At 34.0% G+C, this 144,179-nt stretch overlaps 1 protein-coding gene across 1 annotated transcript; it reads left to right on the top strand.

Annotated features, from left to right (window-relative positions):
* The first annotated feature begins 43,266 nt into the window (after positions 1-43,266).
* On the top strand, positions 43,267-138,173 carry LOC129234292 (latrophilin Cirl-like). Its single transcript, XM_054868286.1, has 20 exons — positions 43,267-43,345; positions 106,095-106,133; positions 109,280-109,472; positions 110,312-110,418; positions 114,845-115,087; positions 115,692-115,838; positions 116,665-116,768; positions 118,222-118,413; positions 119,269-119,449; positions 120,531-120,692; positions 120,866-121,059; positions 122,308-122,357; positions 122,643-122,754; positions 123,616-123,719; positions 125,549-125,939; positions 127,810-127,913; positions 129,172-129,340; positions 129,708-129,851; positions 133,509-133,581; positions 135,836-138,173. Exons 1-20 carry the CDS (start codon positions 43,267-43,269, stop codon positions 136,540-136,542), a joined length of 3,495 nt encoding a protein of 1,164 aa, XP_054724261.1. The 3' UTR covers positions 136,543-138,173.
* The last annotated feature ends 6,006 nt before the right edge of the window (positions 138,174-144,179 follow it).

The following is a 144,179-nucleotide window of genomic DNA, read 5'->3' as shown; positions in this document are numbered from 1 at the left end:
TTTTCTTTTCTTTTTATGAATTTTACAGGAAGGGTGAGGGAAGGTTGAAAAGTATTGTCGCATGGTCTTGGCATTTCGGTGAGGTGATTGTAATCTTGCTTTACGTTTAGAAAATGAAGCTTTTTTCAAAACGCGTGTAATCGGTTGTATTATAGCGTAACTTATTTCATAACAGGATTTTTTGATCTCTATTCATTTATTTCCTCGTTGTGAGTTTTGTATTCGAAATCTACTCTAAGTTCACAAGGAAAAGAAAATTGAAAACAAGTGCTGAGGCTTACACAATGAATATTAATAAAAAGAAATATTATCTGGTGTGTGATTCCACTAGAATCTTTCATTTGAAGGTTAATTCTGCCTGTCTCAGCCACAGCGGCCTGGATGATATTTCTTCAAGCACTCAATGTATTTTTCCAAGATAGTATTAAACCTCAAACGCTGCATATGCATTTATGCACATCATATATTGTATTAAATACAGTTATAATAGCCATGTTTATGAATGTAAATGTGCTGTTGTTAAAAATCAAATAAATACAGTTAATCAAAGAAAGTTTCAAGCTAGCTAAAAATGGATAAACTTTCGAATTTAAATAGACGAAGGGAACTGTTAATTTACTGTGTAATCTAGGGCCAGTTTCATGTAAAATGCACATACATGTCATTGTCTAAGCGATAAGGAATGAACTTTAAAATTTTAACATTGAATAACTTTATAAGCAATTTTCATTGATGAAGAGAATATCTTTGTAGTCTTTTCTTAAATTAAAATAAAATGATAAATTTGAAAAAAAAAAAAAAAAAAACACGGCAAAGCGCAAATGGTTGCGCTTCTTTTATTATGTTGTAAATTATAACATATATTTTTGCATTAGAAGTGCAGTTTGATTTTGTAAAAATCAAAACTCCGTGTATAAAATGAGAATAAATATTCGTCTTGTAGCTGGAAAACAGTTGATGACATATCAATTGCTATGAAGAGATCAAGTGTCGTGTATATGTATACAAGGCCGCAGAGAGCCAAGGGGGGGTCCCTAGTCAGTTCTGTCGCCGGGCTCCCCGCCCCCCCCCCGTTTCCAAAAAAAAGAAGAAAAGAAAAAGAAAGGAAGAAAAAGAATAAGGGGGGGGGGGAAGAAAAAAAAATCAAAACTGCTTACTAGAAAATAATTAACTAATTAACTCTATAAAAGTGCCACAACAGTAAATACTATAAGAGTAAGTTTTATTTAATCTTTACGTTTATTATTCGGAGCCCCCCCCCCTTTTCTTTCTTTTATTGTTTCTTCCTTTCTTTCTTCCTTTCTTTTTTGCTTTCTTTCTTTTTCTTTCTTTCTTCCGAATAGGCTGACATGACCTCTCGTCTAGCCTGTATGTATACGTTCTAGCAGGGCCCGATCATATTAATTTTCGAAAAGTATTCCAGCTGCATTTGTAGAGGCCCCTTTGAGTAGTATAATTTGTGCAATGGAAGAAATTGCAGCTGGGTTGCAACTTTATTGTCATTGCGGCTTCATGGAAGCTTTAAATTACCTAGACAAAATACAACAATAAATGATTGTTTTGATATCTAAAGCCACATTTCAGTGCATTCTATGTTGATTTTAAATACCGTTCAAAGTAAATTGCAACACTATTTTACATAATTTTCTACGTGGTCTTATCATTTTCCGGGTTCGGGATATATTTCTGATAACAAATCAGGTTATATGGTATACGCACATAAAGGGTGTCCCAAAATTAACGCAAGATTTGAATTTGCCGCCATTTTTGCAATAAATGGTTGGCAACCCTGAAAAAAGAACAATTTGACAGCTGAGAGTTTAGGGTAATCAAAAATGGAGCGTTATACGATACAATAACGCGCTTTCATTATTGAACAATTGTTTCAAAAATAATGAAAGTTGAGGCTGGTCAAGCAGTTTCTGTTATTGGCGCTCGGTATCGCAACACGGTAATGCACGGGTGGTTGACATAGACCTTTGAATTCAAATAACCCCATAAGAAGAAATTTAATAATGTTGAATCACACGATCTAGGGTGCCAATTCTGATGACCGAAATGAGAGAGTACGCGAGTAGGAAATGCCTTATGCAGTAATTGAAATGTTTCACTCTCTCTAGCTGTATGGTACAATAACACCCCATTTTTACTAACCTTAAACTCTTAACTGTCAAATTGTTCTTTTTTTCATGGCTGCCAACAATTTATGGAAAAAATGGTGGAAAATTCAAATCTTGCGTTAATTTTGGGACACCCTTTACAAACTCGGTGGAAAAAATGGATAAGTTAAGCTTTTCATTGTTATTTCTTCGTACTCATTTCTAACAAATCCCGCTTCCAATATTTTTCACCACTTCTGTTTCTACCATCTGTTTCTGACTCCAGTTTGTGCCTGGCATGGCAGCCAATTCTAAATAGAAACGTTATTTGTGGAATTCTGGTGGAAAGTGCTCCCCCTCCCCCCCTCCCCCTCTCAGCTTCATCCTGCGAAAATCCACTTCCATCCCAATACCCCGTAGCGCCGAAATCGGTTTACGTTTATTACAGTCGGATTGCTTTCGTAACTATTCTCGAAATGGCTGCTGGAAATAATTTAAAGGTGCTAAGCAGAGTTGGCTTTGTGAGGAATGGCTGCTGCACTAGGTAAATTGCCGCTTTGTCAGTTTTGAATGAAGTTAAATGCACCGGCATTTTACTGGTGAATCATTTTTTTAAATGAAATGAAGTCTGTTTGGTACACAACACTTAAAGTTAAATTTGATCAAAATAAAGTTGATAAGGCATAACAATTGCAGACTATTACACACATGTGTTTTAGGGTTTCAAAAAATCTTTTAATTTCAATTCTGGAGTCATGACTCTTTAGAAGTAAGAACAACCGTCGCAAATCTCTTTTTCTCGATGTCTAGCGTCTTCTGCATTGGAAAAAGTGTCCCTTTCAACCCAGAAACACGTGCATGCAATGGCCTGCATTTTTTTCAACATTGATTTTTTTCATTTGATTTCGGAACGAAGGCTTGTTCTTCACTCCTAAAACTGCTGAATTGTTGAAAATTAAAGGGATGAAAGCGTTGCAACTTTCTACGCTGTAACTAAAAGCTACAATATACTGAACTAAATGCTGTAACTAAAAGCTATAAGATACTAAAATAAATGCTAAACTAGCAATGCACTACGTTAGAAGTTATTTTACACTAAACTAGATGATGTAAGATGCTAAAGCAACAATGCACTGCTGTAACAAAATTACATAGGATTGTTACTCGCAACAGTGGCGTAGCCATGGGGGGGATAGGGGGTTAGAAACTCCCCCCCCCCCATGAGCCTCCAAAAACAATTTTCCAGTCGAACCTGAAGGGTTCTGTTTTTGAGCTAAAAATTTTTTACTTAATATAATAGCTTTTATGACGGTAAAAAGCTTATGTCTTCCTGTTTTGCGCAACATTTTTTCTCTTGGAGACAGAGCTTTCTTTCTTATGACGGCAGTTTTAATCAAGGTATTTTCAAAGAAGAAATTCATTTATAATGTCCATAATGTCCTTTGTTGTTTAATTGATAAAGAGTAACACACACACACACACACACACACACACACATATATATATATATATATATATATATATATATATATATATATATATATATCTGTGTGTGTATAAACTTGAGGGCATGGCTTTACTTTAAACTTCAGAAAAAATTACCCCCCACCCCCCAAGTATTTTTCTCGCTACGCCACTGACTCGCAAACACTTCATTTATAGTTCAGCTATAGGCACTATAGTTCAGCTGCAGTGGTGTCTGACTGACACTTCAAATACGGCATATTGTATCTCGGATGACTATAATTTATTGCACAACCTATGCAGGAGTTGTACATTGAATCAAAATAAAAAGCGAATATTTGGCGCATTTTTAGTTCCCTTCTTTCTATCATGACTTAGAATTGGTATTTAAGTCAATAGCAAATTTGATCTGTATATGCCGGAGGTCCGGATAAACAGGGCTTGGATTATCGAGGTTCTATTATATTTGAATGAAGTAAAAATCGCAGGGGTGCCCGCTTCCCAGCTAACAGCAAGGGCACACCCCGCCCCCCTAAATATTGCGAAGACTCCGCCCTCCAAAGTTAAAGCCCCCAAAATGAAAAAACCCCTCAAAACACCCCCCTAAAAATTTCAATTTCGCAGTCTGCGCCATAACTAACCCCCCCCCCCCCATGTGGGCACCCCTGAAAATCAGCACGGATAAGTTGAGTAAGGAAGTTTTATTATTATTATTATTTATTTATTTTTATTTTCATTTATTTTTTTATTTTTTATTTATTTATTGATATATATATATACATATATATATATATATTTTTTTTTTTTTGATGTATTTTGATAACCGTATTTCACTGTTTTTTTTTTTTTTTTTTCTATTTCAACTCTAAAGAATGCAATCTTTTTCGCCCTATTGCTTTGATGCACTTCCGCAAAACTTTAGTCAAAGTTTGCATCTTAATTACATATTCCTTTAATCCGACCTACCTTAGCAACAACATATTAAGCGCACCTTTTCTTAACTATTTTCCGAGCGCATTCAATATTGAGTCTGATGGCGCATTAGGTAATTAACGTTCACTATTTAGCAGGCAGAAGTTTTAAGTGAGCCAGATATTGCGGACAGTACTCCCATTTAACTGCAGCGCTCGCTAATGGTGATTTAGTTTCGGCTGCTTTAATTTTCTAGTGACTTAATGTTTGCAATCTTTGCATGTGTTAGCCACAGGTTTCTGTTTTCCTTTTCGGCTCGTTACCGCTCTGAAACTTTAGTGTGGTGGTTTTGGTATTTTTAGACAAAAGAAAAGTTAATGAAATTGAGGAATGCATTACCATTTTGAGTGCTGAAGGTTTAAACAAAACGGTTGAATTCGTTAAGGTTTATTTAGAGAATTTCATGATGTAGAGAATATACAGGAGGAGTACAAATGATGGTCTCTATTTCAAAAAATCATATTTTCGAAATGACTGCACATAATTACAATAAGTTGTTGTCTTGTGCCAGCTAGGCCGGAAGTTTGGGGTGCGCGGCTTCACTTTTCCAACTGTACCGCAATTTGGTGTAAGGTCTTACTTCCACAGTACACACATGCCATAAGGACTCGTTTTATAGGGTAGGCAACCAACACAGCACTACACATTCACACAAAGAAAGGACAGGAACGTGAAAGTACATCCATGCCTGGATTCGAACCGGGACCCTGGGACCTCATCATCGCGGAATGACTTCTCTGAACACTAGACAAGGCGGCCGACATTATAATAAGTAATACATGAATTTAAGCAGAAATTTTACCAAGTTTTTCCCCAGTTCTAGTTCTAATACACAAAAGTGCAATGTATGAGAATATTGAGCAAAATGCTCAGTTTCAAGTATTCAATGTTGAACCATCTTTTTACACGACAACAACTAATCTGTAATCTAGTTTATTTCCCCCATTTTGGAATATCACAATCGATCTTTTGCAATGATGCGTCCTTGAAGTGTTTGTAGTGTTTTCGGTATCGAGAGATAATAAACTGTGTGCTGTATGTATGTATGTATGTATATACAGGCGTGTATTTGTATTTCAGGTTCGACATTTTTCCAAAGCATTCACACTTCGATCATTCGGTATTGTAAAATACTTGGAACATTTCTCTTTCGTTCATTTATATCTTTAATATGTGCTTCGGAAATAGGACTTTTTCAAATTGGGTTCATTATGTGTGCTCACCCTGTATAACTAATTTATTCATTTATTGTTTTTAAAAATAATAAATTACGACTTTTTAAAATCGAGTCCAGCTTTTGTGTTAACCCTGTACAACTAATTTGTTTATTTATTGTTTTAAAAAAATAATAAAGAACGACTTTTTGAAAATCGGGTTTATCATTTGTGCTGACTCTGTATAACTAATGTATTTATTTATTGTTTATAAGAATAACTAAACATGACTTCTTAAAATTTATGCTCACTCTGTGTACTCTAAATTTATTTATTTATTTTAAAAATAATTAAATATGTCTTCTGGAAAATCGGGTCCATCATTTGCACTCATCCTGTATAAAAAATTTATTTATTTATTGCTTTTAAAAAAATTAAATATGACTTTTTAAAATTGGATCCTTCATTTGTGCTCACCTTGCATATGTTATTTATTTATTTATTGTTTCTAAAAATAATTAAAACTAAGGCCATTTGATGTTAAACTTACCAATTCTGTTTTATTCTTCAGGAAAAGAATTTGGAGATGCAGGCTCTGTGTGTGGTTTAGAGTGATACGTGTTGTGATATTTTGAAAATATAAAGTGAAGAAGGATTTTGTACTTAAGAAATCATCCCAATTTTATACGTAATCATGAAGGTAAGAGTGCTAAAATTAATCGTAATCGTTATTTATTTCCCCGTGAGAAAGTATGCTAACCATGCTACTGCCAGAAAATGTGCCATTTTGAGAAGCAGAGTATAGTGTGGCTATGATAAGCTGAGCCATGACCTTGACTGCGTTTACTTTATTTTGGGGAGTTCAGTGAAAAAGAGACGCGTTAATGGCGTCGATTTGAGTTGGAATGCTCTTGCAAAATTACTACGAAAAGAATCTAATGGTTTGAGAAACATGGAAGATGTGTTTAGCTGCTACATTAAACATTACGATGGGGGGTGGGGGGATAAGGTGTAGCAAAGGAAGAAACTCACTACAGTGCTTTTCCATCCAAGCTCCGTTTAGTTTAAAGCATCAATCCCTTTTCCTCCCCCTCAAAAAATTCGATTTGATGTTCGAACCTCCTACAACCATTCCGTTTTCAATATAGCAATTGCTGAGTCAAATGCTTGGAGCTGTGCAATGCATTTCTCAGAGAATGGACAACAATTCCAACTCCACATACCATTCTGATTGGTCAAAATTATTCCTCGCTCTTTTGTGCGATAGACAGAGCTCAATTAAGTGCTCTCTCTCTCTCTCTCTCTTTACGCCTTAACACTGATGAAACACGAGCGGGGTATTTCAGAAATCCTTCTTCGTATATTATGCAAACGGAACGCTAACTACCTTTTGCGCTTTCATCTAATTTTATTCCTCTGCCATGCTTGCTGCTGCAATGGGTCCGGCTACTTAAACATTAAAGGTGTGGATTTATCCGTACTGTTCCAGTATGCTTCCTTCCATCAGGTGCTTTTGTTAATATGATTTCTTTATCCTGAGAGGTTTTGCTTGAAAGATTGATTGAATGAAATGCTCGGGTGAAAAGTCTCTCTACGAAGATCATTAACCTTTAAAAAGACTTAGGGGCAATGTGTATCTTCTAAGTTCAAAATTTATTTTATAAAATTATCGAATCCGAGCAGTTTGTAAATTGTATTTTTGTTCCATATAATGAGGCATTGGAGTTTTAATATTAGTAAAAATAAATATATAAAACCACTGGCGTCGCTACGAGGTTGGGGGGGGGGGGGCGGTCCGCCCCAACCCGTCTGGGGGGACACACAAACTGGAATTGCAAATTTTTGAAAAATATGAAGCTAAAATGCATTTTTAAGGAAACTTATTCGAAAAATTCCGGGGAAAAACTCCCCGGACTCCCCCCCCCCCATTTTATTTGTCTTTTGTTCATTAGTCCACTCAAAATTTCGTTATAACACAAACGTAGTTGTTTCTGAAAATTGCATACATTTCATGTTTACTTAAAATTCATTTTTTTTTCTTTTGCATTTGTAGGGGGAGGGGTGAAACCCCACATTACCGCCTCCGGTGTCACCCATGTTAGGTACGCCACAGTATAAACAAATAAAATTAATAACGAATCAATGAATAAAATTAATAATAAATAAATAAATAACAATAATGAAAAATAAATAAGTAATCAGATATCTAAATAATTAGATAAATTATTGTTTGAAATCGTACTATTTATTTATTTTTTAAAATCACTGTTAATAAATATGTATTCATAGTCATGCTTTTAATTTTTTTCAAGATTACTTTTTATGAATATTAAAGGTAGATAATATTGTTAGTTATTCAAACATTTATGAGTTCAATGGAAAATTAATCAAATTGTGTTAAATTCTTGTGAAAGATTTACGTCTTACATCTGAAAATAAACTGGAAAGGACAAATACGGAAAAAAACATTAAGTTTACTTTGTTGGTGGACAACTTATTTTAATGTTTGCTTTTCATCAAAGCGAAATTAGCTTTAAATTTTCCTTTTTAACTTTTATCTGCTTTGATTTACAGAAATGTTTCTAAAAGTTTTTGCTAAATTTTAATAACGCAAACCAATGGAATATTTTTGAGAAGAATTGTAAATATAAATTTTTTGTTTTGTATGCGGTCTGCTTTATTCATAAAATTTTCAACACGATAAGGTTTTCTTTTTTATACAAGATATATAATTATACATGGCAACAGAAGTGGCTTGTGCTGCTGCCACAACTTGGAATAGAAATCAGCAATTCCAAAAATCTATTTTCGTTAAGTCTACTTTATTTTGCTTAAAAATAACAGAAAAACGAAATGTTGCGCCTGTTTTCAACATCTCTTCCATGTTAATACCTGGGGTCAACAACGAAACTCTTTGCAGAAAAAAGTTTTTTATGACCTCCCAAAATTAAGAATAACAAAGAACTGTGATCATAAACAAAGGCAGAAGAACGTGATAAAGTCCAAACTTTGTCCTTGAGCTGCGCGCCCAACTTTCTCCTTTTTTTTCTGTTCCTTTTTTTTTTTTTTTTTTTTGAAGTTCTACCTTTCAGGACATGAAATATGACATCGTTAAAGCGTACGAAGTCGCTGGAACTGTACGGCCTTTTAGCTCTTTCGTTGGCAGAGGGGGAAGGGGGGATCGTTTATAGATTTATCCTCCACGTTTTCGGGTTCCTTAATTTTTCCCGCCCCTCACTTTTCATTAAGGGAGATTTTTCTCACCCTGTCCCGAAATTGCTCGCCGTCTCCATTTTATCCTTCTTTTAAGGGCGTGCTATTTCGCTAATAAAAAAAATCTTTCTCGGGGTGGGAAGGGGGGGGGGGGTTCTAAATATCTCCGAGGACGCAATAATGCTATAACAAGAGTATTATCTTCCTGGCGCCTTTTTCACTGAAATAAATATAAATGAAGATGGCTGCTCCGTGGAGACCATATTGGAATAATGACTCCTTGGAGTTTATTCCACGGTCTTTCGGAAATACTTCGACTCGCGAATTAAGCTGGGAGTATCAGATATAAAAATGCAAAATTGTGAGTATGATAGCAGCGAACTTGGACATTTCTTAGTTTTAAAGATGGCGGAAAAAGCGAAGATGCCGCTAATGGCGAATTTATAAGCACTTCATTTAAGGCTAACGACGGAAATTAAGCCGAGATAGTAAATGTAGTTGTGGTCCATTTCGTAAAATAAACTGCTAAGAAAGAATTTTAGAACGTTGATATTATTCGTATTACTTGAGCAGAAGATTTGATTATTACACTTAAATGGAAGAAATTTACGATATATAAAGTAAAGGGAAAAAATTTATTCAAAGTTGTTGAGATGGCGAAAAATAATGATGCTTTTAATCGAAAATTAATACGTATTTTTGAAAATTTGATTGTTCCATAAGATATGACTGTTTTCTGAAAATCATCAAATTGAAATTTTAAAGTGTTGTGTATAAATTTGGATTAAACAGCATTTTTTTTTTCCACTTTAGAAGAAAAGTTGAAGATAAAGATTTCAAATTTATATGCACTTTATTTTGAATTAATCATCGAATATCTTGTAAACAATTTATTAAACGGGATTAAGAAAAATAATGTCAGTTCATCAAAGTTATTCTTTTCACTGAGGGAAGAAAAAACAACAACTTTTAACCCAGGGACTTGCAGAGAAACGAAAGTTTTCTCTGCAAGTCCCCCCCCCCCCCGTTTGCTCCAAAATTTATGAGTTTTAGTGTTGAGTTAAACTTGTTGAGTTTGAAAAGGAGAGAAAGAATTGTATGGAAAACTTGTCTCAAACTATCTATCAAAATTTGAATGTTTTGATAGATAATTTTAGACGAAGTGAATGTTAAATTTATTAGTATTTTAATTTCCGATTCCAAGTATAGCAAGAAATTAATATTATCGATACTATTTGCATGCCATACCGTTACAATACTATGACTTTTCGTTGCGTTTTTAGCTAAAATTACTACACTCCACAGCTAGTTTTTCTTTTAATGTTTATCTTTCTTTTCGGTCCTTATGTGGAAAAATATAATAATAATAATAATGTGAAATATCTTTCAAAAATTCCTGCTTTGCACTTTCCGCCCAATGTAAGATAAATCGGTCCGGAAAGGGGTGGCGCAAGAACTAAAAGCGAAAAAATGAAAAAGAATGTAAATCGTAATTTTCGGGTATGTTTTGAAAAAAAAAATCTCTTTGCCATCAAGGCATATATTGCAGACTGAGGCGGACAGTTGAGCAGCTGCTTCCTATTTATTTTGCCACCCATACTCACCCGAGTAAAACACGTCTTGACTTTGACGGGCAACATGCTTATGCTTTCTGTCATTTGCCGCTTTTGGAATATTTGAGCCGCCATTTTCGTTATGTATCCATCTGAAAGACATGCCGCGCCATCTATTAACTGTTTCGCGTAATATACTATCGGAATGCTTGCAATTTGCGGAGTTCCTGTTTCGAGCTACCCCCCCCCCCCCCCGAACTGCCATTTCGTGAATGCTTCATTTGTTAATTATGTAGTGTTCAAAAATATTAAACAGCATTATATGTATTTAAATAATTATCTTTTGCTTTTCGTTAATTTTTGAAGTATTCATGACGTTTTAACTGCATACATTTTCAGTGTTTCCAAACTATGTTGAAGTAGTAGTTCAATAAATTTACTCAAAAAGTTAAAAAGAAAGACATCGAATTACATGAGCAGAGCTAAATGATGAAATGTATGACCAGCGATAGTATGTTTCAATAGAAACACATTGACGCATTGAACTCTGCTATCTTAGCAGTTTTGTATTGTAGTGGTACATTTATAATGAGTAATCGATTTTAGACTTTATACTGGAACTGTTTAATCCGCATCAAAACTGGCGTAATTTTTACACCATCGGTAAATTTAAATGTGCAAGAAAACTTAATTTTTTTAAACAAAGTTTAATTCATACAACCCGGAAAACAAAATTGGATACTATTTCAATCAGGGGTGCCCACCTAGGGGACAGGACCGGATCAAGGAGTCGGAGGCCCTTAGACATTAGAAGTGATGGGGCCCCCTAGAGCCATCGCGAGGTCAGAAAACAGGTGCGGAGATCTGTAGCGTCTAAATTTTTCACACCCAATGCGCAACACATATATTTTTATTAAATACAAACAAGGAAGGAGCACCTGCCCCCCCCCCCCCCACCCTTTTTTAAAGAAAAATATAACTTTTGTTTTTTTGTATTTGCAACTTTGATATTTCTCCGAAGCCCCTCGGGGCCTCTAGGCTACTGCCTACATTGCCTATTTGGTAATCTGGCACGCTAGGGGAAGAGGGGTCATGGCGCAGACTGCGCCATTGACATTTCTAGGGGGGGGGGGTGTTTTAAGGCATATTTACTCTTTTGAGGGGGGCTTTAAATTCGGGGGAGAGGGGGTGCGCCCTTGCTCTTAGGGGGGTGAGCACACCTGATTCCAATAATGTTAAAAGTTGCGTTTCTGGAGAAACGCTCAGTCGTTACGCCCTGCTATCCTTGCAGTTTAAGATCTCTATAGTATCGAGTATCATTGATTTTACTTTAATAAAAACAGCGTAAAGCAACTAAAGATACTTCTTGGAAGAACAGGAGCAGCATCGTAGAACATCGTGTAGATAAAATGCCCAATATCTGCGTCCGTTGTTTACGCGGCACGTTCAAAACAAAGCGTGATAAATGGTTTTCTGATTCCATTCCCTGAAGGTACAAGGAGCTGTTCGTCACTCCGGAAGGAAAATAAAAAGGAGAAAAAGGAATCATTTGTTTGAACGAATCTTCGTCCCTCTTTTTTTTTCCTTTCTTTGCTCCCGAAATAGATTACTGTCCTTTGTTTTCGTCGAACTGCGGACGCACTAGTATTTTTAAATGAAAAGATCTTTACGTTTTGATACTGCAAAAAACGAAAAAAGTTGTAAGGAAAAAACCAAAAGAAGCGGGCTCAGTGTTATTGTTTGTTTACAGACAGACAATTACTGTCCAACCACGGATTGCGTGGAATTTTCAAATGTCCAGATAAGACGAATCTATGTGAATAAGGGGGGAAAGTAAAAATTTGTTGCGCGTATTCCTCTCATTTGAAGGAAACTCTGCTTCGAAAAAGCTGACATCGGTAAAAACATAATAGATTCGTCCATTTCCGGCTGTAAAACGGATATTCGTCTTTCCATACAATCCGTGGTCAGACTAACATGAAGAATAACATGTTATAAGCCAATTATTTGTGAGTTATAGCAACAGAAACTATAACGTGATTTATAATTCGGAGAAATAAGAATATAAGTTAATTTTTGAACTTAACTGAATCTTATTGTTATGCTTTAATTAATTCTGTTAACTGTATGCTTGAATATTTTCTTTAATGAATAGTTATTTTCCCCGAATTAGACATAAATTGTGTAGTACATTGTAAAACCACTAAAACTGTCGCGGGCCGGAATAACAACTATGGTAAAAAAAAATCTGCTCAATACCTCGTCACAGTGGCATTCGAACTGAATCCACTTCAAGTCGTGTTCACATTTTATTTTACTAAACATTGCAACTCAAAATCAAAGGCGCCCCATTTGGCGGTCACTGTGACCTTCCAAAAAGTTTCTTATTCGGTATATTTTGTCTGATGATTCGGCAAATTTGGAGGAAGAATTACATACGGCATCCCATAATTTATTAAATTAAACATTGTTGAATATGTACAAAGGAATTGCATATTTTTTAATAAAACAGCTGCACCATTAAAAATTAAAAAAAAAATGATTATGTTTTTTTCCTGCTTCTTGTTATCTTTGTGTGTATGTTCATCATGTGTTTTATCATTCGGCAAAATTCGGAGTTTTATTCGGCAAATTGGAACCTCTCCCCCCCCCCCCTATCAAAGTTTTTGAATTTTCGTTCAGCAAAAAATCTGATAGGACAGTAAAAATACAATGCGCAAGTAGTAAATAAACCAATGTAAAAATAAATATCAATTGTTCTTCCTCCTCGATTTGTTACTTTTTTTAATGTCGCCAAATGGGTTCAAAGAGACTACTGTTGCTTTTTCTTAATCTTTCACTCATCTTTATGCATAGTTGGTTCCGCTAAACTAACTACTCCTTTACTTTCTGGAGCAAAGTTTTTATGTCTCGAAATCAAAATTCATAAAAGTCAAACTAGTCACATTTCCCAAAAGAATTTCGCTGATAACACCAAATAAAATATAGTCTCAAATATTAAAAATAAAATTTCTCAAATTTATGATGCGAAATAACAGTCCTGCTGCCGTAAGAAAAAATAAAAATGCTATAAGCATTTCGTTCCACTCTATTTGCTTGAAAATATAACTAGTAAACGCACTTTAAATATCTCATTTGTGTAATTGGGCTCCTGAACCAAACAAAAAGACAATCGCTTTCAAAACGCATTGCCGTCTATTAATTTATTCTCTTCGGTTCTCCTTGTTTCAAATACGCTAGGCGAAAGAAAATTTCAAGCACGACCGAGAGAGCTCAGAAAAAAATGGCGCTTCGAATAAAAATGAAGTAATAGGTCACGCGAACGCCTAGAAACCGTGCAATTGAAATAGGATTATTCTATCGAATCTTCAACTCCACGGATTTTTATTAAAATTACCGAAGCAATTACTCCATCTTTCTTTTTTGGATTGTGCACAGAAGATCGGTAAATTAGATTCACGGAGTTGACCCTCTTATCACGTGACATGTAGAAATATTTTTTCGCTTGTGTATGGGCAGGGGGTGGTTGTGAGCTGTTGATTCACGATTTTTATAAGAACTCTTTGGTAATTAGGAAACAGAGTAATTATGCGTTGACAAATGGTGTCCTGTTGTTAAAAAAATTCCGTAAACGCGAGTTCTTGCTTTTTTTTTTGTCATGCTTGTTTTCCTGCCCTTTTTTTCAGCACGGCATGAAACTTGAGTACTTACTTTTTCTGTGTAACGTGTGAACAATGATTAAATAACGTTTACGTAACGTACTTTTTTTCCCCTGGAAAGTCTCCAAATTAAAGTGTTTGATGCTAAAAACGGAATTTTCCGAATTGTAATTCCGAACTTTTTATTTTTTCCAAATACTTCATAGCACCGATGTGTATTACATTGTTATTTCTGAAAGGATTGAAAGGAAAAGTCAATATTGCAATGCTCCCAAGTCTAAAATTAGGTTATCTGCGCCCTGACATCACCGTTTTTAAATGTTTAATTGGAAGAATAATGTTGAGGTGCAAAATACGTAATTAGTGGATGGTTTTTAGGGGATTGAAATGGTGGGTGGGGGTTTTCTGAATTGTACAAAAGCAAACTGCTTGTTTTACCTTTTATGTTTTGTTTGCTGTTTATTTTTTCATGAAGTGAAACTGTTCAGTGTATATTTACGAAAATTCGTTGTGAAATCGATGGATCAAGTAATCAGTAGTTCATCGTTGGATCAATACATAAATCAATTCCCTAAACTAAGTAATTTTCTACCCGTTAATTAAAATCCTGAGTTATCCCCTGTAATTATCTTAAGAAAAACTGTTTGAATTGTAAAAGTTGATTTGGTGCGAAATGTCCGATTTCTATTGAAAGCGCTACACCACGATCGACATATAATACGTGAATTAATCCAAAGACATTGTGTAAAAAACTCATTAATTTTAAAACTCAGAAAGTCGTTGGCGCAGAAGAATGTACCCTAGAGCTAATGAAGTACAGTTGTTTCATACAATGACTATTACATTTCCTTGAAAATGATAAAAACTGGATCATGTAATTTTTATACGGTTCAATGGTTTCATTTGGCAATGGCTAACTGACTTGTGTGACAATTTCCTTCTTGACTAAACATGGTTAAAAAAAAAAGTCGAACTTGTATTTCTTTCGCAGAACCCACACAAACAAGCATATTTACTTTTGTAAACATCTGTCCTTCATCAATTAGCGAAAAATTCAGGAGTCTCCATCTAAGATCAAAGCTCCAACACCGAATAACGCTAAATCTTAATTACCCTATTAGTGACATTTAGAAAAAGCTCTTTGAGATTTATGATGAAATTACTGAGATAAATACTCTCTTAATTGCAATTTATTCAAAGGCAACTCATTCTAATGGAATAAATCGCATTTATTTTTCAGCAATCTAATTTGCAAAAGCGCCTTTTGTTCCCGCTTCCTCTTGGAAGATGGATTCAAAAGAAAATTGCAGAGAAGCAGATTCATTTCGAGTCTACTTGAATCCTTCGTTAATTTAGTTTATACTTTTACCTAATTGTGTGAGACTAATGCAGAAGAACGAAAAACCAGTGTTTCTCAAATTGTGTTCCGCGGATCCCGAGGGTTCCATAGAGATCACTCAATGGTTCCTCGAAACTTTTCCTTTTTTTTTTTTTTTTCAAAACGTTCAAATTAGTCACTTAAAAAATAAGGTTTGAGTGAAGTGTAAGTATTATTCAAATAAACGGCGGAGAAAATATCAATAGTTAATTGAAAACCCATTTTAATTGACTTCAATTATGTCAACACTAGAATACGACTTTTTTTTTATTAAAATTGCACTTGATCCCTCTTTGCACCAGACATTGAAAATAATGCCACTCAGTAAAATTCTGGTGCAATTTAAAAAATGAATCCTCTAAAATTGTCATGAAATTCTAGTGCAATTTAAAAGATGAATCCTCTAAAATTGTCATGAAATATTACTGGCACTTTTACTATTTGCTGCTAAATTCATGTTCTCAACTTTTCTGTCGACAAAAACCGAATATCACCACAGACTTAATTCTGAACCTGATCTGAGAATCCAACTTTCATCCATAAAACCCGATATTAAGGATGTGTCTGTTGAGTGAAATGAGTGCCGCTCATATTATTAAAACTTTAAAATTTTTGTTTGAAATGAGTTTTAGAAGTTTAGAGAAATTTGTTAACATTGAAGTTACTTTTTTTTAAATCGAGAAATATTTTTGTAAACAAAAAAAATAGCTTTTTTTCATTGAAAATAAACCATTCTTGGCATGTTGCATGCAAACTATACAAATGAAAAAAAAAAAAAAACAAAAAAAAAAAAAAAACGAAAAACGGGTTTTACGAAAAAAAAGTCGACATTGAAAAGTGTTCCACTGATCAAACAAATTGAGAAACGCTGAACTAAAGGATCAAGATAGTGACAATATTTTGACATTTTTTCCTTTGTTGGACTCTTTTGATTCCTTACCACCTTTAATGGAAAGTTTCGTAGTGACCATCATCATTTTTAGAACTGTTAAAAAACCCTTAGATGCATTCAAACATGAATTGAATTACTATTAATCAGTATATCGTGTGCCTCTATCAATTAAAATGTATGATTTTGAAACATATGCAAAAAATAATCATAGCAAAAATTCTTATGACCAAGTGAAAAACCTCAACGAGTAGAAATCCTAATGAGTGAGGTTCAATAATTAAAAAATAATCGTTAAAACTTAGAAAAAAATCTAATGTCAAATGAAAAAAAAAACGATAATCATGAGGGAAAGAGTGTGGGGGGGGGGGGGGGGAGCATGAAAGCAAGTACGAAGTCCTATCGACAAAATGAAAAAATCTTTAAACCGATAAAAACCTAGAGACTGAATGCCAAATTCTCATGGCTAAATAAAAAATTGAAATGATTAAAGGAAACGTATCAGAAAAGCAATATTTCCTATAGCAAAATTCTAATGACTAGAAGGAAAATCCTTCAAATTCACGATAAAAATCCCTATGACTGTGGATGAAATTAAATCCTTATGAATAGAAAAAAAAATTGCTCTATGATGGCAGAAAAGAACTATACATGGTTAGAGTGCAAAATGTTAATGAGTGAACAAAATGTGCTTAACATTCAGAAAATTGACCGACCCTGAAAACTAGTTAAACACAACTGAGGAAAAATTCTAGTATTAATCAAAGAAAATTTTCTTAGCAAGTAAAGAGATAAAACCCTGATTGAATTTTTGGAAAGTTTCAGCTTTTCTAAAACATAGTCCTACGTCTCGTCTTTCAATGTTGAATTTCTGGAAATGCACGTTTTAGGTTCTAATTGTAAAGGAAAACTTGCAGCATTTGAAATAACCTGAAATTTAACAATAGATTAATTCAAACGAAATAGATGATTTGATTTTTTAATATTGCGTTCTTAAATCGAGTTATCACGCTACACGTAACATCACGTACTGTCAGGACTATTGTATTCTACTAATGTATCTGTGGTTCCTTAATGTGCAGGTTACGCAGAATTAGTGATGAGTCCATTAGAGACTGATTGTACGTGCTTCCGTGTACCAAAAGGAATCATTGTTCCATTCATCAGCAATGGGATTAAGTTATTACCAAATGGCCAATAGAGCACGGTACTGACATCAGTAATGCTTCTTGAATCTACTTTTGAGTCATCTGCACCAGTGGGGTACATTTTTGCCCTTTTGCCCATTAGACTGAAAGCCAAACCGCCCCATTTAACCTTAATGGCCCGGTCATAAATCCGTCATGTCGTATTTTGGACTATCCGCTTGCTCATTTTCTTTCCTCAATGCAAGTTTCCGACTTTATTTGTGGCTTTTCTAATTACCAAAGCGCTATTCCTTTTTGCAGCCCCCTCACCCATTCCGTTCCCAATTAAATCTAAAATTCGGTCGCCCCTACACTGGGTCTCCCGTAATTAGAGGGAACCGCCGCAACCGAAACCAGAGGAACCGATGCGATGAACCATGCAAAAAGACTCACTCGCTTTCTCTCCCCCTTGTTTTTCTGGTCCTTCTCCCCCCCCTCCCCTCCTTCCTACAATTTTCTTCTCTGGGATAGGGGGGAGTATCCCAAGATGACGTCATAGGGTGTTTCATATCCGGGAAACTTTGAAATTGTTTTTAGGGATAGCTGAGGACAAATCTCCGTTTCTTTCAGCTTAAGTGCAATTTTATAGTCCCCCGTAGTGCAACTTATGTTGCATTACCCATAATGCGCTTTTTTTAGGTAGCGCGAAAATAATGCTGTCGCAGTGATTTCTCTCCTTTTTTTATGGATTTAATGCGGAACTGGGGAATTACTCATCACATCTTCGCAGAATACACCTGAATGCTTGCCAAAAGATGGCATAGAGTGGAAAAAAATCTGCTTCCCCTGCCGCTCGGTATTCTTCGGCATTTTTTTCTGTCTTTTCACTTCACGTTGCAACGACGTAAAACGTTTTTTAAGACTAAAAAAAGAAGAACTAATTAGTTGCGACGTGGCATTTTAATTTCTCTGTTGAGTCAGAACAATGTATCATTTTATTATAATTACCATGTTGTCTGAATGAATCGCTTTAAAAAAAAACTGTTATGGGGTTAAGGGTAGAAAGAAAAGACGTTCTTTCTTTCGTTTTTAAAGCCATTCTTCCATCTTCCGTTTTGTATAACAGTTGTTGTTCCGACAGTGACAATTATATCAATTCTCATCAAAAAGTTCGAACGGAATTTACTTCTTTTTAAAAATAAAAATTAGCATATGTAAGTTATTATGTAACATGGTAAGAGGTTAACCCTCGCCTCTCATAATCCTTGTTTTTTATCAACACAGCGACCTTCAAGGGACATCGAACTCTTCGTTATTACGAGAATTTCGGTGTAATGAAATTCAAGTAATGTAATGAAAGTTTGATGGGGAGTGAACAAATATTTCGTTGAAACGGATATTTCGTTGTATTGGTATTCGTTGTACTGGGATTTCAAGTTATTGACAAACACAAATCCTACGAGTAAAAATTGTTCATTTTACAAAGTTTTCGACTGCTTCTTTTACAAACTAATCCTACGACTATGGGATTTTGAGCCCCGTAATGTTTCTCCTATAACTGATAGTCATGTACATCTGTAGCATTAGAACTGATTTTAACCTTAAAACGACCACTTTTTTGGCATAAAGCAAAGCTTTTTTTCACAGTTCGAACGACTCATATTCGTTCCGAACGAAAAGGAACTGTCTGGCCTCAAGACCGAAGCAAGACGACGCTGGCACATCTTCTCCCCAAGATGCTCCCCTGTCCTAGTGGGTGGCATGAGGGTCTATCGGTGCGTGTCTAATGTACCCTGCTAAAATTTCCTTCCTAACTCCATTTCTGACCTTTGCAAGACAGAATTTGAAGAATGGATCTAGGCCACGAAAAATTCCTCGCTTTTAGAATTGTTAAGACTTAGGCGACCCAACCAGACTTTCAACCGTTCAAGAAGATGATTTTCAGTTATTTCTGTAAGTAGTTTGCTCTTTCCTTTTTGCAGAAGGTTGAACTTTCGTTAACTTGTGAAATGAAGAGATTTTCGAAAATAAAATATGTCTATTTATTAAATTTGGTTTGAAGGTTTTACTTGAAAGACATTGGAAAATCATCTGATTGTTATTTAAATCTTTTAGTGTCTTGTTCAATGAGAAACATTTGAAAAAAAAAAAAAAAATAAACTCGTGGTATTGCGTTTCAATGTTGCCTTTAATTATTCCAAAACTGAATTATGTACTTTCCAATAAATTTAGGCAGTCTCTTAACTTAGCATTAATGATTCAGATTTAAAACCTGTTAACATTTGAAAAAAAAAAAAAAAAAATGGCCAAGTTGATTGCATTTGAACCAAACTTAGCCTTCCCAAATTCACTTCTCACACAGGAATTCAAACCTAATTGGAATTCTGGTTTGTGCATTCTTTGCAAGCTTTCTTGCCTATTATGTGCAGAACAAACTACGTAGGGACAAAACTTGCTTGCCTTTTTGTACTTTGCTGTAAAGAAAAGTCCGTAACCTTCTAAAGACATGGAAAATAATCCTCATTTTGAATCTGTCCATTTATATTTCATGAAAAATAAACGCATGAATGTGTGTTATTGATTCTTATACTTCAATTTTCCACCTCAGAGCAGATCTTAGCTGTAGATCTTTCATATCAAGCAGCAGATTCTCAGTATATAAGTTAAGTGTATTCCGGCTTTTCGCCAAGAGTTTTAATAAGAATTTGGTATACTCCGCTCACATAATACTGATAATCCACGTCTTGACTGTTTGAAAAATCTGTGGGAGATTGCAACTGCAAATTCCTTTCCTTGTTTGAAAGCCATTGGGACTAACTCAAAATGATATTCGAAACTGTTAATGTCATGTTTCGTGAACATCATGTTTAATTATTAACATATTATATCAGTTTGACAGCCGTTAATTTTCATTCTTGTTTCATTTAAGTTGTGCGTTTTGATATTAAATATAATGCACATTTCAAGTGATGACTAATGATATTTCTGTTTTCAAACTGATTTCCCTGAAACAAAACGAAGTCGTTTTATCAGTGACCGATGCTCTTTACGTCTTTAATTTTAGAACATCCCCCCCCCCCAAAAAAAAAAAAAACTTGTTTTGCAGATGCACTTTATGAGTTTGATGCTAAAAATATTTTGTTGCTAATTACGCTGCTCCCTCCCATGTCTCCCTTCTGTATCCTTCGAAGGATTGAAACTGAAAATTTGAGCAGGTGTAACACTTAGGGCAACCAAACATGTGTGTGTTTCATGTAAGTTTCATCAATGTCTTCAAAATAACTTCTTGTTATTTGTTATGATATGAATGTATATGTAATTCAAAACTGATATTATCATTTCACGTGCTCAATGTCTCTATAAATAATTGTGCACTCTAAGAGCGAAGTCCGTCTGCAAATACTGATGATTATACTATTGATTACTATTACTGATTACTATATTGATAAACTATTACTGATTACTATTATTGATTACTATAAATACTATTGATTATTGATTAGCCTTTTCATTATTTTGACATCTAACGTGGTTCTGATTGAACATAATGTCTTACCATCTTTAAAATAAAGAAAATGTATCAGAGGCTGAACATGTGCCCGGATGAAAATGCGTAAACGTGCCCTGCCGGCAAGTTTTGATTGATTTTTAATGTGCAACAAAATGTAATAACTTTTCTGTCCACACAAATATAATTCTCAAAAAATAATAAAATTCTGCTCATTTTTATACATTTATTTGTCTTAACTATGTATTATTTATTCGCAATAGCTTCAAAACGTTCAACACAAAATTTACTCGACTTGGTAGAAAACAGATTTTTCTATCCGCATGCTAAACCGAAGCTCGACTGATGCTCAAAAACTTGTGAGAATATTAGCTAGGGAGCAGCATCAATCTGGTATGACTGTTGGCTCTCCAGTTTTTTCTCGTTTTCGAAAAAGGGCACTGCGTAGACGTGCCCCGGTCTACCCTATATATTCAGAAATAACCACATTCTGGACGTGTTTTTATCGCAGAAAATACCTTTTGAGTGTGATATTATGTATAACCCATTTTTGATGCATTATCATAGAGAAAAAACCTTACTGGTGTGTTTGTGTGATGAGATGGGATCAAGGGCGCCATATAGGGGGCAAGGGAAGGGGGGGCTAAAGCCCCACTTTAGAAAGAGAACTTCCTTGCTTTTAGTGCTTTTTTCTTTGCAAAAATGTATAAAATTTTCCTTTCCAGCCATAATAATAATTTATTATGGCTGGAAAGGAAAATTTTATGAAGTTAATTAAAATAAGTTATTAAAAATGTCAAATTTTAATATCTCTAATCGGTACTGAAATCGGTTTCCATGGGGAAAATATTCTGCTAAACCACGGGGAAAATTTTTGAGCCCCCCCCCCTTAAAATTTTGCATATGAGCGCCCTTGGATGGGATGTTCAGAATACATCTTTTTAATGATGGCACATTATGAATGCAACATATCTAGAGCGAAGCGAAGAAAAGGTTTAGGGATCAACTCTCCCGAAATTTTTTTTTTCTAAAATGCTAATCCTAGTATAGTAATACGCACATATAAATTCTGTTACGACCAATCTCTGCTTTCAGGGGAAAGTTCTAGCCCTATCAGTACATCATAAAGAATTATATCCCACTCAAAGTGCATTTTTGCATTACGAAAGCACATCCAGAATAGATTACTTTTGGATGTATTTGTGATGTACAGTGAAACTTGCAAAGTTGACCACCCTTGTAAGTTGACCACAATTTTCAGGCACAGAATTAGATCTTATCATATAACCTCTATAAGTTGACCACCTGTTTAAGTTGACCACTAAAGTAGTTCACCGCAAGTGGTCAACTTACACAGGTTTCACTGTATTTGGATGTGTTGCGGGTGTTACCATACGATCACACCCGCAACACGTACAAATCATTATTTTTCAAGCACAAAATGTTTGTTTGGGTAGTTCATAATTTCATATTATGATACACAAAGGTTCCTTAAAAGAGAATGTATGGAAATTAAAGTTAAAAGTTTAAAATTCCTGGAATAAAGTGCCAATGAAGAGAGTACTATATAACCAATCCTAGTATGGTATTCGACATACATCTAAAGAATCATGACCTACGCTCCTTCCAGGAAAAAGTTCTAGTTCCTCCAGTAAATAATGATATCACACTCAAAATGCATTTGTTCACAAGCAAAACACGTATAGAATTGATTATTTTTGAAAACCAAAGTGCGTACATTTTTATGCAAATAATTATACATTCCACAACCGCTATATGCATTCGAATAATCCTCCGCCCTATATGTTCAAGAGTAATTCGAATCTACTTATTCCTTTCTTACCCGTGAATAAATAAATCCATCGATTTGTCTCACATGTGCTTATCGACAGGTGTGCAACGTCCCGGGCTTATTCCAAATCCCGTTCGTTCATAAAATTAGCATCGTCCTCCCCCTCCCTCAACAAAAGAGAACCCCCTTGAATGATCTTTAATTCTGGCGGCTGTGTGCGTTTGCATCAAACCCGAAGCACGCTTTACCACCTGTGAGCGTGAATAGGTCGCACTGAGTCAGTTTGATAAAGGGGGCGGGTTGCGGTGTGTGCTCCCCAACAAGCACGATTCCATCTAATCCGAATCGTTTTGGAATGAAATGATGTTTCTGTCATTTTTATTGATTACTTATTTCAGGAACCCATTTTTATTAAATTGACAAAATAAATGTATTGCATTGGTTAAAAATTGAACTTGATCGAATCCAATACTTATTTTCTACTGTTTTATGTACAGCGTTTTTCAATATCCGTGTATTGCAAAACTTCAATCACCCAAAATAGTATCGTTTGTAAAGTTGAAAAAAAAAATAAATATAAATATAAATAAATGTTGTCAATAAACACCTGGTGTCACTTAAATACCACCAGACAGTTTAAATACAGTTAATAACACTTCAAAAAAAAATAACAATAGTAAAATTTGTTTGTGTAACAATTTAAACCTCACATCAGAACAAATTGAAATCAATTTAATAACATTTTAGCTCACTGGGAATTGGGAATTGCACTCTATTTGAAGGTAAGTGATAGTGGTAGTGAATACAGCAATGTGACACTTAGTGAAGCTGCTGCGAGCTGGGAACATCGCCCCTTCGAATGACACATTTTGGAGGCATAAAGCTTTTTGACTTTTGTGATTTCTTTGCAAATTCATGTTAGAAACCAATATCAAAATGAATAAACTGGCTCCCTCTGCAGAAAAAGAGAGTGAGCTCTTTTTTGCATCAATTTCATGTTTGTGGAAGCCATGGCTCAACCGTAATCAAATGCAAAACGTCGATAAAGCACAACGAACCTTTTTGCTTACCTTTGTTCACTATGAACAAAATCGCCAATCCAGCGACGAAACCGTTAATATGGAAAGTATTAGCGGTAAAACAGCAACCTTTTATTTTCATTGCTACTATTACTTCTAATCAAACAGGGTATAATAACATCTATCAAGTTGAAAATCACGCAAGAAAATGCATGAGCGACGACCGTTCTGACCCCCCCCCCCCCTCCGAGAAGATACATTTTGGCTGCACTAGTGTGCATAATAAAAAATCTCACAAATTTAATACTTAAAGTATTTTAGTTTGAAATCGATTGTGTAGAAGAATTTTTCATTGAGCGTTTTAGCATTGATCCACTCCGGGCTGAAGCCCCTAATTTAGGGGTTGTGGTGTGGGCGGACGAGAACTCAGGATCGATGTTATTTGTGTGTGAGCGATTGGGGGTGGAATCCCCCTCGGGGGTTCGGTGAAAGGCAGCGACGTGCCATATTAATAGATCGCTTGAGAAAAGATATCTTAACGTAGATTCTAATGAAAACTTAGAGTTGCGTACATAAATTTGTTGTCGAAGGATATGCTGATAATTACTGTTATTATAAATAGAGTGTGGGGCGGTGTTGCTGGTAGGTGCATTAAATAAAGTGGTGACTCAGTGGAGTGGTGAAAATATTGCCCATTTATGTTATTATTTCACACTTAATCAATTGCATGACAATTTTATTCAAGCACCGGAGCTTTAAAAATACATTGAGAAAAGTGGCAATTTTGAGTTAAGTAATGAATATAAAAACGGGCGATTTTTGAGTCACTCTTTAGTAGTAATTAGGAGCTATTATTCTTTCAAATAATTTTTTTATCGAAGTGACAGTGACGTTATTTAGTTGCAACCATAATGGAAATATTATCGTTTTCTCTGCAATTTTCTACAGGACGTTCGATTTTTCTTTCTTTCTTTTCTTTTTTTTTTATATAAATTTGATTATCAGTTAATTTGGCGTGAATTGGAAAGAACTAGTATTTATTTTATTAAGTGTTTTTTAAAATAACTCTCGTAGAAAAAAGACGATTTTTTCAAAAAATTTTGTTACAAAGAACAATAAGAAATATAAAAGACGCTATCAATTCATTTCTATTGACTTTTGTGAAGTGAAATTTCGATTCGTTCTTTGCTCTAATTATTATTGCTAACAAATTACTTAAAATAGCAATAATTAAAGGTTCATAAAATATAATATTATACTCCAGAAATTTTGTCAATTCTGGTATAAAAAAAGTGAACAGAACGAATGCAGACTTAAAAGTATGTACTCACATTAAACTATAATGAAGACATTAAAAAATAGTCCAATTGTATTCAATTCTTTGCTTGCCAAAACAGTGAATTGAATATTTACTGAAAACTGGGCCAAAAAAAAAAAAAAAAAAAAGAAAAGAAAAGAAAAAGAAAGAAAGAAAATAAATCTTTACTAATAATAAAGCTGAAAGTCTCTCTGGCTGGATGCCCGGAGGATATCTGGATGTCTGGATTTCTGTGACGCGCTTAGCGCCTAGACCGTTCGGCCGATTTTCATGAAATTTGGCACAAAGTTAGTTTGTAGCATGGGGATGTGCACCTCGAAGCGATTTTTCGAAAATTCGATGTGGTTATTTTTCTATTCCAATTTTAAGAACAAAACTATCATAAGATGGACGAGTAAGATACGAAATTATCATAACGTGGAATCGTAACATGGGCACAAGTCAATTGGCGAGATACGAAATTATAACGTGGAGCCGTAACATGGGTACAAGCCAATTGGCGAGAAAATTGACCATACATTATTTGTAAATATACATGCGAACCAAAAGGTCTTTTAATTTTTCTGTTACAGGCAAAGCCGTGCGGATACCACTAGTAAATAAATAAAATAATAATAATGAACGAGGTTTTTTTTGATGCGTAATTAAGCTTATATGTTGTCCCTTCCCGTCTCCTCTCTCGTTCCGTTATCTAATCAAAAACAAAGATTGTCTGTCACTGTGCAAGTGAAGAGCTGAAGCGAGGAAAACAATAGCAGTCTTCTGTTGTGCGTTTCAAATCAAGCCGGAGCATCTATAAATAAAATTTTGTATTTCACCACCTGCCAACCGCCATGCGTATGCGTGCGCCGAATGTTTTTATGTACACAATGAGGCACACAAAGCGAGTGGATGAATAAATAAGACGTCACGCATTCTCTTCGTACAACCGAGGACTTTGACTTAATAAAATTATAGGTGTGGGCAGACCATGCCCCCCTTCCCCTCTCGTTTCGGAGGGCAGTACATGCTCTTTCTGCGCGTGCCTTCTTCGAAATAAAAGATACGTAAATCGCTCAATCCATTTGCAAAAAAATAAGAGATTTTTTGCACACATGTTTGCACTTCTTCCCGGAACTTTGAACTTTTTTTACTGTACTTTCTAAACAGTTTTCTTGAATTTAAAAAAGAATGATTTTTATGTGTTGCGGCCGTGACCGTACGCTCACTCTCGCAACCCGCACTATTCATCATTATACAAGTTTTTATTTATTTATTTATTTATTTATTTTATATATATATTTATTTATTTTATTTATTTATTTATTTATTTTGTTTATTTATTTATTTATTTATTTATTTTATTTATTTATTTATTTATTTATTTTTTTGTAGAAAGTACATACTTTATGATACATAATGGTTCCTCATATTCAGATATGTCACAGTTAAAGGCCAAAATTCAAATGTATTACAGAGATAGCGAGACAAAAAAAAAAAAAGAAAATCTAAAAATTCTTTTAAAAAATGGAGTTCGGTTTCAGGCGTTAGCTCACCGTCAAAAATTACTGAAATAGAGTTTTTCCTACTCATCTCTGAAAAATTCCATTTCAAAAATAACATTTCAAGTTCGGTAAACTGAACATCATTAGATCAATTTTAGTTGTATCTTCCTACTGCCCGTTTTGTGACAATGTAGCGGTGGATGTTTATTTTAGGCAAAGCCGAATTGATTCACGATTCCTGATGATGTCAAAAAAAAAAAAAAAAGCATAAGGTTAAAAAAAAAATCTCTTTGGGGATTAACTGCAGTCTGTCCTTCCCATCCAGATGATCCTCTAAGCTTCGCTTCTATCACGTATTTCTACAGAAATACGCATTCATGGGCTATTTGTCATTTTTCAACTGGAGCTTATTTTTATTTTCAGCTTGTTTTCCCCATTGTTGATACATTGCTAATAAAATTTTAAGCACTATAAACTAATTTTTGTTCCTCTCTGTGATTTATGTGAGTGTTATTTAATCAAAATCGTTTAAATATTAACAATTTCCCAAACTAAGTTATGTTTGACAACAGTCCAAGTTATCAAAGTATGCATAAAGAGAGAATTGCGGCAAAAATTTGCAACAATAACAGCATACATGTGTTTCTAAGTTGCACGAAGCCTCTTCATTAAGCTGAGTGAGAGTAGTGTAAACATAAATAAAACGTAAATTCGTTGCTGAAAAATTAGAAGATTTTGGCAATTCACAACTCTAGAGCTCGAATACATTACCTTGCGGTGGTCAACAATACTACCGAAAAGGGTTAAACATTCCATTCCACGTAATTTCTTTGGGGTAAATTACAAGCTTCAGACAGTTTGTGATGTAATATAATTTCAGAAGAATAGGAAAGAAAGCTTCCCACAAACACGATGAAAGATTACTGTCATTCATCAAGCTTCAAAGCAAGTTATAAGTTAGGGCATTTATTTGTTTTACCTTTTTCATCCACCATTAGACAGTTGCTGCAGCGCCCCCTATAGTTTATTGGAGTTGCGAATTAATAGTTGCAGACTGACGTTCAAACACACATGCCTACACACACACACATACCCCCCACACACAAACACACACGCTTACATATACACACACACTCGTGATTGCGAAAAACATAATTTGAATTCAAGATAATAAAATTCAAATTTTTTTTTTTTTTTCGTCGATAGAAAAAAACATTATTTTATATTTTAAAGACTTTGTAGGAATCAACTAATATGAATCGTCTGCAGCACTAATTGTTTAAATAAAAATTTATATTTCACCTGTAATTTCTTCGGTGGTAATCGTTCGTTTTATCTATTATCGTTTCTTGTTGAAATTTATAAATTCATTCTATTCTAAGAAAGATTATCGTTCGCTAAAATGATTTATAAAAAAGGTTTTCTCAATACAAATTGAATAAAAGTGTTCATTACTATGAAAAATAGCACATAAATTACGGTCACGTGAGGACAGTTTGCAATTCGTGATTGGAAAAAAAATAATAATCATGTACGATTTATTTATTTATTTATTTTATTTATTTATTTATTTATTTATTATTATTTTTTTATTTTTTTGTGCACATGTCTCAAGTTTTAAACTTTTTGAGCTTTAAAACACGTTTCTACTGGTTTTGCGAAGCGTAAGCAACTAGGTATGTGACTGATATCCGATTCTTCATTGCGTACTTTTGTGATAAACACTTCTCTGTCAGACTTTCAGGTGCCGAACAGTGTAGCTTGTTTCAGTATTTGAAGGGTCACACAGTAATTTTCTTTTATCGAATGCCGACGGAAGTGAATCAGGTGCATACGTGACTCACTGGAAGATTTTAGAAAAAGTAAAACTACATTCGGACAATTTGGTTCCTGCAGTAGTTTGACGTAGTGGTTATAACGTGTACCCTATTTGTTCGTCGTAGGCTGTAATAAATCGTGGTGAGTTAATCCTTTTTGTTATTTAGAACTACAAAATCAGACAAAGGGGGTTTTTTTTCGTTTCTAAATGTTTTTCATCTCTAATTTTTAAATCTACGGAATTTTATGAAAATGTGAGGTTTTTCTCAAAGCCAAAAAAGAAAGGAATGAATTTGTAATTAAGACATATTTTGGTTAAATGTATTCGTGGAAATTTTTTACTGTAATCTTTTGCTTTTGAGTATTTTTCGACAAATGTTAGGGATGCTTAATTGCTCGTTATTGAATACGTCCAAAAAGGGTGGAGCGGGAGGGATAGGTATTATTACTTTATTATGTTATTTATTTGTACTAGAAATTGTACTTAAAGTGCATTTAAAACATTCACACTTGTTTACAATACATTTTTGTATGATTCATCTGGGCTTGAAAAGCCCCCCCAAAAATCTTTTTTTTTTTCGAATGAAATATTTATTTTTAAAAATATTTTTTTTTAACGCATAAGAAATAAGAAAAAGGGAGAATTTCAGTACATGGTGTCTTTAAATCGCGGTATATTAATGTTGCATTCTTTTCAAATGAGTTTCTTAGAATAGTTCTAGCCAGTGGCGAACTTATCATGTCGCAACTGGTTCTTAAACTCTTATTTTAAAATTGGTTGAGTGTGGGGTCCTCTAAATTTTGGGTCTCCAACTATGTAAATTTGCCACTGATCCCAGTCTATAAATGCAAAAATATGTAAAATCTAAAACATTAAAGATAAAATTAATAGCTCAAGATAAAATATTGATATTATTTATTATCTGAGTATTATTTTCGTATTTATCAAGTTTTCAATTAAGGAATACTTTTTCGAAAAAGAAAAAATCTCTGAACACGATAGTCCTCTACTTTATTTTATTTATTATAATAGTTCTTTTTCGGAGAAATTTTGTCCGGGAAGAAAATATCTTATTTCCGCCTCTTTATACAGTTGGGTAAACTTTGCATTGGGAAAAGAAAAGATGAAATGCGCGTGAAAAATCCATGAAAAACGAGAGAGAAGACGAAATAGAAAATGTAACTCGGTTATAACAGCTAGGAACACAGAAAGGAAGTCGAAGAACAAAAAGCGTTCTTACTTATACCCCAGGCATCTGATACGAGATCAGGGGCGGGAGAATTCGTGTTCGATTTCGTTTTTGTTTCTTATGTTAGAGGTTTTTTTTTTTTTTTTTTTTTGTTATTATTATTATCAGTAGTGTATTTTTGCTGCAGCCCTGGAACTCGAAGTAGAGATTTGCAGTTCAAGCGTATAACTGGCCTCGGGCGGTTGCAGTTAACGGAGGCAGGTCAAGTTGTTCTTCGATGGTTTCAATAGCATTCTATTCGCACATTATTTCTTTGATTAATTAACCGTGACTTTTACATTCTCATAATAAACTATTAAAGCTAAGGTCAATTACTCAAACGAAAAAAAAAAAGATGTTAAGTTTAACAAACATTTTTATTTTGCTTAATATTTTACCTTATGTATCGTATTTATTTTTTAAAGGAAAAAATATAATATAAAATGCAATATAGATTTGCATCAATATCATGAATCGTATTCGTAATGAAATTCACTCAGGGGTGTAGAATTTTCGGGGATATCACGAAATGTAATTTTTCCTGATATAACCCGGACTTCCGGGATTTTTGTAATTGACGATTCCTCCAGTAGTTATTGAAAATGCTTCTTTTTCAGGAAAAGGGCGGAGAATATTTTAAACTTAAACTCTAGAATTGGAACAACGAATAAATAAAAAATCGTTTGTCATTCGCTAACCTACGCGTTAGCCATAGTATTCGCAACTCCAGAACTCGAATACGCTACCTTGCGGTGATTAACATAACTGCCGAAAAAGTTAAAGCATTCCATTCCACGTGTTTTCTTTGGGGTAAATTACAGGTTTCAGACAGTTTGTGGAGTAATGTAATTTCAGAAGAACAGAAAAAAAAAAAGCTTCCGATAATTACGATGAAAAATTACTGTCATTCACTAAACGTCAAAGTAAGTTATAAGTTTCGGCATTTGTGTGTTTTACCTTTTTCATCCGCCATTAGACAGTAGCTCCTGCGCCCCCTGTAGTTTATTGGAGTTGCGAATATGTAGGAACTTAGATCATGGAAGAAGAGTCTCGAACGGAATTGTTTCAAAAGAATTGCATACGATTACTGATTTCACTGTTGAATCTATAGTATAATTTGTATGAACTTTGTCCTTTAGCCACAGTATCAGGATGAAATTTGTATTTAATCTATCATATTATCTACCCTTTTGTCAAAGCATTACATTGAAGAACATTCTCGGAGTAGCCTCAAAACAGTTGCAGACGGTTACTCATTTGTTAGTGGAATCTAGCCACATCTGTATGATTTTAATCCTTTAGTTATAGTTCTAGCGTAACCAGAAAAATCTTCTGGAGTGTTTTTGGATCAAAAGTGCCGTCTGGAGGGGTTTTTTGATCAAAAATAGCTTCTGGAGTAGGTTTTTTCGGTCAAAAATACCTTCTGGAGGAGTTTTTTGATCAGAACAGTTATTTTACATGTTTAACCTACTGTATTAGAACACGCATCTATGTGCAAATCAATGCCCCTGAAGAGATGTCCCCCCCCCCCCCCCGCATGCTGTGCCACTGAATTATAGTATATGAACTTAGAGCGTTGAAGAAAAGACTCGAAGAAGCCTCAAAACAGTTGCAAGCGGTTTATTATTTCATTATTTTCTAGTGTACTTTCTCGTAAATTTCAGCCACTTACATTAAAATCATTATTTCATTAATGCTATAAAGTTTTATTTATTTCGTGTATAATGTATTTCATTTATCAGATTTCGTTTCGTGTTGCTTTCTGACATATTGGATGCACCTAAAACCAGTTTTGTTAGTACAAATGAACCACGGACGGTTTGATATTTGCAAACCAATCACGTAAAGTGTCGTGGACGAAGCGTTTGAGCCAAAAACGCAGATTCACTGTGCACACCCATAAACTGAAACGTGCTGCCATTTTATTGTTATTTTTATTCTCTTGCATTCTAATGACGCTTTCCATAAAGGAACTATGACCTGGCAAAATGACGAAGCAAAGTGACGACTTTTCTGCAACTGTCGCATTGTAGCAAAATTCGCTTCGCGCAGGTGTCAAAGTTCTCACTATTACTCCACTCCCCTTTTTTACGCATAGACGTCTCTTGGTCGTTTGCCTTTTGAGTCGACATTTTTGGTCTTATTTTTGCTTTGAAATGACAATGACTCATACACTGTAAACAGTAAACCCTCATTAACTCGGACCCTTTTAAACCGGGAAGCCATTTAGAGGCACGTACTGTTTAAATTTTTGCTAGTTTACGCAATAATTTTTGTAGTTCGTATTTTGTATTTTTGTATCGTATTTTGATAATTTTCTCTTATGAAGTTTTGTTTTCCTGCAACTGTCGCATTGTAGCAAAATTCGCTTCGCGCAGGTATCAGAGTTCTCACTATTACTCCACTCCCCTTTTTTACGCATAGACGTCTCTTGGTCGTTTGCCTTTTGAGTCGACATATTTGGTCTTATTTTTGCTTTGAAATGACAATGACTCATATACAATAAACCCTCATTAACCCGGACCCCTTTAAACCGGGAAGCCATTTAGATGCACGTACTATTTAAATTAAAGGCTAGTTTACGCAATAATTTTTGTAGTTCGTATTTTGTATTTTTGTAACGTATTTTGATAATTTTTTCTTATGAAGTTTTGTATTTCATTCTATTAAATTCAAGATGCAAATTACATGCCTTCTTTTGTGCATGTACTTTTTTCTATTCTTCATAATGTTCTTTCTTTGAAATTTTTAAAGAGTGCAATGCCATATGGAACGATTCAAAGCACAATGCGGAGTTCCGCGCGGGTCGGCTAGTATATATATATATATAATGTAGATTTTATAATTTAACTATAAATAGAACTCTTAATTTCTCTTCAAAATGTTGACTCTTTAAAAATATACTTTAATGTATTATGTGCATAAACGCTAAGTATTGAATGAAATTGAGAGAGTAAAAATACAGCATGAATAAAAAATGTAAGTCAATGAAAATATTATTGTAAAAAATCTATGCGAAAATCATCACATTTTAATGATGAGCTTTTGAACTGTGAGTTCTTGCTTGTTATAAATGCTACGGTTTTGCTTTAAATGACGTCCGGGTGACTAAAAAACACTTTGGTGACTAGTTTTTTTTCAGAATAATAATCCTTCTTACAAGGACGGATACAAGGGAGGGGCGACGGGGGCGATCTTCCTGTATATTTTCAATACTGAAGTTTCAAAACCGTAATTTTACATAATATTCGATGGTGTTAGAAGAAAGGGAGCTCTTTCCATGAATTCTTCCGGAATTGAAGTCTTTAAAACGCAATCGTAGCACATCTCTTATTACTCTGGGGATAGGAGCAGGAACTTTCTACAAGAATATTTTCGAAATTGAAGTTCCGAAATCTCAATTTTAGACGATAGATGATATTAGGGATAAGTAAACTAGGGATTCAATGTACGCCTTCGAAAATTTTAAGAAATTAAAGTTCTAAAAAGTAAAGAGTGAAAAACAATCGCCCCCTCCTTGAACATTTTCTGGATCCGCCCTTGCTTTCTTATGTCATGTTACACTGAATTTTCCTTTCAACTCTGAAATAATTTTTCTGTCGCCTACTATTTTTCCTGCTCCTAAGATTTAAAATTTTTTGTCAGTCTCTTCATACGTATCAAAAGATAGATTATTTTACATACATACAGATACATTTTCAAGAATGAAATAAAATGTTTTCAAGGAAAGGTGTGTGAAAAAGTATATGAAAAAAGCATAGTAATGCGCACGACTTTGTTATGTTAATTCTTTAAATGCCAATTGTGCCCAAAAATGTCGGAACAAATGCACCTGGTATTTTTTCCAGAAATGATGTTGAGTTTCGACAAGTGAAAGTAAATTTATTTTCCTTTGAATTTTTGCCTTTCATTTTCAAGACACATTCTTGTTAGAAGTTGTCAACATAGGATATGTTAATACACGCTTTCGACACGTTTAGAAATTTCTTGACATTAATAAATGAACACTACAGAAACTTGATTGCCGCTTTTTCAGTAATTACTCGTTTTTTAATTAGATTTCCTGAGTAAGTTTCAGACAAGTGCGTGACATTTCCAAAATGTCGTTACTTTGTATTCTGGGAACTTTTCGCATAAATCAATCTGGTTATCTTGACGTTTTTGTGCTGTGTGGAATGCTTTCATTTACCAGTTGTTCTAAAAAGAAAAGTTCCTATTGGACAAGATTTTGCTCTTGAATATTTAAATAATGCATATGCACTTTATTAGTGACTATTAAAATAAAAATAAAAAACTCTCATGTTTTATCCTTCATCATCATCGGTCTGTATCAATCTACTATAGGCAGGGGCGGATCCAGAAATTTTTGTAAGGGGGTTCAAGTTTCAATGGCTTCAGCATGTTATACTTCCTATGTAAAAAGTGTCAGTTAAAAGCAGGGGTGGCTATACCCCCAAGAATAATGGTTCACCCCCTTATATGGAACGGAGCACTTCTTCCCCAAATGAGATCAAAACTCTTTCAATGACGTCTTTAAAACTTCAGTAAAAAGCGTATCTTAAATTAAAAAAATTCTCGTGTCAATTTCTTTCTTAGAAGGAGAAAAAAATGAGTTTATAGAACGAAGATTTTACTAAAAAACTATTTTACAGTAAGGAAGTAATAAAATCATTACAATTTCATCTGAATTAGGTCAATTATCATAAGAGTTTGTGTCTTATGAAAAACCTTTCTATGGGAAGTTACAAAAGTAAGAAATAAAATTGTATATAATATATTGCAGTTATGTCTGCAAGTATATACTTACTCTACATTTTTTATTTTTCTGTCAAAACATGAGTCTGAAATTTCTAAACAACTTTCAATAAAAGTTAAAGTACTGCAAACACATTTTTTTTCTGTCTGTTTATTAAAATAACAATAATTACTATCTCAAAAATAATAGGATCTTAAAATTTGTCGATACCTGCGCCATGGATCATACTGCTTCTTTTGAAAATGACCAAAAAACTCAAAACAGCAATAGCCCAGTAATCAAACTCAGCCAATCCCTTGAACTATGACTCGCTTAGAAGAAAAACCTAACAGAAGCAAGAAAGTAAAAAAAAAAAAAAGTTAACATTGATTCCTGTACTTCTTTTTTTGGATCTAAAAAACTGAAGTTTAACATCAATCACAGTAATATTTTATCACAGGGGTGTCAGCTGACCCTTTGACCCTCCCCTGAATCCGCCCCTGACTACAGGGTAAAGGTCTGGGCGGTCATTCCAAGCTCGTCAGCTTGCGAGATCGAGATTTTCGCTCACGTGATCGATTGTGACGTAGAAATGTCGCAAAGTAGCATTTTAAACTACTCAAACAGAGCTAGCGGCTTGGTTCCAGTGGATTAGAATAATACTTTGCGACATTTCTACGTCACAACCGATCACGTGAGCGAGAATCTCGATCTCGCAAGCTGACGAGCTTGGAATGACCGTCCTGTTTTAAATGTTTCCAATCTGCCTGATTTTCTGCAATTAGTTTCCATTTTTCTCTTAAAAACTTGGCAATCTCATTCCTCCAGCGACACGGTGCTCTTTTCCTCGGTCTTTTCTTATCTCTTGATATTTTGGTATGTACGACGTTGGTGATTCATCTACCACCTCTTCTCGTAAGGTGCCGTGCCCAGCCCCAGTTCCATTTTCACTTTATACAGTACAGGCCCTTGTATCCGTACAGTACAGCTTGTTTGTACCACACCAGTGAACCTTTCATTCTCAAGTGAAGACAAGAATTGTTAAGTTAGCCTTTGGCAAATGTTTTTATTCCTTCAATAAATAAAGTCGACTGCAATTTTACTGTATTTGCTTGTTAATTTTATTTTTCTTCCAATTGAGACAATGAGAAACAAAGAAGTAAGTGCCGAATGAGGTAACCAGTGTAAATAGTAGGAGAACCTATTCTCTGCATTGGAACAAGAGATGGTACGTACTAGTATCTTTGGTAGGTGGCTGCCATACAGCAAGGTTTAGAAACAATATTCAGTGAAAGCCTACATAAGATCTGAGGGCGGTCATTCCAAGCTCGTCAGCTTGCGAGATCGAGATTCTCGCTCACGTGAACGGTTGTGACGTAGAAATGTCGCAAAGTAGCGTTCTAATCTACTCGAACCTAGCCGCAAGATAAGTTCGAATAGATTAGAATGTTACTTTGCGACATTTCTACGTCACAACCAATCACGTGAGCGAGAATCTCGATCTCGCAAGCTGATGAGCTTGGAATGACCGCCCCTGAACTTTAAACGCATTTTTTTTTTTTTTTCAAAACTTTATAAAGCCCACTTACATCCCTTTGTTTCTCACTGCCTTAATTAATTTTAGTTTGTTTTTTATTTTATTTACTCCTTTATTGATTTTTTCCCCAATCAACTTTGTATGCTTTGCAGCAATTGTGAAACTTAATTTCTAAAATAAAAAAATATATATATCAAAAACATTGCTATTGATGATGCATAAAACTGAACTAATGGGCGTAAAATCGGACTGACTTCGAGTATCATTTTGAAACTAACACAAGACCTATGACTAAAACCTGAAAAGTAGCTCATATTCTTACTATTAGCTTTTCTCATCTTAAATTTCCACCTGAAACATAGAGATGCCCCTGCGCTTCAAAGGTTATAGCTTATGTTGCTTTAATTGCGTGTAACTGCGACTTTAACCTCGTCCAAGAGGCGAGAGAAGCCACATTCCAGGCGCACAAATTCCTTTTAATGATGTTTTAAGCGCACGGTAATTAATGGACATAGTTACATTGCGCCTTGAATTCCAAGCGGCATTTGAATTTGCTCCGTTTGGCTGTAGTAGTAGAAATTATTTTTACTGTGTTGTTTTTATTATTATTAGTAGTAATATTTTAGAAGTGCTATTACATAGCGAACGAGCATACTATTTAACGTGTACGTATCATTCTATTCAAAATTGATTCTAATTAAGTCACAGGTTTAATATTTTATGAGTTACTGCTTTATTTTTTTCTTTTGTTGTAATATGGTATGACATTATTTATCGCATTACAATATTAACTCATACGGATAAATTTGCTCTTTTACGCCATTTAACTCAATAAAGTGTAGGTAATTTTATTAACTAATTTCATTTTTTTCTTCATTAATATTAGGTAGCAAAAGTAGTACGATCTTCCATCCTTTTAATCTTCACGATAGATCATTGCATTTATGTTATAAGATTTTTTTTTTCTTAAAACTCTTTAAAACTTCAGCAAAAGGCGTATCTTAAATTAAAAAATTTCTTGTGTTAATTTCTTTCTTAGAAGGAGAAAAAAATGAGTTTATAGAATAAAGATTTTACTGAAAGACTATTTTACAGTAAGAATCATTACAATCACATCTGAATTAGGTCAATTAAGAGTTTGTGTCTAAGGAAAAACCTTTTTATGGGAAGTTATAAAAGTAAGAAATAAAATCGTATATAATACATTGCAGTTATGTCTGCAAGTATATATTTACTCTGCATTTTTTGTTTTTCTGTCAAAAAATACAGTCTGAAATTTCTAAACACTTTTCAATAAAAGTTAAAATACTGCAAACACATTTTTTTTTCTGTCTGTTTATTAAAATAATAATAATAATTATCTCAAAAATAATTGGATCTTAAAAATAATTGGATCTTAAAATTAAAGCTCAAATCGTAAATAAATTACTCATTTTTTTTTCATAGCCAGTATCCTGATTTATTTATTTTCTTATTGAAGGAAAATGACGATTTGAAACTTCAAAACATGTTTTCACCTCTTTTAAAATGAAAACCTGAAGACCGTACATAAATAAATTATTTCATTTATCATGTTATCCATTCTCAATGACTTCTCTTTTCTTCTTCTTCTTCTTCGTTGAAACGACCAAAGTGTAATTGAAAACTTTTTTCAAATCGAAAATAAAATGATAATTAAATACGTAAGATATACTTTCATGACCAAACATGGCGAATGTTTTTTTTTTCTCTCCTCTGTTAATGCAAAGTAGATACCACCCTGCCGTTTGATACTCATAATTAGTGTTCCAATGATATTGTCTACTTGTGCTTTTATTATGATTTTCCCTCGTGGAAAGACGCGACAGTCTTCTTCTCATCTTCGCCTGAATATTATTAACGCGGCAATTTCGTGAGTGCTCGAATCCCAATTTATATGCAGATTTCTGGGCTCCGGGGCTCCCTTTTTCGCTTCTCTGCGTTTGTGTCGGCGCGACTTCTTATTTTATTTACTTATTTCACTCGACTCGTGCGGCAGAGTCGCTCTGAGAATCATTTTTCACCCTGATAATTCCTTTGTTTAATCGCATTTAAACGAAAGAGTCACGTGATCGCTTATGATTTCAAAAACTCTGGTGTATTTCGGTTTGTGGCTATTTTTCGTCTTTATGGAACTCGTTTGTTTTTGCAAACAGCAGTGCCAACGCAAAATGGAATCGCTATGCAAATTTTTTAGTTTGTGTTTAAGAGCACACTTTCTGCGGACACGAGGTAAATTTATTGACTTTTTTCCAGTTTACAAATTTTTTGAATGTTTAACAATTATAGTGTAAGAAATATTTTAAAAGGTAACTGAGACGCTTTCTCAATAGGGAAGTTGTAACCTATTAAATGTTCATATTTTGACTATTGGATATTGTTAATTGACCCTCAAAACTAAAAAAATTCACCATCGCCGAATTTTAAAAGACCGTGATTGATTTTTAATGAATTTTTAAAAATCCACGCGCAAAAGTGTGCTTTTCTGAAACGTCACGAGCTTACGTCAGAGGGCACTAATGGGCAGCCTTCCGCCGAAGATCCCTTGTTTTCGCTACGGACATTTTGAGCGCGCTGATATTTTATTTTTTAGAAATTCAATAATCCTTTTGAACACACTATGGAGGCCGGATTCGTTAAAGCACAATCTAATAATCTTCCTCAAGTAACTTTAATGATGGTATTCGAATATTTCCGAGAGGATGAGAGTTTAATGTTCCAGAAACACGAGGAGTTAAATGCGAGGAGGTAAGCCTTACGTTTCGTCTTCGAAGCCAACTGCACGTCCTTCGGCTTCTCCCTTTGGCGGAAGAGCGCATGACGTCACTTCCTGTGCCATTTGACGTCACAATCGCTTTAACTTTAAAAATTAATTTAAAAAAAACTACTTACCGTATCGCAAAATTTTTTCATCTATGATGTTCATACATGTTACTCTATCACATAAAAATAAAATTGAAAAATCGAAAACTTCCCTAATAGGTCTGCGAATGCTCGCAAGAGTGTTTTTATCTAGTGACATTGTTGATTTTCGTCATTACAAATTAACTACCAAAGTGTAAAACTTTTAAGGTTTCATTAAAAATAAATTTAAAGTTTTATTTTACGCTTTTTATTCTCTAAGAATGAATTTTTTGCTCATTGCATAATTTTCTACCTTTTGTACACACTCCAAGATACGCATGACCATGCCATAATAATCAATATTCGTTGTGTTCGTAGTTCTATTAGTTTGCATGTACATACGTATATACAAACACAGTATGTGTCTGTGTGTGGGGGTGGGTGAGCATGCGAATGTACATATATATGTTACTGTGAGAGTTCGAAGTCTGGTAAACGTCGATATTAGACAGTGAATATCAACATTCAGAAACCGAAGACATCGGCGAAAGACCGAATATTTCCAGGGAATGTCGATATTCTCCCACTTAGGTCTTTTATTGTAACAAATATTACTTTCTTCAAAGCGAAGTCGAAAGTGGCATCCATTTTCGCAAAGATAAGAAAGAATAGAATGATAATAAAAAAAGAAGAAGAAAAACTTGACCAAATGGAAACGATCCAACAATGAAATAAAAGTTAATCTACACTTTTTCCATTGTATAAACGAAGTGAAAAAGAAAAGAAAAACATCACATGTTATTGTGAAGGAGGGAATCTTGCCGGAGGGTAATCCCGGGAGAGTTTATCCTCTGAGCCCTATCCCAATTTCTTGCGTTATATGGCACGTTGAGCCGAAATCCCCCTGTGAGGAAACTCCACGTAAAGACTTCTAAATATTGAAGTTGGAAATTCTGTTGTATAACTGTTGACCGCAAGAAAAGTTCTTTTCCCCTTCCTCTTCTTTTAGAATTCTAAACGCTTTTTGATTGAAACTTTGTTGACTTCAAGCATATCATGCGATCTTAAAAAAAATCTATTTTTCTTCGGAGAAAACTTTTTATGACAGAAATAAAAAGAATTTGTTTTATAGGTGTTTTTTTTTACCTCGCAGGAGATGTTCCTCTTCAGGGTTGAAATATATTAACGGCTGTGCCAAAAAATAAATAAACAATAATTAAATAAATAATAGTTCAAAATATGTATACAAACACCGATCAATTGTTGAAATATAATGAAATAAAAGCTAAATGATGATAATAATAATAACAATGCGAGTTTTAGAGCAAATTTTGAAATTTGAAAACGAATGCCAACAAACACACGAATAAGAATTTTGAATAAAATATCGCAATTAATCTTAATGATTTGTGATTAAAATAACTTTTCGCTTCAAACGAAAACTAATGAGCAACATAAATAAACTTGTATAGAAGTTCAATTTATTTCAAACAAAAAGTATAAGTATGGTAGTTTTTACAATTGTCAAAAAAAAAAAAAGAAAAAGAAAAAGAAAAAAACCAGCAGGCACGTACACAAATTTTGTATTTAGAAAGTCAAAATTTCCATAAAAATGAATATTCAAACTTTTTTTTTGTCAAAAATATATGAATATTTACTTTTTTGTATGTAAAAGTTAAATGTTTAAGGGGTCTAAGGACCTTTAAACTTCAAAATTTTCGATTTTCTGGAAAAATATATGTTTTGCACAGTTTAATTCTGAACAATTTGATACCGTATTTATTACCATACGCCAAAAACTTTTCGAGTTATTGTAAAAATGCGTAAACTTTCCCCGTAGAGATTTATGTTAACAGTAGCTGTTTAAGCCTCTTTTTCTCAGGTGCCGGTTTCTTCGGTTTTCTCGTTTTGCGCGCATGATATCTCAGAAAGTTTCTTATATTTGTCCGTAAAACTTTTAATGTATGTTTATCTGGTTTATATTTATGACCTGAACCTAAATTTATTTATTTTTTTAAATTATTTATTTATTTTTTTGAAATTTGGTAAGTTAATATCGAAAATTTCCAAAATTTTGGGTAAAAAAATATTTATTTTTAAATATCAACTTTAATGTTTTAGTTGAAATTTAGGTTCAGATCGTTAATATGTATCAGACAAATATGCATGAAAAGTTTTACGGAAATTTATAAAAAACTTTCTGAAATATCATGCGCGCAAAACGAGAAAACTGAAGAAATCGGCACCTGAGAAAAAGAGGCTTAAACAGCTGCTGTTAACATAAATCCCTACGATGAAAGCTTACGCATTTTTACAATAACTCGAAAAGTTTTTGGCGTATGGTAATAAATAAGGTATCAAATTGTTCAGAATTAAACTGTGCATAACATATATTTTTTCCAGAAAATCGAAAATTTTGAAGTTTAAAGGTCCTTAGACCCCTTAACCCAACTAGAAAAACTTCTGGTATCTTCCGTTTACTGTAAAAGACACGTGTTACTTTTAATTTCTCTCTCCCTACATATATATTCAAAATATCTACGTAAAATCTAGATAATATAGATTTTTTTAACTGATACTTTATTCAATCCGGAGAGCTTAAAAGTTGATTTTGTAGTCTCAAAAATATATATTTCTGCCATGGTTTTCGCTTTGCTAAAAAGTTATTTGCAAAATATGTACTGTTTCCTGAAATAATAATAGTAACGAAGGTATCAAAATATATTCATATTTTAAAAAATAATTTAAATTCTACGGGGATATTACAAGTATACACTTTATTACCACTTGATTATTTTGTTTAGAAACCGTATTCATTTTATTTTTCTGCAATGATTTTGTATTTAAAATATCGTACGAAATGGTGTTTTAGTTTCTGTTCACATGCAGTTGAAGGATGTGTAAACATTTGAAATAATCATATATTCATGAATCATGGATTACATACTGTTGAAATTTTGTCGTTCAGCTGTAATGTTATTTTTGTTTCTGAGCTAGTTAATTTTTATTTTTTATTTATTTTTTCTGCTTTAATTGAATTTGAATCCACGAAGCACGCTTCACATTGAATCCACGAAGATCATTTCTTTCAATCAAATAATAGAACAAACTTCAATATCTTTGATGTCAAACCTGCTAAATAGATATCTTCATATTAGTGGTTGAGAACAGAAAACAATGTATAATAAATGCTAAAAAGAGAAGAAAAAAAAAGTGAACATTTGTTTTTAAATATGCTAACATAAGTTTCTTTCCGCAGCACCTGCTCTTTTGTTAATGGAATTCATAAAATTAAACATTCCATAAAGGTCAACAGGAATGAGTTGACAGGTGTTCTAGATGAAACATCTGTTATGACAATCGATACCAAGTATCATGCTTTTGAATCCGGATTCTTGGCAAGGGAAATTTTCTTCTAATTCCCATGTCTTGACTCGTGGAGATATGCAGCGGTGCACAACCGATTGGATATCACCGATTACCGAGTTTCAAGCTGAAGTAAGAGAAAATGCAAGATAAACTTCTACTACTGAGGAGAGAAATCTTCTTCCATAATTGGATTTCGTGTTGTTGCATTATTTTGTTCTTTTCAAGTTTGAATATAATGACGTGCTTTTTAAGAGGGGAAAACATCCAATAAAAAAAATCTTCTAACTTATCAATTTGGTGATCTTCTTGTCAATGCCTTCCAATCAAATACTGAAACTTTGACCGATTGATTCTTTAACACATTTCGTCGCTTTGCATTTTATTACCTGTTTATTGCCGCTGATCGATTTACTCATTAATGCTGTGCTGATTCGTCTCTTTTGATTTATTAGCTCATTAATACTACTTGACTATTAATTATTTTTAATCGATTAAACTCATTAATGTCATTTCCTTACTATATTTATTTTTTTGACCATCGCTTTTTATTGAATTCATTAGTGTTCTTTGATTAATTCATTGATGGCAGTTCATTACCACATATGATTCATTTACTAGTTAAAGCTTATGAATTTCCGTTTGATTGATTCGTTCTTTAATACTCTTTTGATTATTTGAGGATAAGTTGAAATATAAGTCCATATTTCCAAAAAATTTCAGTTTTTGATGACTGTAAATATGTTTTAAATATATTTTATGGATCTATTTGGTAGATAAAAATAATAAATCAGTAAACAATAGTAGTGTCGATATTTTTCTTTTGATAATATTAATTTTAAGAATCGAAAACTTTGCAAGCCCGATAAGAGAAAAGTAAAAGTAATTCTATTATTTTCTGCATAAATAATTCCCAGTTTCTTAGTTTCTCAAATTACATTTGATGATTTTACATGTTACTGACCGGAATATTAATAAAAATTGCACATAAATTGCTGAATTTGAGTGGTATTAGTTTGAGTATTATTAATGTTTATATTTAAATCTTTTAATATTTTCACTTAAACTGTTATTTTTTTTTTAGAGCACAATGGTTTTGATGTCTAGGATTATCTCTATGTTTCTTCTTGTCGAATTAGCGCTTGGTACTGGCGCGAGGCGTGGCGGAGGTAAGTGTTTTTCATAAAAGAGCTTTTTATTTTCCTGACAGTGAAACTTTCAATTGTTTAATAGTGTCTCTAAAGCAGTCAAGCATTAAAAGAAAATAAGTTAAGAGCAACAGTCGGTGGAACAAGCTTTCAGCTTGGGTTTTAAGGTAACTGCCCACAATATAGTGAACTTAATTTAAATCTTAATTGCACAAGCGAGACAAAGTCTATGTACTATACATTGATTGCCTATTCGAAGCTATTCACATATAGAGATACCTGCACCGATTGAACCGTGAAAAACTTAACAATAAAAATTATGTAGTACATTGAACATGTCTATGGAGTCTATAAACATCATCATTTGTTATCCAGAGATTACCTCAAAGTGATCAAGAATTTAATCCGATTCTCTAAGCAAATTTCCGATAGTAGACGATTGATACATTAATCGATATTCTTACATCGATTGTGCTGAGGAAAGGAGAGCTATGGCAAATGGTCTGGAGTATCTATGAAGCGTGCTTATGGAGTCTATAAACAACAATATTTGTGGTCCACGCGAAATTTTCCCCAGAAGCACTCAAGAAGTTAATCCGATCCTCGTGCCGAATTCCAATCCTGAACGATTAATGCATCAATCGATACACTCTCATCGATTGTTCCGAGAAAGACTTTGCACAAATGATGGCTCCCTAATCCTCCAGTTATTTCGTGACGCGCGATGATCTCTTAAATTCAGTTTTAATGCAATCATCCTTTCGGTGAGGTTGCTTTATGTATTATGGAATCCACCGGCGTTCTCCGCACTTTCCACAAATTAGCTTTCGTGTTGCGAATCGGTAATTTCACTGGCGCTCTCAGGAAGTGCAAATTGTGATGGCAAAGGATTTTTGTGTTTCTCATAATTGAGCCCTTGATTATGTAAAAAGGCTTAACACGGTCTCCCCTTTCTTTCCAAACAAACCGAAATCTGGAGCTGAGCCGAGAAGTTGACATTCCTCGGGCAATGTTGTGACATTTTTGGGCTTTCCAACAATTCGTTTCCAAGGTATAGACATGATCCTGCCTTTGAAGCTCGTTTTCGCTACGCTTCGACGCTTGCGTGCTGGAGGAAAATTAAACATTCTGTAACGAACATTTGCTTAATAGTTAATTAATCCAAAAAGTAATGAATTCGTAATCTTTCGCGCATATAACGAGTGTATGAATTTTTAAAGATTGATTTACTTGGAAGAGAATAGAGCTTTTCAATCTTCAGAGAAAAACAATAGAAATTTAATCCATTTTTGAAAGACTTCGAGAGGCATTATTAGTACAAAAATGTTCAAAAGCTGAAAAAAGGAAAAAGTTTCCTTAATTAGCATTTTTCATTTTGTACAATGTAATTCAAAAGTATCGGTGGTTTGTTTCGGAGAATCTATACCATCTCAAGATGAAATTTCTATAAAATCTTGCAATGTGCGTAATAAATTCAACTCCTGATCAAACATAACTGGCGATCGGTTAAAAAAAAATTGTCTTTCACAAATTTTGCATTAAAATGAGCCTACATAATGGATTTCACTGAGAGACATGCTATTAGTTGGTTAACAGAATTTGCGACTTCATTCTTTTTTTATATATTTGTTTATTCATGTTCCATCGTTTTCATGCAAGGAACCTACATATGTAGATTCCGAACACATTTCGCGTCTTGCATTCATTGCTGCTTATGTTTTTGAAAATGAATGAATTACAATATTCCTTAATTTTTACTCTCCGCAATTACTACTCAAGCAACATCATTTCTCTCCATCTTAAAACCTCCATTATTGTACGTGAGTATTTAAACTGTACAAGCAACATATATCATCGAATTATTTCCACTGCCTCACCCCATCCCTTGAATACTAATGGCTCCGTCCGATTTTCCCAACCAATGAGTGCTGATGTATGCCTTTTTTAATTTTTTTAAAGCACTTTTCGTGCATTTGTTTAAAGAGTTCGCCCTTTTTCTCCTTTTTCCTTTTTACAGTTTAATGAAATTAAAAGACCGGACCACCCCAATATATCCCCATTTGCACAGAATCCACTCTCACTTTTTCCCCTCTATTATTAAGCAGGGATCTTTTTTGGGACATAATTTGATTGTTATAGATTATACGTACGTGTTAGAAATAATGGAGAAAGGGGGAAATCACTAGTTTGGTGCATAAGGAGACTTTGAAAAAGTAGTTTCGTATAATGAATTACTGTTCATAGCTGAGTACAGTATCCATGCAAATGAACCTACGAGCAGCGCTTTTTACAACTCGTCTGGTACATTCTTTTTTCGTACTGAATTTAATTAATCTTAAGTCTAAGAGGGGGATTACCGACGAATGGTAATTGTATTTTGTATCTGATGATATTTAAGTTCGCTAGAAATCTTTTGGTTGAACTGTATTGTAATTAAGAACAATATGTTGGTCCTTTTTGCTTCCTTTTACAAAAAAGGAAGTATTGTATTCGCGAAAAAAATTTCACTCAAAAATCGGCCTTAATTTCCATTTTTCTCACCCTCGAATGAATGTTGAGTTTTTTTTTTTTCGACCCGACCACACGTGGATATATGCCTAGGAATCTACAGACACCCGAAATATCCATTTTGACGACCCCCGAGTTAATTACAACGAATTTTCTCGTGACGTCCGTATGTATGTGCGTATGTGTGTATGTATCTCGCATAACTCAAAAACGGTACGTCCTAGAAAGTTGAAATTTGGTACATAGACTCCTAGTGCACCTTCCCTTTTGAATGCATTCGGATGTTTCTAAGGGGATCTCTTGCCCCTTTTTGGGGGGAAATCATCGTTAATTTCGATGTAAACTCAAGTGGTGTAATAATTTGTCGGACACTTGGCAATATATCGCCAGTCTTTTGGTCGCCAAGTTTTTTCGCCAACTTGGCAACAAATTTGGCGATTTTTTTTTTTTTAATTTGGTTTCAATTTGGCCACTGTTGGTGATATTTAGAGAAGAAACAATTGAATCACATTAAAGTTGCCAATAATGGGGAAATGACATTAAATTGGAGTAAAAGAAAGTCATGTAATGCACACATCAGCTCGTTCTTAAAAAATTCTTAACGAAATTTTAATGAAAAAAAAAAAAAACAATTTTTCTCATAAAATTTAACAGCGCAATGGAAAATTTATCAGCAGCTGAATTCTAATTTCTGTAACTAATGCTTAAATGGTGTTTTGCATTACAACTTGCAAATAAATGTTCTTTGCAAATTATTATTATTTGAATTCTGCAAAGATTTTCATGTGAGAACCTTTTCAAACGTAAAAGTATAGTTTTCTTTTATTTTAATTTTGTTAATATTAATAATATTTTAAAAACAAGATTTTATTTAAAATGACAAAGCAAAAAACTGTTCTATAGTCCAAGAAAAAGTAAGAAATTACGTCGGGGATCGATTTTCGAAAATCAGATGAACAAGTATCGTAACTATATATACTATTACTCTTTTTTTTTTATGAATGCCACTTACTTGGTGGGCCATTTTGACTTGTGCTTTGTAAGAGCTTGACACATCTTTGGCTTACGAAATTTGGAACACAAATGATACAAGATAGTACCGATTGGATCTTCCTAAACAGTGGCAATTTCCTTTTAAAAATGTAACTGACAAAGCCATTTTCTTTTGTGTTTTGCATTTTTAATTCCGATTCGTGAAAAATGATACAACTTTACCTTTTATGATCATGACTCCTTCCCCAACAAAGGAAATATATATATCTCATTGTTGCTTTATTTTGGAAACTATTGACTTTCTAACACAGCGTAAAAGTCATGGGAAGCCACAGCTGTCAGCATCCTAAGCGTTTCTTGCACTTAACGTAATGGAGCAGTGTACCTGCAATAGTTTTTAGCCTGTTCTTCTGAGTGCATTGGTGTCCCCTTAGATATATATCTCAGAGTAAAACCTAGTCCCATTCATAAGTAACTGATCGCAACGACGACGGATTTATGACCTAACAGTTTTGTACATCGTCGACTGTAGCAACAAAACGACTTCCATGTCTTCGATTCTAAATATAGAATTTCAGCCGAATGTGACATCAGTAGTGAGCGTGTCCTCTGCTGATACACTCAACCGACAGATTGAAGTGACAACTCAAGGCGTTTGTTCTAAGTTATCTCCCGTCAGGCCTGTTGGAATTAGAAACACTTCTTTCCAGGACTATTAAACGCTTCTACCGTTCCCTTCTAGCCGTTAAGATGAAAATTTAAAAATAGGAACCAAAGCGTGAACGTTTTAAATCACTCCTGAGCTTCCAAAACATTGGTTCAACATGTAACTTGAGGGAAGGCAGGAATGCCGGCCATAATTCATGATTCATGTTTGTGCCAAGACTTTTTTGATGTCTTCGAAGGATGAAAACTTTTTCAGCTTTGATTTTAGTGGATAAAAACTCATTTATACTCACGTTATTTCTTCGGAAAAAAAAAAGAAAAGTTCGCAATCAAGAATTGCAGCCCAGTGTTCGTTCTTTGTTTCTAAAAATTACAATGTTACACAAATTTCAATTTGCCTTTTCAAATTTTTTATATGTTTTAAATATAATAAATGAACAGTTTTATATTTTAAAGACTTAAAAACCAACTTAAATGTATCGTCTGCAGTTTAGATTATTTAAAATTTATTTACATTTTTATTTCAGCTGGGGGGGGGGGAGTTCTTGAGTGGTAACCCTTGGTTTTGCTTCTTATAGCTTGTGGTTAAAATTTATTAGTTGATTCCATTCAAAGAAAGAGAGTAACGTGTGCAAAAACAATTAATAACAAATATTTTCAGTACAAGGGGAATAGAATCAATTTCTCTCTGATGACCCAATTTAGTTTTTTGCGGATTTTTACATCTTAAACCAATTTTTTTTTTTGGGGGGGGGGGATTATCATAACTTGGAACACGCCAATTGGAGATACGTTTTCCATTCAACATTTATCAAGAATTGTTTACAGTGTGATTGAAGTTTTGGGTTTCATTTGCCACCAAATTTCTTTCGGCCTACGCACGAAAAAAAAATGTGTTATCAACGAAAAAAAATATAAATAAATAAATAAACAGATAGAACACAACTACGATCAAGTGAGAACAATAAGAAATTCGTGATTGTGCAAAAAAAAAAAAAAATGTTTTAACTAAAAGTTTGGCTCTGTAACTTCTGGCTTTATGTTTACATAGACACACATTTTAAATGTTCTTTGATGCTAAATCACGAATTTCTTGATATTACAAAACACAGAAATTGCGCTGTCGAAGAAATTATAAAAAATTTATTACTGCAACAAAAAAGTGAATTTACAGAGAAATAATTTTGTTTTATGATTAATCCACCCTGAAATGAATTTCCATTTTTACTGAATCCTTAGAAGCGCAAATAGTCACAATATTTGCTTTCTAATGTCACCAGTTTTAGATTCCTAGAGAAAAAAAAACATTTTCCAAATTCTTGCTAAGTAATAAACGGAACGTAAGTTTGGTTACCCGCAAAATAATAAAGCTAATTAGCTTTCTTTTCCAGATTCGTTAGTAGTTTCCAGTTCGTTCAGTTTCTAATTTCTTAAATTTCATTCGAAAAGCTATAATTAGGCAGTTTGAAGTACGGCCATAACACTGAAAATAAATGCATCCGCCGAACGAACAACATCATAAAAACAATGATAAGAGTCTTTTGCCTTCGTATTTGTCATTTCTAAGACAGAAAAGAAATGAAAAGAGCAGCTGTTAAAAAGTCGTCACGCTAACTGCCTCGTTGCCATATTTTGCATCCTAATTTTCAGTTAAAATTACTAGGACGTTTTGGCATTATTATTCGCGAAGTGTCATAAAAAGTCTTTGTATTGAAATGTGTTTCCTGCTGTATTTTTGAAATTCTTCATGTACTGAAAGGGAAAACACGCCCACAAGTCGTTTAGAGGAATTTTAGATAAAAAAAAAAGAGCTTAATGTTTTTCACTGAATTTGAATTTAATGATACAGTTGGTTAGCCTCATTTTTGCATAGTTCTACATTAAGTTGTTCACTTTCATCTCTTGTTCCTAATATTTCTGTAGAAAAAAAATCATTTTTTACTATCTCAGTTTTCTTCTTAAAACAACTCTGTTTTGAAAGAAATGCGATGGAAGTTTAATTACATGCAATAGGTTAGCTCTACTTCAATTCCCCCCCCCCCCTTTTTTTTTCCAAAAAGTAATAAATTTCAGAAAATAGATAAACGAATCTTTCGCACATTAGAACCACAGCAAAAAAAAAACATTAAATATGTAACATTTTGCTTCTTTGCATAATCTTTTTCTCGCTGTTGCTTCCAAAAAACAGGGTTGCTTGTTACGCCCACCGTTGACTGTTTCTCAAAACCCTGTAATTTTGAATAAGAACAACAATAAAACTAATAAAATTCATTAATACATTAAATTAATTTAGTTCAGTATATTCTTGCCATTAGCATTTTTTCACTTTACTGCGACTGAATAATTAGGAGGAATCGAAATTTCTCATACAATGCTGTAAAATACTTGAATATATTTTTAAATACAAAAGGTTGAAGTTAGGCATATTTTTGTTGCAATTAATCTTAAAAATTCACTAAGTTGAAGTGCTATGAAAACTCAAAAATTGTAAAATCGTTGTTCGATTAATCATATATCTGTTGCATTTGACGTTTATTTAACTACTTACAATTAATTCTTCTTCGCACTGACACACATGACAATAAGAATTACATTTCCTTTTTAAATGAGCCCCTATTGTTTTTTACCTCAGCCTTGGATGTAGCAATTTAAGTTTCATTTCTCATTTATTTGATTCCTTACAACTAATTTATCTGTTTTGCACTGACGGATATGGCAATATCACATACGTTTCATTTTCATTTGATTTCTACCAAAAATTCTTATCTTTTTCTCTGACAGGCGAGATAGTTCCAGTTACTTTTCTCTAATGTGTATTTGATTCCGTACACGTACAATTATTTTATTACTTTTTTATTTTACCATAGAAATATACATCAATAGCATTTCTTTTTTATTTGATTCCTTACCCTTAATGTTTCCTTAGCATTGATGGGTTTGAGTAACGTCTCCCTCTTATTGTCTTATTTTATTCCTTGCAATTAATTCTTCTCCATAGCATTGAAGAATACGGCAGTTTGGCATAGAATCTCCCTAAATTCCTCGATGAAAGCTTCGTCTAATGTTTTTAATTAAATGTCTTCATAAAACTTTGTTACAATATCCGTTATGCGTCATCAGTATCCGTGCTACATTTGATTATGAAACATGCTCCCGATGATCACACCCGACTTTGAGTAATGAGCCGGGGTATTGCAATATTCTTTTTGGAACAACGGACTTCGCGAAAGTAACAGTTGTGAGGCGCTCTAAGCCGTCTCAGTCTTCTTAAAATTCATAACTCCTGCACGAGACAGCCCTAGGGACTCCCTCTCTGCAGAACGGAAAGCTAATGAAAGTTGACATTGCACATTAAATGTTAGACTGCTGCGGGCTAGTTCGACCCGACTTAATAGAAAGTGAACTGCTTTATAGATGCAACCCCTTCCAAGTGACGACAAATCCTCGGGGACCTAGGTTTCAGGTTTTATCCGCCGAACTTGGGGAAGATAGGGGTCTAGACTCTGGAAAAAAGGGGAAATGTAATTTTAATGAAGGCCAGATGGGCCTCGCAGCCATGCATTGCATTAGCGTACTAATTGCTTTTAATATTTCTGGCATCCTTCAAAACTGTTCATAATTTTTTCTATGGTAATGGTTTATTTGCTGTAGAGGGAACATGTAGTGATTTCAAACTCCCTTGAGAGGAACACCGATGAATGTTCTTGAATAAGTTATTGTAAGATAAGTGGTGAATGAATAAGTAAATGTAAAGTAAGTTATTGGTAGATTTCATGTTTGCTTACTTGGGCTGATCGTTTTCCATGAGGCATCCCAGCTATACGTGCCATTGATATTGGTAGATTTCTTGTTTTCTTTTTTTACTTATGCTGAACGTTTTCCATGAGGCATCCCAGCTTATATGCCATTGGTAGATTTTTTTTACTTTCTTTTTTTCCTAATCTGAACATTTTTCATGAGGCGGTATAGTTTCAATGTGATTGGCAGATTTCATGTCTTTTTTCTGCATTCTGATATGAAAGTTTTTCATGGGACATTCCAGTTTAAACATGACAGGCAGATTCCATGTTTTTCTTTTGCTTATTTGGGCTGAAAAATTCCATGAGGCATCCCAGATTAAGCATGATAGGCAGTTTTCATGTTTTTCTTTTGCCTATTTGGGCCGGAAGTTTTTCATGAGGCATACTAATGTAACTATGCAGTCGAGGGGTTTATGCATAAAGGGATGAAATTGAAAGGGACAAAACCAGAACTACGGAATTCTAAAGTCATCTGTTCCAAAATTATTTTTCTTCGTCATCAAAGTTGCTCATAACTAGTCAGAATTTTCTTCTTAGGGGAGATGGTTGTAATTACGTGTATATGTATGTGCTGCGCATACTAGAATTAGCAGTGTAGCTTAAAGACAAGACTTCTGGAAGAGTTAATCTCCAAGCTCCCCACCTTGCTGCACTCTTGCTTCATAAAATGCTGCATTAATGTCTCTGATTTTACTCCCCCCCCCCCTCACACACAAAAATTCAAAATGGGTTTAAATCTTATTTTACTCTTTTTGGGCAAGGCTTGCTTCAATTCTATTTCTTAAGTTAAATGTGTAGCTTTTCAGTCTTTCAACGAGGAAATAATATAATCGATTAATACATTGTTCAAATTTTAAAACACGTGTGTCAATTTTTATTGTACAAATGTATAGACTTAGAACACACACATTCATCTGTGAAGCTAGTGCTGGGTCATTCTTTGTTATCAGGCGAAAATATTGATCCCGTTTTAGAGAGTATCCTTCCTCGTCAATAATTGTTCGCCGCGGAAAGAAAGCTGGCTGTGATAACCGATGTCTCCCTTGATGCTACACTCGATTAACGGAAGTGGAAGGAAAGGGAGGTGCTTATCCTAGCGTGCTGTCTGTAGCAGCCTGCGGATAAAAATGTTGCTACTCATAACCGGAAGGGAGAAGAGGGATGCCAGGATGACGTCATCGAAGTGATCTCGGCATTATAACCCCTTCAAAATCTGTACATAATTTTTTCATTCTGTATTCATATGGAATCCTTCCCCCCTCCTCTTAGCCGTACTTTGTCGCCTCTTTATATTGAAGCCAGATGGGACCCGTGATATTAATTGGGGTCTAGATCTGGGGTTATCCAATTACAGCGAAAGATAGGGATGGCCGTTTGGGGCTCAGTTATTGCATCACAGTAATATTTCTCATCTTCCCGCTTTTTAAGTAAGCCTAGTTTCGATTTTTGACTGGTGCAATCATATGAAGAACTTTCTACGCAAATAATATCATTATTACAAATGACGCTCACATGGAAAAAATTACAAACAAAACGTAGTACAACAAAGGCTCATTTGCATGACAGCTCACAGAAAGTCAGTTCCTGTATTTATTTTGTTGCTTGTGTACGTTAATTTGGTAGATACATGGGCACCCATGCGCAAAATTGTAAGGGGGGGGGGCTCAGATATTTTAACAATGGCTCAGCAGGATATTTTCCCCATGAAAACCGATTTCATGACAGATTAGAGTCATTAAAATTTGATATTTTTAATAATTTATTCATTAATGGCTGGAGAAATGTTTTTACATTTTTGCAAAGAAAAAAGTATTAAAAGCAAGGAAGTTTTAATTTCTAAGGGGGGGGGGAGCTCGAGCCCCCCCCCTTGCCCTCCTATATGGGCGCCCTTGGGTAGAAATGGAATAGTAAACAAGCGAACTTAATTAATTCGTATCATGTAATGAATTTAATTTCAGAAAATAACGCTATTGTACATTTTTTATTGAACTACTCTGTATTTTAAAAGAAAAACAGGACGCTGTTTGTAGTTCATGACTACTATTTTTATCTTATGTTGGTACATTGTCACTGCAACTATGAATTGTTTTCTATTTCTTTCATTCTAAATCATTTTACTTATTTCTAAGGTATCAAAGTCTCAATCCAAATCTTAGAGCAATGATGACCTTTATGTCTTATTAATAATTTTAAAATCAAGTTAGTTAATTCACCCAGATGTTGGCCAAATTCCTAGTGATAAAAATTAAAACTCTGAGAGAGGGTAAATTCGTAATTACATTCAGGGCACTATTAGTTAGTTTGTTAGTTACCTCTGAAAGCCAATTTGAGCTCCATTAGTCCATTCAGTGGAAGAGTTTTTTTTTTTTCGTGAGAATTATAAATTGGTTTTTTAAATAAACCAAGTCAAATTTCTTTATGACGAAGCATTAATATTCAGGGGCTTTTAAAAATAAAATGTCAACGCAATTACCTGCCGGAGCAGCTTCCGTCTCAATTTGGTTATGATGAACTGCTGCTCCATCAATCTGAATATTTTGCCAGAGGATTAGGTTGTGCTCAAGCTCAAAGAAAATCCGCTGATATCTTTACTTAAATTACCGGTAGAACATTCCCTCCTTTTTTGCTTTAACCAATTACTGTAATTGTAGGTTTCATTAGGAATATTTAATGCGAAAACTTCCCACCACTTCGTCGGAGTCAGCGTGACAGGAGAGATTTTTCTGCTGTTCAACATCTGTCATCCTGTTGGCAACATGAACTTGTCTACTTGTGCTTTAACTGCAACAACCCGTAATCCAGGTCTATCGCTGCGGGCGACAAGTAATGAGATATTAATCATGGGACAGCAGCGATGCAGTTGGTTACAACCCTTCTTCCAATCGCTAGATTTTACCGATTTGACACGTAATTAGCATCGGCGGAGCACCCACCTGATTAATGAACGAAGTCCCTGCAGGAGAAGCTGCGTCCTACGCGGCCCGCGGGCCGTCACGTGAATGATTGATGTCGTCATTACGAATGTGATTGCTCGCGCGGTCGCATTTTCGGATGGGATGGTCTCGGGTCATTCGTTTATTTATTCCAGCTTTATTGACTGCATTGCTTCTGTCGCCGTGGCTGCTACGTAATTAGGCGGGAGCGTCAAAATGTTTGTGTTCGCGATCCATCACACAAACCCGTTGGATGGAGGTGTGTAACATGAAACCGATGCCTCTGTGCCTATTATTACGATTTTACCGCATGATATTGTTTCGACGAGTTGCTGGACACATTGTAGAAGGGAAAGGATTAGGGGGAATGGGTACAAACTTTCAAATGAATCTCGTATGTTTCGTGCCGAAACCGTTGAGACTTGACGTAAAAGAATGGATATGTACTATAGACGTGCGAACGGGGGTCACCAGGGGTACCGTGGTATCCCCATTAGCACATAGAAATGAAAGTTAATAAGAAAGTGGCTAAAATTTTACATTTTTATGTTCATTAATTTCTTACCTCATACTCTTTAAAATGCTTTTTTGCTCACTATATTCGAAAATTTTTCTTAAGCGAGCAAGCATGGGAGCCTTTCCAAACGCAATTTCAACCTCCTGGTACGGTGGTACCCCCATTTCTCAAGTCCTGCGCACGCCTATGATATGTACACAATACCGCTGGACGCGTTTTCTTCTTTTCAATTTCAAATATGGTCATACTTGACATGCTTAATACAGTCTTCAATTCCTCAGACCAGGGGTTCGCAAGATGTGTGGCATTTCACCCTGGGGAGCAGCAAGGGAGAGGCGAGGGGTACCGCGAAGAATCCATATGCTATGCATAAAATAAAAAAGACCAGGGTGCAGTGAAAAAATTATAATTCTTCATAGATGCCGCGAATTGGAAAGGTTTGGGAACATTTTTGACAAAATCCAAGTTTTCGAAAATTTTCCAGATTTTTGCTTTCTTGTTCGGTTTTCAATGTACTCTTAATGTTTAATGAATAATTCATGAAATGTATCATTTGAGGAGAGGACTGTGACTGAGGACATGAAAATTCGAGGGTCAACTGGAGCATTTCAAATTTTACACAGGGTGAGGAGGTGGCTAGTTATTTAATGCATATTATGTGGAAAAACATTGAAATGCGCACACATACAGTCGGATCTCGATAACTCAAAGCTTATAACTCGAATATTCCTTTATCTCGAAGTTTTTATTGGGTCCCAAACTCTTAAGACTGTTGTGGAAACTTCCCATAATTCGAACGTTTTAGCCGGTCCGTTGGGACTTCGAGTTATCGAGAGTCAACCGCAATGTTTTTCCACTATCCCCCCCCCCCCCTCTAATGGCAGGTCTGATTGTGGTCCCATTATCCATTCCATTGGATTGCAATTTGTGAATAGGCCCTTTCCCTGAGCTGTGTTTCGTTTTCGAATGCCTGAAGAATGTGGCTGAGAGAGAGAGATCTAAATTGCGAAGGTTGGCACAAACGCGAACGCCGCCGTCCAGGCAGGGCCAAAAGATTGATATCTCACTCGGAAATGCAAATGAAACGAAAAGGTAAAAACACAACCACAACTTCCACTTTCGACAACAGAATAAACAGCGCACAGAGAAAAGGAAAAAAAATTGCAACTTCTCGGCTTGTTGGTAGTCGAAGAAGTAAAACAAGAAAACTTTGCAGACTCTGATTTTGAAATACATTTCAAAGATAAAAGTGCATTTCGTCGACAGAGAAAAAAAAGAACTTCCATTTCAGTACTTTTGTTTCCATCTTATTTTATTTTTAACACTCCTAGGACTTTTTTTTCTTCGTCCGTCTTTCATTTCGTGACTCATTTTTATCACTGTATTTCTAAAATATCGTGTATGCTGCAGGCGTTTGGAGCCCTATTACTTGCTGGCGACTGCAATTCTTTATCATTAGTTTAAAGAATGGGAAGCACTGAAAACTTACAAAGCATTGCTGTTCATCTAAATTTTAAAAAATAAATATGAATTTATCTGATATTGTGCCTTGTTATGCTTCGGAATTAGAAATATTCTGTATATTTTCAAATAGCTTCTTAAGCATAAAATATTTGTCTACGAAATCATAAGAAATTTGCTTTCCATGTTCGAATAGGTTGGAAATAATTTATTTGTTCTTTCGTGTTTATTTCTAAAAATAAATAAATAAATGTTTAAAATGTTCATTTTGTCACGAATAAATTTGTTAGCTTATATGAAATGTTTGTCAGGCTAGGCTGAAATGTGAAACATTTCAAATATATGCTGTATTTTTAATGCACATGAATTCTTCGGTACAGAAAATATTTTTAGGTATTTTTTAAATCAGAATAAAGAACGCATCGACACATATAATGTTTAATTTTAAAATTTAAAAAAAAAAAAAAAATCCTTTAGTTTGTGTGACGCACTTCATTGGCTTCAAGCCTTTTCCCTTCTAATAAAAATTAAACGTTTAAACTGTTTTAATTATGGGAATAGGTAATACTAAATTGTTTGGATCAAAAAAAAAAAAAAAAAAAACCGCGGTTATAGAAAAAATATTTACAAATTCAAATATATGTTTAGACATCTGAAAGTTTTCCGCTGATTACAATTACATTTTTGGGTGCAATAACCTTTTTAAACATAAGAGCCAATTTTAATCTGTGCAAATTCCATTAACAACAAAACTAATAAATAAATACATAAAATTCGCCTCGAACTAAACTTACTGAATTAAACATCTTTGTTTCTAACCTTAGTTATTATTTTCAAATAAAAAGTGTGCAAGTCTATTTTCACAATCTCATTCTTGAGTGTTCAAATTAAGTCACACCATGCCTTTTATCACTGATCAATTTATTCAAGTTTTTAAATATTCAATCAAATAGTCAATAAAAGAATTTTAAAAAGAAAATCTCTCTCTTTTTTTTTTCAGAGAAGCCTATTCTCTTATCTGCGAATTACGTTTACAAAAAAATCCCAAGTGTCTAAAATTAAATTTTTTAAATTCATTTCTTATTATCGATAGAAATTCCGTTTACTTGAAATCTGTCCTCCATATTGAGTCATACCTTTCGTCAATGATCAATTTCGTCCATTCTTCCGAAACATTCTTCCAAGGTTTGGAACATTCAAGAAAGTAACCATTAAATTTCGGGCATCAGAAAGACTCCGGAATAAATTGGGACAACGTTTGTCCTGTAACGAATGGCAGGTAAGTTTCATCCAATCAATAAAACGATTATGCTCCTTCCATGAAATAAATTAGATCACAATCGAATATGCCGTTCGATTGCGTGCTTGCGTATTGTTTGCGTCCATTTCCGCCGTGCACGAATTTGACCATGCCCGTTCTATCTACATCGTCTGCTCTTATCGAGTTTCGAATCCACGAATTAAACATGTGCGGATTCAGATGAGTTTCAGCTGCTGCGCTTACACTGCTTACGGGCGACCTCTTCTGCAATCGGAAAACGATGGTTCTAATGATAGAGAAGTTTGAAATCGACAAGACATTTTCTTCGCCGAAGTCCTATCTGAGGCATTTTCGGTAGACAAATGAATAATAAATTCATCCGGGATCGCCTATTGCAGCCGCAACTTGAGCATTTCGATGAGGAATCGCATAAGGAAAACATAATATAAGTAATCTCTTTTTTTCTTCAACTCTTTCCACGAATCTTCAGTTTCAAAGTTAGGTACGTTGTTACTCATAATCGTTTTTTTTTTTCTAAGCATCAAATACATAGACTAATAATAAGAATAGACCGAGCTATGGCAACCCTTTGCTGCTCATGAACCAAACCATGTGACTAGTGGATATCCTAGCAACAGCGAGTGTTGATCGTAGCACCTGGAAAAAAAATTATAATGAAAACACATGTCGAGTGCCAAACTATAGATAATGTTGCCATCTAGCAACCATGCTGCCAAAGTTTTCGCCGAGCCTTCCACCAGTCACATGATGTATCCATGAACCAATTTTTTCGTCAGCAAGTCTGGGAAAGCTCGGTCTACTCTTATTATTAGTCTATGATCAAATAACTTCAATCAGAAAACGACTAATTAAAAATAAAGTGTTGCCACTCAATAAATTTACTACAACCTCAATTGAAAAAAATATAAGGCAATAAAATAAACATTGCAGCCGATACATTAAAAAATGAAGTGTTGCCACTCAAGAAATTTACTGCAATCTGAGTTGGGAAAAAAAAAATTACGTAAGGAAATAAGTTGTAGACTATTCGCATCTCTAGAGCTCGAATACGCTACCTTGCTGTGATTTACAATACTACTACCGAAAAGGTAAAACATTCCATTTCACGTGTTTTCTTTGGTGTAAATTACAGGCTTCAGATAGTTTATAGTGTAATGTAATTTCAGAACAATAGAAAAGAAAGCTTCCTACAAACACTATGATAAATTACTGTCATTCACTAATCTTCAAAGCAAGTTATAAGTTGCAGCACTTGTTTGTTTTACCTTTTTCATCCGCCATTAGACAGTGGCTGCAGCTTCCCCTATAGTTTATTGGAGTTGCGAATAAACTATAAAATAAAGTATTGTTACTCAAGAAACTTACTGCAATTTGAATTGGGAAAAAAAAATACAGAAGAAAATAAGTTGCAAACAATAAAATATAAAATAAAGTGTTGCCACTTAAGAAATTTCTTGCAATCTCATTTAAAAAAGAAATTTTTATGTAATAAAATAAATGTTGCGGACGATACTAGATCGATTGAGTGCGAAGCTCTCAACGGAATAATATATGAATATCAGTGGCATATAATCCCTATTTATTCTTTTCCAACTTAGTGAGCGAGACAAGCATATGATCCAGAGACCATGAAATAAAGAAACGCATAGTTCAAAGATGTAAGGTCTTCAAATCTGACTCAAAACTTTCAAAATTAACGTTTCTTCTCTCTGCATTTTCGTTTCTCGCATTTGGCAGTTTATTAAAATAGTGACATTTTAAATTAGAAAATTATCGATTTTCAGAAAAAAAAATCAGAAAGAGAAACTGACACTTATATTGGAGGCCGCTTTATCACATACAACATGATTTTGTTTCTAAGTATTACTTTCAGTGTTTACCACCTGGGAAAACCAGTTTCAAAAGGTTAAATTAGCATAAAGTGAATTGACACTAAGCAAATTGATAACTTCAAATTTGAAGATCAAAATAATTAAAAGTCTCTGTAGTTTTGTTACACCTTGCATAAGACGTTAAAAAGTTCTTTTAAAATATTTTGTTGGAAGGAAGAGGAAAACAAAACAATAGTTTAAAAACAAACAAGATGTGTCAGCTGACTTTCAAAACCACAAAATTAGCGGGCCATGAATATGTATTCCGCACATAATTGATGACAAGTCATAATCGGAGCCAATCGTATTAAACTTTTAAAGTTTATTAAAAACATCCATCGCGAATATTTCAAAACATTTCAGAAAATTCCTTTCACCAGTCCATATTAAATCCAAACAGTCCGAAGAAGTAAACATCATCCGGAATTTTCTTTGTCACTCAACTAGTCCATTCCCATTTATTTTATTTCGCTTCATAGGAAATCATTCCGAAGAGAAAGGTAATTTATATGCTAATGAGTCTTGAAGGAATCGAGCCTGCGACAAATCGCGAGCGCTTCTGTAACCCCCAGGGCAAAACTTTTGACAGTTTTGACGAGTTTTTGGTGCTGTTGCTGGATTTCCTTAATAAAACATGGCTATAGCTATATAAAGTGTCCACCGGAGCGGAAAAGCGTATATTTTGAACCTATTTGGTTGGAGTGGGCATCGTGAAAAATGATCCCCGGTATAGGGTGGATGCCCCTAGATGGCGCTGCAATCGACGACGAATTTTTCGGAGTTTCTTTTCATCTTCTTTTATTCTATTTTATTTATTTATTATTTCTCTTTTTATTTGATGTTTGTTCCTGGATGATTTCCTTCATTATCGCAGAGAATTTTTTTCCCCTTCCGCTTAGATTTGCCAGCGTGCTTTATTCATTTTTATTCCACTCCCTCCCCCCCCCCCCCTCCCACGCTATTAACCAAAAAGCGGAATGCTCTCTGTTGAGACTTTTAAACTCTATTTTTCGACTTTGTTGAAATGTGACCATTTTTATGAGCCGAGACTTCCTGTTCGATCGGGTTTTCTTCTCTTTTTGTTCCATTCTCGGTAAAGGCTCAAGAATTGAAATGACCGCCAATATTCTAATGGAAATGCACTCGTTTCAAACTTAAATTTGTTAAGAACTTGAGAAACAAAGTAGGTAGCACAAAACTGGAAGCTCTATCTGAGAATAAAATTAATGTTTCATTGCCGAATGAGACTAAGTATGAAAAACAGTTAAGCTTCTTCAGAGAAAAATATGAATTCAGTTTGTTATTATTATTGAAATGTTTAGTATTAAATTTTAATTTTCATCACACAAACTTAGTTTAGCAACGTTAATACGCTTCAGCGTTTTCAATATCAGCAAAGGAATACATAATGAATTAGCAAATGTGATCCTTTCAATATAGGTGATGCAATCGATCATTTTTCTGTGCCAGAGGGTTTTAGTGAATCCTGATGGATATTAGTTTTTTTTTTTTTTTTTTTTTTTTTGTGTGTGTGCGATTGGCGTTATCGAAATTACCTGTGACTTAACATCTTAACCGATTATCACTGCCCTAAAAATAATATGCTAAATTCATCATTTTCAACCACAACCGTTCCCTGTAGTGTTGTAGCAGAGACACCCTCATTTCCCAGCGTTTATGAGCAATTTTGTCGCCTAGATACCTTTTAAGTGATGTTTGACACAACCCTCCATCACTAGCTGGTCTGGGGAATGTTTCACCCCGACTTTCCTCAAAAGCGTAAAAAATAATATTTATTTCCCATCTCCATTATCTATAGCACTTGACCCGAAAGGGCCCTGATATCTTAAGGTGACACGCTAGAGCCTGCTCGACTCGGGTCATTTTTTTCCTCTCCAGTGTATAAATATAGATATACACGCTCAATGATGTTTAATCGGTTGTCCAATGTAAAGCACCACTAGTACCATCGCCATCGTAAATTGAGTGTCGCCTTGATAACGCCTGCGACCCCAAACGACCCTTGATGGGTTCCTTTTATTTGTCATTTTCTGTTTCGAAAGATTTGGAAAAACAGTTAACCCTCAACCATTCAAGGTGAAACTAACTTTCCCAGATTAGTCGCGTTTCCTGTTTTGTGAATTTCTCGGTTTAAATTAGACGTAACGAACACTGTTTATTGTGAATCGTCCGTTGTATCGATAAACTCAAAATACATCATTCTAATGTCTGTGATGAAGGAAGTAAATTGCCGTTTTTCTTGAAAGAACCTACGTTAACAAAGATACATATGTCCATCAGGCCAGGTTAAACAAGACAATTGACTTTTCTGAACTGTGCACCCTCCCCTACGACTTAATCAATAACTCAAGCCTTTATTTGTAGTTCTCAAGCATAAAAAGTGTTTTTTCCTTTCGGATAGCATAATAATAAGTCTTAGAGTTAAAGAACATTTGCAAATTCAGTTTGCTTCAATATCCGACATTAATCACGCTTTCGTCACTCCTATAAAAACCAATAACGTATCAATACTTCATTTTTGAACACCTACAAGCAGCACCTGAGCGACTGCGTTTTTGTTGATGTTGCTTGCGATGTGAATTCTCAGACTGGGAAATTACCTTGTAGAAAAGTTTGAATTTCTTATATAGACTTAAAATAGACCACGACTTTCAAGGTCCATACCTTAGATAACTTTCAAGCAATGTCTGTTTTGTTAATTAGTGTAAAAGAAAATTCTTTATTAGGTTAGATAATTTTCAAATAAAACCAAAAAGATATATATCTCCCCCCCCCTCTCTCTTTTTTTGTAGCTGAACATCATTATATGTTATTTTTTCATCTTTTAAACAAGCACACTAAAAATAAAGTTCACGAGAAATAAATCAGTGTTTAATTATTAAAGCGACTCTGAATTGTTGAGATAATTTTTTTCCTCTTTCTTTATTCCTTTCTCTTTTTAAAAAGATATATATATTTCATTAAATGAAGATAAGAAACGTCAGAAACTTAACTTCTAATGAGGAATGAGAAATAAGGACATAAAGCTACTTTTTAATTTCGTATTCTATTATATCTGTGCATTTTCTTTATCTTACAAAAGAAGAAGAAAAAAACTATCCTCTCACGTTTCTTCTTATCATTTTCTTGCTAAAAATAGTGCGCGTTTGATAAGATCTGATTCATATTCGAGCAGGATTGACCTCTTATTTTTCCGCTTTGAAATGTCTTTTTTTTTTTTTTTTTTTTTGAACAACAGAACTTAATTTGGGAATTTCATTAGGAGTAAAATGTGTTTTTAGTAATTTCATTTCCCAAATTTTTTTATGACTTTCACTTTAAAGCCTGGACAGACAAAAAGGGCGGGGGGGGGGGAGATCCTTTTTTACAACCCCCTCCCCTCCACCCACCTTTAGAAAAGTGAAAAATTTTCAACGTAGTTGACTCAAATATAAAACTTAATTGTGGTTAGCTGCAAAAATTTTAATCAAATACAAAACCTATTCTATTTTTGATTTAGAGCATTACAACTTAATACTTATCTCATTTTGTGAAACATTGTTTTGGTTAATGGCTTGAAAAATGTTTGTATGTCAAGTTTTACAGCAGTCTTTATTTTTATAAATTCATCGCCATTATGAATATATGTTCCAAAGCTTGTTTGAACGTTATTGCTCACGTTATAAGATTACTTAAGTGTAAGTCTTATGACAAAATCCATCGCAATGTTTCTTTGAACAGGGCTACAGTTTGAAGAAAATTTGAAAAGAATGAATTACGAATCAATACTTGTAGTTAAAATTATGTTAACTATCTGATAAAAAAAGCTTGAAAATAACTAAAGAGAGAATTGTATATGCTAGCATCACTACGAGGATACAGACATACTCGCTCCGAGTAACTCCCTCCTGGGAGGTAAAACTCATAATGGATTTAAGAATGAATGAAAACTTAAACTTCCTCCAAATAATCTTTAATTATATTTAATCTTCCGAATTTCAACGAAACTGAAGCACAAGTTGTGCGGATAGCGAGGTTACATATGAGTCTTCAGACAAATTTTACATGAAACGTGTTCACACAATTTATAATTTGTCTATGAATAAACTTTCGATGCAGCACGCAAATCAAAATCTGTTTAAGAAAATTACATAAATAAAACATTAAAAATGTTTTCTTATTCCGGGGGGGGGGGGGGGGGGGGGGGGGGTCACCATAACTTACCACCCCGGTGATGCCCGTGCTAGGAACGCTACTGATATACGGCTTTTTTTTTTTTTTTTTGTATTGTCCTGCTTCTTTCGAAAAACAGATGTGTTTTCTTTCCTATGTTTTGTTTATTTGCTTATTTATATTATTCGTTTATTTCATTTATTTTTTTTTTTAACCAGTTAAGAGCTAAATAGGTTTTTCATTTCTAAGATAAATTTGCGAACTTATGTTGCATAAAATTATTGAGAGGAAAATCCCAGATGTTTGAACCTTTCAGTTTTTTTTTTTTTTTTTTTTTTCCGAACAGTTAAAACCATAATTTTCATTTTGTGGCATCTTTTCTATTTTGCTTTTACTCCCTTGGTAGCAGGACTTCTCATACTCAAAGCTAAGCTCCACAGAACAGCCCAAGTATACTCGGTCGATAAGAAAATTAAATAGTTTTAAAAGTTAATTTTTATTTATTATTATTATTATTTATTATTATTATTTATAGCGTTTTACAAAAGTGGCTCCGATTTCCTCCAAACTTTTCCTGTAATACCATAAGACCTTTAGAAAATTACCTCTGGGAAATCTGTAATTATAAATTTTGACTTTCGAAGAAAACCTCCTCGACTAGCTCTAGCATAATGAATTCCACATAGAATTTCAAAGAAAATTATAAATTCATAAAAATGTTCAATTAGCGTTTCCGTACAGACTCCCGACTCATTTTTCTCCAGAGTTTTTTCCTTAAATATTTTACCAAACATATTCAAACAAATTGCGAAGATTTTATTTTTCAAGGTATTCCGAGTTTTTTGTTTGATTAAAAAATACTCATGAAAGGTTTTTAAGCAAATTCTTTAATAATTTTGTCAGGTACGACACTTAATAATCACTCATTTGCAGTTCAAAAGACTACTTTCAATTTTAATCAGAAATTTTTTTACATCTGATGCTTTCCAAGTTAAGTGAGAAAAAATTAAATGAAACATTACTCGAAGAACGAAAGCAAGTTCCTAAAAACATTAGGATATGAAAAGGAAAAATGAATAAATAAAAGAATTTCAAAAGTTCATCAAATTTTTTTGTACTTATTAAAAAAATTATTTTTATTTTCTTATCTTCCCTTCGGAGGAGGCGAGCTTAAGTTAAAAAATAATACAGGTCAGATGTAAAAAAATGAAATAAAATAAAAATAATTAATTCGTTTGAAACGAGAGATGTATGAAAAGAAATTCTAGAAATGAGAGGAGAAAAAGAACAAAAATTCTTTTAAAAAAATTACCGTCTGCGAGATCTTTGGCTTCCAAATCAATATAAAACTCATCTTTCCGAGTTCATTTATTTTTTTAATGGGTCCCGATGGTATTGATAAAGTAATTAGCTTCTCTATTTTTATGATGTCTCTCCCCCCTCCCCCATTTTCTTTTTTTTCTTTTTCTCTCTTTTTTTCACTTATAAGCTAGATATTTTTTTCCCCTGTCAGAGAGACGGTTTCCAGTTGCTAAGGTTTGTTTGGTGGTCTCGGGAAAGATTATTAAAATGGGGAAATCGTTAATAAATATTCCTCGTTTGGAAATGAAGGGAAAATATTTGGGGAAAAGAAAAAAGTAATTTCATCAGCGTTATTTAAGAACCAGCTATGCGACAACAGAAAACATTGAGAGTGCAGATTCATTAAAATATCAAATGCGGCGGAGTAGAAATGAGTTTTCAGAACTTTTCTCATCAGCTTTTTAGTCATTGTCAATTTTTAAAAACACTGAAAAGATTAAGGTTACAGTAGACACTAAAAATGCTGAAAATGGGGTCGTTTCCAAAATTTTAAAAGTATTTTTTTCTGAAAAAGCATGCTTAAAAACATAGGATCTGACCATTTTTTAAATAATTTGTTTAAGTTTAATATTTTTAAAAAATTACTTAAATCGGTGCGCTTTTATTGTTTACATTTCTGGGCGATGACATCCCAAATGATGAAATGCCATTCTGTGTTGCTATTCACATAACAAAATATTTAACTCTCATCTTTACTCATGTGTATTGGCAACGATATGGTTGATAGCAAGCGTAGAGTGCAATTTTTATTCGCTGCTTGATTATCATAACGTAGAAACGTAGTAGAAAGATGCGGCAAAGTGCATCATTTGTGACGTCATCAAAACCAAGCCTTGATTGAAAAATCGGACATTTTAAAAAAATAATTAAAAAAAAAAACCTGTTGGAAAAATGAAAGTATTTTCTGAGTCTTTGTCGATTTATCATTTAACGCGGTTCTAAGCGTAAACATCGTCGTATTTGGCGAGGAAATGATTTTATTCTCTGGATATTTGAATTAATAATTTTTAGTTAAGATAAGAATTATTAACAAAAACACACACATTAAAATAAAGTTAAAACATACAACGTGAATTACAAACGACAATCACAAACATTAAGAAGTTCTAGATTATAGTTCAACATGAGTTAAAAGTAAGTCAACAATAAAGAGCGCCAAAGGCACTGTCCGCAGTGTCATTAAATCTGTAATGTGTAGTACAAACACATAAATATGTATTAAACTAATAATATTTATAATGTGATAAATAATTAAATATTAGCTGTTAAATCTCACAGGGAGAAAGCTTTTTTACTGGAACTAGTCCAATTTCAGTTCCATCGAAAAGTACTTCTTCCAATACTTCACAAGTGTTAAAGCCAAAATTTCCTTATTAAATTTGCTCTTAAACCAATTTCGAAAAATTTAATAACTGAAGATAATGGACCTTAAAATATGTAGTTCTGATTTGAGTTTAAAATAGAAGTTGAAAATTATTGCTTTTTCTCGATTTTTACCACCTTTATTATTTTATGATACAGAGATGTAAATCTAGCATAATTGCGCATCGTTTTAAGTTTTTCTGTAAAAGGCGGCATTTTATTTTTTTATATATTTTTTTACACTACTGATTAGGTGAAGTGTTACATATGCGTGCCATATTTGGCACACTATCCCTCATTATTTATTTACCCCCCCCCCCCCCCATCAGGTAATTCAATAGAGTACCACATATGCGTGGCATATTGAACAACACTATCCCTTATTTATTTATCTCTTTATCGCGTAATTTAATGAACATTTAACAGCACTATTCCTCGTTATTTTCAGGTTATTCAATGAAGTGACGCATATGCGTGGCATATTCAGCATACTATCCTCATTATTTGTTTATCCCCCTATCGCGTAGTTCAATGAAATGCCACGTATGCGTGGCATACTTGACGCACTTATTTGTCACTTTCATCACGTATTTCAATTAAGTGCCACATATGCCTGCCATATCCTGCGCACTATGACTCATTATTTAATTTGCTCTCCTATTATGTAATACTATGACGTGCCACACATATGCAAACCATATTTGGCGAACTATCCCTCTATTTATTTATCTCGCCTATCTCTTGCTACCGTATCAATGAGAAGTGTTATTTTTTGAGCAATCACGATTGCTTATTGCTTTCATTTGACTGTTTTGGCGTGCTATCATTTTATTTTTCCCACCAGCACCCGCAGCACCACCGTCGACCGGGTGTCGCACCTCACGGTGCTGCTCCCCTAGCGAAAAGTCTCCAGGTTGCGTCAATATCCTACACTTACACGCATACATACACGCACTTATGCACACACATACATACGCCTACACACACATACACAAACACACACTTAAACACATACATACAGACACCTACACACACAACTACCCACACACTCATGCCTGGACACAGACACTAACACATATGACTACACACATATACACATTCTCCCACACACAAACACTTATACACACAACTACCCACACACTCATACCTGCACGCAGACACAAACACACATGCCTACACATACACATACCCCTTTACACACAAACACACATACCCCCCCCCCCCCCCACACACACACACTCGTGATTGCGAAAAACATAATTTGAATTCAAGATGTCAAAATTCAAATTAATTTCTTTTTATTCTCCCATCTGCTCATTTCAATTCAAAGTGAAATTATTCTGAATCCTAGCACCTTTACAGATATAAAATGTATGCATTGAAATAAGTTGCCAAGTGTATCAATTTCACTTATTCTTCTTAGGTTAAACTGTTTTGATATGATTACTTACTTGCTTCGACATTTTTTTGCATAAACAATTCATTTTTGTGAAAAATTCAAAGCAAATTACATCATTCTCTCCAACTAAAAATCTCTACAGCGTAATCTCACCTTTGAAATCTCGAACTTAACTGTCGCTTCTATGTCTCGTAAATTTCCTTTTCATTTTATCCCATTTCTGGTATCGCCTAAAAGCATTTTTCCTCCCCCTTTCCTTTTTTTAGCCTTAGATTTATCAATCTCTCCTCCCCCAAGGCGTAGAAACAAAGAATTTCTTCTCAAAGCAAAGGAGGGGAGAACAAAAAAAGAAAACTTCAAAGTTAAAGAAAAAAAAAGGAAGGGAAACGAAAAAAAAAGGTAACCTACGAAAAGTGAAAAATTCAGGCTTCTGAAAATCAAGCAGAAACGTGAAAAGAATTCCGTTTGTAGACGAACGTTCGAATAAGAACAAAAATAAAAGTTCTCGGAATAGGCCGGCTCCCTGGCGTAAGAAAAAGGATATACCTCGAGGAACTAGTTACTGGGAGAGAAGGGGGAGGAGAATTCGTAAAAAAAGAAAAAATATATATTTTGGTCTTTATGCAAATACTGGCTAGGACTAGACCTGTTTTAGAATACAAAACATTACGGAAGCGCAAAAAGTGCGATTTGTAGTTGTATATTTTTTGCTTACATAATTTCTCTTTATTTTCCTGTTTTGCGTAATAAAAATTTTGAGTTCCATTTCCATTAATAGAAATAACAGTGGAACCCCGATTTTAAATTTATCAAGGGACTAGGTTAAAGAAATGTAAAATACGGAAAAACGTAAAATACAGGAAATACATAAAGGCAAAATTGATGATGGAACATAATGGGGGGAAAAACGCTAAATGCGGGGAAAACGTTGTTTCGGGGGACGTAAGATCGGAGTTTTACTACTTAAATTTCATTACAAAAAATTTCAAGGGACCGCAAATTTTGTTTGTTGTAAAGGAATTGAGGCAATGTAATGGAAATGAAATCGAGACTGGAAATTTATTTCGCCGAAAAGGGTATTTCGTTGCATTGGCATTCGTTAAAACGGGATTTCGCTGTATTCCCATCGGTAGAAATTTCGTCATTAAACGAGAAAAATATTTCACCTTTTAGATTTTTTGCGAAAATGAATTGCGATGAAGAAATAAAAGCCGAAATTTCACTGCTGATTATTAATCGAAACTGGGAAACAATAGTAGGATCATTACATGAGTTTGAAAACAAAAAAAAAAAGGTAAATTTAACCAGGCAGCGTCATAAAGCTGTGATTAAAGCCCTGGTTTCCTAGAAGCGAAATCACCGAGCTTTGACATCGCTGCTCGGCGTGACGCTGAAATCAAAGTCAAGTGATTCCGGCGTGCCACTCACAACGCCGTTTTTGCTCCGGCGTGCATGCGCAGAAGAATCAAGTTTTCCTCTCGGCGAGAAGCGACGCCGAAGGTCGGCGATTCTCTCCTAGGAAACCAATGCTTTAGATCTGCGTAACCTTCACAACGCTGCCAAGTTAGGTTTGCCCCAATTATAGTTGATCAGAAAAAAAAAAAAAAAATTCGACGACTAATCTATTGAAATATTTAGAAGCATTTTAACATTGCAATATGTGAGCATTTCCTGTTACCAAGAAACATTTTTATCTGAATTATCTCTCTCTCGTTTCCCATTCGAAGCAAGAACGCAATTTCTCGAACTTTGTTTTAAAATGAGCTTGATTCTAGTGTTTATCAGTTATGTACAGAACATATTATAGTGGAATAAACTGTGTCAGTGTATTTCAAATGCTCCAGAAGTTTAATACTTTTATTTATTTTTTAATACTCTTCTTTTGTCGGGTACAGAATGTGAGATAAACTCTTAAAACTTTATGTTAAAGTGTGAGATTAACTTTAACATAAATTTAATCTCAACTCAAACTTCGAAGATCGGTACAGGACGTGAGCTCTGACTACAAGGGCAGACAGGGCCAGATTAAGACACGAGCACATGGGGCACGGGCCCAAGGTACCAACACTTGGGGGGGGGGCATCAAATCTGTAACTAAAGCTTTCAAAGTGTGTAACAAATTCAAATCGCACTGTAGCAAAAACAAATAGTAGGTCTAGAAAAAAAAATTCTACTTAAAATTACAACTCTATCACAAATCCCAAAGCCAATCCCAACTTAATGTTATATTTCATAGCATTTTAAATGCTATGTAAGAGATATCTTTGATATTTATGTGCTGCTTCTACTACCTGTTAAAAGTTTGACAACATCACACGATATAATGTTTTTGTAATTTATAATGGAATGTAACTAGACATTACTACTATTTGCAAGAAGTATCAAAATATTTTATTTATATTAATATATATATATATATATATATATATATATATATATATATATATATATATATATATATATAAAGGGAAGGAGAGAAGGGGGGTTTGTGGCCAGTATTCCAAAAGTCTTAGTCGGGCTCTAAGGGCAAATCATGAAGCAAAGCACTTTTAGAAGTAGTAATGCCCCTTCCTCTCTCCTCACAGAAAAACAATTAAGAATTTCTACTTTTCTTTTAAATAAAATTTTCCCTTTTCCTCTTCATCTTTTTTTTTTTTTTTGAGCAGTCACATTGCTTATTGTTCTCATTTGACTATTTTAAATTCCTATGATTTTATTTTCCCCCCGCCTCCTTCTGCAGCACCACCATCGAACGGCTCCTCCCGATGCACACACACACACACACAATAACTTGTGATTGCGAAAAACATAATTTGAATTCCAGATGTCAAAATTCAAAGTAATTTTTAATTTTTTTTTTTTTAAATTATACTTTAAGGACAGGCAAGAACAGAATTGTTAGTTTGATGACCTCTCCTCCTACAATATGAAAAATCGGCTGCTGTAGTGTATAATCGTCTGAAACGAATGTTCACGCTTTCAGTTTCCATGTTTAACCACGATGGTTTGCAAAATTAACCTCGTCTGCAAAAGTAACCTCATGCCCTTAAACATCCAATCACACAAATAGTATTCGAGTCAAAGCGGTCGTTTCCCCAATTCCGTATCCTTTGCCAAACTATGCCAATTTAGCGTGATTAAAGAGATGGTATTTTTCCATACCCCACGAGCGGCGGGTGGGTTTATTATCTGCAAAGAAGCGTAAGAAAAAATATTTAATCGTGATAATGCATTTAATGACGTTTGGTAGTGTCGGAAGAAAGCGCGCGCAGATGGGAAACGAAGGGTCGGGATCCCCAGGTGCAAGAAGAAAAGATTCTAACAATGAGTAGGAGCGGCGGTAGACCGAAAGCGAAACTCATCAGTGTCGAGTAGAGTTGAGTTGCCCGGGGAATGTTGCTGTTTGGAGGTCAGTCGCCTGGAGTTCGGATTGTGTAAAATGCGAGCAAAACATCTTGATGTTTCCGTATACAGTGCATGATCGAGGATGTTTCGGTTTCCTAAAGCGCCTGTTGTTGCTCGAATTTTTGGTTTAATTTGATTAATTGGAAAAGCAGTGCCAATTATTGCATAAAATAAAAGTAAGTGCGAAAATATGCAAATGAGCTGTATTTTGCATTAAAACAGGCAAATAACCTTCTGACTTTTTGTTTTGCAGTGAATTTTACCTGGCGGAAACACTGCACTTGAAATAGAGCACGGAAATGTGAACAATTGTTTTTCTCTTTAAGAATAATATAATTTAAACTTTGACTTTAATTTTAAACTTTTGATGAATGTGAAGAAATAGTTTACATTTTGTCTATTTTTTTCTCGCATGTACCATTAAGCTACCAATAGAATGATCGTTTTGGGGGGGGGGGGGGTGAAAAAGGAAATACTTTTGCTCTAAAATCGTATTTTTGGTTCGAAGTTTTTACTTGCATAAAAATTCTGTTTTTTAAATTTTATTTCTGCAGAATGTGTGACCAGAATATATGCTGTTTTGCGGCATATAATGGATAAATTGTGCTAATATAAAATAGATGACTTTCTTTTCAAGCAAGGAGCAAAAATATGGTAGAAATACCGTTAAACATTGATTACTGTCGAATCTCTATAACTCGAATATTCCTTTATCTCGAAGTTTTCATCGGGTCACAAACTCTTGAGACTTGTGGAAATTTCCCATGACTCGAGCTACCAATAACTCGGAACGTTTTAGACAGTTCCTTAAAACTTCGAGCTATCGAGAGTTGACTGTATTAATTTTGTTTCGAAGTAAAAACATAGGATGACAATTTCGTACTAGTGCAAAAGAGCGAAACTACAATCTAGGACACTTTAGTGTTTTAATTAGCTGTAACCTAATACTCAAGACTAGGACAGTGACTATAGCCGCTCTTACATGAGAAAAGGTAGGATGCTGTCAAATTGAAAGAAATTGTCAGAAATTATTGACCTGCAAAAAATACCACAGCCCGAAATTCTTTGACTTTACATACGGACGTTGGTTAGTATTTAGCTATAATACTCATTATGAGAGAAGACATTTACATTTCTTATTCCTAACGAAGCTCAACGCTATATTTATAGTTATGTTCCGAGTACTGCACATAAATTTGGGTTCATGACCCTGTGCTTCTCATCAGTTAGTGGGCCCTCATTTATACTATTAAAACCTGTGCGTCTTTAAACCTTATCTCCTCCGGACTGTCTATGTCTGTCTACCAGGTCAGCCGGAGATAACAAAAGGTAAAAGCAGATTCTAAAGGACATCATGGAGAAAAAGCATTTAAATCATCAATTGCCATTGCCACCCGCTGCAGGTGGCGAGCGGGGATTGGCAAATACGAAGCGAGCAGGGAGTTGTGCCAGCAATATCTGTGACTTCAGCCGTTACACGTACAGGGAGGAGACTGATTAACCATTTTGTTGCTATTACAATTCTACTTAATTTTTCCTCTATATCATTACTTAATATTTTATGTAAGCAACGACGTCCAAATGTATGACAGTTCCATAGAAGTTTCATTTTTTGTCACGCGATCACCTGCAGTTGTGCCTTACCTGCTTTGCCCTCAGCGGGCGGCGAAACTTTATATCCGCATCGGACATCGTTTAGTAAAAGGTGGAGAAACTCTCGTTGGAGGTCATTCCACTTTCAGGGCGAAGAGAAAGCAGAGAAAGCGATAGAAAAAAAAAAGGAAGATAAAAAAGCACTTTTCTGAATGACAAAGACACGTCCATGATGACGGGCTTTCGAAATGATGATCCTCTTTTTCTTCCGAAAAAGAGCAACAGCTGAATGGAAGCATCTTCATCTTTTCGAGAAAGAGTTGTTTAAAGATAGAGTTGGGAAAGCAAAACATAAATGAAAGCCTCCCAAAGAAGCTATTAGCCCAAAAACGTCCTTTGTCCGAGCTGAGGAAAGAATAAGATGAACCACGTGGAGGGCTTTTAACGCCCGGGCATGCGCAGTGACTCTCGGGGCGTGGGACACGATTCTCTCCGAGCAATTGCCGAGCACTTATGCGACGCAGGCTGTAATGATGCATAATTATATATTTAAACTGACAGGAATTCGAGTGGAGGTAACCATTACGTTCTGCATTCTGAGGGTTAATTGCAGGCCGGACTTAAAATTTTAACTTTTTAATCGAAAACTTGAACGGGATGTGTTATGTTACCCCACGCATGAACATTCAGGTACATTCTTGGCTCCTGTCTTCTGTATATGATTTTATTCATCATCGATGTTCTTTCTTTGCACAACTAACTTACTTCACCTTTAGATTAATCTGACATTTCATCAAAAAAAGCTTTGCATCTTATTCTAATTTGTAACTGTTTAATTCTTCTACATTGTGCTTTCTGAACACGTAATTTAGCTGCATGTTCTGCAAGGCATTCAAAGTTAAAAATTGTTGACTTAAACTTGTTGTTAGGAAGATATTTTCCTCTGTTTTCTGAAGCTTAATTCACAGTTCTAGACCTTGAATACGTCACCTTGAAGTGTTTTAAGAAATTAGCCAAAGAAGTAAAACATATCACTTTTGCTCGGAGGACCTCAATGGACAGGTCATATCGTACGTAAGCGGTTGTACCTTTTTCAGCAGCCATTAGCCTAATACTGCAGCGCCTCCTATAATTCATTGGATTTTCGAATTCTTCATGTGCAGACGATTATGCAAAAATTTCTCAATTTTAAGCGCGGAATACGAAGCGTATAGTTCTCACCTTACTTCGATTAAATATCTCTTTCCATCAAGTAAAACTTTGTAAAAGTACAATATTACAGTACTTTCTCGATTTATTTGCTGGTATTATAAAAAAAAAATTCTGACACTAAAAAATAATAATTTATTCAGGTTTATAAATTTCCCTTCAACGAATCGCAGCTAAATTCACTCTTACCTGCTAATGTATGTGTAAAACTTGTGTGCATTCTGCCGTAGCTCATTTATTTTCAATAGATTGATGAAAATCAATGTACATGCTAGGTTTTTAAATTTTGAATTTGATTTTCAAATTTTGGTTCGAAGCATTAGTTTTTTCGCAAGAATGTCCATAAAAGTGCATTAATTTAACTGTAATAAAACTCGAATGACTCAATTTGCAACTCCAATAAACTATGGGGGAGCTGCAGACACTGTCTAATGGCGGCTGAAAAAGGTAAAACAAACTAATGCCGTAACTTATAACTTGCTTTGAAGCTTAGTGAAAGACAGTAATTTTCAATCGTGCTTTTTGAGAAGCTTTCTTTTCTATTCTACTGAAATGACATTCCACCACCAACTGTCTGAAACCAGTAATTAACCCCAAAGAAAACACGTGGAACGGAATGTTTTACCTTTTTCAGTAGTATTGTTAATCACGCAAGGTAGCGTATTCGAGCTCTGGAATCGCGAATCGAAGTTCGGCTTTGGAGTAGATTGTTAGGCATTTTTTTAATTATTGCTCTTTTCCCAGTGAAATTATCGAATAAAATATAATCAAAGGAAGCTTTTACTCAAAGCTTCAAATCACTCTTATAGAGAGTTAATAGCAAATTATTAAAAAAGATGTTTTTGTATTTTCTAAGACACTAAAGATGAATGCATTGCATTTTCTTTTTCTTTTCTTTCCTAGCTGTTTTGTAAAAAAGTTGCTTTCGGACACAAATCTTACCACCGTCTGTATGCTGTTAAAAAAGTTTTTAACTCTCTGAAACTTGATCACAAAGCAGTGAATCTTTTTCAAAATTAAAATTAATGTTTATAAGCTAACTACTATTTTAGAGAATCAAGCGGAGAAAGCTTGCGATGCAAACGAAGAAAAAAATAATTAAAATAGATGGTACGGCATTAATTTAAATTCAGAACAGACGACAACAAACAAATAAAACACATTAAGCACTGATAGAAATTAAAATGCAGCTCGCTTTTGTGTTGTCACTTGGGATTTTCTATTCCAGAAACAAAAAAATTGAAAGGGGAAAAAAAGCGCATCAAGTAATATTTGCCATTTAAAATGACAATTAATTAATCTTGCATTCGGAATACTATCAAAAAGTTAAAGCTTTCCTGAAAAAAATTATTAAATATTTCTTTCATGAACTGCTGGAGAACAAAAAAAAAAAAAAAAAAAGAAGAAGAAGAAGTTGACATTCGTTAATTCCTTTATTAGAACGAGGGAATTTTTCTTTGTTATTTTTTACATCATAATAAAATGATTTGAGGTCAAAATTGAGGTTTTGAAAAAAAAAAAAAAAAAAAAATGGGGTGGTTTCCTCCAGTCAAAAGTACTACTTTTAGTCATTGAAATTGATAGAATGAGCAAAAAGAAATAACATGGACCCAGAAATTACTTTATTTTCCCAACAGTCATTTTTTAATCAATTTTTTAAAGTGTCCGATTTTTCAAACAAGGCGTGGTCTTATGACGTCACAAATGATGCTCTTTGGCGCATCTTTCTATCGCGTGTCCACATTATGATAATCAACAAGCGAAATAAAATTGCGCTCTATGCTTGCTGTCAACCATATCGTTGCCAATCACGTGGGTAAAGATGCGAAATAAATATTTTGCACTGTGAATGGCAACACGGAATGACATTTTATCATTTGTGATGTCATAGGCAGAAGCGGTAAACAATAAAAGCGTTCTGATGGTTTTTTTTTAAAAATACTAAACTTAAACAAATTATTTAAAAAATGGTCAGATCCTATGTTTTTAAGCATGCTCTTTCAGAAAAAAATACTTTTAAAATTTTGGAAACGACCCCATCATCACACGCTTTCTATTTCGTTTTAAAAGCTAGAATTAAAATTTATTACCGATAATTACAGAGTACTTCTACGGCCGATACTTATTCGGATAGCTGTAAAAGCAAAAATTCCAATTGTTAGGATGCAAGTGTTTTTTTTTTTTTTTGGCTTGCTGTGAAATTCCTAGATTAAATCGGCGATTTCTTTCAGAAATAACCGAAATTGAAATTAAACGCGCATTTTCACTTATGCGCTACTGTCTAGTGGGAGACTTTACGTTATTCAAGTACGAAATATCGTTTTGAACATAGACAGAAACTACCGTTCTCAGCAGTTCATCATATGCAATGTCTAAAATAAAACTGCTGTCGTCTTTAATTAATTTACTTTTTACTCTATCGAAAGAAAATTAAGGGGATTTCAAGAAAATTCTTCGAAAGATGATAAAATGGAAGGAACTTTTCAAAGAAAAAATTGCTTACAAGACTATAAACTGAATCAAACTTTGCGAAATTCACTTTGAACATTTAGCAATACAAATGTACTTACAATCAGTAAAAAAGTACGTTTCTTTCGAGGAGATAATTTATATGGAGATATTTTAAATATTTGCTAAAAATCTTCAGAAACGAATAAAATATACCTTTAATCTGGACAACACATTCTGTCTTTGCTGCATTACTGATAAAAAATTGTGTTAGTAGTTAGTAGTATGATTAAATATCGTTTGCAACTTCTTTATCTTTATCTTCTTTATCTTTCTTTACTAATAATAAAGCTGAAAGTCTCTCTGTCCGGAGGATGTCTGTAGGATGTCTGTGACGCGCATAGCGCCTAGACCGTTCGGCCGATTTTCATGAAATCTGGCACAAAGTAAGTTTGTAGCATGGGGGTGTGCACCTCGAAGCGATTTTTCGAAAATTCGATTTTGTTCTTTTTATATTCTAATTTTAAGAAACTTTTTCCGAGCAAATGATCACATCGTGGAATAGTAAATTACGAAATCATCATAACGTGGAACCGTTATGAGCCATGGGCGAGTCATTTAACATAGCCAATTGGCGAGAAATTCATCCTCCATTATTTGTTAATATACAGGCGAACCAATGACCTTTTAATTTTCTACTACGGGCAAAGCCGTGCGGGTGCCACTAGTTTAAAATACAAAAACAACTAATGATGCTTCGCGAAAATTAATTCTAGCCGACATTTTTGAATCGGCTGCAGTTAGGAAATGGAAATTGAGAAGGATTAAAATGCTATCTTAAGAAAATACAGAGTGACGTGAATAATAAATGTTCGAGCATTTTACTTAATCGTTTCGTTCGCTCTGACTGCATTTCAATTTGTTTTATTGAAAATTTCTCTAGTTGAACTAAACTTTACGGTTACAGTTCTTTTCTTTCAAAACAGCTCCCATTTGCTGCTTGTATCTTGTCTGAATGGAAACCGATACGAACCGCAGCAAAATAAAAATCATCTTCCTATGGTGTGATCCCAGAATTTCTCTTTTAAGAGCGAAAAGATCGAATGAATGGGACGCTCTTAATTGAGTTAGAGAAAGGAGAGGGAGGCCCATCCAGGGGTAAGCTGAGTTGTATCGTTGCCGCTTGAACTGCGCTACATTTAATCCACGTAATTGTCGCTAATTGGCCGGTGTGGTTTTGACTTTATAAGATTCTCGATGAGTTCTTCCAAGACTTGGGCATTAATTATTGTTTACGGGCCGAGGCTTTTGCTGGCGCTACTGCGTTTCTGGCGCTTGAAAAGATGAGATTTTGTGGTTACGTCTTGCTGAAGAGTTTGCGGGAATGAATAGAGATTTTTAATGTCTGCTTGAAAAGGGTAAGAAAATAGCAGAAAATGTAATTTTGCAGGTCATCAGTGGATTTCTTCTTTCTTCATTTCTTTATGGCACCAAGTGCGCCAATTGGGGGGGGGGGGGGCAAGTGGGGGTTCAAAGTCCCCCTCTTAGAAATTAGAATTTACTTGCTTTTAGTAAGTTTTTCTTTGCAAAAATGTAAAAACATTTCTTCTCCAGTCGTTAATGAATAAGTTATTAAGAATGTCAATACTTAACAACTAGTATCTGCACTGAAATCAGTTTCCATGGGGAAATATCCTGTTAAACCATGGGAAAAATATCTGAGCCCCCCCCCCCCCCCCCTACAATTTTGCATATTGGCGCCCTTGTTCGTAACTACAGTGGATGCCGGTTAATTGAATCAGTGGTTAATTGAATCAGCCGCTTTAATGAATCAAATCGTCAAAATCAGAACAAAATCTTGCTTTATTGATTTAGTCGCTTTATTGAATCAGCTGCTTTATCAAATCAAAAGTGTTCAGAACAAAGGTGATTTATATAAGCAGCGCCCACTGTAGCTGCGTTGCCCGGTGTTGCACGGGCTAAACAAAAGTTGTTTCAAGTAACGCATGTTCCAAAATCAGGCTCAAATACATGGAACAAAATAGCGTAAAATTTCCTGCCAACGCGTAAAAAAGAGCAGCTTCAAAACTCAAAATTTTAGTATTGACCTCTTTGTATTTCAAAAATATTCAAACATTTAGTCATTGTTATTAATAGGCGCAAATATTCCGTTTCACTTTTGGCGAAAACCCCACCATGTGAATTCCTGAGCAGCAAAAGCACTTCTGTGCCAAATTTGGCGAAGATCCGACTCAAACTGTGGATTTGTACAAGGAACACACCCATGCGCGAGCGTGCAGCCCTTTGTATGTACAGATTTTAGCATAGATAGTTTCCTAAATTTTAAAAATGAATTTTGTTCTGCTGATGCCATGAGCAATTTATTTACCAATTTTATTAGGTTATTTTCAATAGGTAGATTATTTAATCGATATTGTCACACAATTTACTAACTATCCAAATGTATAAAGGACCTAAAGAAGTAATATAATAATAGCTCTCATTAGCGATTAGAATTGAGCTCATGTTCTTCTTTTCACTACATTTAATATTTTACATAGCCCACAGGTTGAAATTCAAGATAATTGCGCAAGAAAATAAGTTCTGAAGACTATATATTATCGTGGGGCAGGTTCGCTGCAGTTAAAAATTAGTGTTTTATATATTTTAAGAAACGCTGTTTTGATTCTCCTCAAATTGGCGGAAACCAAATAACTTCGTATAACAAAGTTAAAGTAAAATAAATGACAAAAGTGCAAAAAGAAAAATAAAAGAAAAAAAAAGGAAACGAAAAATTCAGATACTGTTGTTTACCAACCCATCAGGGCAGTATAGAACTTTTGCACTTCTTGGGTTAGAAATTAATCCTTGGCTACTAAAGACTTTAAATGTTGAAAACGTGATGAAGTAGATGGAAGAACATTAAGCGAAACAAAAAAAGCCTTTATTGTCTTATTTTTCAGCAGTTTATTTGAACGTACCTCTAATCTCTGGTTGAAATCTTGTTAATTCTCCTAATTATTAAATTATAATTGAATGTTTCACACAGAAGAGCAGATACATGTGTGAAGTCTCAAATACACAAATTTCAAACTTATGTTTCAAGAAATGCGTAAAAATCTCCAATATGTTTGACACACACACACAAAAATCTCCGTTTTTACTTAACTGCCAGAACTTATCTTTCAATTTCCGTTTACCTTTCACTACAGAATTCGACCACTTCTTATTCAAACAGAATGTAATAAAGTTGTGCAAATTATTCCCGTGTTTAACAAATGGTTGAAGTCTCAAAGCTTAGAAAAAAAGGGTGGGGGGGGGGGGCTCTTCCATCTTTTTCAGATGGGATTTTTTTTTTTAAAGTTGTTCTACGAATTCGTAATCCTCGGTGCCTAGTTTTGCTTTTTTTTTCAGTGCAATCATTTATTTACTACTTTAATTCCCGTTCCCTTTTTTTTTAAATGCTACTTCTATAGAACGTTCAAGCTGTAAAATATGTATAAAAAAATCCTTCACAATCAGCGGTTCAATTAAACAGGAGAATTTAACAGACGACCTCACTTCTCCGCTTTTTGCCGCTCCAAAAGAATTTTTTCTTTTGTTTTTGATTTTATTCTTTGCTACTGCATGGAAGATCATTTTCTCTGCAGCTTCCGGTCTCTCAGAGAAAATTTCCGCCATGCATTTGCGCCGTAATTCTCAAAGCATTATCTCACTTTTTCCAGGTTGCAGCGTAAATTCGTAGTATTTTTTTGTCGTGTTTCTTATTTTGACTGATAATGGTTGTTTTACGGCATTTCGATAACTATGTTTTCCTCTGTTATACAGTTTCTTGACCTTCCTAAAATGAATAAGTTGTGCCGATATTTTGAAATCAATCATAACGTATACCGAAATAAATAATTTTCTCCCCCTTACATTTTTTCTATATATTTTTTCAAGATAGTTATCTCTTTATACATTATAAAACAAGCTTACTGTCAATTTTAATCAGAAAAGAGATATTACCTCAAACTTACACATCGACAAGTATTTTATATGATAAAAATAAATCAAACATTAAACAAAAAAAAAAAAAACTCACAGAAAAGAAACATTTTAAAACAAAGAAAGAAGATGAAATTTAATTCAGCAATGCAATGAAATTTGATTTTATGCGAAAGTTGCCTTCATTTATCAATAGGAAATAGTAACTCCACGAAAAATCTCAATCAAAATCTTCCAGTTCTGGATATTCTCTTTCGCCCCCTGGCAATTCAATCCCTTCCTCTGCAACGTCATCAAGTTTTGCGCCGGGCCCCTCATATTCAATTGCCCCTTGCGTTTGTTTGCCCACCCAATTATTCCGGAATAAAGCCTAGGTTCGCTGTTTAAAAGTGGATCCCACCAACCGAATACAATTAAGAGAAGACGCACTGTATATACGTCCATGGTTCATCTTTGATTGGCTCCCCAAGGACATCAAATCGGCAGGGCTGTTACATGCGCTAAATTATCGCTTTTATTGCTCGAAAATTCTGCACTGAATGCTTAATGGAGTGAAGTTCTGCAGGAATATTTTCTCGCTCTTTGTCCTGGCACCCTCTCTTGAGGTTTTAGTTATGATTCTTTCTGGAATATGATAATTGGATGGCTCAAAGTTTGCGATCAGACGATAATAACGGAAACTCTTTGAAATGCGAATGTGAGTGGAAATTTCATTTAGTCCCACATTGTCAAGAAATATATTTCGGTAATTGCTACACATTTCCTGCATGTCAGTGATTGATTAAGTACAAAGGTGATTTAATTATTCAGTATACTTTTCGCGCGTACGTGCTTTTGCAAACGATAGTGATAACACTGTTGATTCCTCTCCAACTTACCGAGTATAATTTTGCGTGATGCATATTCTTATATTTTTATCTCGCGCTTCCAATTATTAAAATTAAATTGATTTTAAAATCTTCCTTTGAGAAACAGCTTTTGCATTTGTTGTACAGCGATTGTTCTGTGTTATTTTGAATCCACGCTCGGATTGAAGCAACAATATAAATGAATACATTATTGAGAGTGAATATTCTTTGAAGAAATTACTGAACGTTGACAGAATGAGTACGCATTCTTCGAAAGATTATGACATGTTATTAAATTATAACTAGTAACGCATAACTTTTAATAATAAACAAGCTGATGGTATATGACAATATTCTAGCTAAGTGGTTCTGAAAAAAGTAAAATGCACACATCTCTCGTGAGTTATAGAATTATATTCTGTCATAAAGATGTGCCTTGAAAACATTTTAGTTCTGTACCAATTAGTTATTGTACAAATCCGTATTCAGAAACGTTATTGATACAACAATGTTGGCGTTAAATCTCTCTCTCTGTCTTGCAGTTTCTTAAAAAATGTATTCAACAACTATTTACTATCGTAATCAAGACTATGATTAGATGCTTGTAGCAACGATTCGGATGTCTCATACAGCAGGTTTTGGGTTGAGTTGCACCAAGATCAACAATAGAATTGAACTAGAAAATAAAATGAAATTTGATTTAATGTAGCAAAACAGCCGTCATAGCAAAATTGTTATTCCACAAATGGAACATTTAAACAATTTGTTTCTCTCCCGCCATCTATGATGTAACTGATTAACTAGAACGGTAGGCTGCTTTCTACTGCTATAGCGGAAAAAAACTGAGTGCAATATTTCGCTTGAAAACAAAAAACAATTCTTTGATCTTGTTTAACGATCCAAGCTTTTATTGCTTCATACATCAAAAAATTAAATATGTATGTGTCAAAATGCTTGAACATATTTTAATTTTACTGTAACTTGACGCATGTAGTTTGTCTTTAATGTTTACTACATGATAAAAACAAATCATAATTTCAAAAAATAAACATCTTTTTAGAAATATAAAAATTAACATCTTTTTGGTTTAAGTAGTCCAACTTTCTTGTACACTTAACGTTTCAGCAAATTTCTTTATTGGCAGCAATTTGTATTTACAAGAAAAAATTTAATGGTTCGCAATTCACGTTCCATGTCCAAAGTGGTACGTGATAAAAAATATTTGCTTCGGACCATTCGCAAAGCCAGAGCTCGAATATGCTACCTGGCGGTGATTAACAATACTAAAGAAAAAGGTAAAACATTCCATTCCATGTGTTTTCTTTGGGAAAAATTACAAGCTTCAGAGAGTTTGTGGTGTAATGTAATTTCAGAAGAATAGAAAAGAAAGCTTTCCACAAACACGATGAAAAATTGCTGCCATTCACTAAGTGTCAAAGCAAGTTATAAGTTACGGCATTTGTTTGTTTTACCTTTTTCATCCGCCATTAGACAGTGGCTGCAGCGCCCCCTATAGTTTATTGGAGTTGCAAATTGTTGAGAATAAAATATTATTGTAACAGAGGTCGTTGTATCAAGAGTACTAGTATGCTATAATTGATTGTGGATTCCATGTCCTTTCATCTTCAGTGTTGTTTAACTAAAGATGACATTGTGAAATATCCTGTTAATAGTATTCGATGCATTCAAATTTACTTGTCTGATGTTATGAAGGTAAATGCAATGCTTTCAGTGTTCTAGTATTACCCGAGGTAGCATTTATCTGATTCCTGGGCTAATGCATCTTCTAGAACAGATGTTTCCCGGTGCAACAATGCAGATTCGGAGCAAATTAATCTTGATCGGTATTAAATAGCCAAGTAGTTCATGAAAATCGCTCAATTTGAAATATCCGTATGTCTCCATAGAATTCTGTAGAATAGATCAAGATTGTACATAATCAAGTAGTACTTGAGATGCAGGTAGTTATCAAAATAATGGAAATACCTGTGAATAAAAGTGACATTTGTGAATGTGCTTCGCAAGTAAAAAAGAAAAAACTAGATATGTTTTTTTTTTTTTTTTTTATATATATAAATAGCAATGTACACATTCTGGTAGCATATGGTGGCTAAATTAAAGTTCTGGAAGGCTTGGATGTTTTTCAAGTGCATGAAACGTCGGACCTCTCAAATTTTCAAAGAGGCCAAATTGTTGGAGCGCGTCGAACTGGAGCAAGTGTAACTGAAACATCTCAACTTTTTGACGTTTCTAGATTTACAGTATCTAAAGTCATGACAGTATACACACAACGCGGTAAGACAAGCTCGAAAAAGCAAAATAGTGGGCGGAAAGATAAGCTCAGTGAAAGAAACCGACGGCTATTGAAGCGGATTGTAATGTCTAAAAAGTGAACAATAGCAGCAAAAGTGACCACAGAACTCAATCACTATCTGGTTGGATTTACCAGTGTGAGTGATTACAGTCAGAAGGCACCTTTATTAACAGAACATTTACAACAGAGTAGCGATTCCCAACACTTTTGTCACAGAGTCTTTCCATTATTTTGATTAAAAACCTGCATTTGTACTTTCTTTTCAAACTGTTTTCGATCCGTATCACATTGCTAGAACCTTGTAAAAAACGCTTTTGTATAAGAAGTTATGTAGGAAACGCAACCGTATAAACCACGCTAATATAAAATCTCGTTTAATAAAACATAAGTGTGTCTGTTAATAGATGTAAAAATGTAAAACATTATTCAGAAACTGAAAAACTTCATAATGTGAGGCTTTATATTTAGTACTTAGTTATATCTAAAGTTCTCACGAATGATAGCGCATAAGGTTCGAGTGGCCCGAAAAGGTAAATTCATTTTATTTTCCAATTGGACTGTTCTTTTCTTTCTAGAAGCTTTACGTCATTCTATGAAATGATTTTAAAATCCTGGTAAATATATTTACAGAAGTTTGTTAAGCTGTAAAAAGTGATTTTTTTTTTCTTTAAAATTTACTGGAAGTTTCGGAGAACTCTGAAGAGATTCTCCGATAATAAATTGTCCTTCAATGTCCATATTCAATGTTCATGTTTCACGATGCTGCTCCTATAGCGAAAGCCGTCTCCAGGTTGCATCCATGTCCTACACACACGCGCATACATACACAAATACACACACACACGCACACATACAAAACTACACACACGCAAACACATACACACATACACCTACACACATACACAAACACATACACACACGCATACATACAGACACCTACACATACACACACACACAAACATACACACACATACACACAACTACCCACGCATTCATGCCTGCACACAGACACAAACACATATGCCTACACACACATACACATACCCCGCCCCCACACACACAAACACTCGTACACACAACTACCCACACACTTATGTCAGCACACAGACACAAACACACATGCCTACACACACATGCATATAAACCGTACACACAAACACATACCCCCACACACAAACACACACGCCTACATACACACACTCGTGATTGCGAAAAACATAATTTGAATTCAAGAGGTCAAGATTCAAATTAATTTTTTTTTTTTTTTTTGTAATTTTAAAGTACAAGGGATGTAAATTAAATGGTGTCAACCTAACCAAGAAACTCATAGAAAAGCGGGCAAAATTTTTCCGTTTGGCGTCTTCCATTAACTCTGTCCGAATATGGCAACCCTCACTGGAATGCATCTGCGCCGATGAGCCAGGAAAATCCGGAGATTTAAAGGCAACATCAACCAGCGCCAAGTTTCCTGAACCGTGCCTGATTAATTGCAATTCTGCCAATTTAAGATTTCACCCGGAGTTTTAATTTTCGGCCACGGAAACTAAATTGCAAACTCTAGAAAATTAGGCGTCGTTAAATCGAGAAAACGAACGGATCGTATTTTAAAAACTCAACGAGAGACAGGAAAAAAAAAAGAACATGTTAAATTTAATCTGGTGTAAAATGCTCTGAGACATGTACGGATATACAACACTACGCTTTCTCTAATGACTTTGTTTTCGTCGTAATCTCGTTCTTTCAGTTTGATTAACCTCCAGTTTTGTTTCTTTCCTCAAAGTGAACTTTATTAAATTGTAACAACTTATTTCCAAAGGAGACTATGCAAATTTATTTTGTTCATCGAATCTTGAGCTTGGAACAATTCAAGTCATCTATTTGACTATGGTCTGTTGATTTGTTTAAATTTTCAACTGCTCTGTGTATTCGATTTTGTGCTATGTTTCCAGAATAGTTAAAATCTTTAAGCTGCATAATAATAGCGACGATTGATAAACATAGCGACTGCTTCAATAAAGACATATGTTAAATAAAAATTGATCAATTTTATTATTTATTTATATTTATTTATTTATATTTATTTATATATTTATATTTATTTATTTATATATTTATTTATATTTATTTAATTATTTTTATTTATTTTTATTTATTTACATTTATTTTTTTATTTCTTCTTCTTTTTTATTTTTTTATCTATTAATTTATTTATTTCTATCTATTTATTTATTTTTTTGTACTAGAATACGAATAAAATTAATAATCAAAATTCTTTAGACACACAAAATTCGTCGCCAAAGGATGTGCTCACTTAATTTTGTTCGAAAAGTGTTTTTCTATTCATAACAGGTTCTGCTATTCTCAAAATATATTGTTTAGTCTATTAATAGTCTGATGCAAACAGAAACCGGTCTGATTGTTTAAAAATAGTGGATAAAATCTGCATCAAGTTATTGCGTACTTTGCTAATGCAAGAAATGCGTCTGAGCTTTTCTCTAGTAAACAACGTCCAAAAGGCAAAAATAATAATTTATTTTTAATGACGAAACAAAGAAAAACCCCAAAGAAGTAAAAATAATTGATGCCATTTTATGAGTCGAAGTTTCACTCCATATTTGGAAGAATTTGAGTACTACACCAATCAAAATTCAGCATTTAGTTTTTAATTAAGGGTTATGTGAGAAACTATTGAAATGAGAATTAAGCATCATTATCCTTTGCTCCTTAAAAAAAAAAGTCGCAAAAACATGCGCTTGTTCAAAGTATTACCAAAGAAAACTTTGATAATTCCGATTTAATTAATGCTTTTTTCGACAAAATTCCAAGGAATCTTTCCCTAACGCTGAACCCTATAATGGGTGCACCGTCAATGGCACCATCTATAGTAGGTGGATAAGCATTCTTTTATATTCTCATTAAGTTTAATGATATAAACGAACGTATGTGCCTTTCGAATATAAAACAATCTAATTAAAATTCAAAAGAGCTTTTAGTGCCGGTACTCTGCACACCTACCCGAGTAGGAGTGCCTTTATTAAAGTGGGATGATAATATGATCTTCGCCAAAATTTCGTGCTCTCGCTTTTAAAGAAAAGTATTTTACGCCATTTTTAAGTTTATTTTTATGACGTAAGTAATCTTTATGGTATGTATATTATTATTCCTGTCAAATGTTATGTCAATAGCGCAAGTTAATGTTTCAAAAGAATGCTCGAGGAAGAAAAAAAGTATATCTATCTATTTAACTTTACAACTATGAGTTTTGCCATTTTAAAAATACCAAGGCTAAAAACGATTGATTACAATTATAAGTTGAATTTAGTACAAATATGTACTAAAACTATTTATAGACTATTATTATCTCGCACAAAGGCCGCGATTGAGACTGAAAGGTGGGGAGGGGGGCAAAAAACAACAACTAAAAGCTATAAGATTTTTAGCAACAGCAAAAAAAAAAAAAAAAAATGAAAGGGAAAAAAAAGACAAAACTTTGCTAAGGCTGGTTTTGAAAACATATGAGTGGTAACTGATGTAAATCTAACAGCTTAACTCGCGTTTTTCTTAATACAGGAGAACTTCTATTATCCGAGCTTCGATTAACCGAGATTTCTGTTAACCAAGCCGATTATTTTTGAAAAACTAATGTAAATTTAATAAAATGATGAATTTTTAATTTGAAAATAAAAATATTTTCTGAAAATTTGTGTGTTTTTTAATACATCTTTCAATATTAAAAAATCTGCTAAAAAATTTTCTATTGCCTTTTTAAAACTTACTACAAGTTATTTTACATTTTAGTTTTTTTAGCCGCAAAATATTACTTTTTATCTTTTCATCTTTTAAAAATACTCTGTCGTATTTTTAATTAATACAATTTGCGATCCTGACACGTTTTTATACGAAGTTTCTGTTAACCGAGAATTCCGACATCCGAGGCACTAGCGGTCCCAATTACCTCTGATAATCGAGGTTCTACTGTATTTTGATGAATTATGTACACAGTAACTTTGCCCGAAGAAACACTTAGGCTGGTAGTTAGGCTGATAGGCTGGCTTAGTTACCCCAAAGTATGTTGAGAGTCACAAACACTTGGTAATAATTTCATTAAGCAAGTATGGCTTGCTTTAGTAAAACAATTGAGGCTTGCTTTAGTAAAACAATTGATTTACTTTTGTCTAAACACTGAATACATAAATTAAAAGTTACTGCTTGAGCTAAATAATGTTTCGTGTTTACAGATATACAAAGTAAAACACATAATTGTGATCTGAAAATTTTGACATTTTTGCTTGTTTTATAATATCTAGTTTTGGTTCCTAAATTGGAAAATAAAATTAAAAAAATGAACCATAAAAGCTCCCCCCCCCCCCCCAAAAAAAAAAAAATCGCCACCATTGATCTCGCACCTTTATTTCTAAACTTATGGTATCCGCACGGCTTTGCCCGTAATATAAAAATTAAAAGATCTTTTGGTTCGCCTGTATATTTACAAATGTATGGTGAATTTTCTCGCCATTTGGCTTGTACCCATGTTACAGTTCCACGTTATGACAATTTCGTATCTCGCCAATTGACATGTGCCCATGTTACGGGTTCCACGTTATGATAATTTCGTAAACTACTCGTTCAACTTATAATATTTTGTTCTTAAAATTGTAATAGAAAAATAACCAGATCGAATTTTCGAAAAATCGCTTCGAGGTGCACACCCCCATGCTACAAACTAACTTTGTGCCAAATTTCATAAAAATCGGCCGAACGGTCTAGCCGCTACGCGCGTCACATAGATCCAGACATCCTAACATCCTCCGGACAGAGAGACTTTCAGTTTTATTATTAGTAAAGATAAAGAAGATAAAGATAGTTGAATTTCTCATGCAAAAATCTTATTTAATCAATTATTTTTCTTTCCCGCGTATGTTGGGCATCCATTGGTAAATGAAAAGTTCAAATAACAAGATTTCTGTAGTTTCTTTTCCAACAAAAAGAATAGAAATCACTCTAACAGTACAACAGATGTTCATCTTGCTATGTGGTAAACGTTGCCCCTATAAACCAGATGTTATGAACACCTAAAAGATTTCAAAGTAATCATGCGTTACCTCGCGCATTGTTTCTAGATAATGGTTTCAACAAGGATGTTTAGGATGTAGCATTAAGAAAATAAATGAAATTTTCTGCTTCAAAGAAAAAACAAAACAAATTAATGTAATTCTTTGTAAAACTGAAATTGCGAAAATGATTTTGGGAGTCGAAATTCCATTTGTCTTTTGTTGTTACAAAAATCGCATTAAAGCCTGCTCCTCAATCAATTTATTTTTCATTACTGGAATTGTGTAAATCTGCTACAAACATAGCATCATTTTACGACTTTCAAAATAAAAGGCGCTTTTGAACCTGTAACAGACTGATTGATGAATGAACTTGTTGGTTACGAATTGTCCTGTCTGAAAAATATGCCATTTTGTTATCTTGTCACGGATATTACGTTATTTACGTGAAGTTACAATTTGTATTCCATCTTTATTTTATTGCTCTATTAATTTCGCATTTAAATAAATAGAAAGAAAATGCATAAAAATTATTTTTACATAGATATAGATAGTTCCCACATGCCGGAACAATCGATAATTGATTTTTGTAAATTTTCAATGTAAAACAATTCCACTTTTTTGTGTGCAACTTACAAATCAGAAAAATACTAAAATACTGTTACATTTCTTATCTCAAACCTAAGCAGTTATATCAACGAAATATTTAGATAGATTATCAGTTGATAGAACAATGAAGGTTTTTTCTGGATATGCTAAATTGGGCTCTTAGTTGCTAATTTTATTTTCTTAATTAAGGAACTAAATCTGTTTTGATTTTGTTTATCTAATCCATGTCCCCCCCCCCTTAAGAAGCAATTACGGGAATCTATTAAAGAATTTGATTTCTGAATCACCTATTTTGTCATAGGCTGTCGTGCATAACTTGATGTTATCGAATCTGGTGAAAACCAAACACTATTGTTAAACCTTAAGACGTGTTAGAGGCAATCAATAATAAAAACGGATTGATTGCCATCTACTTCGTGAAGAAATCACGATTACCCCTTGGACGTGACTGTACCGTGAGATTCAAGCACCGAAGTTGACAATTACGGGAATCTACGAAAGAATTTGATTTCTGAATCACCTATTTTGTCATAGGCTATCGTGCAAAACTTGTTGTTATCGAATCTGGTGAAAATCAAACGCTATTGTTTAACCTTAAGACGTGTTAGAGGCAATCAATAATAAAAACGGATTGGTTGCCATCTACTTCGTGAAGAAATCACGATTACCCCTTGGACGTGACTGTATCGTGAGATTCAAGCACCGAAGTTGACAATTACGGGAATCTACTAAAGAATTTGATTTCTAAACCACCTATTTTGTCATAGGCTGTCATGTATAACTTGCTGTTATCGAATCTGGTGAAAATCAAACACTATTGTCGAACCTTAAGAGTGTTAGAGGCAATCAATAATAAAAACGGATTGGTTGCCATCTACTTCGTGAAAAAATCACGATTACCCCCTTGGACGTGACTGTATCGTGAGATTCAAGCACCGAAGTTGACAAGTGCTGGAGCGTAAATGCCTCCACCATATTTCTTCTGTTCCACTGTTGTATTTCCCCTCGGTACTATTTTTTCTTTAATCACTTTTCCCAAATTGATGAAGATTCCCTCCTCATCATTGAAAGGAATTTCAGCGCGAATAAGGCTATCCCGCTGAGAAGAGATTCGGGTCAGGAATCTCGGGATTGCCCTCCCAGGACAGGTAGGGTGGGTCTGGAGATAAATTGCAACCCTCGAGGGTTGCACAGTCCTTCTCTCGACCACCCCTGCCATAGATTCTCACCAAGCGTCTGGTCCGTTAGGTCTGAGACATTTCAAGATCCTCTCCCATGAACAGACTGGGAAATTGGCTTGATGCTTCTTTTACAGGGTGACACTTTCTTGAAATAATGATCTGCTTGTGGTAAAGTCAGAATTGGAAAGGAAAGCATGAACCTGAGCGAAGCAAGGTAGGGGAAAGGGAATAACTCCCAAGAACCTTTTGTTTTAACACATATCGTCAATCCAACTTGCTTCAAAGTTCACTCATGCAATTTTCGTTGTAAGGGGCCTTCAATAAAGAGACTATTTTTTTTTTTTTTTTGGTTAAAGCCTATTTAGTCCCGCAGCTCTACTTTCACGCATTGTAAAAGGAGTTTCAAGAAACTACGGCAAGTTTGTACCGTGGTACGTTGGTTTTCCTAATACGGTATTTTGTTGCACATGTAAGGTTTGTTATGATTAACCTCCGTTTTAATCAAAAATAAATAAATAAATAAATAAATAAATAAAAATAAAAAGGGCCCATCAGCTGAATGTTAAATATGGCGATCATCTAAAAGAAGAATGCGTCTCTTTGAGTAGATTTCCTCTCAGTTCTTACCATAAGTTACTATGAGAAATGAGGGTGATATAACACTGAACGATTGCTGTTAAAAAGTGATAGCCGACTATACTGATTTCTCTGTCTCACTTGCATATAAAAAAATGAATGCCGCAAGCTATATTTTATATATAGCATAAATTTTGAAATTTACGACTTACTTAAATCTTTTAACTATTGTGTGGAAAAATAAAACATCCCACTCTCTTAGTAATGATATTCATTTTATTACACTCTTCTCAAAGTTGACGTTTTCTCTTTTTCTTATCTTTTCTTTATTATTATTCTTTATTTATTTATTTATTTTTTAATTTTAAAAAATGGCGCATTTTTCTTTGATGTTCTTCTTTGCATCCATCTTTCCTATATGAGTTTAAAAAACGCATAGTCTTTTAACACGATCGTTTTTTCCCTCCTTTCCTTTTCTTTCATTTTTCCCCATTATTATTTTTTCATTATTATCACTCTCACCGCTTGTCTTTCCGAGCACAGATTGATCGAACTATCCCCCCCCCCTCATCTATCCTAACCGACGAGTTAATTAAGATTCAGTTTTGGAGAGAGTTTGACCCCCCCCCCCCTCCCCGATCCCCCCGCAACTTCTTGCTCGGCGCTGGTATCAAACCGTTTGTCTCCTCCCAGGTAATCACGGAACTCTTCTTTAATGGCCGCCATTAGGAGAGGGACGAAAGACGATTCCAACAGGTGTAGCCGCGAGCCATCAGGCGAGCCGTGGACGACCCTTTGCTCTGCAGCAAGCGAAGCCTGATATTAGTGTACCGTTTGAATTTCGAAAAGTCAGGGAGAAAGACGCCATCGTTGACCAGGGTCACCAGAAGATAAATTAAAATGTAAAAAAAAATCTGATGCACCTGTAAAAAAAAAAAAAAATCTAGATCCAGGTGCAAAATATAAAATAATTAATGAAATGAAGGAGAAAGGTGAGAAATGAATTGAGGATGTAAGGACAGCGATTGACCTGCTCAATTCAATAGGAGAAAGCATTAAATAATTAAATCTATTTAGATTCAAGCATAATTGTGATTTTGAGACGTTAAGGCTTTCTCTGCGGCGTCACTAGCAGAATTGTTTTCGAGCTTTTAGGCCGTGGTCCATTCAAAAAGTTTCCACTTTTCCATTGAATTATTTTATGCTCATCTTGAGACATGAAAGCGAAATGTTTTGCCTTTTGTTTTGGATTTTTCTACGCTCTGAAGAATAATGAAAAATGCAGAGGAAATGCTAACCAAAAACATCCTGTATGAACCACAGATTATAAGTCAGTAAAATTAGTTATAGGTGTTATGATGTTTTTCTCTGAGTTAGAGTGAACAAGTGACCAATTTAGTTTTGGATAAAGATTGTTTTTGTTGCTGTTCTACATCTCCACTCATATTTATGGGGAAGGAGTTCCTAATAACGCCGGAATGAGTGCATGCAATTTCAAATTCAAATTTGTACCTTAGGAAGTTGACTTTCTTCAATCCACAATTATCTTGATTAAAGTCTATTTTACATGAAATACACCGCTAGCTCAGTCATTTCCAGCCGAGGACTGCAGTTTCACTGCAGAACCTGCAGTCAATATTTCATGTATTTCTGCTTTAGCCCTGGCTATTGGGCGGTAATTTACTGAATATACCATGCCTTGCCTTCAATATTCGAGTTGAACCGAACCATTGTTTCGGTCACTCGTCTGGTCTGCGTAAATTCTATATTAGCTACCAGTTTGTTTGGCACTCTTGGCTTCCTTAAGAGGTTTTCCATCTCCAGCTCAGACACTTTCCTATGCCGGGCTGATGAGTGCTAATAAGCACTGAAACTGCAGTCCTCGGCTGGAAATGACTGAGCTGGCGGTGTATTTCATGTATTTCTGCTTTAGCCCTGGCTATTGGGTGGTAATTTACTGAATAAAGTCTATTTTAGTCCCGCAGCTCAATTTTCATGTATAAAAAGTGAATTTCCGAGTAACTTCGGAATTCGTGTGCGCAATTTTCATTGCAAGTTGGTGTTTTAAGAAGTTATTCCACCCAGAGACACTTTTCTTTTGCTTAAAGCCTATTTCTGTTCCACAGCTCTACTTTCATACATTGCAAAAGAGGTTTCCACTAACTTACGGAATACTGGTATGCAATTTTAATTGCAAATTTGTACCTTATGACATTGGTTTTCTTCAATACACAATTGAAGCCTATTTAGTCTTACAGTTCTATTTTCTCGTACTCAAGAAGCTCCAAGTATCTCCGGAATTTGTGTATGCAATGTTCATTTCAACGTTTGCCTTTGGCCTCAGTTTTCTTCAATCTACATTCGATACAAAAAGAATCATTAACAATTTATACCGTTTAAGACAAGTATTTAAACGTCTGCTTTTCCTTCATCATGAGTAATAAACACTCGGCAAAAGTAACTTCTTTTGAATTTTATCATTGTACTAACTGCGTTGCCCGGCTTTGCCCGGTCTACTTTGAAAACAAAAATTATGTCAAGTGACGTATATTCAACAATCAGGCATAAATAAAAGAAAAAAAAATCCATCATGCAAAATTTCCAGCCCAAACAATGACGACAGATATTAAAATACTTTTAAGAAAAATGAGAAAGATGGATTTAAAAAACGTAATTATGGAAACACAAAATAAAATAAGTTTTAGAATTGAAAATGAGAGAGATGGAAGTAAACAATGGATTCAAAAAGCGTTACCGTGGAAACGCAAAATAAAATGGTTAAAAACTTGAATAGAGAACAGATTTTTGAACTTAATTTAATTCGCTTGTAACTTTTTTTCTAATGGAGATAGAGGGTTAAACTTTCGACCCTAGGTCGAGTTAAATCTGGAGTAAAAAAAAAGCTGCTCTTTTCAGTTTTGTGAAAAGAAAACTGTGGGATAATCCCTTCATTTTTTATTGATAGATTTAATGAAGAAAGCAGTGCCTAAATTTCAGCTAAGCCTAAACAAAATCGAGTTAAAAATGCAAATAACTCCCGCCGTAAGTAATTTAGAGCATTGAAACAAATTGCTTGAACGCGGGAAATTCTACTCTTTCCAACGATATGTAATCTTAATATATGCAAGTAATTTTTTACCCCATATTCAGGAATTCATGTGAAAATTGGGCCTAAATTGGAATAAAAAAAGAACTATTCATCGATTTTTTTTCGGACTGGTTTGCAAACCTTTTTAGGATTTAAAGGAACTAATTGTGAAAATTTCAGCAAAATCGGCCGGGTAGTTTTCGAGTTTTGCGAGTTCAAACACACAGACGCTTTTTGGAGACTTCATTTTATACTATATACAGATGTAATGCTTCTTTATCTTGCGCAACGAGACAGATATATTCTTACATTAAGATTCTACGCAATGTTACTTAATGAGTTTAAAAATATGCATTAACTAGTGCGGAAATTTTAAATTTAATACTGATATAGAGAAGTGGCGCATGCATACGCAGCTTATTTAACAAATTTAATACCTTCTCTTTTGTGCATTAATTAGGTTTGGCGATCAAGTAACATGTGATCCCTGATTCTTTGCTGCGGCATTATTAAAGACAAGCAAATTCCGCTGCTTGTTTATTTAAGGAAAGATCGCAGCTGTATTGATCGCATAATGAACGTTAAATTTTGCATTTTCCACGCGAATAAAACTTTTAATTTCTTGGGGAAAATTCTAAATATTTAGAAGGCAATTTCTAAGAATTTATTAATGAAAGTGGTTTCTCGTGAAAAATTAGTTTCCATATTAGTCCATGTTTTAAAAGAATTCTTAAGAGTTCTATTATGTTTGGCAACTTCGAGTTCAACAACATCTTGCCATTTTACTTAGATTTTGGATTGTCTTCACATTAATGGGATCTGCCCTTCGTAATGCATAGTTCAGAAACTGAACAACCTTATAAAAGTTGGCAAAAAAAAGATTATAATGATTATTTATTGGATGTTCTGCGTACTTTGAGGTAATCTTAAAAAACTTTTCCTGGTACGGTAAAATAAGTTACTATTGGTCGCTGGGCGACTACAAAAATACCTTGGTGACTAGTTCTTTCAAAACAAAAAGTTTTCAGAAGTGATAAATATCTCGTCTGGCTCCTAAAAATGTTCCCTGTCTCCTAAAATTTTACAATTTTTGTCGGTCTCTGACTATGAGCGTATAAAAAACTGATGGATTTGGCGATGAGTATACTTCCCACAACCCCTATATTGTTCCACCTAACTAAAATGTTACAATTTGTTTGTCAGTTTATGACTACGAGCGTTTTGAAGTTGATGAATTCGACGATGATAAGTATACTTCCCACAGCCTTTGGATTAATGAAACTTTCTGTTTGCCTATCTTTTTTTTTAATTATTGAGGGAAAAATTATCTCCGGTATGGGTGAGTAAAATCAGAAAAACATTTTCATTCAATTCATAATGCTATAATCATGGTGAAAAGGGAATCAACATGTCAGACGACTATGACTTTTTTTTTGAATTGAACGCCTGCATGTACATATACGCATATTAGTGATATAATTGCATTAATAAATGGAGATATCCTCATATAAATAATAACCGATGATCGAGTAACCCGCGTGTTTCAACTATGAAACTCGCGCCATCGCGTGATAATTTTTATAATATGTTTTGGTAATGGTTAACATGCAGGGAAAGGCTTCTTTGTGACAAGGCTGAACTCCATCCGGTAAATTAACAGCTTTTCTAGTAAGACTCATTTCAGGGAATGAAGAATCAAAAAAGTGGTTGAAAATTAACGCTATCCACTGGAGTTTAGGGTTAATCCACTGGAGTTTAGGATTAATCCACTGGAGTTAGGGTTAACATTTCAAATATCAAAATATCACCAAACAGGCAATTGCTTCGTTCAAATGTAGAAGAGTAGAAGTAATTTTCACCCGTCATTACAGATGAGTTCGGGCTCCTTTTTGAGAGCCCGGGCCCGCCCGAGCCCGAAACCTATCTTCGGTTCTAGAGCCCGAGCCCGCTTTGAACCCGGGCTGTGAGCCCGTCTCACCTCTACCTGTCATACCTTGACGGGTGACTTTCTAATAGTGCTAGGTAAAATAAGCATTTAAGATGAACAATGAACGTATATGATTGATTTCCCATAAAACTTTTGCTTAAAAATTCAATTGTACAACGTATTACAGACTAATCTGTATTATATTCAGTAAATTACCGCCCATTTGCCAGGGCTAAAGCAGAAATACATGGAATACACCGCCAGCTCAGTCATTTCCAGCCGAGGACTGCAGTTTCGTGCTTATTAGCACTCATCAGCCCGGCATAGGAAAGTGACTGAGCTGGAGATGGAAAACCTCTTAAGGAAGCCAAGAGTGCGAAACAAACTGGTAGCTAATACAGGATTAGCAGACCAGACGAGTGACCGAAGCAATGGTTCGGTTCAACTCGAAGATTGAACGCGAGGCAAGGTATATTCAGTAAATTACCGCCCATTAGCCAGGGCTAAAGCAGAAATACATGGAATACACCGCCAGCTCAGTCATTTCTAGTCGAGGACTGCAGCTTCGTGCTTATTATCACTAAGCACGAAACTGCAGTCCTCGGCTGGAAATGACTGAGCTGGCGGTGTATTCCATGTAATCTGTATTAGTTGCGTACTTTATTAGAACTTTACAAAGCTGTTATATTTACATACATTTGAAATAGTAAGGTTTAACTCGTAAAAGTCAAAGCGATTGCCCAAGGTTTCCATTATACGTCATTTCCGAATATATGTCAGCCCACTGAAAGACGAATAAACGATGTTTTACTGTACGAACCTCCAACTTTGTTGTGGTTGAAGATGGCGTCTTCGATTGTTTGTGATGGTGCAAATTACTCGCAGCGATTTAAGCGTCCGTCTTGATAATTTCGTAGACGCTTGTCTCGGGGAAACGCGTGACTTTTAATGCAGTGTAAAGGCGCTCTTGCATTATACATGAAGTTCGCTGAATATTTATCAGCCCTTTCCACCGGTCTCACCCTAACCCCGGCTAAACCAATTAGGAAGGTGTTTACCTGGGCTTCGACCCAAACGCATCCCCAACAATTTCCTTCTCCCGAGTTCTCGGAAAATGTACTAAACTTCATAACTTCTAAATAACGCAAAATGTAAATATTTCCAATCGCAAGATGTTTTCTTCTAATGTATAATGGATTCATTTCCTTCAAAAAAACAAATAAGTAAATAAATAACAGCTGCATACATTATTTCTCAAGTAAAATGGTCAAAAGCAAAAAAACTGTGATGCGTTTTTTTTCTTTTTCTTTTTATGAAATTCTTTCATTTGTATCAAATAAACAAGCTGAAAAATAGATATAAAGACCTCTTTTTAAAGCAATTATCTCTCTCCCTCTCTCTCTTTTTTTTTTCTTTTTCTTTTTTCAAGAAATTGACCAGCGTCCTGAAAACAGTGTCACTGTCTTTTGTTTTCTTTTTTATGTGCGTTTTTTCTAATTAAATTAAACTAAACAATAAAAACAATTCCGTCTTCGTCTTACAAAAGTCTTCTACTGTTATTAGTTTTTTTACTACTTAAAATTGTGATGTCCCCCCCCCCCCCCCAGAAATGACCCTTTTTCTTTTTGTCAAGTTTATTTGATAAAAGACAATGGGGTTGTTTCCTTCAGTCAAAAGTACTACTTTTAGTCACTGAAATTGATATAGAATAAGCAAAAATAATAATAACATGGAGCACTTAATTTTAAATTATTTTTTTTAAATGTTCGATTTTGAAAATAAGGCGTGGTCTTTATGACGTCACATATGATGTACTTTGGCGCATCTATTTACCGCGTTTCCACGTTATGATAATCAAGAAGCGAAATAAATATTGCGCTCTACGCTTGCTATCAACCACATCGTTGCCAACACACGTGCGTAAAGAACGAATTAAATATTGTGCTCTGTGAATGGCATTTTATCATTTGTGATGTCATCGGCAGAAGCGTAAACAATGAAAGCGCACCAATTAAAGTAATTTTTAAGAATATTAAACTTTGTCAAATTATTTAAAAAATTGTCAGATCCCATGTTTTTAAGCATGCTCTTTCAGAAAAAAATACTTTTAAAATTTCGGAAACGACCCCATAGGTAAATTTTTACTTTTGGTGCGATGAAGGTAAAATTTCAACATAAGTGAAACAGAATGCAAACAGATGTAACGTCATAAGTTGGCAGCAACCATTTGGTGGCATGTAGCATGTTTAGGCCAAAAATAAGGTGTTAAATTCAGATTCAGTTTTGATACACAAACAATATTTGGCAATCGCTGTAAAACAGTCTTTTCTACATCGATTCGCTGTACCGCGGAAATCTCACCCTATTTCGCTCTGTTCAATTTTTGAGCAATCACGATTGCTAATTGTTTTCACTTGACCGTCCTTGATGTCCGGTTCCTTTTTCAACCCCACCGCCCTCTGCAAGCGCGACCCCTCTGGTCCTGAGAAATGTCCCCGGTAGTCGCTGCTCCTGATCGGTGGCGTCCATGTCCTAGACACATGCACGTTCATCCACACTCACACACATACACACACGCGCCTTTACACACATACACACATGCCAACGTGCACACACACAAGCCTACGCATACACAACTATACACACGTAACTGACCAAGAGGAGGGACAGGGACCGTTTCTAGAAACAAGCGAGTGGGGTAATAAGCAATGAGTAGGGCCGTGTCGCAACTCGTGATTGCAAAAAACATAATTTGAATTCAAAATTTCAGAATTCAAATTAATTTTGAAAATTTGAAAGGGTTTTTAAAAAAAAATTTTCAACTAAAAAGATAATAAATGAGTTAATCTCATTTAAATTGTGAAATAGCTACAAACATATATTTTTGTGTCTTCTATGAGTTTTAATTCCCAAAAATATATTTTTTTACTTTGTTCTTGTGAGGTTGAGGATCTTGAAAGTTGGCTATTTTGAAAATCCACAGATGGTGCTCATGGAAATTGATAATTGACAATACAAGACACCTGTCCATTACTGGTAGGCTGCCCATTACTAGTCATTTACCAGTTTAGTAACAAATATCCGAACTAGAAATTAAAAACTCAAATAATTTTACTACTACAGTAAAACCTGTAAAGTTGACCACCCTTGTAAGTTGATTACTTGTCTATGTTGACCATCAATATACACCAAATTTGGCTGAGAATCACATAACAAACTTTTTGTAAGTTGACCACCTGCCTAAGTTGACCATTAAAGTACTGCACCGCAAGTGGTCAACTTACACAGGTTTCACTGTACCACGCATGCATTAAGTATGACTGTTTTAAGCGAATGAAGCAATTCGAGAGTAAACATTTAAATGTTTCGTTCGCTCACGTTCTTAATCTTTTTCCGCTCGTTCCAAAATCGAATAACGCTGTCTAACTGAGCAGTTCCTCCAATTTCCTGAGACCATAGTTACGTTTTATGTGTGCACAGAGCACCATGCAAATTCTAAATTCTTTTAGCCTAATTTCCTGAGCGCCATTTTATCCTGAGTTCTCGTGGAGCTGAAAGGAAAATAGGAATTCAATCGAATTCCCTTTTGGGACATTGCGGCGCCTTTTGTTCCAAAGAAGTTGTTTTAAAGTAATTGGAATTCCGAAATATTTCTTCGGCAACGTGGGAAAATATATTCTATTATTTAGTTAATAAAAACACATTTCGGTGCCGAAAAAAGAAATGGCTTGTAAAAGTCCCATACCTCATATTTAAAAACATATTTACGTTAAAAATATATTCGAAAGGTACTGTGATTATGTCTTTAATTCCAGTATAATGGAGCGTACAATTATATAGATATATGCTGTTATTTTTTTATGCTTACCGTCAGTTTACTGTTACATTTTCAGAAAATTCTGGACTTAACCATAGTTTTAATTTTTTCGTTCTTTCTCTCTCTCTTTTCATTGAGCAAAAGAAATTGCACTCGACGCTTTGTTTTTGTGCTTTTTATAGAATTTATTGTTGAAGATGTAATTTCTCCAACATAGCAACATTTCTTAGTGTAATGACTTAGCTTTTTGAACTTGCTGTTTTAAGATTTCGTGTTGCTTGTTTATATTTAGGCTGAGCTCTAGAGTCCCAACAAATTAATGAATGCGATTAGAATATTTTCACAGCGATTTCGGGATACATTATATGAAACTACGGATATTAATAACTGATAATCTTTATAAAGAAAAGAGAAAAATGACACTTCAATATTTATTGGTTTGGAAATATTTATTTAACGTAAAACACGTTATGTACTTCAAAAATGATTGGAATATTACAGATATCCGTCTTTTACGGATATTTTACGTTAGGTGTAAACAGCTTAGTATTATACATTTGTATTTAGGGTGAGGATTCGGCTTTGTATTAGAAGTGATGCTGCAATTCGAGTACGCTCTTCTGAGGTTAAAAATTTGGCCCTGAAAAGGGCCTTTGTTTGATAGAAAAGTCAGACTCCGAATCCATTAATAATTAAAACGCAGAACTCATTCTTTACCGAGGCGTAAAAACTAAATCAAAGAAACCTTTGTAATTTCTGATTTTTATCTGTTGTTATCTCATATTTATTAACAAATTTAAAATGGTTTTAATTAGTTTGAGCAAGAGTTTTGAAATCAGCCAAGTCCGCGCGCAAGCGCAGTTGAAATGGCAAATTTGTGATAACCAGGATTTAACGTCGAGTCTTCTGTTATCTTTCATTATATTTTTTTCCAACACCATTTATTTATTTTTTCATTTTTTTATTACTGCTATTATTATTATTATTTAAATAAGTTTTATACTTCTGCGTGAATCCTTCCTATCATTGCAAAACTCCAGAAATAATTCCTTTTTTTTAAACGCGTCAGAAAACATTTAAAGTATAGTTAGCGACACTGAGAGACTGAGATTGTATTTATTTCAACATAAGGTATGCATTTCCACTTTTTCAACGATATTTTTGTTTATATTTAATGATGCGTAGAATTACAATTAATGTCTGTTAGAGTTATAAAGGTTTCCGCCACAAGTCACTATCGTTCAAAGAACTTTTCTCGCGTCAGAACAATTGAATTGCTTCTTCTAATTAATTTTTGTTTTCCCATTCTCGTCATAGGAAAAGTATGATGAATTAGTTGTTTATTAGAACCGCAAGTCAGTTCAGACTCAAGAAAATAATTATATTTTTAAAAAACTCTATCAGAGAAAGCAGTCAGAATTTTTACTGTTACAGAAAAATTTCCTTGTAATCTTAAAACCAATTGTACAAAACTATTTTGAAGGCACCCCTCAACACTCGTGCTATCGGCAACTACTTGCAATTAAAAAATTTAACAAGTAGTAGTTCAATTTTTGAATTGAATTTTCCAAATTAATTTGGGAGGTAAAATTAATTTTAGTACACTTACTAAAATATTGATATAATGAAAAGCTTGGTCTGGGAAAGATCTCTTTAAAATATAAAGGGTGTCCAAAAATTAACGCAAGATTTGAATTTGCCACCATTTTTTCCATAAATTGTTGGCAGCCATGAAAAAAGAACAATTTGACAGTTGAGAGTTTAAGGTCAGTAAAAATGGGGTGTTATTGTACCATACAGCTAGAGAGAGTGAAACATTTCAATTACTGCATAAGGCATTTCCTAGTCGCGTACTCTCTCATTTCGGTGATCAGAATAGGCACCCAAAATCGTGTGATTTAACATTATTAAATTTCTTCTTATGGGGTTATTTGAATTCAAAGGTCTATGTCAACAAGCCCACAACCACCCGTGCATTATCGTGTTGCGATACCGAGCGCCAATAACAGTAACTGCTTGACCAGCCTCAACTTCCATTATTTTTGAAACAATTGTTCAATAATAAAAGCGCGTTATTGTATCGTATAACGCTCCATTTTTGATTACCCTAAACTCTCAGCTGTCAAATTGTTCTTTTTTCAGGGTTGCCAACCATTTATTGCAAAAATGGCGGCAAATTCAAATCTTGCATTAATTTTGGGACACCCTTTACAATGATACTTTTTGTAGACAAGTGTACCCCCGTTCTGGAACTTGCTGGTAGAAAACTCTTGCGTATGGAAGCTTGCCTCACTTGAGGTCAGAGGTTAGGAAATGGTTGGAGAAAGGTATTTGTATTCGCTTGCGATGACATTGTCAGATAAAGGTCTTGCGAAGGTTTTACTTTATCATCATTTGTCCTGCTAGAGGGTTATTGGTATCTCTCGTTTTCTCCTGTTCTAATCAATCTTATTTTCGTGGAGGGAGAAGTTGATGCCATTAGATGCGAAAGAAATGCAATGGTAATGGGGATAGTCAAACCGAGTGATTTGTTTCTTGATGTGATCTTACGTCATGTCACGATAAAATTACGATGGCATTCGCTAGCCCACCTAGAATTTAATCCTCTGAACGGGGGTGGTTCATAACTTCTTACGTGTACAGATGATGACTTAAATGATATGATCTGTTGGGTTGCCCCATCCCTTCCCAAATGCAGCACACAAGAATCCTCCGGAGCTCTGCGGGTATTTCTTTGGACTTGACGAAAACCAGACAAATAAAGACAAATAGAAAAAGAAAATTAATTAAATTATATTAATTTGAATTTTTGGCATCTTGAATTCAAATTATGTATTCCGCAACGACGAGCGTGTGTGTGTATGAATGCGCTTGTGTGTTTGTGTAGGCGCATGTGTGTGGGTGCGTGTGTGTGTGTGTGTATGTATGCATGTGTGTGCGTGTTGTGTATGCAGTGCTGTGTGTGTACGCACGTGTGTGTGTAGGCGTTCGTGTGCGTGTGTGTGTATGTAGGCATATGTGTTTGTGTCTGTGTGCAGGCTTATGTGTGTGTCTGTGCGCAGGCATGAGTGTGTATGTGCGTGTATGATATGGGCGCAAACTGGAGACTGTTTTCGCAAGAGGAGCAGCATCGTGAGGCCTGTCGATGCGACGGTGGTGCTGGTTTAGTGTGCTGGTGGGAAAATAAAATGATAGGAATTCAAAACAGTCAAATGAGAACAATAAACAATCGTGATTGCTCAATAAATACTCAGGAGCTCGAAAAAATTCCCCTCTCATTCGATTTTTGAAGATATGATTCTTCAAATGTTTTATATTTCAATGCCTTAATTAGTTTCGTATTGCTGTTACAACCTAAGCTGCGTTGTCGGACTGATTATGGGGAAAAGGAGTCGGAGTCCGTCATTTTCCTTCCGATTCTGCAACCCTGGTTACAGCAACAACTTTCTATCATCAAAATACATTTAATTTTTTGAATGAAACAGATATTGTTTAAGATAGATACCAAAAGGTGCTTATTTATCATTCTTTGCTCAAGCGCACTATGTGGAAAATGTTACTTTATGCAATTAGAAGAAAGTGTAAATGTTTACAAATGTTTACTCTCTGTTCCATTCATCTAGATAAAATCAGTACTTGCCTGAAAAATGAGTTTAAAGCCTTTATAATAAGGCTGTAACAAAACTTGTATCCTGATTTCATATACAAGCAATATATGGGAAAACATTTTTCAAATTAATGGCTATACAATGCCACTTTTTGCGTAAGTAAGCTAGGATTAGAATCATTGCTTACCATTATGCGTGACTGCCACTATACCAATTATTTTGGCAAGTTTATTCCATTTGAAATGCGTTTTTTGTCAGAATTTGTGAATAGAGAGGTGACAAAGTTTATGCATGGACTCATATTTTCCAAAGGTGTTAAGGGTTCCAAAGGTTTCCAACTTGGGGTCAAATTTTGAAAAAGTTATTCCATCGTATTTTCTATTTAAAAGAAGCAGAATTTAAATTACTATTAATGAGAAATGAACAAAAAGAACTATTGAAAACCGATAGAGTATGTATCAGCAAAATGTAAACCGACAGGCTTGTGTAGTTTTTTTTTTTTTGAGCAATCACGATTGCGTATTGTTCTCACTTGACTGTTTTGATGTGCTATCATTTTATTTTCCCGCTAGCACCCTCTGCAGCATCACCGTCGACCGGCTCCTCACGATGCTGCTCCCGTAGCGAAAACCGTCTCCAGGTTGCGTCAATATCCTACACTTACACGCACGTACACACACACACGCACAACTACACACACACACACACGCAAATACATACACCTACACACACATACACATATACACACTGAAACACATACATACACACACGCATACATACAGACACCTACACATACATACAGACACTTACACATACATACAGTCAGCTACACATACATACACACACCTACCCACACACTCATGCCTACACACTGACACAAACACATATGCCTACACACACATACACTCATACACACAACTACCCACACACTCATACCTGCACACAGACACAAACACACATGTCTACACACACATACCCCCCACACACACATAAACACACATGCCTACATACACACATAAACACACATGCCTACATACACACACACACACACACTCGTGATTGCGAAAAACATAATTTGAATTCAAAAGGTCAAAATTCAAATTAAATTTTTATCTTTTTTTTTTTTTCTTTTTGGAAAAAATGAATCGTGCATCATGCATTGGATTTTGATTTTGTTCCGCGAAAGTTCGGTTGAAAATCTGATCTGAACTGAACTAAACAGAGCCGACCAAGCATTAAAAACAACTTCCACTGCCAGAATCTTGGGGGCGGGGAGGAGGGGGAATGGACCAAGCTAGATTTTCGAGCTAGCCGTGTAACATGTAAAAGAGACGCGCAAATTGCTTAGGAAAAAACCGGTTCGTAGTTTTTGAAGTGCAGGGTATCAAAAGAATAGCCTCGAGCATTGCGAAAACAAGTTATCTCCATTATAGTCACTTTACTGTCAAAGCCATGTGTCTTGTGTTCGTTCTTTTGACGAATGATTGAAAATATTTCGGAACGTCTGCTGCCATCTGTTGGCGTAGTAAGAAACGAAACTAATATAAAACAATTGTTCTTATTTGAAACTGAAGTTGGTCTTCTTATTTTTTGTTCGGATTGAAGACTCCTTTCATCTTTCATACTTATAATTAAAAGCATTTCTTTTCAAATAATATTTTACTTCCGTGTTATAACTATTTTGTTTAAATTTCTAGGGTTTCAAAAGTTTGTAAGTGGCAGTTAATTAAAAATATGCAAATAACAAATAAAATAAATAATATTCAAAAATTTGAACTGAGTTTCTGGTCTGGCCTGCCCCTCCCTTTAAAACTCGTCAATTTATTCAAAAGTATCCTGTTCTCTATATCAGTTCATCTCAACGAAAATTAATGAAAAAACAAAAGTTGCTTTAAGAATATAAGCAGCAATCACATTGATCACAAATGATAAAAGTGCTACCCCCCTCTTTCTTCTGAATTGTCCATTTTTTAAAATTATTGTTTAGTTTCAGATGATCCTGATCCCTACAAATTTTACTATGTTTTTGGCGATGTAATCTTTTTGTAATTTGTATGTTTGTTTATTTACAATTCTTGTTCGCATGAGAGTTATAATCATACGTTTTAAACAGTGCTGTTTAATTCTAAATGTAAGAACTCATATCAAGCCTCTAAAACGTTTTTTGTTCTGAAGTTTAAATAAATTGTTTTCAGCTTGTCAAATTTTTGAGCAATATTTTGATGCTTGGCTGCTTTGTGAGATGTAATTAGATTGATAGGTTCAAGATTAAAAAAATATGATGTGTATCTTGATATGCAACATATTTAGAGTACGTTCACAATTCTGCAAAACAAAAAAATCAAGTGTATGTATGAATATTTCTTTTAAAAAAATTGTTTGTCTCAACTTTTACAGAAGTTGTGTTAAAAATAGGAGCTACATTAAATGAAATACATTTAGTTTAACTATTCATGAATTAGGGAAAATATTTGATTTTCATTCGTGAGCTTTTTAATTTTCATCAAGTAAGAGTTTCTCAAATGGTTTACAACTGAAATTAAATTTATCATATTCTTTTCAAATTTCCAAAATAAAATAATAAAGACTTGAAGCATGGTTTCATGCTCATCAAACTGAGAATTATTATTTTTGTTTATTTGTTTACTTATTTTTGATTTTATCCTAGTGGCCTTTTTTATTTTTTCTCTTTAATTTATATTTATTTCTTGTTTTGTATGCTTTTATGATTTTTTTTCCATTTATTTATGATTTATATTAGACATTTATGTTTTGTTTTCAGTTCCAGTGCCATCACTAGCTTTGAAGCCTCCATTATTAGGTAATTAGGTCTTATACGAATTGATAATTTTTTGAATGGTTAAAATTTTGGGGAAAACAAAAGATTTTAATTTATGACTAAAACAATTGCTGTGAGCTTGATTTAATTAAAAATAAACTCCTGTTTGTTCAAATTTCAACACCATAACATTCAGCATTTTTTGTTGCATGTTGCTTCCAAATGTAGAAGCAAATGCCTTTCTTGTATTTGCCCTTTACAACACCATGAAAGTGATGTCTGGCATCTAATAGGCATCCATCATTACTCCAAACTGAGAAAGATAACTGGCTTAACCATCGATCCCACCGCCACCAGTTATCTTTACTTCCATAATTCAGATACAAGGCTGAAAGGAAGGGACATTTTCTTCGGTCATCTGGGGCCAGTGTAAACTTTTTAAAGACCGACTACAAGACTTACGGGAGGCATATTTAATGAACTCAAATCCTGCACGTACTCCGCGAATGTTTATGGGCTCAGTCATTGGATCCTGGATCTTCCTATATTACCTTATCACTAGGCTCTCTACAACCGTTATCCAGTATTGGAGTAAATTTTGGAAAGTCATATGGGAGTATTCTTAACTTAAAGGGGACTATAAGCTATTTCTCTCTATTTTTACACATGTTAACGACGACAATTTTACAAATTTTTCTTTGTGGACAGAAAAGACAACTCATGTAAAATTTACAGCACACATGAAATCACATCCAGGAGATCGGTGGCAATTGAACCCATAACCAGGGGCGGACTGGGTCGCCGGCCCATCGACCCGCGGTACCTCTTTTATTTATTTACTTATTTTTTTTGCTTAATTATTATTATTTTTTTTTTGAGCAATCACGATTGCTTTTATTTGACTGTTTTTGGCGTGCTATCATTTTATTTTCCTACCAGCACCCTCTGCAGCACCACTGTCGACCGGCTCCTCATGATGCTGCTCCTATAGCGAAAACCGTCTCCAGGTTGCGTCAATATCCTACACTTACACACATACATACACAACTACACACACATAACCCACATACACAAACACATAGACAAACACATACACACAACTACCCACACATTCATGCCTGCACACAGCCACAAATATACATGCCTACACACACATACACATACCCCCCACACACAAACAACACGCCTACATACACACACACTCGTGATTGCAAAAAACATAATTTGAACTCAAAATGACAAAATTCAAAATTTTTTTTTGCTCACACGCTTGTGCGATTTTACTTTGCTTTCTTTTTCTTTTTTTAAACTCGTAATCTTGTGTACTATCCCCCCCTCACCTTTTTTCTTTTTTGCACCTCCCCCCCCCCCTTTGCACTTTTTTTTTTTTTTTTTGCGCCCTTTGGATGCCGAGGTTGGCGCCCTCTTCCAAGACCCAGTCTGCCCCTGCTCACAACCTCCTACACCGCTCACAGAGAAATACAATTGCTCGGCCACAGTGGCCTCTGCTAAGTCTTTCACCTGTATTATTTAAAATTAAATAACTTTGAAGCCAGTAGAATATATTGTTAATAATATTTCCCTAAATATCATCAGTATGTGCTTAATTCATATCACTCCAGACAAGCCACACTGTGAACTATAATTTAAAACATATTTGTGTAAAAGTGAATCTCTGGCAATTCCCAACTCCAGAGCTCGAATACGCTACCTTGCGGTGAGTAATAATATAAAGAGAAAGGTAAAACATTCCATTCCAGGTGTTTTCTTCGGGGTAAATTACAGGCTTCAGACAGTTTATGGTGTAATGTAATTTCAGAAGAATAGAAAAGAAAGCTTCCCACAAACACGTTGAATAATTAGTCATTCTTTTAAGTGTCAAAACAAGTTAGAAGTTACGTCATTTTTTTGTTTTACCTTTCTCATCCACCATTAGACAGTGACCGAAGCGACCCCTATATTTTATCGGAGTTGCGAATAGTAGTTCTTTAAGGGTGAAGATTCAAGTTGTTTGTAAACAATGATGCCAGTAGGATGGTAGTGATTTCTGAAGAAGTTTTTTTTTTTTGTATCTTTCTGTATGTATGTCTACATCCTGTTTAAATAAATTTATCCTGAGCTAATTCGATATAATATCCAAATTTTGATCTGATGTCACTTTCGGGTCACTCTCATTTAATTAATTCTCTCATGGTGTTACATATTTTACATTCAGGAGTTTGTTTTTAAATGTACGTAATATGAACATTTTTTTACTCTTAAGTTACTTTGATCTATTTGTGGTGGGTGGAGGGGCGGGGAGAGAACTGTTGCTCTCTTGAGAAATTTTTTCAAAACATTTTTTCTCAATCAAAGAAAAATGCCTCCAATCTCATGATGAGAGCCTGGATGATATGCACTAAAAGCAGGGTTCAAAAATATCATATTTTCGAAAATATTGGATATTTTGATATATATCGTTTATTTTGATATATCTATCCGATATTTTTCAATTAGCACAAACTAACTCAAATCACTCTTTATTTTCTAAAATTAAATTAATTACAATATGTAGATTTAAAATTAAGGTTTCTTTCCCTATTTATGTCTAATATTTCATTTTACATTTCTATTAATTTTAATGGAGTTAATTTAGCATTAGCTGTTTTACTAATTTTTCTTCTTTAGCTACTTTTACAGTTACATGATTCAGGCGGTTATACTTTGTTAGATTATATTTTGAAGGATACTATTTTTCAGGCATATGTACCTCAGTAAGCTTTACGTTTTATAATTCAATGTAAAGATCAAGATTGGGAATGTTTTCTGGTCGCTAGTAGAGAGTAGAAATAAATTTATTAGTCACTACTTCTTTTTTACTTACTACTCCTTTTTGTAAACTCCCCCCCCCCCCAAAAAAAAAAAAAAAACTGAAAAATAAATTAAGCTTTTAAATTGCAACTAAAACATAAAAATTATCAGTGAAATAAAGGTGAAATAATTAATAGCATTAATGTTAATATTTTATATCATTAATTCTCACTTTTTTCAATTACATAGATATGGTTAGTGAAAGTGGTGACCTGCTAGCAAATAATGCTATTAGTCACAAGTTTTTAAATCATCCCCGTGTGGCGACCGCTAATCTTGATCTTTATTTTATTGTTGCAAAAATGTTTGCCAATCAATTGTTTCTTTCTATCTTACAGATCGTCTGCATTCCAAAACTACTTATTCTTGCGAAGGCAATGAGCTTCATGTGGGTTGTGAAGAAGGCAAACTAATCCGCTTAATCCGAGCCAATTATGGGCGATTTAGTATTAGCATGTGCAATGACAATGGACAAGTAGATTGGAGTGTCAACTGCATGTCCTACAAGTCTTTCCTAATAATGCAGGATCGGTGAGTTCTCTAATAGTTTTGCTAATAACTTAGCACCATATTGTTAATTTAATTATTATCTCTTTAATTCTATTCATATTATTTTACAGCTAAAATTTTTGAGTATTCTCCCAAATGGGGATGTATCGCTCTAGTTACGCAATAGGTGGCACCTCTGAAATCAATTGCTCTTTAGATGTAATTTAAGTGGCGCCATCTGTTGAGAATTTAGATTGCTTGAGCGATTGATCGCCAATTGAGAGAATACCATTTTTTGCAATGTTAAGCTGTGCTTTTTAGAACCCTCTCTAAGAGGGATCCTCAATGCTCAGAACCATATTGTACTCCACCTGGAATGATATCAATGCTAACAGATAACATAAGCCAGAAGGAGGGTTTTAATCAACTTCTCTGAACTCTTGGCTTGCAGCTGTACTTGCATATATAATAATAGTACTTTATTCATAATAATAATAAATAATTTAAAAATTAATCCATTAAGATTATTTAAATGTACAAACATAGTCATCCCCTTGCTGTAAATTTGCGTATATATACATTACAATCAGCTCCCTCTTATTCACAATGTTTGGCACCAGCCTATTCAGCTCTTTTTTTTTTTTTGTAAATATTTATCGATTACAAATTCAAAAATATAAACTAACTTCTATTTTCTTTTTGAAAACTCATAACTACTTTTATGAAATTGCAAATAAAACACAGCTTAAAATGTTTAGTTATAGCAAACAAATTATTTACACATTAATCTTCTGATATTTTCTTTAAGTTTTGAACTGCAAACAATGTATATTTTGGTTAAATTAACACTTTTATTAATAATTTTCTTAAATGTTTTGCAGATGTAGTCAAAAGCAAAGCTGTGGTATTGGTGTTTCAAGCACCATATTTGGGGACCCTTGTCCCGGAACTCTAAAATATTTAGAAGTTCAGTATCAGTGTGTACTGCGTAAGTAGTTCATCTTCTCTCATTTTATAAAACTTGTTTAAAATGAGGTACTTTTTTAAATAAGTTGAAATTTGCTTTCACCACATGATGAATTTTTTAAATTGAAATAATTTATTGTGTTTATTGTTAACCCGGGAGAACTCGCATCGGGTCTCTCAAGCCCGGTCATTACAAAACTACGCTGCCAAAAATCACCCCTTCAACGGAAATGAATGAGGTCCACAGTAGCTGTGTTCAAGGTGATTTATATACTGACCACATCAGGGGCGGACTGGCCCTAAAATTTTTATGTGGAAAAATATTTTTGCCGGCCCTACCCAAAAAATCATGGTTGCATTTTTCCAAACCCAAAAAGTTTCTGGTTGGGTTTTTCATTAAGAACAAGTGTTTTCGAAGACAAAATGTCTTTTAACCCCGCACCTCCCCCCCCACCCCGTCTTGTAGTATGGACAACTTTTCTCTGGCTGGTAAAAGAGGCCATATATTAGTTTGTTTAAAGTCATGCTTTACTTCTTTGTTCGTTTTCAATGTGTGTTGCCCCTGGGTATAGAATATCCCCAATTTTCGGGGGTCCGGGGGTGTAAAATTTTGCATTTTGAAGCCTTATAAGGGGTAATTGGAACGAAAAAAGATCAGGAAAAAAGAGGAGAGCAAAACTTTTTTATGATTATTTCACTAATTAAGATAGTGAAACTTGCTTTCTGTTCGACAAATCAATAACAGCAGTCGACAGTCAGAAAGAGTAAGGGAGGAGAAAAGATAATGCACTGTTACTTGCTCCAACGGGTTGCGGTACAATAAGTTTTTGGTCACCCCTCAAATCCACCAACAAATACAACAATGAATTAAATACGAACCGATCAATAGTGAAAAATGCTTTAAAAGAAATGGTGTACTGTACAGATTTAAAAAATGGGGAACGAGAGAGTTACATATTACCCATTTTTACTATTCATAATTCAAACACTTGATGAGAAATAAAACGAAGCACACTTTGCTTAGGAGCTTCAAAGACTTATCTAGTTGTTTTCAAGGACTCTAGACTCTATGTGATGTAGTTTTAGACTCCGGTCAGAAAACCACGAGATCTAATCATTTTGTTTAAAAGTCTAATCATTTTTGTTTCCGGTCTCAAAAATGATAATTTCAACATAAACCATTAAGATTCAACAACTCTAACCCTTTCAATTCGAATTTTTACATCACGTATTTTTCCAAAATAAATATTTTAATTTTTCAATGGTAATAAAATATAACAAACAGAAAATTAAACTTGTTTTTTTTTTTTTTTAATTTACGCTACAACACTCTCAAATTTTAGTAATGAAGCAAATGGTATATTTAAATAGTAAAAATGTCTCTCAATAATTTCTGCTGATCTGTAAGAGAATTATATTTTGTTGACTCGAATATAAAATGAATTTAAAATTTTAATTAAAAACTTAAATGGTTAGACTGCACTTGTAAGCTTTTAGTTCTATACATATTAATTCCTGCTTTTTATAATAATGAGAAAAAAGGTTTTTGTATTCAGTATACCACAGCATTTGCAGGAAAAAAAAAACTTGTTTCGAGACTACAAACTGCAATTACGTCTCGAAATTTCGTGAATTTTAAGACAAAATTTGCTGAACAATTAATTTTTTGGGCGGTCACAGCAACCTCCCGTGACCTCTCATCAGGCGCCTCTGGTTAAAAAACATTCTTTTTTGCATTATTTTACTTTTGTATGCATATGGAAAACACGCAATGATGTGCTTGATATCCAAACTTGTTGTTAAATTTTAAAAAAATGAATAATTGAAAAAAAAGCAGCACTTTTTCCCAAGTTATATTTGCATTTAATTATAAATATGCATCAAAAGTACCGAAACAATGTTCAAGTTTGAGACCTGTGATAAAATGTAAAAAACGTTTTCAATTGTAAAGACTATACCTAAAAGCTTGGTTCTCATTAAAAGTATATGGTTTCTTAATTGCAACACTAAAAAACTGGAGTTCTTATTATCTTTAGTTTAGGGTTATTCTAACACATCCAATAAAATTTAAATTAAAAATTCAGAGAAGAAATAGAGGCGGTATTATATAAAAGTTATTCATAAAAAGCTGCGTACCGCCTACTTCTTTTTCTCTTAAATTTTCAATTGGAACGTTATTGATCGCTTCAGAATTTCTCTAAACAAAAAATATTATGATCAACTGTAGTTTTTTAGTGTTTTAATCAAGAAATCATACTTATTTTGTTTCATACCTTTAGTGCGAATCAAGCTTACAGAAATAGTTTAAAGAAAAAAAAAACATTTTATCTATTTCATTTTTGCGTTTTGAAATTTATTTGAGGTGTGCCTTTTTGAAATTAAAAAATTATTTACTAGTTACCTATCCTTCTTTGAAAAAAAAAGAAAGAAAGAAATCAACGGTATTGACTTTCGTTTGAATATAAATGAATTGCTCATAAAGTAAGAATAGCTAATATTTACTATTCATCTATATTTTCAATATTGTTCATTTGTATGCTCGAATTGAGAAGCATTTTGAACAAGTAGTGAAAAAAAGCGCTTTTAAAAACATCCACAAATATATTGTTTGTTAAGTTCAGCTTTGAAATTAATTTGATAAATTTATTAATATTTCATTAATTCGTTTTTTTTTTTTTTTTTTGGCAAAAATTAAAAAGCAGAAGTATGATAAATGTTTTTAACAACAATTAAAAACTGGAAGTAAAACGCCGGGTTTATGACGAAGAAAGTAAAATGAAAAATAGTCTTTAATAATAAAAAATACCTGAACTAGGCCCCAGAGGAAATGACATACAACCCCCTCATACACAACCTTTACTCGCAGCGCAGCGAAAAGAATGAGAGGGGGTCAAAACACTCATTAAAAAAGTCATAAAAGTACTATACGTCATACAAACACAGACACACGCACATATAAATATGAAGATGTTTTATAAGGGGGCCACGGCCGCTGAGAGTCGATGCGGAATTCGTAAAATGTATACTGATTGGACCGACAAGAGGCCATGTCAGCCAACCTACATGTAGTTTTAAACTAGGCACCCGGCACTTGAAAGGGCCTGGATCGGAATTGGAGTAGCATAAGTTTGATAAGTTTTCTGTGAGAGTGGGCCCGGTGACCAGTCTGACAAGGAGCCCGCCTTGGCACTCGGCGGCCCTGTTTCCGACTAGGCTAACATGGCCTCGCGTCAGCACTGACCCCGGCCGCCATGAAAAGTTCTTCGGTACACCACAATACTTTAAAAGCTTTCCCTGAGCTATCGGTATCCCTTTGGAGCCGTAGTCCGAAAATTTCTCTCCTGCTGCTCTGATATCTTTTCGGGGAACCGACCCGTCTGGCATTTGCCCTAATGCCTACATAGCCAGTCCGCCCCTGCACTCCACAAAGTCATTGTTTCCTCCCTTCGTAACAAGATACGGCAATAATTCGACAAGAAAAGAGTGACCACTGGATGAGGAAAACCATCTATCAACATCCTCTTCCCCCAATTACAGTTATGACTGACTCTAGAAACACGAGAACGGCCTAGGGTCTTAGAACGGCCGGCCCAGCTATTCTTTTTTTTTTTATCAAAGAAAAATTGAGGAAAATGATACGTACACGTTGAAAAAAAGAAAACGGCCCAAGTTAGGTGCGGCCCATGTGGAATTTTCCACATCTCCCACATGGCCAGTCCGCCCCTGGACCACATGCTTTTCAGGAATGTACATTCCCCTTTTTCCCCAGAAAATTCTGGTTCGGGACTCAGAGGCCCGGAGCGAGCGCTTATGCTTTTCATTTCAGATTTTGAATGTAAAGGAAGAGGTTGTGAAATGCATCGCTATTTGTAGCTACAAAGATGAAATGAAGAGGTTGCAGACCTTGCTAGTTGAGGTTTCAACTGATGAGAACTCCCTTAATGAAGATGATGAAGAAGAAGTTGACACAGAACAGTATAGCGATCATCAGTCAAGCTTAGAAGAAGATTTAGATTCATTATATCATAAAACTTTCTTAAACCTTACTTTTAAAAACATATTTTAGAGGCTGTTTATCTATTTATAATTCAGTGTTGAAAACACAATTTTTTTCTATTTTGCAAACTCAATTTACTGAAATAACCACTCCGGGCCTACAGAGCCCCCCCCCCCCCCCCCGCGAGCTTTCGTGTGGCAAAAAGTACCGCGAGTTCTCCCGGGTTAAGAGTGAAAACCTTTCTGCTTATTTTGAAAGTCTTTTTAGCTTTAATCAGACTCAAACGTCCAAATAGGCAGCTGTCTATGGTTGGCAAATTGTTTAGGGGTGGCAAACTTTAACTCTGTATACTTATAAACTAGTATTAAACATCTACTTTCAATGTTTTTTATTTTCTGTAATGATGCCTTTTTGTTTTTCTTTTCATTAAATAATATTTTTTATGTTTCAGCATCATTTTTTACAACAACGACCAAAAAATCTACTATTGCAACAAACAGCTCATTACCAATAGATTTTGATGTAGCCCCTGATACTACATTGGGTACTGTGTTAGAAACTTTGAGTGATCCTGATATCACAGTACCAGTTACACCCCCTTCTAGTAGCAGTAGTACAACAACTACTACTACAACTACAGAAAAATATTCTCAACAGAGTGTTAGCCTAGTCACATCAAGTACATCAACAACAAGTAAGTGATCTTTTTCCTTGCAAACTTAAAATTCTTAGAAAAGTTTGTTACTATTTCTTTATATTGATGTCTTTACATTTAAACTTGGGATTTGTAACCAATAACAGTACAGCTATGTTGAAAGACAATTTTTTAACATAAAATCATAGATGGGGAGATACATTATGTGTCAAATGAAGTGTGGTATGTTTCAAATTAAAGCATGTAATAGCCATAAATTTGATTGGACTCCAATTTTGAGTCATTTTTGAAGAAATTGAGATTTTAGTATGGAAGTATTACAAAGAGTCAAAAATACCAAAGTAAATTAGTAGCAAAACTTACAACAACCAACTGATATCAGCATCAACATCATACTAGGAAAAACACTACTTATGCCAAGCTGAGAGCTGGCACTATTTATGCCAGCAAAGTTAAAAACTTTAAATCAACTTTTTGCAAATGTAACTTACTTGTTATTTTAACTTCTTCATCTACTAAGCTGTTTGATTTTCATGAATTTCCTATTGCGGATTACAGTTGACAAAGATTCCACTTCAAATCAATTTGCATTCATTCTCATTTAATTACATTTCCTCTAAGGATGTTTTTACAATTTTTTTAGCAACTGAATCACTAACAACTGAAAGAACTACAGCAGTTCCCACTGTGCCTCCTAATCACTGTCCACCAATTGTTATTAATGAAATCCAGTGGGATTGGACCAAAGCTGGTACAGAAGCAATTCACCGGTGCCCTGGTGGTGCTACAGGTAAAATTAATTTAATGATATGAAGGATTAATGTATGAAACTTTTGTTCTGTCTAAACCTGAGTAGAATGAACCATCAGCAGGGGTTCCAAGAGAAGGATCGGGAGTGCTCATGTTGTGGATTTTATTTGCTCATGGGCCAGTTTTGGCCTGTGGTCTATAGTTTGGGGACCCCAGATTTAGAGAACTGTTAATAAACGAATGCCTTTTTTGCCATCTTGTGAAATCAAAATTGTAAAAAAAATAATTGCATGTTGAATTTAACTAAACCCAATTTTATGAAATGTCCAATAAAGTTACTACTACACTTGAATCTCTATAACTCGAAGCTTGAATATTCCTCCATCTCGAAGTTTTCATCGGGTTCCTAACTCTTGAAACTGTTGTGGAAACTTCCCATTACTCGAACTACCAATAACTCGAACGTTTTAGCCAGTCACTCGGGACTTCGAATTATCGAAAGTTGACTGTATGTAAAGTTGGTGTATTTTTACTACAAACAGATCCTGGTCAAGCCAAAGTGGTACCCAGGTCCTGGTACAATTTGGTGCTCCTCTCACACACCGTAAAATCCACACATTTTCAAAGTAGTTGTTTCCCAAAAAAGGGAAAAAAGACAAAATTTTTATGCCCCAAAAATTGTGCCCAGGTCTATGGACCTGCAGAACTGTGCTTTAATCAGACCCTGACTATGAACTTTTGTAGCAATTACTTTAACTTTTGTTTTTAGAAATTATTAAAGCTGATTATTTATGTTTTTATTCTATTTAAATTCAAAAGGTAAAAGTTTTATAAGCAATATTCTTTTTTCCCTCCACTTCATTTAGGACTTGCAAGGTGGCAATGTGCAAGTGATCCTGTTCGGTGGTTGACACCATATCCTGATTTAAGGGAGTGTAGGTCTGGCTGGGTGATTAATCTAAAAAAGAGGGTAAGTTATTCTTTTCTTTGAGATATGTTTAAACAATGAATTATACTCACTGTTTTCAAAAAATAGTAGAGACCAGGGGTTTTGTGGATTTCATGTAATTTTTATTCATTTACCCAATTTGAAATATAATGGGACAAAATCGCCCCACTTTTTCACAAAAAACTGCATTGAAATTTTAAAAAAAAATACGGAAATTATTCTGTAACAAAGAAGCAAGTATTGGCATATTTTAATAAGTTTATTTTTTACAAATTTTTTTGTAAAATGCGTCAAAAAGTGCATACACTTTTAATGCATTTTACAATGCTCAGTTCCAAATATATCTATTTGTGCATGATCACTTTTAAAATTTCCCACCTGAAAAACCAAGTAATAATGAAAATAGTTTCAGCGAAACATAAGCATAAAACAAGTTATCATGTAAGTACTGCTAAGTATAATTTTCATTCTTTGCAGACTATCAACTCATATGATTAATATTCATTAAAAATTAGAGCAATAAATTTTCTAAACCGAAAATTGTTTTATATGCACACTAAAATAACATTGCTTATAAAAACTAAATGTTTGATAATGCTATTACTAATTTTGTTACAAGTCCAAATTTAAAATATCAATTGATGGAGTGCAGCATTGTTGCCAATCGCTATAACAAAAGCCCTGTTGCCGCCAAAACATGTTAATATATTACAAAAATCAAATATATTTAACCATGGCGCACTTAGCTCTTATAGGCCGTGGCAATCGCTGAAGTCCCTGGCAACAAAGAGGGCACTACAGGGCATCCCTGTTTCCATTCCCAGTGGCGCCTCTTGCGGTCAAAATGGGGACTTCCAATCAAAAATGGAAACAAATTTTGAAGCATTGATTACTATTGGTGGATGCATTAGCTGCATTGAAACGTTAACATTGATTGATAAACATGAGCTGCATCGGTTTAACACAGAAAAGTCAAAAATTGTCAAGACCTGTAAGCCTATTTAGTGGCAAAGGGCACCCATATAGGGGGTCTCAAGCCCCCCCCCCTAGAAATGAGAACTTCCTTGCTTTTAGTGCTTTCTTTTTTGCAAAAATGTCATTTTAATATCTCTAATATGTACTGAAATTGGTTTGCATGGGGAAAATATGCTGCTAAACCACGGGGAAAATTTTTCAGCCCCCCCCCTTAAAAGTTTGCATATGGACGCCCTTGTTTAGTGGGGCCATGATTTAACTTTTGGCGTCCATAACAATATTTTAATGCTAAATTTCAACACAACATCCAACTTTATTGCTTACACTTGAAAATCCTATGAAAATTTTTGATCGTTTTGGATTTCAGGTTATTGAAGCTGAGAGAATTGATTACATTCATTTTGAACACGAGTGTCTAGTCTCTGATTTATCTCAATCTTTTTGAGCAAGTCAATGATGGATAAGCCTGTGATGATTGATTTTGAACATTACTTTTCAGATTGAAAATGGAGAATCCATCAATAGTGTAGCAACTGAGTTATCATTGATGACTTTCATTAAGCCACTATATGCTGATGATCTAAAAGATATTGCAGAAATTATACAGCAGACACTTTCAAGAGCTATTAATGGCATGGAAAATTTTCATGATTTATGGCATCGATATCATGTGTTACGAGAACTTTTACAGGTATATTTTTAACCATTTTTGCTGACATTTCTACAAATACATATTTATAAAGATTGGATAAAAGTAACTATTGCCACAGTAGAAAATGTAATGATAAGAAAAAACTTTGTATAAGCAGATATTCCTTCTAAAGTAGTTCAATGTTGCTTTTTTGAAGCAATTTTGTATGGTATTAAAAAACTATTTTAATTCCTTTTATAAAATACTCACCAGATTTTTTGTTTTTGTTTTTACAAAAGAAATATATAGATAAAATTTAAATCTAAATGCATTTTGTTTGAAAATAAAATACAAAATAGGTCAGAAATGGGGACAGATCATAACACTTTGTGGATAAATGCATTTAGGAATTTTTTAGTGCTTGGGCCTTTATTATCCACTTCATGATGCTTTGTAGATCTAGTACCTGATGATTTGGGATTTCCGCTGCTGAAGAGATCAATCTAAAAGCAGATATTTCTTTTGATTTTTCTTCGTTTTAATTGCCCATGTTTTCAAACAATTTTGCATTGATTTAATTTTATGTTTGGTTTGTTACTTAATCTTTGTTTAATTTTAAATCTATGTAAACAAATTTTTGACACATTTTTCAGATATCATTACTTTTCGAGTCATGTGAGAAAATTAATCTTTCATAAAGATAATAAGTTTTTGAAAAAAAATAATGTCAAAGTATTTATAAGTTGCCAAATGAAGTTATTCCATTTAATTACACACAAAATGCCTGTAAGTTACAAAGTTGTAGTTAAAGTTTTGCAGAAATTTCTTTGGAAACAATTATATGAATAAATGCCATACTAATGTACCACACTCGATCAGATTGTTTTGATGAAAATAATATTTTTTTTTTTCCAGTCACTTTTGGAAACAATTAGCAATCTTTTAAAACAAGGTCAAAATGCTTGGAAAGATTTGTCTCCTTCTGACAGGCGACGGGTAGCCTCATCCTTACTGGATGGTTTAGAGGAAAGTGCTATGCTATTGGCTGAATCTTCTGGAAAAGATGATTCCTTTACATTGGCGGAAAGTAATATTTGTAAGTATTACCACGAGTGCCTGAAATGTCTATTGTGTTGAAATAATGTTGTAGTATATTATTATCCATTCAAGAAATTTTGATACTAGCATGCTCAAAAACAAAACTTTTATCTGGGAAACAGGAAAAATGTTTTTTCTTGTTTGCTTTGCATTTCAACTTCATTTGGTCATATTCAATGTACAGCAGTTGTATTTTTAAATTAGAAAAATTTAATTGGTGAAAACATATCTATCAGATAATCACGGGAAATGCCTAGAAGCTGGGACAAGAGATGAAACTAGTAGTCTTTAGAGATGTTACTATGCAGCATTATTTAGAAAATTTCTTATTAAAGGCCTTGTGGGTTACTGGCATCATTACCTGGGCAAAAATTTTCCAAGTTAACTCAGGAACAGAGGCATTTTTTTCAACAGAATAAAAAAAACCTAGAGATATAACTGAATGCTGAGCTGTCTTCTTTGTACTTTATCACTTACTAGTTTATTAATATTTATTCTTTTTTTCAAAGATTGTGACTAAGTTTTAAATGTTTCCCAATTATCTCTTTGGTTAAAATTTGATTTGTTTCAAATGCTTTAAAATAATTAGATTTTCTCAAAAATATTTTTAAAGTTATTTATCAAATAACAATCAAACTTTGCATCAAAATTTTCCAGAACAATCCCTTTTTTCTAAGTGACTATAACTATTGAAAAATTACAGGTGCATTAGACTTAAAGTACTTTTTTCTTATTACACTAGAGCATATTTATTTCAGTCTTCTCAGTTTCAATACTCAATATTAAACAATTAAGCACTCACACACACTAGCTTATTGTTTACGTATTTAACTATGTTTAACTGAACTCTATTTAAATTTCAGTCCACTCAGTTTCGGTACTCAGTCCTAAATAATAAACCCCCCACACACAGTCCAGCTCATTGTTTATGTAACTAATATTATTTAACTAAGTTCAGTAATTTAATGGACTTATTACCATTCTCCCAGTTTTGTTAGTTCGTACAAAACAGTCGACCCCAGTGCAGTTTAGTATTTGTCAACTAATGCTATTTAACTGATTTCTAATTTTTGTTTCAGTCCTCTCAGTTTTGGTGCTCAGTACCAAACAATCAGCCGCAGTCCAGTTACCCATGCCTGATGATTTTCATCTAGACGATAAAGAAAACGATTGGATAAGAATGGAAGATACTTTAGTAATTCCTCCTCAAGTGCTTTTAGACATGTCAAGAAATGAAATAGGTAAGATGGTTTTATCATTTTAAGTACTACAAAACCAAACAAATTACGGATGTACTTACATGATTTGTAATCATCATATTTATCATTATTCTTGACAAAGCATTTTCATGCATTAGTTTTTAACTTTTTCAGTACAATTCTTTTAATATGTTTCCTAAATATTGTTTTTCTAGCCCTCGCAAAAGTGGTTTTTGTGGTATATAGCGGTGTAGATGAACTCCTAAAACCTGAACCTGGTTATATGTATCGCAGTGGAAGGGAAAACTCAAGTTGGAAACTTAATTCCAAAATTCTTGCTACATCTCTTGGAAAGCCTGAAATGGCAAGATTACCTCAACCTGTGATAATAACTTTCAGACACTTACAGGTAAAAAATAATGATTTCAGAAAAGAATTAGAGTTGTGATGAAATAGACAAAATAATGTGTTAAATACTTTTGCTTGGTATCTAAAGAGTTTGCTTTAAAAAAAAAGCACAATAAATATCATTTCTTTCTTTTTAAAGTAAATTTGTAAAAGTACTGTGAATTCGTTTTTTCTTCTTTTTTTTTTGAAAAAAAAGTGGAAGTATGAACTTTAGTTGTTGAAATTTTTGATGGATGTCTTCAAAAAGTTAAACAGATTCTGATACCTTATGAAATATTTTCAAAAAAATTAAAAACGTGCCAGATGTGAGTTTTACTTAAATCATCAAAAATGAAAGTTATTAAACATACAATGAATACTGCTATGGGCAGGTAAAGGGCAGTATCTGCAGAAATGAGTTTTTGAGATATTTGAAGAAATGTGTGTTGGATTCAATGCTAACAATGGGGTCGTTTCCAAAAATTTTAAAGTATTTTTTTCTGAAAGAGTATGCTTAAAAACATAGGATCTGACCATTTTGTAAATAATTTATTTATGTTTAATGTTTTAAAGAAACTGTCGTGTGACATCACAAATGATGAAATGCCATTCAATGTTGCAATTCACAGAACAAAATATTTAATCCCCATCTTTACTCACGTGTATTGGCAATGATATGGTTGATAGCAAGCGTAGAGGCGCAATTGTAATTTGCTTCTTGATTACCATAACATGAAAATGCAGTAGAAAGATGCGCCAAAATGCATCATTTGTGACGTCATAAAGACCACACCGTGTTTGAAGAATCGAACATTTAAAAAAATTAATTAAAAAATAACTGTTGGGAAAATGAAAGTATTTTCTGAATCCATGTTATTATTATTATTATTTTTTTTTGCTCATTCTATTAATTTCTGAGACAAAAAGTACTACTTTTGACTGAAGGAAACAACCCAATTGGGAAATGTTGAAATTAGACATTTTTTTCAGCGAAAACCAAATAAGCAAGCTTGTACAATGAAGCTAACGTACAATATATGACAAAAATGCAAAAAAAAAAAAGTAAAATGAAAATTTTTGAAGCTACTCCCTTTTACCTGCCCATGTTAGAATAGTTCTCAAAACGTGAAATTTTACCTGGACATTTCATGCTGCATAATAGTTTTAAAACCTTTGCAAGTGAACTGAATTCTCAGTGTTACTTCTTTATCATGCTTGCTACTTTAATGCCATTTTCTGAAAAAGTTTAAAGTAGAAATATCTCTTTTAGGAGGAAAATATGACTAATCCTATATGTGTGTTCTGGGATTTTGAAATGAGGTAAGCTTTCCATATTCTTTTTAATGCTTTTTCCCAGTCAATGCTTAAAAGTTGAATTTTTGAGAGAAAAAAAAAACAATTCAATATTTTTAATAACATCTTTTAAGGATTCCAATGTTTTGAAAGTTAGGTACTGATTTTTAAGAAAAGTATTAAAAAGTAAAAAGAAAACGGTTGTTCAAGAAATTCATTTTTCTCTTTAATGTTTGTGCCCAGTTCATTGAAATTAATCATTTTCACATTTGCAAGTGTTTTTAAAAAACAACATTGTTTTGCTCATTTCAGGGAATGGTCGAATGCTGGATGTTGGGTTCATGCTTCTAATGTAACGCATACTTCTTGTGCTTGTAATCATCTGACAAACTTTGCTGTCATAATGGAAGTGTCCAATGTAAAGGTAAATTTTGATTCTGTGTTCTGAAATCGACTGACATTTTATTATTTCTGAGGGGAAAAAATAACTGTTGTTGATTTAACAACTACAGTACATACCTTGTCCAAAGAAGCAGATGGCTTCACACTACCAGGATTTGCAGGAAAGCAAGGATAGGGAGACGCGTAGATGGTGACCCAAAGTAATAAATTGATGGACTCTGTTACTAATATCTTTAATTATTGTAACTTAATTTGTTTAATGAGTTTAAAATTATTTCAAATTCTTAGAATGTTTTTGTTCAAAACAAAAACATTCACATGGTAAAAAAGAAAAAAAAACACTTACTCTAAACATTAACAATACAAAAAAAGGAAATATAAACACTTACTTGCTCTAAACATTAAAAAAACAACAAAAAGATTTTTTTTTTTAAATCCTTACAGATAATTGATTTTATCACCCCTTCTTGGAGTGAATGTTTGCTATTGGTTCAAAGTGTCCACATGATGTCATGTAGAAAAAGCATCATATCTCCCCAATACGACATCAAACAAACTTGATTGCCCTTGCAAGTATATGATTCTCTTTTGTGTATTGTGAAAAGAGCTTTCGTTACGCACGTAGGACAGATTATGTACACATTGTACGTAGCTGTAGTCAAGGAGTTAAGATTTATTTTAAAATATCAGATTTGTAATCTAAAAAAATTATTTGTTTTGATTGCCCTTGCAAGTATATGATTCTCTTTTGTGTATTGTGAAAAGAGCGTTCGTTACACACGTAGGACAGATTATGTACACATTGTACGTAGCCGTAGTCAAGGAGTTAAGATTTATTTTAAAATATCAGATTTGTAATCTAAAAAAATTATTTGTTTCTTAGGCTCTACCAATCCCTCAAGACGCATTGCACGTGACAATCACAGTAGGATGTGGAATCTGCATCATTTGCTTAATATTGACTATCATACCCATTTTTCTACTCAGGTGAGTTGATTTGCATAAAGTAAATGAAAGTTATCTGTTGACATAATGTGTAACAAGATTCAAATTAGTTGACATCTCTGGTTCACAATTTTTTCTTTTAATTTCCGATGGCACATTTGAAGACAATTGAAAATAAAAAGATAGCAAATCTATAATTGAAAACGAGCAATCCAGGAGCATTTCCATATTAATGCCCAAAGAAGGGCAGGGCATCTAGACAAGTAAAACAAGTCTATTTCTTTGCGTAAGGTCGCACAACATACAAAAAGGAACGGAAACCATAATCTACACAAAACTATGTTGATTATTTTGTTGTTTAATGTGGCCAATTTCGGTCCTAGAAAGGCTGGGCTAATCTATAATTTAGAAAAAAATATACCAATGTTATAAGCTTAGAAATGAATGGAATGGATTGTACCTGAAAGTGTAGTTCTTATTGTCATGCATTTAATTTCAAGTTAAGTAAACGATTATGGCTTTCTGTTTTTTTTTTCTTCTTCTTCTTTGTAGTAAAGTAAATTGTAATAGGTAATGTGAGCACCCATGTTGAAAAAATAGAAAATATTTGCACTGAAATAAGAATTGAACGACAGCTTTTCTGAAGACAAAATGTTAATAGGTGTGTGGGCACCTATGTTTGAAAAGTAGAAAATATTTTCACTTAAATAAGCATTGAACGACAGCTTTTATGAAGAGCTTGTAACCATAGTACAGGAAATCACTTTTTTTATATAGCAGAAAGGGCCACAAACTCTTTTATTCACTATCATAGTGAGCCAAATCACAGTTAACATAGCTTTCAGTATGTGCTCATGGCAGGCAACAGGAGATTTTGCAACGCCTTTTTGCATTAACTATCTCTTAAAGACAGAAATCAACTTGATCTACAATGGTTGCAAGCCTCTCAAATGTAAAAAGAAAAAAAAATCAAATGCAGAGTTTTATTTCTTACTACAGTAGGCGCCGCCTAATGTGATCACGGTTAATGTTATCATTCGCTTAATGTTATCAGAATCAAGAAGTCCCGGAACACTTGCACGTTAACACACGTCAAAAAAGTCGGATATTGTAATCAGGGTCTTCGTTTATTGTTATCACTTTTTCATAAACTTTCAATTTTTTCCCCGTTTTTGTTCCTCTATAAATACATAGGCAAACCCTGACGAGACTAACTTTCTGTGTAACATTTTGTGGTTTTCAATAGCAGTTCAAAATTTTTCTAGGAATGAAGCTACAGAAAGTTCGCCCCCAGTGATCACAGACTCCCCCTAAGAAAACTTTCTTTTGCTCCTAAAAAAATTCAGTCGCTGGACATGGCATTGGTGTAGGACCTCCATTGTTGCCATTGCTATGTAAACTATTAAAAAATTGTGTCAAGACTGAAAACAAAGCGAAGTTAAATTAAAATTTAAACAACAAGAGAAACCATGCTGGAATAGATAGAAAAGCTGAATGTGCTTTGAAACTGATTTACAAATGTCAGGGAAAACGGTCATATTTTACTTTCACCTCTTAGTATGTGATTAAAAATTGCATAATTTAGCTTTAACTTTTTATAATTCAGATATTTCCATTCTGTTAATTTAATAATTTATACTTTGAAAGTGCGTTTAGCTGAGTCACTGTGATTTTAATTTAAGGTTGCCAAAATAAATCACCTTAATTGGAAAAAAAATCATTATTTTGTGTCTCATGGATTCTTTTCGGTTATTGTTATCAGTCGGTTATTGTTATCAAATTATATTTGTCCCAAAGTGATCACATTAAGCGGTGCCTACTATATCTTGCAATACAATATTGTTACAACTCTTTTATTTTCTCACCTTTAGGAGCTTACGAGGGGATTCAGTGACAGTCCACCGCAACATCTTCCTTTGCTTAACATTAACAGAAGTTGTTCTCATCACTGGAATTGAACAAACCTGGGAACCAATTCTCTGTGCCATCCTTGCTGCGTTGCTGGATTATTTATTATTGGCCACTCTTTGCTGGGCATTTCTGGAATGCTTTCAACTTTACGTGGAGCTTGCAGATATATCACAACCCCAAAAGTCAAGATGGGGATGGTATTATGGACTTGCTTATTCTGTGCCTGCAGTTATTGTAAGCATTGCAGCGATCGTGGATTGCAAGAGTTATGGAACTAATCGCTTGTGCTGGCTACGGGCAGATAATTACTTCATTTTTAGTTTTATTGGACCAGCTGTAGGCATTTACTTTGTGAGTACTTTTGACTTCGTTTCTACAACAATTCTCCTATACTTCTTTTATAATCTTACTATATTATAGAAAGAGAGATGCTGTCTCGGCAGCCAATGAAATTATTGAAAGTTGAGAAGTTGAGCTGAATATCATAATGAAAGTTTAAAATTTTAAGAAATGACCAAAATAGGTCAAATGCTTTAGCTTGCAATAGATTGAAGCAATATTGGATTAACACTATTATACATATTCGTTGAATATATAATCAACAACATCATTGAAGTAAATTTAGGTGCCCAGTGATGAGGAATATTTTGATACATGAGATATCGGCACAATCGCCAAATTTTGGGCAGTTATTGTTTCATTCTCTCAAAAGATCGGTAAGGCCAAAAAGATGTAGTGGCCACAATATGTTGTCGTTATAAGCATACTATATTGAACCCTCACCTGCATCTGCTATAATTGTAAAGTTAGTATGCAGGGAACTACAGCAGCGAGTTCGAACCACAAAATGATCCGAATGGAACTGCTTGCAGTCCCGCATGTTGGTGAGCAATAGAGAGCAATGGGTAGTGTATTGTATAACCCGTAATATGTGTATAAAATAAATCTATATTTAAAATCTCTAATTATAAGAGAAACTTGGATCATTTTAAAGACTTTATTTAATAATGAGTTTTGATATAGAGTAGATTACTAATTGCATTTACTGCATTCTTATTGCTACATCAGGTGAATAACATTTTACTGGGTATTTAAAAAGCTTTCCTTGCTAATGTCTCCATATGATAAATGCAGGGTGTTTCAAAATGAATAGCGGGGTTTTAACATGTTATAATATTTATTACACCAAACTTACAGCCACTAGTGATATATCAAATGAAAGAGAAACTCAAACAGTTTTGTTTGTTGGCATCAGTGCGCGTGGATATCTTATCTGGATACTTTACAGCTATGGCTCTTCCCTCAACTGACACAAGATGAACTAGAAAACTTCATCTTTCAGCAAGATGGTGCGCCGCCTCACTGGCATAATAAGGTATGTGATTGGCTTAACCTAACTGTACCCGACCGCTGGATTGGCCGTAAGGGGCCTAATAACAGGGCTTGTTTCCCATGACTTCCACGGTCACCCGACATAATGCCGTGTGATTTCTATCTTTGAAGGTTTATTAAGGACCGTGTGTATGTGCCTCCACTGCCAGCCGACCTTCCCGAATTAAGAAACAGGATTGAAACAGCTGTTGCAGCAATTACTTGTGAGACACTCATCAAAGTTTGGGAAGAACTCGCATATCGTCTTGACGTCTGCCGAGTGACGAATGGTGCTCACATTGAACACTTGTAGGCTATTATGTAAAACTGTTTGAGTTTCTCTTTCATTTGATATATCACTTGTGGCTGTAAGTTTTGTGTAGTAAATATTATAACATGTTAAAACCCCGCTATTCATTTTGAAACACCCTATATAGTCTGTGCTTCATGTATAGTATTATTATTAGAATTAAATAAATACCTTTTGCATGAAATGTAAACAAGGAGTAAACAGTATTGCAGGGCACAAAAATGCAATTACTTTGCTATTTTGTGCACTACAACGCTGTTTAATCATCTTTTTTGAATTTTTATAGTGTTGCAAATAAATGTGTGAAATATGTGTATATAAGTATTTAAGAAAACATTGAATTCTGTTTATTTATTTATTTATTTATTTTTTTGGGAGGGGGGGTTAAGCATTAGGACATGCTATATTCTGTGACAGATTATTTTTCTGCTAATTTGTTATATTAATGAAATAACTTATACATTAGTTATAACTATTATTTTCCTCTGTTATTTTTGAAGTTAATATATTTTTTAAAGTAACAATTTCTTTATTCTTTAGGGTGGAATGGTGTTTCTTTGTGTAGCTAGCTGTATATTGTATCATCACTCCAGCCTTACAACTGCTATAAAAGGGAAGGAAGAGGCAAAGTTGGCCAAAATAAAGTATGCTTTTCATGTTAACATGTGTATCAAACATAATCTTAAAATTATTTATTTTCATAATTCTATTAAAGAGTATTAATTTTTGTTGTAAAATTGGTATTATATTCTTATACTCCTTTAATAAACATGAATCAAATAGAATTATACAGTGGAAGCTTGTCAATCCAAACTTAGAACTTGGAGTAAAGACTAAAAATTGTTTCAATTTTCAAATATGATGCTGTTAAAGTGTATTAAACGTTTTCCTATGTCACAGGAGCTACAATTGTCCGTGGAAAAATTCCCTTTTAGCTACAATAAAATAATATATCCACAGAAAATTTGAATGATAATTAATCAATAAATCTTGCATTACAATGAGAATGTAGCAAAAATATCTAAAAAAGCTAGTTTATATAGAAGTCAAAATATGTGATAACTGTTTTATATCCTTTAGCATAGTTTTATAACTCTGCAGCAAAAAGGTTAATGGCTGAAATGTGTTCAAAAATTTTCAATATGGTTTTTGGCCAAAAAACAATGATTTACCATGTGTGAAAAAAATGAGTTGTGATATGTTTTCTGATCTGTATTGGAAACATCACAATGGTAAATAGTGCACAATTCTGTACAGTACATAGGGTACAACATACAGTCATACTGCTTGCTGTACAAAAAAAATTAAACTGTTGCTAGAAAGACAATAGTTCTTTGGATTCCAAGATTCGTATTAACAAGGATCTCTGTAATTATGTATAAAAATTAAGTAAGCTAAACTAATATAGATGAAACATTTTGATTTTGTTGTAGAAGTCAGTTAAAAAAAAAAGGACTCAACTAGGGTACAAACAGTTGCTTCAACTACTTTGGTTTATTTAAAAAAAAAAAAAAAAAAACAGGTTAGTATAAATGCAAATGTGCAAAAGAAATATTATGCTACAAGGAACTAGATCTTCAACTTTTGTGAATTAAATAATTTTTAAGGCTAATAGTGCATTAATGATTAATATAAAGGCAGTATGTAGAGCTAGGAGGTTGATAAAAAGTAAATTTCTGGTCTACAATATCAGTTTATGTATGCTGTGGAGCAAACATGATATTAGTCCCGAAATTACTTTGTTGTGTAAGATGAAAAAAATTACTTAAAATGTACTTATGAATTTTATAAAGAACTTTCATTGTTGAGTATAGCATAATGTTACTAATTGCTGTTTGATGATATAATTTTATTCATGGTGCATTCATTATCTGTTGTTGATTAATTGGCATTTCACTATAGGTCACACATTCGCAGAGCAGTTCTCCTAATGTGTATTCTTGGGCTTACGTGGACTACAGGATTATTGTATTTACACCAAGAGACTCTCACCCTTGCATATGCCTTTACAATTCTCAACTCCGGCCAAGGAATTTTTATACTAGCCTTTTATTGCATTACAGATGAAAAGGTAAACAAAACAGTTTTTTTTAAATCTAAAATGCTCATATTAAATCGTTTGGGAATTGTTAATATTACCTTAAATTCCTTTTTACCAAGTCATATATTGTACTAATGTTTATTCTTTTATGACCAAGCGCTGAAATTGAAATTTTATTGCAGAATAAGATTTCATGATTTTTTTTTTTTTTTGTGCAGAATTTGAGTTTTATGTGTATTTTTAGACTTTTTATATTTCACTTTACTGCCTGAGTTATGCCTTAATTAATTATTTTAATCACAATGCTATTGTTCCAGCACAAAGATAAATATATTTACTTCTCATATGTTGAAATAGTGTTAATTATTTTTTAACTATCTGTTACTTTCCATTTCAGATACAACCAGAATTGGAACGTCTCGGTGATTGTCGCCTGTTGGGCCATCTCCACCGATCGAAAGGCCACTTACCGCCCCCTGCAGCCCTGACCCCTGGTTCCCCTGGCCAACACAGTGTGGGTAATCCCTGCCCTCCCCTCTCTGTATGCACTCATAGTCCCTCAGGTATTTTTCCTGCACCCTAGACAGCATGTGTCCTTAAAGCATGTTTGACAAAAGAATTTGTGATTTGCTTTCCAGAATCTCTTTCACGAATGCTGCTAATTCCAACTAAACTGATTTTCAACTAACCAAAAATACACACACACACACACACACACACAAACATATATATCAAAGCAAATAAATCATATTTCTCACTTAGCACAGTGTGAATTTAAAAAATCATTCAGTGGCGATTTCTTAATGGGTGGGATGGGCTACTGCCTAAAGCAGCAAGTTTTACACTTCATACACTTTTTTTAATCTTGAAGACAAAATATTACTTAATTTCTTCCATCTCATGAAAATGATACATATTCTTCTAGAGTCGATTATTTAAGAACTTGCCTTTAGACCTAACTTGCCCTTTTGATAAATAAATAGTTAAAATAGCCTAAAAATTCAGGACTTCTGTATAAGCTTAACTTTTCTTTTAGAGACTTGACTTTCCTTTTGGTGTTTTTTTTTTTTTCAAGGTTATAATTGCATTTTCAAATCTTTATTTAATCCTTACAAAATGATTTTACTTAAAACATGAATTTAAAAGATCACTTTCCCATTTCCTTTTTCATTAGTAATACCTTTTTTCCCCATGGCCCACCACAGTACTAAATCATATACATTCTTACATGGTAAACTAAATGTTTTTACCAACAAACCATACTATTGGACAACATTATCACAATGATAGGTGGACCGGTATTGTTCTACTCAAGCTTAAAAATATGTAAATAAATAGAAACTGACAATTTTTTTGAAGCAATCATGTAGCCAATAGAAAGAATGGGTTTTCGAAAATACGCTTATGGATAAATTTTTAATAAGATACTACACGATACAATACTACACGAGAAACAAAAACAAAAACAAAACAAAAAAATCTAGGCACTGTTAACCTGCTCAAAATATAGTTAAAATGCAACATAATTAATAAGTCTTGCTTGAATAAGAGAGCAAAGTTTTGAGTTTGAGATCTCACATTAAAAAATGAAACTAGAAGCAAACACTTTTTGTTTGTTTTGTAAATTAAAACCTTTTTTTTTTCTTTTTTTGTCTTCTTATTTCTTTAAAATTAATTTCCACATTTGGTTACATTTTACGCCATTAAAAAAATATTAATAAATCAAATCTGAATCTGCAAGCAAATATGATGAAAGCAACACCAAAAAAAAAAAAAAAAACCCTAATTTATTTATTAATGTTTCTTTTGGTCTAAATTTTAAAACAAGCAGTGAAAATAATGGTGCACTATCAAAACAAGTAAAAGAGAAAATTCTGGTGAAGTTAAGTATCGCTATTAAAATCTTGCTCATTTTCTTCTGAACTGATATCATTCTATTTTCTTTTCTACTTCCATTTTAACAGCTGTTATGCATGCTTATGCTTATATAATATCCTTCATTTTCTTTAAAATATCTTTTCTATATCCTTTTCAAAATCTAGCATGATTCTATCAAGAAATTTAACGCTGATCTTTGCTATTGTATTTTTCATATGCCTGATTGCCTTGCATTGATATCTGAAAATTTATGTAAGTTGTGCAGAATTTTCAAAAAAAAAAAAAAAAAGCTTTGTCATTGACACCTTTGATCCCACCATGCTAAGAAATTTCCTGCATTGTTTGTGAATGCATTTGTTTTTTGTATGTGGGTCATGAATTATGTGTATGTTTCTAGAATGTATTGATTATGATTTTTAAAAAAATGTTAAAAGGGAAGAGTGTGCTATCTTATTTTTTTTAAAGAATATGATAAATTTTTAAACTTTAACCAATTATACTGCGATGGGCAGGTAGACAGCAGTATCAATCCCAACAATAGGGAATTTTCGGAATTAGACATTTTTTTCAGCGGAAACCAAATAAGCAAGCTTGTACAATAGAGTCAACGTAGATGACAAAAATGAACATTTTGCAGTTCCTGCCTTTTACCTGCCCATAGCAGTAATAGTAACACATTGTTCTAATAAATACTATTTTCAAATAACAATTGTTCTATAATAATAATATTTTGAATTCTATGAATTTAAAGCAAACTAAAGAAATTAGTTTTATGTTTAGAAATAAAATTTGTTTAAATATCTTCCAAAGAAAGTACTTTAAAAAACAATCATTGTTATATTTTTATTTTTGAGAAAAATGTTTTTTGTAAACATAAACTAAATTTGGAAATATTCCCAAAATTGACTTACTTCTAAGCAAGAAACAAATGATGGAAAATTTTACACTACAGCCAAACCAGAGGAAAACCTCCTATGTCGAAAATTTTCAACTTCCCTGCATTTATAGCATAAAGTCAAGGTTTCCCCCGTGTTTATCTCGAATAACTTTTCCAATAAACCTCTATGTCTCGAGCTCTAATTGCACTGTCATTTTTAAATTAGATTCCCAGTGACCATTATCAAGAGCCAAACTTGATGATAAAAAACATTCTAACGTAAGGAGCCACATAGTTCTACGAGTCTTGCGGGACATAGCCGAAGAAAAACTAAGCCAGGTAGCAAGATTTCTAGGAATTCCACCCGCTCGGAAGCTAGGGTTAAGGAGGTTTTGTATAGTTGAACCTTGAAAAAGCTTCATGAGTTTTACTTTTGAGTAGAGAACAGTTTTGTTTTTTGTTCCTCGAGTCTGGGCTTTTTTTAATGTTTAAATTATTTTAGTTGAGGATAGAGTAAAAATCTCAACAGTTTTGAACAGCAATCATTGAAATATAATTTTCTTTTTGAAGATATGAATAAACTATTTATATAATCATTAGGTGAAAAAAACCTATAATCACAGTGAGGGCCGGATTTGGAAGTGTGGAAGCCCCGGAGCAACGAAGGAGTGAGGGCCCCTAATCAGGGTTCGAAAAGATCATCACATTTTCGAAAATATCTGATATTTTGATATATATCCGAATATTGTGATATATATGTATATAGCCAATATTTTCAACCCGTGAGAATTACGATATTTTGTAAAAATTTTATTGTGGGAGGCCCCTTTGTTGTGGAGGCCCTGGGGCAGTAGCCCCGCCTGCCCTCCCCTAAATCCGGCCCTGATCACAGTAGGTCATCGAGTAAAATGCTCAATAATATAAATTCAAAGGAATGTGTTAACTCTTCGACTTTATTCCATAGTTGCTTATTTTTAACTTTATCAAAACCTCTAACTCAAAATCCCCTTATCTCGATTTTATCTTCTGTCCTACAAAATTTGAGATAGGCAGGTTGGACTGTATTCAACTCCTAAAAATATTTAAAACATAAAATGTCAAAACAAATGAGTACATAAAAAGACATGCTAGACAATTATGTTTCTAGCCTTGTGATATTATCAAAACTATAAACATGAAAATTTTTTATACCTGAGGAACATTCCAATATATATATATATATATATATATATATATATATATATATATATATATATATATATATATATATATATATATATATATATATATGTTTTGTGTTACTATATTTAATTAGAACTATTAAGTTGTGTTAACTTATAGAACTTATTGTTCCTGAATTAGGAATAAATTTTGAAATTATTTCTTAAGTGACTTAAACATTTGAAATATTTATCTAATTTTTGTTTTTTTGTGCTTTTATAGGTGGTTTGTCAGGAAGTCGAAAGTCCAATCAAACAAGGAAACTGCTCTGTCAACCTCACTTCCACAACACTAGGTAATGAGATGCATTCCAACTAACTTTCATAAAATTGTATCGGGGGATGTTTGACACCATTGGAATCTTTTAGTCTATGTCTACGTAAAAGGTCCATCTGATGTTGCTCAGTCTTAAAGTCATATCATCATCCAAACAACATACCAAACACTTAACTGTTTGCTCTACATCACATACTTTGATTTGACATATCTTTCAGGAGCACATTTTAACTAAACAAACACTTTGAACTTCATAGCATAAAATTAACTTTTTTCAGTTCCTAATATTGTCCATCACATATGCTATTGCAAATGAAATTATTTTTTTAAATTAATTGTTTTGTTGTATTTTATCCAAAAGAAGCATTATTATTCTTATTATTTTGGACAAAACATTTTTTTTTTCCAGATATTTTTTTATTGGAATGAGTTTTATGATATTTTATTTCAACACACAAATAGTAGAAACTACCCATATTTTAACTACATATTTGGGAACTTTCAGAATCTTCTTCAGTAAATATATTTTTATTCAGTTGTTTTTAAAGTAAGTGCAGTTTGCATTGGATACCATGTGTGCTTTCATAATTACATTATTATTTTTTTATAAACTTGATAACAAGGTTAACTCCTTTCTAAATTCTCCAACCTGTTTTTCCTAAATTAGTTGTTTTGTTCTCTTGTAACAATAATTTAAAAAGAAATAAGTATTTTAAAAAAAAAGAAAAATTAATTTGAATTTTGTCATCTTGAATTCAAATTATGTTTTTCGCAATCACGAGTGTGTGTTTGTATCTGTGTGGGGGGGGGGGGGGAGGGGTATGTGTATGTGTGTAGGCATGTTTGTTTGTGTCTGTGTGCAGTCATGAGTGTGTGTATGAGTGTTTGTGTGCGTGGGGGCGGGGTATGTTTATGTGTGTGTGTGTAAGCATATGTGTTTGTGTCTGTGTGCAGACATGAATGTGTGGGCAGTTGTGTGTATTTGTGTGTATGTGTAGGTGTCTGTATGCATGCATGTGTGTATGTGTGTAAGGGTATGTGTGTATGTGTGTATGTGTTTGTGTGTGCGTGTGTGTTGGTGCGTGTGTGTATGCATGTGTGTGTAGGATATGGACGCAACCTGGAGACTGTTTTCGCTAGAGGAGCAGCATCGTGAGGCCGGCCGCCGCGACGGGTGGTGCTGGCAGAGGGTGGCGCCGCGCCGGTGGGAAAAATGATAGCACGCCAAAAACAGTCAAATGAAAGCAATAAGCAATCGTGATTGCTCAAAAAAATCAGCACAGTAAAAGTACACTAAAGCTTCTACTATAGTTGGGGCAAACCTAACCTGAATTTGTAATGGTGTGATTAGGCTCTGCGTAGCCTTCACAATGCTACCAAGTTTGCTTTTGTCCTAACTATAGATGAAAGGTAATTTTGGAGCACTGCATTAGTGGCATTCCAAGGTATTTTTGACATTTATGCAGAGTCCGTAACATGACCTTTTTTGCCGTAACTTTTTAATTTACTGTTTGATTAGCATATTATTTTATTTTGATCTTTACCAACCAACCTACCAGCTCAAATTAAAATAATTTGCAAATCAAACAGTAAATTAAAAAGTTATGGCAAAAAAAGGTCACGTTATGGATTCTACATAATGTCAAAAATACCTTGGAATGCCCCATTAGTGAAGAGATTGTTTGTCACAATTATGTTTTGAGATTCTGTGAATCAATTAAATTCCTTTTGAAACATATTTTATGTTTAACGTGGTAAATACATTAATGCTTATCATCACTGCTGATATTTTGGCACAGCAGAATAAGAATAAGAAAATGTTCTTTATTTTCACAATATTTAAAACTGAACAATCCTTAAGGAAACCAGAAAGCAATTGACCTTATGTTTAGTATAAATTTCTGAAGACTAAATTATTTCAGAGGTATTGGTGTATCAGGTAATGTTGCAGCAAGGTTGTGTGGTATTTCTGCATTTTACATATTTTTTAACTAAAACTAGGTATATAAAAGCCCTTCAATCACTTAAATACAATGTTAATCTAATTTTCAGCTCTCAATATATCTTCGCCTCAAAGCAACAGTAAAATATCTAATACCAAGAACAGTAAGATATCCCACAGTTGCCCTGAGGCAACGATATGTGTAGAAAAATTAATCCTATTATAAGATCCCATATCCAAAAGGAAGTTTCACATACAAACACCACTTTTATAATTTTCAAAAGGTCTTTTCGGATCTATGCAAGATAAATAATATTCTTTCCCTTTACAGGTCCCCTATATACTACATCAACCAGCAACCAAATCGAGGAGAACCATACGGCTGAAATGCCCAAAGTCCAACAAGAATTTTATGGACCACTTCAGAAAGGGGCCGAGGTTTATAACCAGAACACTGGAAATCGCATCGACCATCAAGAATCACCGTGCAAAGTTTGGCTGCCATACGAATGGAACCGTCGGCTGGATCGACAGTATCTGGGCACCGGTGATCTGTATGGTCCGTTCAGCGAACACATTTACGAGAGTGTGGACGGCGACTACGGCTATAATGGACATCCGAGATCCCTAGGCGGCGAATACTGCTACCGTTCCGACGTGAGCCAACATTCCTCATCCAGTTATGGTTACGATCAACGCCCTCTTCTCATTTTGCCCCGACATCCGGGACACGGGGACTATGGAACCGGAAGACGCTATTCGCCAGATAAGCATCGCAGGCGGCACAGAAACCACAGACGTTCGGTGGACAATACAAATACCGAAAATATCTCCACAGTCGTGGTGGAGCAAGACAGAGCTGTTTCGGAAGCAGAGAGGAACGAACAGCAGCCTTCCGATGAACACGAGTGGAATTTGCCCGACCTATTGCGCTGTCCTGTCGACAACACGGTCGTCATGGCGGTACTGGATGGTGAAAAGGTCGTCAGTCGCGTTCAGCCCGAATGTCCGCACTATAATCTCAGTACTTATTGTTGATAATCAGCAATTGTATATCAAATGTAAATAATGAACGGACTCTGATGGAATGCATCGGCAGCAATCCACGGCACTGGAAGCATTTTCGTGCGCTGCCGTAACTAGGAACTCAGCCGGTTTGATAGTCAACTTCTGCCAAGAGCGTTACAGCTCAAAATGCCTCATTGAGTGAAACTGCTTAGCTGTTGCAGTAGCGAGAGAACTTCCTTTATACAAGCTCAATGAATAAATATATTTATTTATTACGTAGTTTGCCACACATGGAAACTTTACCCCTGTGAATATTGCAAAAGAAACGACTCATCGTGCATCTCTAGTTACGGCTTTGCATCCAGGGCAGCTAGTCGTATGGGGCCTAGTCCTGCTTGTTTTTTTAATGAAAAAAATATAGATTATGGTGTGTACTCAAACACTATTCCTCATGATGCTGTTCTAATTTAATTATGTTTAATGAATGGGAATGGCTGTTTGGGAAATGCTTTCCTAAATATGTGATAGTTTTGTTTTTAAAAACATCTTCAAGAGCAGTTGCTACATCCTTCATAATGCCTGATAATGTGCCATTAAATATACTCACTTAAAGTTCCAAACAACAATAACATATTTGAAACAGTGAATGTAGTGGTGCTTTCATTCAAAACATTGTTTTTTGAGTGCAAAATCTTAATTTTTATTGCGTAAATTATTGTCTGAAGTGATTGGTTTGCAAAATTATGTCAAAAACAAATATACTCTATGTTTCTTTTCTACACTGAAATTTAACCACAATACTTCACGCAGTTTCACTCACTTGAATTATGTTTTAGTTATCAATCATATTTTTATCAAAATCAGTTTCAAGACAAAATGCATAGCACTGAATCAGGGTATCTCATAAGACAATGAGTGATATTAAAATTTAAAACATGATATTTGAAGCTAAGTTCTGGTAAATGTAGAGCAGAAAAAAAAGACAATCGGTCTCACATAATTTTCATCTTTTGAAAAGACTTGCTGTAAAAAATCTACAAATATAATTTTAAGACAATGTCGACTTAAGTTTTTAGTTTTCTAATTACTGAAAGATTTCTTATTATCTTGCCACATATATCATAATCCAAATGTTGTATAGGACAAATACATTGAGTATATTTTACGAAATAATTATAATGCGTTAAGTGATAAAAATAAAATTGTGATTAATAGAGTCATAAAAATTTAAAACATCTGTTTAAATAAAATATAGCAATGTCACTTAATTACTTGGATAAATAAATGTGATGTTTACGTTTATCTAATTAAAAAATATATTGCATACTTAAAAGAAATAAGTGAAAATTTAATCCTTTTCAAGTTGAACAATCCATTCATCTCCACTTATTTCTGTTACATGATTTAAGTGATGCAACTATGTTCCTTTTCTTTGTTTTTTCTTTTTTTTTTTAAACTATTTGTATGTGATACAATTTCTCTGTAAATGTGTTTGTATGCTGTGACTGTTTGCAGTTTTCGAATATGAATTTTGTAGATCAATGTTTCTCATTGCAGTTTATTTCATGGACAATTAATCTTTCAGTTCAATTTCATCCTTTTATGGCTATCATTGTGATTTAGTTTTTCTAAGGTTATATGGAAGTTGTTCATATTGTTTGTGTCAGAGCAAAATAAATTTTGAAAACTAATTGTATTTTGGTTTATTGATTTATTTCTTATTAATCAAAATCTAATGATGGTATAGCAGCCGATAAAATTGTTTGAAGGTTATAATGTAGTAAAATAGCGCTGAAATTCATAATCGAGATTTAAAATTTAATCCCAAAAGGACTCAAGTTGGAAAATTGAAAATTCACAGGAGACCAAAAAAAAAACTGATTTTCTGTTGAACCATTTGACTCTGATTGAAGCCCCCCCCCCCCTTTTTTTATAACATTATTAAAAACAGTATAACAGTATATGTTATGACAAGGCAAAATAGTATCCTTGAAGGAAAATGAGTACTTTTTGCAAAAGGAACATCACTTGGTTTTGGCTACTTGCTTACTTTCTACCTTGGCAACAACAGAAAAATTGCATAACGTAATATGCAATATCTACAAATATCTAGTCTACTGTGGCAACCCCAGAATTTAGAAATTGAAGTTTTTGAATGTCGCCAACTACTAAATATTTTGTTTGCAACAATGATAAATGAATTAAAATCGCCAAAAATAAAAAACGAGCCAAGTGTACCTTTGACGGGGAAAGAAAATTTTCTAAAAAATCTAAGATTTTAAAGAAAATCTTACAATCCACACTTACTTGAATCGCCCCAAACAGTTAGTTTCTAGTTTCAGGAAGGGCACAGTTAAGTCAAATGATGGTCCTGGAAAAATTTGGTGCACCTCTCGAGAATATGTGCTTATTTTTAAAATAGCTATTTCAAAAAAAAAAAGGAAGAAAGAAAGAAAATGGAGCCCCTAAAATTTACAGTCCACAGGACTACATTAATCAGGCCCTGGTTTTCGTAGTGTTTACTTAACAAAAATTATTGAAAATGGGGATCATAAAAGAAAAATTAAGTCCATAACCAATGTTTATAAAGCAAATCGTACTCCCCCCAAAAAAAGAAACATTGATTATACAGTATCCCCTCGTTATATCGCTCATTTGGATATATCGCTCTTTTCTTCTGTCTCCCGAAACATTAAAGCATTAAGAAACATTAAAGAACGAACGGTCTAGACGGACAAAAGAGTTTTCTGTAAACAATGTGGTTACTTTTACTTTTCACATCCTTTCTAAAGCAAGTCAAACGGATTAGAAAGTCTATTGGGAATAAGAAGGTATTGAAATGCTCACTCTTGTCTTGCGGCAACTCAGAAAGATCGTCTTTATTCGCCATTTGATGTTTTCAACTCTCTGACTTTGAAAATTTACTTACATTTCAATCTTGTTTAATTTTTAATAGGTGGGATAGTACATTCGTGAACTACACCGAAACCATTAGAAAATCATGTCAAAAAGAACGAATACTAATTTACTTGTGTATTGGACTATTTTTAATGACCTCCGATATATCGCGGTTCTGGATATATTGCTATTTTCCTTTGTCCCCCAAAAAGCGCGATATAACGAGGGGTTACTGTACATTAATGCTACAGTTACTTCAACTGATTATTAATTTTATTCATATTTTCACTAAAAATATTTTATTATACGGGGAAACGAATTTACTGGTTAGTTTTTAAGAATTAATTTTATAGGGATTCATTTAGCTATAGATATGCAAAGACGGTTTAACTTGTTTTTACAAAATATGATGTGTGATGGTATCTATACAGAGGAGCAATAGGTATCATGCAACTTAAGATAACATTCGCACCATGGGCGGATACAAGGGAGAGGCGATCACCTCTCCCTTGAGGAGCTCTAACGGCAATTTTTTAACATTGTCCAAAAAATACTTTTGGAACTTCAATCAGTGAGGAATTTAAGGGAGCTCTCAATCGGAATATTTCAAACTTGAGGTCGTAAAAACGCTATTTTACACCATCTTTGATAACGTTAGAAGAAGGAATGAGGTGGAAGCTCTTTCCTCTGCTAATTCTTCGAAACTGCAGTTCCAGAAATGCAATTTTAAACAATATTTGATTATGTTAGGGGCAGAGGGATCAGAAACTCTAACTTTTCCAAAATTGAAGTTCTAAAAACGAAATTTTGTCCCTCCCTTGCAGAATGTCTAGATCTGCAGTTGTTCTGCACCAAGAGGCAGATAAAGAGCAAAATTTGGAATTTATAGCAGCACCAGCATCCAGAATTTTCCGCCTGAAGGAGACGAGGTGCAGCCTCTTTGATTCTTTCTCCGTTGTATTTTTCCCCAAACTTAGATTTGCTCTAGCTTTGCAATTTCAGGCAGGCTTTCTAAAGCCCTGTGAGCTGAGAGTAACTACGAAATAAATTGGGGAAAATGTGTGTAGTATTAGCCTGAAAATGGGGATGTATCCTCATAAATATGGACTTATGGCAACCCCAAGGCAGGAAGAAAATGATGTTGGAGCAGATAACTTGCTTAGAGGGGATACGTTTTGAATTCTCTTCTCTGCCGCCCAGAATGAAATGCACTCATATGTTCCATGGTAATAATTGATGCTCATCTCCTGAGTGGGTACTAGGGTACCTTGTTTTGCAATTTTTTTCTGGGGTTCTCTGGTTAAGCGGCTAGTTCCCATGGACATTACAGATACATATATATATTTTCAAATCAATTCTGTGGGAAGTATGGCCTTAAAATTTAAAAAAGAAAAAAAAAATGTTCTCTAATTTTAACTACAGTAACAAATTTCAACTTGGATGAAATTTAATGTTCAAACCTCAAAACCAGTTTAGTATTTTTGGGCAAAAAGGTCTCTTTTGGTCTTGAAATGGGGCATAAATCGTTCACATAAATTCATTACAAAATGCAGATTTTTTAGGCTTTTAATGTAAGAATTTTTGTTCATTTCATGTTTGGATTATGAATGTCAAAGGTGAGTTAGTCAATGAGAAACGAATTAACTGACCTTTTGACATTTATACAGCAAATTTCATCATCAGTGTTGATATTTAATAAAGCAAAAACATGGCCAGATTCAAGTGAAAAACCAACGTAAATAAAGCAGGAATTCTGAAGAAAACACAGCATATAGCTATTTTAAGGCTACAATGGAAATCTTGAATTCCTATTAAGTGGCACTCTTTGGTATAAATACAGGGTCTGTATAAAAAGTAATGAGACTTTTTTTCTTCTGATGCGACTGTACTTCCCAAAGGGCAAACAAATCGGTTAGGTCAGTGGTGGGGGTAACTGGTGGGACTCACTCCTGTACACGGTCACCTAGGAGTCTTTGTCCGGACAGCATCGTTGTTAGAGTGAACCTCTGTTGCTAACGTTGGTTCCAACTCCAAAATGCAGAGAATATTTGAGCAGCGTTACGCAATCAAGTTTTGTGTGGAACTTAGTAAATCGGCCTCAGACTTTAGAGATGCATAAGCAACTGTTCATAGATAATTGTCTCTCAAAGGCGCATGTGTTTCGGTGGCACAAGTGTTTCAAAGATGGCCGGGAGAGCTTCGAGGATGACTCTCAAACAGGCCATTATTTAGCCACAGCAGACTTCTTTCTACTCCCGAAGATGAAACCATCACTAACAGGGTATCACCATGAAACTTTGGATGTCGTAAAAGCACTAGTATAAGACTTTTAAAGGACATTCTGGAATCAGGCTATAGAGCAGTTTTCAAAGCTTAGAAGACTCGCTGGGATAAGTGTGTGCTAGGTCGAGGGTCTTATTTTGAAGAATTTTAGGTATGAGTATTAATATCTGCAATAAATTCTTAGAACACAGCTCAGTCTCATTACTTTTTATACAGACCCTGTATTACCAATATTCTTATAGGTAATATTCTTATAGGTTTCTTCTAGGTTCTTATAGGTTTCTTATAGGTTTTAAATTTCTTATATATATATATTCTTATAGGTTTTAAATTTCTGAAGATTGTGTCCTTCTCAATACTGAAAAGCAAAAGCGTTATGTTTTATAATCAATTATAAATAATAATATTGAGTAAGAATAAGAATGGCCAAAAAATCAATTATGAGCACATGCCCATAACCAAAGTACACTTTTACTTGACTAGTTCTGTGCACATTAGTTTGAAACTATCTTAATTTATATCGAAAATTTACGTATATGGTAGAAAAAAGCTAATGAATGAGTTTTACCAATCTTTTGCTATCTGCATAAAAAACAGGTCCTAAAGAAAGAAACCCCCGAAAAACGTAAATATATAGAAAACTTACAAAAATTGACCGAGAAGCATCAAAATAATAAATTACACTAAAGATAAAATGAAATGAATGAAAGGGGGCTCAACCGAACCAAGCACTGTGACCAGAGGTCTATTGCACTAGTCCCCAAACAGAAGTCTTAAAACAGACCAGTACCTGAAGCAGAATTCAGCAAACACCTATAATAGGAATATCGTGAATCTTGCATGGTTCAAGCAAATGATTTCCAAGGTGTTGAGACCTATAGGCGGGAAACACTTCACAATCACACAGGGTGTGAGAAATAGTATCCTTCTTAAAGAGGTAACCTCTGCAAATTGAATCATTACTGACACCCATTATAGCAAGGTGCCACTTTAAGGTGTAAAGTCCAGTAAGAAGACTAAAAGTCTTCCAAATACTATTTTTGTTAAGAAGCCTATTGCATTTCTGGCATGTGATCCTCAAAGAGAATCAGGTCTGTCCTCCTCAGGAAGACAAGCTGAATATGTTCAATGTCAACGCAAGATAACCTCTCCGATGGGATGGTTTCTCTCACGACAGCCATCTTAAACATACACACTGCTTGTGCATAAGACTGTGGTTGACCAATTCTTACTCTTTAAGATACAGCAGTTTATGCAGGGGAAGGAGTTGAAACCTCCGATCGACACTAAAGACAAAATATTTTATTTGGAAAAAGTGTGGTAAGGTTTTCCTGAGATATGCTTCTTTGAGTATCCACTAAAGGTGTTCCTGGAATATCAGTTACAAACTTGATAATGACAATACAAGACAAACCTGCCCATTACTAATTGGGTGCCAAAAACTAGTCACTTACCCTATATAATGTAAAATCCAAAACTTTCACTTCAAAATTTGCATTTTTTTTTTATTTTTGACAGTTTTCAGTTAAAAAAATATTTTGTTGCTGCAACAGGTCTAAACTTAAATCTTTGTTTCAACTATCTACATGTGCACCATACCTTAAAGCAAAGTTGTATTATTTTACACATTAGAAAATCGCAAGTCAAGATATGATGGGGATGAAAATTGCTACTACATTGGAACGAAGCAATCGCCTGTTTGGTGATATTTTGACAGATGAAATTTCAACCCTAACTCCAGTGGGTTAACCCTAAACTCCAGTAGATAGCGTTCATTGTCAACCACGTTTTTGTTTCTTCATTCCCCTGAAATGACAGTCTTACCAGTAAAACAGTTAAGTTACCGGATTCAGATAAGCCTTGTCACAATAAAGCCTTTCCCGGTATTTTAAACATAGTATCAAATTATCATGCCGTGGTGAAAGTTCCATTGTTGAGATGTCAGGAGCGTTACTCGATCATTGGCTATGTTTAAAATGCATAATATATATGAGGAATCTGTAAAAACAGGCTAAAATTGCTAAGCAATTTTTTAGTACTTAAATTAGTTCACTTTACGCATTTTCATGTATAACTTAAAATAAGGTGATAAGCAGGGCTAGCATGTGAATTATTGATGAATTCTTAAAATATGCTAAGAAAAAAACTATAAATTTTATGTAGCCTTTTTTCATCATTATTATTCAGATTATTTAATATAAAATAACAAATTAAAAAATCTAATTTATAAATAGAAGTTAAGAGTTTTTTATAACTAACATTTTGCAAAGTAATAATAAAAATTGCAATGTAATTTGAATAAAACAAAATATAAATAGATTTCTGATGAAGTTAAATTACTAAACTTTAGTTACAATCCTCAAGAACATCAGAATTGTGTTGCATTTTGAAACAACATGATATTCTTAAATCGAAAAAACGCGTACTAACCAAAAATCTAATTCTTATATCACGGAAAACTTGATTCAATATCAATATTTGTCGTT

Source organism: Uloborus diversus, chromosome 1 (assembly GCF_026930045.1).
Source record: "Uloborus diversus isolate 005 chromosome 1, Udiv.v.3.1, whole genome shotgun sequence".
Lineage (NCBI taxonomy): Eukaryota > Metazoa > Arthropoda > Arachnida > Araneae > Uloboridae > Uloborus > Uloborus diversus.
Note: the sequence above shows the minus strand (reverse complement) of the source record. Positions and strands in the feature narration are given on the sequence as shown.

Excerpts from the sequence above, each read along its gene's own strand:
- LOC129234292 (XM_054868286.1), top strand. The coding sequence starts at position 43,267 with ATGGTTTTGATGTCTAGGATTATCTCTATGTTTCTTCTTGTCGAATTA. Across the intron at positions 123,720-125,548 it reads ATACCCATTTTTCTACTCAG|GAGCTTACGAGGGGATTCAG; the intron begins GTGAGTTGATTT and ends TCTCACCTTTAG. Across the intron at positions 125,940-127,809 it reads CAGCTGTAGGCATTTACTTT|GGTGGAATGGTGTTTCTTTG; the intron begins GTGAGTACTTTT and ends TTTATTCTTTAG.